Source organism: Pleurodeles waltl, chromosome 3_1 (assembly GCF_031143425.1).
Source record: "Pleurodeles waltl isolate 20211129_DDA chromosome 3_1, aPleWal1.hap1.20221129, whole genome shotgun sequence".
NCBI classification, from domain to species: domain Eukaryota; kingdom Metazoa; phylum Chordata; class Amphibia; order Caudata; family Salamandridae; genus Pleurodeles; species Pleurodeles waltl.
Window position 1 is genome coordinate 456,761,895 of NC_090440.1, and position 144,179 is coordinate 456,906,073.

Here is a 144,179-nt window from a genome sequence, read left to right on the forward strand (position 1 = left end):
AGTCATATCTTGGTTTCTTAAGGTGCAGCTATTGGAGTCTGCATCAGAACTCTGTTCTTCCTTTGGCTTTATTTGTTCTGATAGAGGGGCTGAGACACTTCCTTCTGAAGACTCTGATCCATCCTTTGAATCAAGAGGTGTCAAATCTCTCAGAGATGTCAGAGATTCAGTCAACTGCACAGGGATATTCTCTGGAAAACTACAAGCTGAGAGAGAGTCTGAAGAAGAGGCTGTTATATTTATAACTGGAGCAGTCTTTTGACATTCATTCATAGCAGGGAAAATCTGCTTTATAGCAGTCTTTGGAGAGGCACATGAGATAGCATACTGTTCTTTAAGCCAAAGCTGGTGATCATTTTCTTTTTTCAAGTTTTCAAATTGCCTTGCAGTAGTTTCCATCAGCTGCTCTGTTACTTCCTCTACCTTACAGATAAACAGAATGTCTGGTTCTGGCAACAGTGAAATATGCATTGATGAAAAGAGCCCACGGGCAAGATTTCTAGTGTATGTTATAACATATTCATCATAGAAGTCTGATATCTGCCTTTTAATCTGCCAAAACTGCTCTTTTAGTGTGTGTATGTCCATATTGTTATCAAACCCACTCAGAATAGAAAAGGGTTTAGCAGAGCTTTTAGGGATTGAGACTGGTGTATTATCATCCGGTTTGAGAAGAGCACAAGCCTTTTGAGTGGAACTAAGGAATCCCACAGTCTTCACTGATCCATTTGACACAGGTTCTATCCTGCTGACTTGAAAGCACTGAGTGACTGGTAGAGCTTTACAAGAGTCAGCACAACACTTTGAATTCTGAGAAACTGGCCTAGATGGGCTGAAGCACTCAACAGAAAACAAGGGAATCCCTAGTGTGGCTTCGTGAACAGTGTCAGGGTTCTTTGTTTTGGCAGAGTCCTGGAGGTGAACTTGGGATGCACTAGCATGAGGCAAGGAATTAACCGTCTTTTCTTGAGAGTAAATGTCTTGTGCAGAAGTAGCAAAAGCACTTTCACTGTTAGGAACATTCTCCCCTGTTTGAGGTAATAGAACCTCCAAAAACTCATTATTACTTTGTAATTCTTCTACAGACAGGGATTGGGGGTCATAATCACATATATTATAATAGCTGAACATTGAGGAATCAGCAAGCCACGCAATGTAGTACTGCATTTGCAATCTTTGATTTTCTTTAACAAGTCTATCCTTTAAACTAAGGCCTTTTTTAGAGGTCTTCTGAGAAAGTCTAGGTTTAGAAAGGGGTGTCTTAACATGATAGGAAAGCCCTTTAGGTTTGTGTGTGCCTTTACTGCCAGGGGAGCTTGAAATGTTTGGGTCGTGCATTCTGTCACGGTTTCGGGCGGGTCTGATCAGGACTTTGGTTGGGACACCCCTTGAGGTCACTGAATATCCTAAAGAGGTAGTACACTGGGGCAGAGGAGCAGCTAAAGGCATACACGGAAAGGACAGCTATGGATAGGCACAGGAAACAGGAAAGTGAAAGCAGAGCAACCCTTGTGTGAACAAACAGAAAACGGACTACCAATGGACAAACACGCTGGGGTTGTACACAGAGTAAGGCGCAGAACCTCCCACAGTGACAGGGAATCTCAATGCCTCTGTGCAGTTTGCTCTTACAGATAGTCACCCTGCCAGCCCCATAGAAAGGAGGCAGCAGAAGTGATTCTGTCTCTGGACCCTAGAGCACAAACAAGGATAGTACTTACATACACAGGACACGCTCTTGTGGGTCCAGCTGGAAACACAGTGGCGATTCCTGAGAAAACAGCAATAGCACACTGTCACTGTTAGGCACGAAATACAACGTATAACACTGGACAAGGATGGGGGCTGGAATTGCCTCCTGGAAACCAGGAGCCAACCCCAGTACACAGGAGGACACGTATACACTGGTGAAGACTGATAGAACACGTACCAGACACAAAGAACCAAGAAGAAACAGAAACAGAAGGGAACAAACAAAGAGGCAGAGGCAAGAACTAGGAACAGGCTCAGGCTGAAGCAAAGGCGGGACTAGGACGTGAAAACAGGGCGCAAACTTCTGTCTGGGACAGACAGAGACAGGACTGGGAAACTGAGAACAGGCTCTGGCTGGAACAGGCAAGGACAGGACTGGAATACAGGGAGTAGGAAATGAGCAGTAAACAGGACTGGGAAACAGAGAGAAGGTTCAGGCTGAAACAAGGCAGGAGCAGGGCAGAGAAACAGGGAGCAGGCTTTGGAAGAAACAAACAGGTACAAGGCTAAGAAGCAGGGAGCAGACTCTGGCTGGAACAATCAGGAGCAGGGCAGAGAAACAAGAAACAGGATCAGGCTGGAACAGAACAGGAACAAAACTGGAACACCATCCGACAAGGGGTCTGTAACACAAAGGAATTGAAGTCCGATGCACGACGGGGAGCTTGAGGAAATGGCTGCTTATAAGCAGTTCCAAGCTGGGCTGCACAAGAGAGGTTTCAGGTGTGTGTGGTTTCGGACACTTGCAAGTCCTGGAGGAGAGGATCCAGTGAAAAGGAGCAACTGGACTTCTCCCATAGAAGACAATGGGAAACAGAATCCGGGTTTTCCTGACTACCAAGCTGTGCATTATGGGATTTGCAGTCCCAAGAAGCAAATGTAGTCCTACACAAGTGTACCATGGAGAAAAGGGAAACAAACAGGAGTCAGCAAGGGACTCTAGATAGGTGTTCAAGGTGATTCCCAGGCTTCTGACAGTCCCCTTACAGCGCCCCCTGGAAATGGGACGACCGAGTCGTAACATGACTTGTGCGGCTCTCATCAGGTTATGTTACCCAGAATCCTTTGCAACTCTCAAAATTTGACTAAACAAACACCTTTTTCTCACATTTTGGTGACAGAAAGTTCTGGAATCTGAGGGGAGCCACAAATGTTCTTCCACCCAGCATTCCCCCAAGTCTTTCGATAAAAATGGTACCGCACTTGTGTGGATAGGTCTAGCTCCCATGACAGGAAATGCCCCAAAACACAACGTGGACACATCACATTTTCCCAAAGAAAACGGAGCTGTTTTTTGCAAACAGCCAAGCTGTAGATTTTGGCCTTTAGCACATCCGGCACCAAGGGAAATCTACCAAACCTGTGAATTTTTTAAAACTGCACGCCTAGGGGAATCCAAGATGGGTGACTTGTGGGGATCCCACCAGGTTCTGTTACCCAGAATCCTTTTAAAACATCAAAATGTGCCCAAATAAACACTTTTTCCTCACAATTCGGTGACAGAAAGATCTGGAAACTGAGAGGAGCCACAAATTTCCTTCAACCCAGTGTTCCCCCAAATCTCCCAATAAAAATGGTACTTCACTTGTGTGGGTAGGCCTACTGCCCCTGAAAGGAAATGCCCCAAAACACTATGGGGACACATCAAAATGATCAAATACTAAACTACCTGTTTTTGCGGGGGGCATGCGTTTTTGGTCCCGGGCTCAGCAGCCATATAGGGAAACCTACCAAACCCAAACATTTCTGAGACCTAGAAACCCGAGGGAATCCAGGGTGGTGTGATTTGTATGGATCCCCCAATGTTTTCTTACCCAGAATCCTCAGCAAACCTCAAATGTAGCTAAAAACATTGCTGTGTGGGATATTACCACACCGGGACAAATTTCCTACTACCCAATGTTTCCCTCAGTCTCCCGGTAAAAAAGATGTCTCACTTGTGTCGGTGGGCCAAGTGCTTGTGACAGGGAAGAGCCAAAAACATGTCAAAATTGAGGGGGAACCAACGCGGGTTCAAAAGGGCAGTTTGAAAAAAAAAAAAACATTTTTAGTCTGACAAGTGGGGCAAAATGTTTATCGATATAGATGAGACAATGCTGGGTGGTAGGAATTTTGTGGATTCCTGCAGATTCTGGAAGGTTCCATCACAAAAATGTGGAAAAAAAAGTTGTAGGTTTGCAGGGCATTGTGGGCAGGAAAATGGTGTGAGGTACATGTGAAGCACACCACCCTGGACTTACCCAGATGTTTGGTTTTCATATGTGTCTAGGTCTTGTGGATTTTTCTACATGGCAGTGTCCCACAGTCCAAAAAGTGCAACCCTCACCATTCCAAGTGGGACGATTTTGAGAGTTACCCAAGCTCTCATGGCCCAGATGTAAAACCGAAACCCTAAATAATCAAATGTCCTCTTGCTTGCCGTGAGAAAAGATGATTTAGTGTGTGGGGGTGAGCTGAAAGACTGATACCCCCTTCAGTTGGGGAGGGGGCATGACCATGCCCTTACTGGTTGGTAGCCACCACCACACTATTTTTTTTTTAATTCCCTGGCATCTAGTAGACTTTCTGCCCCCCAGGAGTGTGGATCGGGGTAATTGTCCCATCTGCCCATTGATGGGCAGAACATCTTTAGCCCCATTTATTTGAACTCTGGTGGGCCTTCCAAAAATAGGCCAGTCTGCCCCAAAAGGGGGAAGATATGGCCAACAGTAATTTGCCCCCATGGAGGATGACCCTTGCCCAAGGGGCTGCCCCTCCAAACAAAACACAAATGTACACACACACTAATCCCTAGTGCTTAAGTGGTTTCTGCCCCCCCCCGGGGGCAGATCGGCCTAATAGAAAGAGGCTGATCTGCCCCTAAGGGGGACAGAAATGGCCTAGAATAAATTTCCCCCCACAGGGGAGCGACCCTTGCCTAGGGGGCTGCTCCCCTTGCGTGAAAATGGCAGAAAAAAAATCCACCGTGCCTAGTGGTTTCTGCCCGCCTTGGGGGCAGATCAGCCTAATAAAAATAGGCTGATCTGCCCCCAAGTGGTGCAGGAATGGCCTAAATGCAATTTACCCCCTAGGGGAGTGACCCTTACTTAAGGGGCCACTCCGCACATATAAAAAAATGAAGTAAACAAAAAATATATATCCCTGGTGCCTAGGGGTTTCTGTTGCCAATATCTGCCCCCTTAAATGCAAGTATAAAAATAAAAATTCTCTGGTGTCTAGTGGGCATTTCTGCTGCCCAATCGCAATAAAATTGGGCAGCAGAAATGCTTGCAGAGACATGAAAAGAAAGGCCTTTCTTTTTCTTTTATGCCTCTGCCTGCCCCCTCCTCTCGAGTGGGAGAGAAATGCTGAGCATTTCTCTTCCGTATCGCGCTGGAAGAATGCTTCGGGTTCGTCCTTAGCACACAGCAACCTTGGCCGAGGCGGAGCCCAGCTCGTCCAAGGCACCCGAGGGGTTAAAAATACATTTTCTCATTCTCTTTTGTAGTGGGTTTGAGGGGTTTAGTGATAGGTTACAGTAGGTTAGTTGTTTAGATACGATAAGTAGGTTTGGAGGGGTTCATATTATTACATGTTAGTTTGTGGGTGGGGGGGAGTTAATTTCTCTCCCCTGGGTCTTGTCTGTGTCCTCCTGGCTGGTTCCTGGTTGTCTGAGGTCTCCCTGATGTCTCTCCTGGCTTCTGGGATCCATGATTGTGCTCCTTAGCACTGTTTGGTCCTTTTTTGTTGCTTTTTGATGTAATTGCAAGGAAAAATGGTGCACATCCGTTTAGCGATTTTTTTCCATGTCGGAAACCGGATTAGAGTCATTTTTCCTGTGTTAACGTAATTTTGCCTTACGACAAGGTGCACTGGCTAGCGTCAGGAAAAATTACTCTAATCTATTCTTAGTTCCACCCAGCTTCAAAGTATAAATTTGACGTACATGGGGGTTAAGAAATTGCGCTAGCCATCATTACAATGCCCTACATGTTCAGTACTAAGACATCTCCTAATTGAGCAAGGCTAACTGAGTCAAGTGCAGTCAGTGTAAATGCAGAGTATGGAAATGTAGACAGAATGGGCCTCATTAGGACCCTGGCAGCTGGTGGTAAACTGGAGGTAACACCGCCAACAGGCTGGCAGTGTACCGCCAGCGTATTATGACCATGGCGCATTAGCCATGGCCATACCGCTGACCCCTCCACTATACCGCCAGGCCGCCAGTCCGTCCACGGCGGTAAACACTGTCATGGAAAGGCTGGCGGTAAGGGGGACTTGGGGTGCCCCTGGGGGCCCCTGCACTGCCCATGCACTTTGCATGAGCATTGCAGGGGCCCCCAGGACCAGCCCCTTCGCGCATTTCATTGACTGAATTTCAGGCAGTGAAATGCGCAACGGGTGCACCCACTGCACATCAACATTGCTGCCGGCTCTATTATGAGCCTGCGGTAATGTTGATGTTACTTTTCCGCTGGGCCAGCGGAAAAGTCATAATAGGGAGCCAGATATACCGTCAGCACTGGTGGTATGGTGGTGCCCCCAGCTTTGGCGGTCTTTTGAAAAGACCATTGAAGTTTTAATGAGGGCCAATATGATTATAACCATATCATTCAGACCAGTGAGTCACACTCATGACGATTTTTTCTAAATAGAATTTGGACACTAGGCACACAATTTGTAACTTAAAGTCTTGGACTTGCATCATGCAAGTGGGCAGAATTTTGGTCATCTACACATGTTAAACTTGAGGATAAGTCGATCAAGGTTTTTTGTCACTGCATTACATAACTCATCATGAGAAACACAAGTAATCACACATTGCAGACTTTACTTAATCATTGTCAGGTAGGCAAAACATGGATTGGGGTAGTAGCTTTTCACCTACAATATAGTTCTTTTGTATATTTCCCTAATATAGGCTCAGTCAAATGGATTTAAATCTGACTAACAGATTCTGGCATACACTTGCCTCAAAAAAGTTGATTTTTACTGATCCATATTTCTGTACAGTTATTCTCCCAGAGCAGCATTTGTTTATTGACATTTTACATAAGACAATGCATCTCAGTAGTGTATGTATGCATGAGGTAGTACTCATCTGGACACAAACTTTGTGGCATTCAATGTTTGAAACCTCTCACCATGATGCAGGTTGTCTTTGTTGGTACTACCCAGTCTAACCTACACCAGCAGTATGTGATTTCCTACATTTGAACTATTATCACAGTGCAGGAACATTACGATATAACTTGCATTGTATGTATCCCTAAAAGAAAGGGAACATAAGGGACAATACAGGGAATGACTTTGGGATTAAAATGCCAAAACACGTGTAGACTAGTGTGCGTTCGTCCAGCTGACAACACAATGCAAGGTAGACTGATTCAGTGATTTGAGGCCTAACTACACTCCTTTGCCCTTAAACCAATCTCAATTGTGAAAAGTGTTTAGAAATATACACACTGCGTATATTTCAGAAGGCTGACATACAGTTAAGACCTGTCAAACAATATCACCAAATACCTGCCATGTGTACATCAATACTCACAATGTGCTTCAGTCAGTCATCACAGTGAAGAATCAGTCAGCACCATGTGTGCCTAGAGTAGCAGGCCTACAACCTTATAGGCTCCCAGCCATACGTGTTAATATTCCTTTGTAACACAATTTCAAATATTGTTGATATGGACTACTCTGAGGGAGGCTCGAATGCCCCTGGGGCTGGATTACTGCAGCCATAGCTTAGGTTATTGTGTGAAATGTTTATTTTTTAAAGTCTATAGGATAATGTACTTACACGTTTACTGAAACACGTTGCAATGTTTTGTAATTTCTGACATGGCTAAAATTCATGATATCTAATAACTTAGCCCTATCCAAACAACATATTCAACATCTATTATGATCAAAATCAAGTTAGTTAGATGCCTACCCTGCTTACACAGTTTCTCTTTTTTTGTAAAATTATGCTTTAGAATTGACACACAGTACAGGGACAGGTATGTATGTACAAACATTTTCATTCTTTCACCCCAGGTTTATCTTGGCACACCTCTGGTCAGTCACCCTAGAAATATGCTGCAGGAGAGTTCAAATGAATGCATAACGTACGAACATAGCATGCTGCATAAGAAGGATACTTGTGATACCTTTCTTTTCACATTAGTTAACAGTGTCTGTGTAATAATATCACACATCATCAGCACCTGTGTCACTTTTGCCCATTTGCAACACAAACCTGCCCAGACAAGATTAATCAAGTTAGTTAGACTTAGATGCTACATATGTTGAAGCATAATACGTTATTTTTGCGCTGTATCTTGTATGACCAAATGTGTTTGTTTTAAACACCTGCAGATTATACACCACATGATGGCTCCTCTGCCAAAAGCATCAAAACTATAGATCTGCTAACCTCACCACAGATTTAAAGATGTTTATAACATGTTGGTTTGTTTACATTGACCCTACATTTCCAATGACATGCCTCTTTGTTCATTAGAAATGATTCTGTGGCCAAGTTCTGCAGTATTGAAACACTAACTGAAAATTACTTGTAGGTGAATAATACCTCCCAAAAGACACCACAATGTTACAATTCACATAAACCCCACACACACTTATCAAAAATCTACATACATGTACCTATTGCATTTACTGGTAGCATTGACGTCTCTGAAGCTGTCCACCTCACCATGGGTATATGGAAAATATCCACCTAGAAGACAAAGTTTTGAACATTGCTTTGTAGGTTGTGCTGCCACTCACAGTCAAAATTAAATGTCATTAACTTTGTCAATCCCAGTGTATCAGTTTATACTGTTAGACATGGGGTCATTGTTTGGCAAACAGGTTACCCCCTGTCCAAGCAAGGACCCTCACTCTAGTCAAGGTAAGTCACACACAATCCAAATTATCCTGTGCCCACCCACTGGTAGCTTGGCACTGAGCAGTCAGTCTTAACTTAGAAGGCAATGTGTAAAGTATTTGTGCAATAAATCATGCATTAACACAGTGTAGCACCACAAAAATACAACACACAGGCCCTCATTATGACATTGGTGGTAATTACTGCCCAAGCCACGGCGACGGTCCTCAACATGCTGCTGCTGTGGCTACCAGCCATCTACGCATATCATGACCACCGAAGGTATACCGCCAGAATGCTGGTGGAACACTGCCGACAGTCATGGCGGCAGACGGCGGTAAGGCGGCACTGCTATCAGCAGCACCACCATGCCAGAAAAACACCACCGACCATATCATGACCAATGATACGGCCTGGCGGTGTTTTGCTAGCGGACGCTGCTGCTGACAGCAGCACCGTGGACCGTCTCCAGTCGGAGGACCCCCTGAAAGCAGGTAAGTCGGGTTCTCAGACAGGAGAGGAGGGTGGGGAGTGTTGTGTGTATGTGGGGGGTCGGGGTGTATGTTTTGCAATGTGTGCATGAGGGTGTGAGTTGTGTTGAATGCGTGCATGGATGAGTGATTGTGAATGGTGTGTGCTGTGAATGCATGTGTGTGACAAGGTATATTGGTGTGTGTTGTGATGTGCGGGTATGTATGTGTGCATGCGTGGGTGGTGGTGGGTATGCTTGTGTGTATGTGTGTATATGGGTGCGCGTGTGGGTGTGTATATGTGTGGGGGGCAGGAGAGGAAGGGGGAGGGAACAGGAGGACTCTGGGGTGGAGGTGGGGGCAAGGGAGACCCCTATCAGTGCCAAGGAAGGGATTCCCTGGCCCTGATAGTGCCTGCCGCCATGGTTTTTGTGGTGGTAAGTTTGGCACGAAAACCATGGCTTAGGCCGGGTCGTATTCCTAAGGGAGGGATTGGGACGGCCGCTGGGCTGGAGACTGAAGTTTCCAGCCCAGCGGACGTTACAACCCTGGGGTTGGTGTCTTGAAGTGGAGGTCTTTGATGGCGGTTACTGCCAGGGACAAAATCCCTTTTTTTTTAACCGCTGTCCTGTTGGCGGTATTAACGTCGCTTTAACACCGACCATCAGAGTTGTAATGAGGGCCCCAGTGTTTAGAAAAATGTATAATACTTATCTGATAAGATGCAGGTCAAAATGATTAAAATGCAATATGCATATGTTGAGATATCACTGTAAAAGTGATATAAGGTGTCTTTAGTCTTTTAAAAGCAATAAATGTCTCTTCAAGCACAAAATACCTGGTTTACATTCAAAATCTCCGCAAAGAACCACTGAGGAGGAGATACGTGGAAAACAAGGAGGTGTACGTCAATTTCTCGGGCTGCACACAGCAATGCGTTGTTTAGTTTTCACGCAGGAACGGCTGTGCGTCGATTTCCGGCACTCGTTGTGGATCCTCTTCGGGTTGCAGGGTTTTCAGATGCCCCAGGGATGATGCATGGATTTCCGCCACTGACAGGACGAATTCACACAGGCTGCATTGATCCGGTGGGCGTTACGTGTAAATTTCTACCGCATGGCAGGCGCTGTGTTGATTCCTCTCTGGAAGTCTTGCAGTGTCATTCCGGCTTGGCTGTGCGTTGATCCAGTGGGCAGTGCATCAAATTTTCAGTCGCTACGCTGGCGCTGCATCGATCTTCTTATTGTGAAGTCGGGCTGCGTCATTCCAGTTCAGCGTGCAGTGAATTTTTTACCACAGTGCATCGGTTCTGGCAGACTGTGCTTTGATTTTCGTCGCACAAGGAGTCCTTCTTGTAGAGATGAAGTCATTTTGGTCCTGAGACTTCAGAGAAGAGGTGGCAAGCTCTATCCAAGCCCTTGGAGAGGACTTCTCACCACAGCCAGAGAGCAACAAGGCAGCAGGGCAACAGCAAGGCAGCAGTCCCTCACAGAAAGCAGTCACGTGAGTCCTTTGGGCAGCCAGGCAGTTCTTCTTGGCAGGATGCAGGTTCTAGTTCAGGTTGTCTTCTTCAGGAAGTGTCTAAGGTGGTAGGGGCAGAGACCCTGTTTAAATACCCAAATGTGCCTTTGAAGTGGGGGAGACTTCAAAGAGTGGCTTAGAAGTGCACCAGGTCCCCTTTCATTTCAATCCTGTCTGCCAGGGTCCCAGTAGGGGGCGTGGCAGTCCTTTGTGCGAGGGCAGGCTACTGTCCTTTGACATGTAAGTGTCAGGCCCTCCACCCTCCCAGCCCAGGAAGACCCATTCAAAATGCAGATGTATGCAAGTGAGACTAGGTATCCTGTGTTTGGGGTGTGTCTGAGTGAATGCACAAGGAAGCTGTCAACTGACCCAAGCAGAGAAAGGCTCACTTTCTAAAAGTGGCATTTCTAAAATACTAATATTAAATCCAGCTTCATCAGTCAGCAGGATTTTGTATCACCATTCTGGCCTTACTAAATATGACCTTGGTACTCCTTTCAGATCAGCAGCTACCACTCAATCAGTATATGAGGGTAGCCTCAATGTTAGCCTATGAAGGGAGCAGGCCTCACAGTAGTGTAAAACCAATTTAGGAGTCTTACACTACCAGGGCATGTAAACTACAGAGGTACATGTCCTGCCTTTTGCCTACACAGCACCCTGCCCTTGGGGTTACCTAGGGCATACCTCAGGGGTGTCTTATATGTAGAAAAAGGGGAGTGTTAGGCTTGGCAAGTACTTTTAAATGCCAAGTCAAATTGGCAGTGAAACTGCACACGTAGGCCTTGCAATGGCAGGCCTGAGACAAGGTTAAGGAGCTACTTAAGTGGGTGGCACAATCAGCGCTGCAGGCCCACTACTAACATTTAATCTACAGGCCTTGGACACATATAGTGCACTTTACTAGGGTCTTCTAAGTAAATTAAATAATCCAATTGGGTATGATCCAATGTTATCATGTTTAAAGGGAGAGTGCATATTATGCACTTTAGTACTGGTTAGCAGTGGTAAAGTGTGCAGAGTATTAAAACCAGCAAAAACAGTATCTAAAAAGTGGAGGGAGGCAGGCAAAAAGTTAGGGGCGACCACCCTAAGTCTGTCATGTCTAACATATACAATTCTCTTGACTCAAATATTTATTCATTGTAATAGTATGAGTTTCAGCTTTTGATCATGCAGGGATGCACTTCCTGAATGTTGGAGGTAAGAGGTATATTATCATCACATGCCAGAAGCAATCCTCAGGCATTTGATTTTTTTTTAAATGCTGGTCAGCATCATGTCAAGGCACAGTGTACCATGACACATGGATGATAGCATTGGCCCTAGGCCAAACAAAGTATTGCTGTGATGTGAAAGGACAGGAATCCAGCATATGCTGAATATCATAATGTCAATGTACATCTAGAAGTTGTGCAAGGATGCATGTCTTTTACATAGTGTTTGTTTTGTGATTCCTAGTATGTCACATATTTCTGCACTTTAACATTTCTCAGCGGACTATTAAACTCTGTATGTGTACAGCACAATGCAGCACACATGGATCATTTAACATTAATTGCTATTGCACACATATTGTCTCTTTAGCAAACAATTTTGTGCACTGTCATTTTGGGAGCATTGCCTGGTCAATCCCGTATGTGAAAGAAAGGACTGATCAAAACTCTCACTGTATACTATCACTCACACATTATTGATCCTTCCCTGGTCCCAGGGTTGTATCCCAGCTATTGCCACTGTTTCTATTTATTCTGGGTTAATTAATTTTGACACTCTGAAGCACACACACTTCTCTAAGGCTAAATTAAATGCTTTACATCCAATCATTGCAATGCACATGTTGAACATAAAACAGGAAAAAAGTACACACTCCCACCTGTCCTGTGGACTTTGGGAGAGTGCCCCTGCCTGACCCTACCCCCAAACGACAACATCCTGGGCATATAATACACTACAAGCCACAGGAGGCCACCCAACTCTCTCCACAAAAAAGCCTTTTCCTTAACCCTTCCCAACATGTCTCTATCCCTAAATGAAAAACAAAAGCCCAACAAAAAACCTCTTAACACAATTACAACCCCTAATGTACAAAACACCTAAAACATAAACACCCAGTAATGCAAAGGCAAACATTCAGACAATACAATATTAAAAGACACAAAAGCTATATAAATCTCATAATACAGGGACAATAAGACACCAACAGGACCAAAATACAATATTGTTTACTGCCACTCTACAAAAGAACTCGAACACCAAGCATAAATTAACAGACTGTAAGAGAAAGTGAAAGTAATTTTCACACTTCCTAGTATGTAGCCTGCCACTCCCATTGCATCATTTCCTGAGTGTATCCAGCCGCTTCTGACAAATGTGTTGCTAGTCAAATGGCCAATGCATGATGCATATACTGCTCAATAGCACTGCTGAAATCTCTTCCACACATTGACATCAATGTGCGGCTTCTGACCAGCATAAATAGTGCAATGTGCAACGTAACAGGAGCAACGGGGCAACAGGGGCAGTACGTGGGTTCTGGCCCATGCAACTGGCCTAATGTGTGGGATCTACTGTTGAGGACTGTGAAATGTAGGATTACACACCTTGGACACACTGGTTCACGATTTATAACTGCCAAGATTTCAGTTTGCTTATGTGTGACATTTCAGTGGTCATAGGGTGCTTATGTGTGACATTTCAACCTCCTAGGTGTGACATTGTGAGTGACACTTTATTGTGAGGGGAAAAAAGTATTTATTGTCATGTAATGAGACTAATTGTAAAAGTACTTCCTTTTGTAGTTTATAATAGTCTTGGGTGAACGTTGGTAACTGCGGTGATGTGGGGACAGTGTAAGTCTTTCATGTCCAAGTGGGCAGGCAAATGGACCGTGGAGTCAGTCTGTGCATTCCTTTTCACCCAGACAGGAAAACATCAGGCAACATGGCAGCAAAGCAAGTCAGGAATCGTGAGCTGTATGATCACACATCAGTTGTCACAACCATCACTAAAGTATACACCTGGAAGTCCCCCACAGTCATATGTGCATGTGAAGATTGCTCCTGGGGCCTATGGCCCACTCTGTTGTATACACTATTCTTCCCAATCATTTATTCATGCAATGTGTCAGGAATCCTTCCTATTGATGTGTCATGGATATAACACACACCTAGGGAAGTGTAGAGACAGGCTGGCTCACCAATACTACAGTGTATATACCACCCAGCTTGCGGATTTTATGAAATTCCAATATTGCACATGTGTTTGTAAAGTATCCATGTCTTAGCATTCAAACCTATGCAAGGTCCTCCATGTAATGTGATGGCAAAGACACCTCCGCACTTAGGACTAGGGGGGTTATTACAACTTTGGAGGAGGTGTTAATCTGTCCCAAATGTGACGGATATACCACCAGCCGTATTACAAGTTCCATAGGATATAATGGACTCGTAATATGGCTGGTGGTATATCCGTCACTTTACCGTCCCTTTTGGGACAGATTAACACCTCCTCCAAAGTTGTAATAACCCCCTATATGTATTACCTAATATGTGTGGCGCTTACAAAAGGCACTGTGGGAAGTGGGCAACACAAATCTATTTGGATATTTGTTGAGCCACCTAAGGCCACCTTGTGTAGCCCTGAGAAGTTTCATTTTTCTCAAGTGACAAAATGCATTGCAAAGCACTGCATTACCTTACTTGGGTTTTCACATGTATTCATATGATTTTTCCTTGTAGGGTATTCTCTACTTCTATGCCTTGATTCTGCCATCATTGATGTGGCAAGAGATTGTTGAGATTGGGATCCTGAGTACCCTGGAGTACCTTGTCCTAGTAGCATTTCATTCTATATTAGTTACTCGTGTATGACATGATTGACAGGATTGTGTTTCAGTGTGTGGGTTTAATATTGATAGATTCATGTGCAGGGGATTTGGTCAACTTACAAAACAATACTGGTGATTTATCATATTGCTTACATATGTCAGTTTGGCTTAATATGTATGTGTAAGTGTGTACCTATAATATCAGTGTGTGCCAGACAAATTTGTGTTTTGTACTGTTGGTATCACACTGGTACACTAAAATGACAGTTACATATGATCTGGTCCTACACTTAGATTGCATGACTCAAATGGAATGTAGAACTACTTCTTCCAGTGTTACTCCAGAAACTATGCTCAACACACAAGTATTCTGCTATGTGTGACACACATATTTATGACACCATGGTTTGTTCACACACTTTTAATTTATTAAAAGGTTAACAGATACAGAGACTAGGTACGCCATTGAGATACCACTCATCTCACTCTGAACCATCATGTGCCCATTGTACTCATATTGAGTTGTCTTGTGTACTTATTACCGTAAGTTGTTTCCACTATGTACACATGACACTACGGGCCAGATATTTAGCAAGTGGCATAGTGCATCACCTTCTTGTGCTGCACTGCGTCACTGGAAAAGTGTAAGCATGCACAGTGTTTAAGCCATACTGCACGTTCCTGTCCTTTTACCCTTTGCTGGTACCCCATGTGCTGCCTGGTACAAGGGTATCTGCATTGCAGGCAAGATTTGTTTTGCATGAAGGAGCACCTACTTGCACAAAAAAAAGCCTTAGAGACATATTCATCTGACTATATGTGCCACAGAATGCAGTACACATGGGAAAAGAAAGTAACATGGATAAAATAAGTAATTTATCCTTGTTACACCTCACTTGGGGAGACATATTTATTTGATGTATTCCTGAGTTTACCAGGTTTGATATACATGACATGCATCATAACCCATGGACGTTGCATGGAAACACCCATGCAACACCCAGGAACACCTCCCTTGCACACAGTAATGCAACGCAGCATTTTACATTTTGTTGCTTTACTACATACTTCTAATGCTATTCAAAGCCACGCAAAGTGGTTTTGCATGTCTTCACCAATCTGATTTAGATATTTGCATCACACATGTGCTACAATGGATGGAGCAAGCAGGAGGCACACATCTCGTAAATGTGCTCCTAGCTCCATAGACAAACACAGAGATGGTTATTATGTCATACATTCCACATTTGTGGTGAGCATGTTGCATACTTCAGATTTACTCACCACAAGTAGGTCATTCCCAAATTGTCCATTCTGGAAGAGCTCATTGATGACGCTGTGCTGGAAGATATAGACATCATGTGCACCTAGAGGGGATTTGGTGATGGACCACTATGACCTAGACATTGATAAAATACATGTGTTTCCTGTTTCTGTGCACGTGGAATGTTTCAGCAGGAGGAACCAATTGGTTGTGTGTACAATCTATTGCACCTAAAACTTGAGGAAATTCTGCAAATGCATAGAAGCCCTGCTTAATGTCTAGTTGTTGCTGCTGGGACTTAGGGAAGAGGAAGTACTGGGGTGTGAGCCAGATCATGGCATCCAAGACAGAGGGTAGAATGGCAAGAAATTATGCCCATGATATTCCTGCCACTCTGGCAGTTGTGACCTAGAAGGAACCAGATGCTAGCATGTAGAGCAGAGCCATACGTTTGTCCTCTGGAGGAATGTTAATGGTAGCTGGTGGCAGCAGCCTTGGCCCATTCTTAAGAAGCAATTCAAAGATAGACTCCCTCCTGGGTTTGTAAAATTTGCTGACCTACATGGTGATGATGATCTCCTTGCAACTCCTAGCTGCAGAATCACAACCTCAATAGAGTGGTTGAGCTTACCAAAGTGTTTTTTAAAGTTCAGGTTTTAATACCACTGCGTCATTTCCTATGTGAAGGTTTTTTGGAACATCTCAGGCTTTGCACGCTGCAATCCAATGATGTGTCACACTTTGGCAAACCCATAAATATCACTGAGTTAGATTTGCATTATATTTTGTGGGGAATGCCTAACTTGCATATTTTAATTTCTGCATGGCACGGTTGGTTTAAGAGCAGCTTTTGCTTCATGCAAGCATTTAAAAATGACACATTTGGGCACATGCATCATCTTATAAATATGGAGTACTGCTTTCCCTGCTGTTGCATCACAATTTGTGGTGCAACGCTGGAGCAAGCATTTCATAAATATGCCCCTAAGTGTTCCCCAACTGTATCTGGCTCACTTCCTTGTGAACATATGTGTATTGATTGCTTTAACCTCCTGAGCATCACACATACCATGTACACGTTATTAAAGCCTTCACCTATTTGTCTTCTACCCTGATTTCCATGCCTTTACTGTTATTTCAACACTGCTTCCCATCCCTTTCTTTGAATATTGTGAACAAGTATGAAGTGTAGGCACTGAATGTGCACCAGGGTGCATAAGTTATCAACTTTTATCTTGATGCTTCTATGTTTCCCGAAACTACCCCCATATGTATATATAACCATTACTGGGATGTTTCTGAATGCGCACTAGGGTGTGCAACCTTTTCCTGATTACACATTTTTAAAAACATTGCATACAGAGCAAACTACATTTTCCAGCATTCAAGTGGGCACTCTTTCCTTATTATAATTCTTTAAAACATAGGCAAAATAAATGCCCATATACTATCTTGACCCTGTTTTGGGCTCTTTCTAGAGCCCCTACTGGCTCACTACGACCACCAAATAAGCTTGCATATGGAGCATACCACATTTCTCAGCATTTACTGGTACTGGGTCCACAGACTGCACATTATTAAATGCACTGCTATGCATGGAACCCATACAACAAAGCACACGATTCACAGCTTGATAATAGGTTTCAGAGCAAGGTGGGACCTTTAATGAAGTAAGTCCCTTACTTTTGATATCTGCCCATAGCATTCTGATATACACATTGACCTTATACTTAAAGATTTTATATCCTTCTCTTTGTATATCCTTGACTACTTGCAGTGTGTGTCCTCTAGTTAGAATAAAGTGTAGCTTAAAAGCCAATAATGCTTTTTCATATGTGATTCACTATTGCATGAGTATTTCTGTTTGTATGAGACTCCACATGCATGTGTTGATTTGTTGATTTGTTTGCAGTGTTTGCATGTACTTGCAGGTGCACACAAGAGTGGCACGTCTTTAATTTAAAGGCCCGTAACTGCCTGAAGACCTTTGCTTGAAACATGTCCCAGTTTCTGTGGTTTTATTTTCAAAAGCATTAGGTCTGGTTTAAATATACACTTTAATTTGATTTCATGTGTATGTTGTATGTCACTCCAGGACCTTAAAATTGACCATGAGCAATAAAATTAAATTGTTGCTGACATGATCTAGGAACTGGCACTGTATGTATGTATGTGCACTATATGTGTGTGATGACCAAGACAATGACATATCATATGTAAAAATAGGATCCTGGTCCTGAGGAGAGCCTGGGATCCCTGCTTGGGGGCGTTTCAGGGCTGAAACATATTAACCCCTTTGGACTTTTCTGGCAAACGCAGGATGGTAGATAAATAAGCATGACACCTACAGGGGGTTGTGAGGCTATCCTGCATATTTTAATAATATATCCTCCAGGTCCTGCCTACAGGAATTGGGAATTTGAAAATGTTCTGGACTGGGTAGTTAACCCCAAATCAGAAGAGGGGCTCCAAACATGAGAACCTCCAAGCGGCACATTTACATTTTGTTTATTGTGATTTTGTGTAAGGGGGAACACAAATGTGTACCCCAAAACGTATCCCTCTTTCCCTTAGCCCTCTACTGTGCAGGGCATTGTGTGTTGTTGTATTAATTCCAGGCATTAATTTTTAATAAAATATGTTAATAGCTAAAGGACAATAGAAAGACAAAGAAGAATATTATGGAGGATTATCGAAATCCCCATCTTTTGTCACTTTTTTGAGTTAGTTCAGTCTTATACATATGCCTATAAAAGAAGGAGAGCAGTCTCAATGCAGTGGCTCTATAGTCACAGAACAGTTAACACTGGAAAGACAATCAGAAGTTAATACTGAAGACTCAGAAGAAAATATAGAACACTCAGAAAACCAAAAAGTTTGCCAACACAACTCAAACAGATGTCAATTATCTGTAAGTGGGTGAAAAATCCCCAAAGAAAATCAACCAATACAAAAAGTGATTTGAAACCAGGAAAAAGGCACAGGTAAATCAAATGAGCTTTTACAAAAGTGTTTATCAGGTCAAAATAATTTGGCCTAATTACGAGACTGACAGTGACTAGTCTGCTAGACTTGCAGTGGCTGACCGGACTGCCAAGGTATTGACAGTCCTATCGTCAAATTAAGAGTTTGGCCTTCGGACTGCCAAAAGACTGCTGTCTCCGCCAGGATAAAAGTGTTCCCAACAGTATGACGCCGTAGTGGTTATAATCAGCCACAGGGGGACTGAAGTCAATTAAGCCATGCTGATTACAACCTTCTTCTCCACCAGACATTTCATGGAGGTTCTGACTGCATGAAAAGGCTGGCAGAGAACAGATGCAGGGGGCCATAGGGGGGCCCCTGCAACACTCATGCCAATGGCATGGTCTGTGCTGGGGTCTCCTGGCCCAGCACCCTTGAAATGCACACTGTCTACTTTGCAGAAAGTGTGTGTTTCAAGGGTGCTGTTGCACCCTGAGTGCAGCAGCGATGCCACTGGCTCAATTATGAGCCAGGAACAATGCTGCTGCACCTTTCCCAGCGGGCTGACCAGCAGAAACCTTGGTTTCTGCCGGTCAGCCCAGTGGGAAATTTGTAATGGGGCCCGTGGTGAGACCACCAGCACCATGGCAGCTCTCCTCGTCGGGAATTTGGCAAACAGATGTTTACATCTGCCAAACTCATAATGGCCCCTTAAATCTTGAAAGTTTGAACTCCTCAAGATATAGTCCTATTTCCAGTAGAAGAGTCTCAACACAGAGTAAAATTTCCATGACACATGTTAGTACAGCTGGCTTTTAATTCTCCTCCGCAATTCGAGTAAGTATAATAACTAAAACTAATGAGCTATTTTGCTCTCAAGAAGAACGAAAGACAGTTGACAGTTGTTTGTAGAACAATGTAAGTATCACTCCAGAGGAATCTAGAATCCTCAAAAATGCAACTCAAGGTGTCATAAAGACTGCAGAGAGTGTACACAATAGAATTATGAATTTAGAAAAAACCCTACCTTAATAATATCAGCAGTGGCAATAGAATTAGTCATATTAGGGAAAAACGTTTAGGCTTAAGTTTCTTTAGAAATTCAAACGGCTTTTTCTTAATTCATGCCATTAAAAAAAAGAACATTGAAAAATGGACAACAAACTAAAAAGCCAACACAGGTTTAGTGACAAGAGCATTTGACTTGTCTCATTGTCAGAGCTGAACACTTTAAAACAATTAGCGTGGCACTTCCTAAGAGCTGAACGCATTTTAAAATTAAGAATTCTAAATCACTGTAAAGCATGATTAATTCACCACAAACTAAAACAGAAAAGTGTGTGACAGAAATGTATATATTTGAAGGGAGGAAGGTGAAGAAAAATATTGAAAGAACAAAGAGAAGCAGGGTGAAAACATTCACGTGATAAAGCAATATTTCCCCCCAAAAAATTGTCAAAATTATTTTCAACTACTGAAATAAACCTTATAATTAAATAACAAGACTTGTGTCACCACTCAGAGCATTCAAGATTAAATTATGACAAGAAGAATCTAGCAGCTAAACATGATCAATGGTAATCTAGGCAGAACTGAAAGCATACCAAATAGCCTTTCAAAGTATCAAAAAATAAGAGGTACAAATCATTGATCTGTTGAAGACTGATTAAGCCTGGGCAGAATTTTGATTATGCCTGAGTAATCAGAGCAATTTTGTAATTATGCATTACTCTTTAGCACTGTTTCTTAGGGTTAAATGTATTGTCGCTTTCCTTTTAGATGCAAATGAGCAACTTGCACTTGCAAGAAAAAAGTACTAAATGCCATTAGTAATTTGGTAAAAAATCTTTCCAGAAGATCACATTTAGCTACCGGTGGCTCACTATTCCTACTATGTTGCACTTAGCAATATTTCTTAGTTCATAATGCGTCTTCTCGTCTAAGATCTTATTGTGCAATTTGAGAATAATTGAATGGAATCTTAGGTAATTACGTGTATTGCTCTACAAAGAATTAAGAGAGGTACGGCCATCCGAATATTGATGGCTATTTAAGATGGTGCAAGAACTTTTTTATCAGTAAAAGGCCAGCCAAATCTAACACAAGCAGTTAATTCCAAATTATGTGTATGAAATTATCAAATGCCTTACAATTTGATATTTGCTCAACAATTTGTAGATTTAAGTGATAAATATATAAACCAGTCAGTATGGTGAGAAAGAAATTTCATAATGACACAATCAATTAAGTCTTGCCTAATACAACAGAAAAGGCTTTAATGATCTGATCCCCACATTTCAATTTTTAAGTCACACAGTAGGTAGTACCAATTGTAAATTGGGAATCTAAAAGGTAATATAATAAAAGTGTGGCTGCATTAGGATGTCAAGTGAAAAATTCATTTTGAGACAAGGTATTGTAAAACATTTTTATGGAGGCAAAATACTCATGAATTTGTATTTTAAAGGTGACAATAGTAAAAAATAACAACATTACAAGCTCCTATATTCTTTAGTGACTACCAGGTTAAAATTATCCTAATAATAACTTAGATCAGCTGAATCTCACTTTTTGTGGAGCATGATTAACTTCCTGGAAAGCACATTGTAAGTTGATTGAGCATCAGGACTGTGTTGGGACATGGTAGTATGCATAGCGGGAGCCATTTTGACTGCCATGTAATGTTATTTGCGTGGTAATCAAGAGAAAAAGAAAACTGCTACGGTTCAGTAGAAAAATGGCGGATTAGAAGATGAGATGCATTCTAGTGGTTACAAAGTAATGTTTAAATAGTTGATGCAAATGTTCCAGGGCTCTCAAAAGTGTTTACAACATAATCTAAACAGCAGAAAAACATTTATTTGTGAACCACATGATACTGAGTGGATACAATTAACAGATTGAAATTAAAATCTTTTTATACAAAGTTGAGCTAATGACTAGAAGTATTGTACCCTTGTCTCAGGGAATGGCAACTGTCAGATTATTGCTCAGTGCTACTCCTTATCTGTGAAGAAAAATCAAGTTTGATATTGGATTATAATGTTAATTCTTTTTAATAGTAAGACGAGAAAAACACTGTCATTATAGTAAAGATATCAGCTATTAGATTGTGGTAAACCCTTTACTCCACTATTGATATCAGCTAATAGATAGTAGTAAACCCTTGTTTCAACTATTGGTAAACGTCAAATATTGGTTCATGTGTAATCCCTATCTGTGATAGTCAAGTTGAAATCAATATATAATCACAATATCTCTTGTAGTAGAATTAAGAATCTTAAAAAGTGCAAAAGGATTATTCACAAATCAACAATCAATTCAAAAAACTTTATCAACAGTACTTTTAAAGTCACGTCTGATAATTTGTGATTATAATCATAGTGATTATAGGTCAAAATTATAAAGAAATATAAAAAATACATGTTGCATACAAAGTGGAAGAATTACTCAGAGAACCATGGCAAACCATAATAATAATTTCAAGTGGTTTTTAAAATATATTGAGGTCATCATCAAGATTAAAGCCAATAGTTGTTGGCTTTAGCTTCTAAATCAAGACAAGTTATTTTTCTCTGAGGCGTTGTTCTCTATTTACACCTCTTCTATCTTTTTGTTGGTAACCCACCATGCACAGTTTTTTTATCAATAATTTGACTGCTAATGTTTCATTAATAGTTTTGTTGATGTTTTTAAAGTTGTCATGAGTGCTGTAATATCTGGGGTAATTAGCAGTGCATGGCAACGGCACAAGTTATAGCTACTTGAAATACCTCTAACTAAAACTGCTGAATTTCTCTGGTTTTGTGCAAGCAAATTTAAAACTTAACTATAACATCCCAATAACTTTTGTTTTTTTAGGTGAATTTCTGTATATTTCTATTTGTAATTCTATTTTTTGTATTTATATTCTATTCCCTAACTATAATCTCCCTGTAGCATTTGTTGTTTTCAGTGAATTTCTATGTTTTATAATGTAAAGTAGTTTTCATTCCTACTTGTTAATCCAACCACTGCCATGCACTGCCTTTGGCCGTGCTTAGCAAGGGTTGGCTGCAGGGCCTGTCTCTCTGAGTGTGAGAATTGATTTGAGAGGGTACCTCTGGGTGTGAGAGGGTGTGAGAGTGTCTGGGTGTGAGAATGGGTGTCAGAGGGTCAATGTAGGTGTGAGAGTGTCTGTCTGGGTGGGGGAGTAGGTGAGAGATGTCTCTGGATGTGAGAGTGTCTTTATGAGTGGGTGTGTGAGTATCTGCGTGGATCTGTGAGTCTGTGAGTATCTGAGCAGGTCTGGGAGTGGGTACATGAATGTTTGAGTGGGTCCGTGTGTGGGTGCGTGCGTGTCTAAGTGGGCCGGTGAGAGTGCGTAAGTCTCTGAGTGGGTCTGTTAGTGGGTGCATGAGTGGCTCAGTGGGTCTGTGAGAAGGTGCACAAGTCTCTGAGTGGGTCTATGAGTGGGTGCACAAGTCTTTCAGTTAGTGTGAGTGGGTGTGTGAGTCTTTGAGTGGGCCTTGGAGTGGGTGTGTGAGTCTCTGAGTGGGTCGGTGAGTGGGTGCCTGAGTGTCTAAGTGGGTCTGTGAGTGAGTGGGTGAGTGTCTGAGTGCATCTGTGAGTAGGTGCAAGAGTGTCTGTGTGGGTGTGTCAGTAGCTGAATGAATGGCTCAGCCACAAAGGAATCTCACTTGCACTTTTATCCAACAAGAGTCCTCAGTTTTGCATGAAATATCTACCCAAGTGTATTTCTTTCGGCCTAAATGTCCAGTACTCTATACTACAGCTGAGTAATGGACCACAAGGAGTACGTTTTGGCAACATGATTGTTCCTGTGAATTCTATGATAACATGAATCCTCCTATAGAAAGGCCAATAAGACTTCAAAAATATACATTTCCACCAAACCAGCGTCCTTCCTTTTATCTATATGAAGTAAGTGCTTCTTAGTTTTGTGATGTCCTCGTATTTCTCAGCATCAATAACACACCATAACAACTGGCAGGGAGTGCACTTGGGGGTCCTTTGGGAAGCTGTCCATCATCCTGATAAAATGTGGGAACACCTTTCCATACTACTAAGGTGGACTTTGCAGGGCCACGCAGGCAAGCAAGCAGAGCTTCCGGTGATTTACAAAGTTGAATACTTGTAGCAATTTAAAAGCAGAATTATGTACTCTAGGGGAGGGTGGTCATATGGCTCCCTTCTCTGGGCTGATTTCGGCCCTTGGGACCCCAATTCCTGGGGCCCACCATTATTCAAAGGGGTAGACTGACCACGCGGTCCCCCTTATCTGGCTGATTTTGTCCCTGGGGACTCCATTCCCCGGCGCCTGGCCATGTCTCCAGGGTGCCCTGAGCACCGAATGCACAAGATGAGGAGAGTCTCAAGGCCTCCGTGGGCCCAGTCAGCTCCCCATCTCTTGTGGAGCTGCCATTGCTCTCGCACACAGGGAGCTGCTAAACATGCAGCCACTGGAATTCACTTGTTATAGTTAATTATTTCAAGAAACTATAACTCATGCCTAAGGTACCTATGACTCGAGCCCCTGTCATGCACAGTTTTTTCTTCAAAAAATGTGACTACTAATGTTTCATTGATATTTTTATTGATGTTATAAAAGTTGGCAGGAGTGCTGTAATATCTGGGGTAATTAGCATTGCATGGCAAGGGTGTAAGTTATGTCACCATAGGCCGCAAGTTATATTTACTTGAAATAATTCTAACTATAACTGCTGAATTTCTGTGGTTTGGGACAAGTAAATTCGGAACCTAACTATAGTGAATTTCTATGTTTTTTAAAATTCTATTTCCTAACTATAATGTCCCTGTAACCCTTGTTTTTTTTCAGAGAATTTCTATGCTTTTTTTTAACGTAAAGTTATTTTCATTTCTATACATTAATGCAACCACAGCCGCACATAGCCTTCGACCATGTGTGGTGGGGTTTGGCCATAGTTTCTGGCCCTGCGGCCAACATCCTATAACCACCCATCCCAGTACCATGCACTCCCTTCAGAATAGGGGAGTGAACACACTTGCTTTCCTTCACCAAACCCAGGAGCTAGGATCATTTGTTCCTTCCAGAAGTATAGTTTCAACCTGGGTACCTGCTAGATTTATATTTGTAAGTGTTTCTGCTGAAGTTGAATTTCTTTCAAAGTAACAGCATGGCCAGAAAAAGCCATGCCTTGTAATATTATTATTTTTTTAGGGGGAGGGGCTGCGTGGTCCCTCTCTCCTGGATGATTTTGGCCCTTGGGACCCCATCCCCCAGAGCACATCCTCACTAGATATTTTTTTATTTTGAGGAGTGAAGCCACATGCTCCCCTCCCGCAGCCGATTTCGGCCCCACGGACCCCATTACCTGGGGCCCAGCAATAATTCCTGGGTGTCCCGCAGGGCACCCAATATGCATTAAGAACCACAGGGGGAGCCTGAAGGCCCCCACAGTCCCAGCTAGCTCCCTGCCTCCTGCAGAAGCTGGCACAGCTGTCACAGAGAAGGAGCCGCGCACCCACTTGCATGCATATTTAATTTAGTTCAGGGGAGATGACGTCCCTAAAACCTGTGTTTTTTTAGGAAAGTGAATTTCAGATCTTTTAAAATTGTATTTCATAATAGTAACCTTTAACATTTCATAGTGGTTCTGTGAGTGACTGTATTGGTTGGTCAGTGGGTGCGGGAGTGGCTGTATTGGTCTGCAAGTGGGTGTATGACTAGCTGTGTAGGTTAGTGACTGGATGTATAAGATAGCATGGTGGGTGAATGTGCCTATTCTAAACACATATATTACATACTTTATGTAGTGTGCACTATGCCACTGTGAACGTCAGAGCAGTTTCCATAGTAGGAAACATATACAAGGTGTGTTCAGAAGTCTAGATTAGGACAGACCTGATCCAGTGTATTATTTTATATTGGGAGAGGAACCATGCAGCCCCTTTCCCATGGCCAGATTTGATCCTGGGGATCTTATCTGTCAGGATCTACCCTTATTTATAAATGGTAGCTCCCATTTAACTATTTCACTACCTATCTGTTTACCATTTGTTTTAGTGGGTTATTTATTTTACATATTTTTTTAAATTTTTTTATTGTTTGCGGCTGCATCTCAAAATGTGTTGGAGCGTTTGTTTGCTTTTGCGTTAATCTGCGAATATAGCGTATTTATGGTAAAGTATAAAAAAGATATATACATATATTGTAAACAACTTATGACAGTAGTATTTTATTAACCCCTTGGGTGCCAAGGATGTAATGGTTACGTCCGGAGGCGTGGCTCTGTGGTGCCACAGACGTAACCATTACGTCCTTGTAATGGCCCTTGGGGGTTGCGCTAGCATGCTTCCAGCGGGATGCGGAAGAGAAATGGTATGCATTTCTCTTCCGCGTGGGAGGAGGAGGCAGGCAGAGATATCAAAAGAAAGGAAAGTCTTTTCCTTTCTTTTGATTTCATTCTGAGCATTTCTGCAGTCCAATCATAAAGCGACTGTGCTGCAGAAATGCCCAATAGACACCTTGGGCAAGGGTCGCTCTTCTGGGGGCATTTAATTCTTAGGCCTTTTCTGTATCCCCTGGGGGCAGATCGGCCTATTTAAATCAGGACAATCTGCCCCCAGGGAGGCAGAACCCACTAGACACCAGGGATCATTTTTTTTTTTTTTTTTTGTGTAGGGAGCAACCCCTTAGGCAATGGTCGCTCCCCTGGGGGCAAATAGTTTTTTGGCAGATGGGGCTATTTTAATTTGGACAATCTGCCCCCAAGGGGGGCAGAAACCACTAGGCACTAGGTTTTTTTTTTTCTTTTCTTTTTACAGATGGCAGCAACACCTTAGGCAAGGGTCGCTCCCCTGGGGGGCAATTTTATTTTAGGTAATTTCTGCCACCCTTGGGGCAGATCGGCCTATTTTTCTTAGGCTAATCTGCCCCCAAGGGGGGCAGAAACCACTAGGCACCAGAGATTTTTTTGCACCAATTTCACGCAAGGGTCGCAACCCCTTAGGCAAGGGTCACTCCCCTGGGGGGCAAATTTATTTTAGGCCATTTCTGCCCCCCCTTGGGGGCAGAAAGGCCTATTTCTATTCACAAACCTACTAGATGCCAGGGAATTAAAAAAACAAAAATAGTGGGGTGGTGGCTATCAACCAGTATGGGCATGGTTATGCCCCACCCCAAATGAAGGGGTAACTGTCTTTCAGCTATCCCCCGCACACTAAAACATCTTACCCCACGGCAAGCAAAAGGACATTTGGTTATTTGGTGTTTTGGTTTTACATTTGGGCCATGAGAGGTTGTCTAACGCTAAAAAGTCGTCCCACTTGGAATGGTGAGGGTTGCACTTTTTGGACTTTGGGACGCTGCCGCGTCGAAAAATCCACAAGACCTTGACACCTGAAAAATAAACATCTGGATGAGTCCAGGGTGGTGTGCTTCACATGCACCCCGCACCCTGCACCCTGCAAACCTCCAACTTTGCTGGAAATCACACATTTTTCCTACATTTTTGTGATAGAACCCTCCAGGATCTTCAGGAATCCACAAAATTCCTACCACCCAGCATTGTCTCATCTATACCGATAAATATTCTGCACCACTTGTTAGCCTAAAAATGTTATTTTTCAAACTGCCCGTTTGGACCCGCTTTGGTTCCCCCTCAATTTTAACATGTTTTTGGCTATTCCCTGTCGCAAGCACTAGACCTACTCACACAAGTGAGGTACCATTTTTATCAGAAGACTTAGGGGAGTGCTGGGTGGAAGGACATTTTTGGATCCTCTCAGATTACAGAACTTTCTGTCACCAAAATATGAGAAAAAAGTGTTTTTTTTTGCCAATTTTAGAGGTATGCAAAGGATTCTGGGTAACAAAACCTGGTGAGAGCCCCACAAGTCATCCCATCCTGGATTCCCCTAGCTGTCTAGTTTTAAGAAATGCTCATGGTTGGTAGGTTTTCCTAGGTGCCGGGTGAGCTAGAGGCCAAAATCCACAACTTCGCAAAAAACAGCTCTGTTTTCTTTGGGAAAATGTGATGTGTCCACGTTGTATTTTGGGCATTTCCTGTTGCGGGCATCAGACTACCCACACAAGTGAGGTACCATTTTTATCAGGAGACTTGGGGGAATGCTGGGTGGAAGGAAATTTGTGACTCATCTCAGATTCCAGGACTTTATGTCACCAAAATGTGAAGAAAAATTATTTTTTTAGCCAAATTTTGAGGTTTGCAGGTATATTGCTTTAAAAAATCTGACATTGCAGGGAAAAGTTACAGAGTGGGGAGAAATGGCTTTTTTTACCTCAATTTCAATTTTCTTATAATTTAGCTGTTATTTTCTGTAGGAAAACCTTGTAGGATCTACACAAATTACCACTTTCTGAATTCATGATTTTGTCTACTTTTCAGAAATCTTTAGCTTACCTAGATCCAGCATTGGTTTCAAACACATTTTTGCCACTAACTGGAATGAGGCTAAAAGCACAAACAATAGTAAAAATGAGGTATGTCCCAGTAAAATGCCACAATTGTGTTGAAAAATGTGGTTTTCTGATTCAAGTCTGCCTGTTCCTGAAAGCTGGCAAGATGGTGGTTTTAGCACAGCAAACCCTTTGTTGATGCCATTTTCAGGTGGAAAAACCACAAGCCTTCTTCTGCAGCCCTTGCTTCCCATTTCTTTGACCAAAACAACATTTTAGCTGTATTTTGGTTAATTTCTTAGACTTCTCCAGGGGAATCTTCAAATTCTGGGTAACTCTAGAATCCCTTGGATGTTGGAAAAAAAGGACATACATTTGGAGTGGGTAGCTTATGTGGACAAAAAGTTATGAGGGTCTAAGTGCAAACTGCCCCAAATAGCCCAAAAAAGGCTTGGCACAGCAGGGGGAAAAGGCCTGGCAGCGAAGAGGTTAATGTAGTGTTTTAAGCTCAAAATCTGTGCTCGTTTCTAATGTAATGCACTATTTAATTGGAGTTCATGTCATCGAGATGTTTGTGATGTCATCAGCGTCAACACATTGTTCTGGTTTCTTGGATTTCACGATAATCATGATTACTGCATGTTTTTGAAAAAGTATAAAAAAACATATATACACATTTTGTAAACAATATTTGACAATAGCTGTTTACTAACAGGGCCTCATTACGAATTTGGCGGTCCCGGGACCTTCATGGTGGTGGTCCGTCCATCATCGGTCTGGCAGATTTGACTGCTGTATTATGAGTTTAGTGGTCGTACCAACAGAAGGCCATCAGCGGTGGGCGGGAACCAATAGGCAGCACATACCACCATGCTCACAAGGAAGCACAAACATGCCAGCCAAGCTTGTGTTTTACACCGTCAATATGACTTGACTGACCACCACATATCAGAAGGCAGAAACGGACTGTATAAAAGGAGAGACTCACCTGCAGGCAGCCTTACACATCAGGTGCTGCCATGGACCTATTCTTAAATGTCATGCTGGAGCTGCTGATCATCGATACATAACAAAATCAGCATTGCCATGGACGCCAACAACCATAAGTACATACACCTACCAGCATCACCAATCTTACAAACAGCTTGTAGCGCCGTGAACACATCACAGGGGGGCACAAGATGGGCAGCAATTACACATCTCAAACAACACACACTCATAAACATACATCATTATGGACATGTACATAGTCACAATAGGTACACTTTAGCCGGCACACACACGCTGCACTGCAACACTACACAAATACCCATGGCCACACAGCTCAGGCACAGGGAGACTGAAGGCTACACAACATTGTCACACACAACAACATACCTACAGCACATATACAGACACAGCTCACCTACTCACCACTGGCCAGCTGCTGTCCTTACACATAACATATACATGTTATGCAACATAAACAACACCACCAGGAAAACAACCCTGAAATGGACACACAGATCACACACATCACAGCAAAATGGAAGGACAATGGCATGCATAAAAGAAAGAGAGACAAATAGACCAAGAGCAATTTGACAACTATACTAACACAATTAGGATGGGGTCATCTTGGACACACAGGGACGGAGAGTGCACTAAGACATATAACACTTTGAACAGGCCCCTCAAACAGCATGTGCACAGGAAATGGCCCTCGATGGGTCTCAGGAACAAACAATACTAAACCCAAATGTCATGCACATCTGCACAAAGGGGAATGGCAAGTCAACAAAGCACATACAGCTCCTTCAGCATGGAACATATCTCTACAGGAGTAAGGGACACACACCTAAATGGACACATGCCCAAGAAAATGTAAACAGAGCTGACACTATTTCACACACTCCATGTCTGCACAAACAAAACTCAAAATGACACACATTACATGTATACATAAGCCATATCAGGGAGAAAAGTCTAACACCTTAAATGCCCACACAAAGAAATACTTACCATACAAACCAGTACACATGGCAATGACACCACCATTGCATTTACACACACATAGCTATGCACACAAATATATACCCTTCTCTTGGGGGACAACAGCACTGCACACAAACTCATATACTGCAAACAACAGCACAAGGAGCAGCAAGCAGATTCAATACACAACAGGAGGCACACAACCAAAGTTACTCGGAAACAACATAAAGCTAGAAAGGGAATTGCAGGACAAATGTATACCCAAATCACAACTGTTTGGGTTTAATAATTAGAATAGTATTAAAATCTAAAGGCCATTGGCCAGTCCATATTCAAGTCCAATAATGGCACAGTGTTGTGCCTAACCTTGAATCCCAACTGCCATGTAACCTCCACAGGGAGGGCATCAAGGGGGCAGGCACCTCAAAGACTATCTGGGGGTGGAGGGATTGGATTTGGGAGGGGGTGTTGGGCTTGGGAGGGGTGGACTTCTTCTTGAGGGGGGAAGAGGTATGGCTAATTGCAGAGGGGGTAGGAGGGGCTTTGGAGGTAGAAGGGACAGCCTGGGAGCTGGGTGGGTTCCTTCTAGGTCTGGGATGGGGGTAAAAGGGCAAAGGTTAAGGTTAAGGTAACATAAAAAGATGTTTAGTCACAGAGGAACGGTCATCAGAAGGGGGTCAGGATTTAAAGGTTTAGGGAGTGGTTGTCTGATGTGTAGGCGTGGATAAACTGGATGCATGCTTATGGGAGGTATGCTTGTGTGTGTTGGGTGTCTGTTGGGTGGGTGAGTGAGGGTGTTTATGTGTCTGGGGCACCTCCTGGATGCTACAATGTGCGTCCCTGCTCATGGTGGGGTTCTGCTGCTATACAGGCAGGGTTGTCTGAGACGGGTCCTTTCCCTTTCAGTGGGTGCCACAGATGTTGAAGAGACTGGTGTTGCTTGGCCAAAGGAAGAAGTGTGGTGTTGCTCATGGTCCCTGATCAGGGTACCGCTTATCTCCCTAAACACCCCGATAGGGAGGCCAGGATGGTGTTAGTGGACTGCCACTTTTCCAGAGACTCAAAATGGAAGTCCCTCTGCAGTTGCTTGATTTCACTGAGTTCAGCAAGAACCTGGCCCATCACACCTTGGAATTCTTGATAGGCTCCAAAGACTTGGCTGATGGTGTCCTGGCCAGGACTATCCTCAGTAGATCCATGCCGTCTGGTCCACAACATCCTTCCCATGCACTGTACCCCCAACTGCCTGCACCCTTGGCACATCTTGCCCCCTACCACTGGTTACAGGACCATCGTTGTCAGATGTGTGCTGCTGTAATTCAGGATACTGGATTGGAGTGGGGCAAAATATGGTTGTCTCTGTCTTAGGGACAGAGGTTGGGGGCAAAAGACTGCCTGTGATGCAGATGCAACCAAGCTAGAAGGAGTTGATGTGGTCACAGTGAGGCTTACTAGTGTCATCTGACCAGGTTGCCAGATGGGCCAGCACCACCCTCAACATCCAGATGTCCATAATTGTTGTTCTCACTGAAGGCTTCATCCATGCAACTATGGGGATAATGGCAGTCTCTTGAGTGGGCTTGGTGTCCTCAGTGGCAGCTAGACCTGTTGAGAAATACAAAGTTACAGGTTATATTGTGATATCTGCCTCCAATAGTTTACAGTGACAATTAGCTAAGGCCATGTACACACTGGATTTGCAGGTTTTCCTTATGTGACAGGTACATATGATATCAATTGTATTGACCTGACAGTTGAGTAACATACCAATTCAATTTCAGTCAACAAGCTGCAGAATGTGTGAGTTCATTAGCACTTGGGAGAATGATCATAGACTTACTTCTTGCCAGCAGGCAAAACTGTGGCTTGGCAGTGTCAAGACAGTGCCACTCACTTGAAAAGCAGGATGTCTGCAGGGGCGATGCTATGCCCCCGAACTCCTGGAACACCTCTCAACACTTCCTTGTGGACACAGAAACCCCAGCAGGTGTCCCAAAAGGAAAGGGGGAGTGGAAGAGAAAGAGTCAAAACACTGCCACATCTTGCCGGTCCAGCCAGGCACACTGTATCTTCGGGGGGGAGGTCGTTGTTGACAGAGTGATAGTAGACTTAGTGCGCTCAACTTCCTTGAAACTGAATCTCTCTTTCAGATATGGGCACAGGGCAGTAGAAGAACACCGTAATGCTTCAGCACTTTTCTTGGATAATAATAACTGTTGGTACAATTACTAACACTGCATTATCAAAAACCCAAACTGAGTACCATAACCATAAGTACTGCGAGACTAGGGCTGGCTTCACATAGATTCACATGTCAACTCTGGGTTTAAACAGCTAGGGTGGCACAGTTTGGTTTGGTTTCACTGTGTGTGTGAACAACCCTTCAAAAGCAAATTCCTCAAACCTGAAACACAGGCATGAATGACACAATTTAAATCCAAGAGTTATGCTATTAGAGAAAGAAAAGTCACGTAAATGATCTTTTAAAATTGTGTTGTCACTTGAGCTCAAGCTGATTTCCTGAAGCACATTTAGGCAAGTAACTACAGTAATAATGTAGAATGTTCAGAAATGCATTTGTCTCTTCAAGATAAGCACTCTGCCAAAATACAAGGTCTGAAATACACCAGCTGTTCTAGGAAAGCGCAGCACTCAAAGAGCAAACTCCCTGGAGAATACTAGTCACTTAGCTGCAGTTTTTTCCAGAGTGCTGGAGGAATGCCTGGTGTGAGCTGGTACAAGAACGAAGAAAATAATTGCCTCAGAAGTCCTGAATACGAGGATGACAGCAGGGGCTGGACTGCCAAATCAGATGCTGAGATCGGGAAACAAAAAAAAGCCAAGCAGGGAGGCATGCTTCAACTGCTATTTATAGCCAATCAGGAAAACAGTTGAGTTTCCACATGTGGATGAGTCACCTCACCCAATTAGAAGAACATGTCTACACCACACCCAATTAGAAGCACATGTCTACACCTGCTCACATTAGCAAACAAGCATTGATAAAACAAGCATTGATAAAAACCAATTGTGTAACACAGCATATTATGTTTACTTAGAAACATGAAGGTTTAACCAAGAACAGAGATATGATTTAACCCTAATCCTTGTGGATGCTGACAGATAACGCAGGAGGCACCTTGGGGATTTCTGACAGGCAAGATGTGGTATAGATAATTTTAAGGTCTAGTTGACTGTTAGGCAGGCAGACCCAGAGCTTTGTTGTATAGGTGCTTGGAGGCATCATGTGCTGAGGGCATTGAGAATGTGTCAATCAATCAATCAATCAATCAGTCATTTTTAGTGTGTGTCATTCATCCATAGGGTCTCAAGGTGCTGTGGGGTATGTCCTCAGGGTTCAGTCGAAGAGCGAGGTCTTTAGGTACTTTTTGAATTGAGGTAGCAATGGCGACCGCCTGAGGTTGAGATATAAGGTGTTCCAACATTTTGCTGCAAGGTAGAGGAACGATCTTCCCCAGGCAAGGACTTCTTTATGAGTGGTACAGTAGCAAGTGATTGCTGGGAGGAGCGGAAAGGTCTGGCAGGGGAGTACCGGGTGATGCGTTGGTTGAGGTAGCTGGGTCCAAGGTTGTGGAGGGTGCTGTAGGTGTGTGCGAGGAGTTTGAAGTTGATCCTCTTCTTGACTGGGAGACAGTGGAGGTCTCTCAGGTGTCTTGTGATGTGTTTTTTGGTGGGGATGTTCAGGACAAATTTAACAGCGGCATTCTGGATTTGTTGTAGCTTGCTCAAGTTCTTCTTAGTGGTTCCCGCATAGAGCACCTTGCCGTAGTCAAGTCTGCTTGTGATCAGGGTGTGTATCATAGTTTTGCGACAGTCGCTTGGGATCCATCTTAAGATCTTCTGTAGGAGGGAGTGTTTGTGGAAGCAGGTGGAGGTGGCAGCATTGACCTGCCTTGTCATGGTGAGCGCGGAGTCAAGGACCATACTGAGGGTTTGTTAATGGTCTGTGGGGTTGAAGGCTGCCAGGTGTTAAGGGTTACCAGGAGTCGTGAGAGGCTGAGGAAGGTGGTCCCTGTATGAGGATCTCAGCCTTGTCGGAGTTCAGCTTAGGCAGCTCTCTTGCATCTAGGTGGAGACTGCTTCCATCCTGTCTTTGAAGTTCTTGAGGGGTTTTCAGTCAGGGAGATAGTCAGCTGGGTGTCATAGGAGACAATGTAAAGACTGTAGTTCCTGATGATTGGGTGAGTGAGATCATTTAGATGTTGAACAGAGTGGGGCTCAACAATGATCCTTGGGTACTCCATAGCTGATTTCTGTAGGTTTTGACAGGTGTGGCAGAAGCCTGACTCTGCCAGTCAGGAAGGAGTGTATCCATCAAAGGGCCTTGCCACACATTCCTGCTGTGTGGAGTCTGGTGCATAGGGTACGGTGGGACACTATATCAAAGGCAGCCGATAGCTCTAGGAGGACTAGGGCTGCTGTTTGGCTGTAGTCGAGGAGAGAGCAGCTGTCTTCTGTGGTGGCCAGCAGGGTGGTCTTGGTGCTGTGATTAGTTCTAAATCTTGATTGGAAGATGTCTAGCATGTTGTTGTCCTCAGTGTGTTGGTGGAGCTGATCGTTGATTGCTTTTTCAGTGACTTTGGCTGTGAAAGGCATCAGCAAGATGGGGTGGTAGTTCCTGAGATCCGTTGGGTCAGCTGTGCTTTCTTCAATAGCGGGTGGATCTCGCCGTGCTTCCAGTCTTTGGAGAAGGTGGCTGACTCTAGGGAGCCATTGATGGTCTTGCGGAACTCGGGTGCGATCGAGGCAATTGCCTTGTTAAAGATGTAGTGGGGTCAGGGGTTGGTAGGGGCTCCGGAGTAGATGCTTGTCATGATTGAGTGAATCTTGTCCATTGTGAGGGGGGTCCATGCGTGCAGGAGCAGTGGGGGTTCAGTATATCCTGGTTGGAGCGTGAGTTCGAAGAGTCTTGGGGTCCGAAGCTGTTGTAGATATCCTTGATTTTCCAATGAAAGAAGGTGGCTAGTCTGTCACAGAGGTCCTGGAATGGATGTTAGTGGTCTCAGCTTGTGGTTTAGTGAATTCCCTGCTGATGTCGATAAGTTCTTTTGTGTTGGGTGTAGTGGTGTTGATGCAGTCCGGCTGTTTTCCTGCCTGATCTGATGAAGCCATGGTTGGATCTTTTGGTGGACTTGAATGCTGCATGGTCCTCCAGGGATTTGTTTTTTCCTCCATTTCTTCTCCAGCCTTCTGCATGTGTGCTTTGATTCCTGGAGTGTGGGGTGAATCACCTTGCTATTTTGGTGGTGTGTTTCCCTTTAGTCATTCGGAGAGGAGCTAGGGGGCAATCGGGGGCAATGGGTCAGCTGCCAGTACCATGCAGGTGATGCATCTTGAGGCCTTTGTTATTTTCTTCTATTTGTTTTTTTTGCACCCAAGTTGAACTGTCCTTACTGTCCACAATAGTTCTTGGCTTAGCTGCTCAAGATAGATCTAAGTCATTAGCCACATCACAGAGTGTACCATGATTTGTATCTTGGTCTCTCCTAGTTGGGTAAACTTCATTTGTGAGTTGCACAATATCATATGGACACTGGCCTGGCTATTGGAGTTACAGGGACTGGCCCTGTAGTCATTTCACCCCTGTACTTTATGCATTTGTTATGTAATCCGACAGGGGTGTACACTTCATGTGTGATTTCCCAAATAAGGATATGTTGACAAATATACAATGGATTGATGTATGGAGTGATAGTAAGAGAGCCCCCTGTGAGTTGCTTCCATGTTACTCGCTGTAAAACACACACTATACTGATGGTTTCCTTCTAGGTGAGTTCACAATGATGATTTGGTACACAGGTGTATTTTGGGGGAGATCACAGTTTTGATATTTGCCATTGGAGGAACAGTGCCTGCTGTGAGTTGCAGTCCTGTCACTCTCACTGCTTTATAATACCTGACAGATGCCAACTCCCCCAGTGTGTTCACCTCATTTGACATTTGAAATACTGTTGTCTTCAGGTAAGGGGACACTCTTCTGGTGTTTCTAGTGACAGTCACAGTGCTTCCTCACCTTAGCAGTCCTGTTAGTGCCTGTTCTGCACACACACTGTCCAGATGTCATTCTTTCAGGTGAGTACATTTCAACAGTGAGTTTAGGGACAAGGGTCATTGGAGCAGGGAATACTTTGTTGGTTGAGTGGAGTGACAGTAGTAGTGCCTCCTGGCATTAGCAGTCCTGTCAGTGCCTATACTACACGCACCGTATGCAAAGGTCATCCTCTCAGGTGGGTACATTCCAATAGGGAGTTGACAAACAGGATACTTTTTTAGAAGGATACACTGTTCTGTTTTTTTAAATTGTAGAGCAGTGCCTGCTGTTAATTGCATTACTATAAATCCTGTATACACACACTATAAAGAGATGTTGTTCTGCCAGGTGAGTCTACTTCACATGTGGGATGCTAGACAGGTCCCAGGGGGACACTGGGCTGGTGAGTTCGGTGACAGTGAAGGTGGCAAAAGGTAAGCAGTGAGCATGCATGACATTATATTTGGGTGAGTGAGTGTATGAGTGGTGTATGAGTGACTGAATGAGTGGGTGGTTGAGCGTGTGAGTGGTGCATGGGTGAATGAGTGAGTCCATGATTGCTGTATGGATGACTGATTGAATGTGTGAGTGGTGTATGGAAAGAGGGAGTGAGTATATGAGTGAATGTATGGGTGCGTGAATGCATGAGTGCTTGTAAGAGTGGGTGAATGCAAGAGGGCATGTATGAGTGAGTGTTTGAGTGGTGTATGGTTGATTGACTGAGTGCATGCATGAGTGCCTGTATGAGTGAGTGTGGGAGTAGTGTATGGGTGAGTGAGTTGTTTATGGATGAATGAATGAATGACTATAAGTACTTGTAGAGAAACACAAATGAGTACATGGGTGCTGTATGGGTGAGTGAGTCCATGAGTGTGTGTATGGGTGAGTGAATGAGTGCATGATTAGTGTATTGGTAATCCATTGAGTGCATCAATTGTGCTGTATGGGAGATTGAGTGTATGAATGCATGTATGAGTGAGTGTATGCGTGGTGTATGGGTGACTGAATGAGTGCATGAGTAGTGTATGGGTGGGGGACTGTGTGCATAAGGGCATGTATGTGTGAGCGATAAGGTTGCATTAGTTGTGTATGGGGGATTGATTGAGTACATGAGTAGTGTATGAGTGAGTGAGAGTATTAGTGGTGTATGAATGAATGAATTTGTGCATGAGTGGTGTATAGGTGATTGACTAAGTGCATGCGTATGTGTATGGGTTAGTGTGCAAATGAGTGCATGAGTGGTGTAATGGAGATTTACTGAGTGCATGAGTGTATATATGGGTGAGTAATTGAGTGTATGAGTGGTGTATGAGTGAGGGAGTGAGTGAATGAGTGTATGTATGGTTAAAGTAGTGAGTACATGAATGTGTGTATAAGTAAGTGAGTGAGTGTGTGAGTGGTGTATGGGTGAATGAATGAGTACATGAGTGCAATTATGAGTAAGTGAGTGTGTGAGTGGTCTATGGGTGAATAGATTCATACATTAGTGCATGTATGGGTGAGTGATTGAGGACATGCGTTGTGTATGGGTGAGTCAGTGAATGCATGAGAGCTTGTATGAGTGAGTGACTGAGTGCCAGGGTGCACATATGAGTGAGTGAATATATGAGTGGTATATAGGTGAATGAGTGACTGTGTGAGTAGTGTATGGGTGATTGACTGAGTGTATGAGTGCATGTATGAGTAAGTGAGTGAATGCATGAGTTCCTGTATACATGAGTGGGTGAATGGTGTATGGACAAGTGAGTGAGTGCATGTACGGATGGGTGAGTAAGTGCATAAGTGGTGAATGGGTCACTGAATTAGTACATGACTTAGTACATGAGTGGTGTATGGGTGATTGACAGAGTGCATGAGTGGTGCATGGGTGAGAGAGTGGGTTGCATGAATGGTGTATGAGTGAGTGAATGAATGTATGAGTGTGAGTAGATGCATGAGTGGTTCCTGGGGACTGACTGTGTGGTTATTTTATCATTCACACATGCACAGTATTCAGTTCTGGGCCTGAGGTCTGTGCCCTCTCTCCTAGTTAAATTTTGCTTTTGTTCCTTGTATTATTTTAGCAAAGCTTAATTTTAGTAACAATGTTTTTTATTCTTTTATCAGGTGCTCTTCCACACAGAATTTGTTATTCATTTATTTGTACGGCTTTCTCATCCTGTGCTCAACCTAAGGCTGTACGCCATATTTAGCGGTTATTGCTGGTCAAATTAGTACATTGTCTACCCTACACAGAAAAATATTTGTTGCCACGGCATGGCAGTTCTTAGAATAACAGATGTCTTATTAAAAAACATCACTCCTCCCACACCAGGGTAGAGGGGCATTCCAGCCAGCTTGCCATCTCATGCTGCACATCATCACAGTTTCTGCAGAAACCTTTTGGTTCCTCTTTGTTACGTGGATACCTCTTCTTCACCTCTGAACACAGATATTGGAGTTGGGCTTCCTTTCTGGGACTAGAAGGAGAGATTAAGGTTACCAAAGCTATTTGCTCTCATGTAGAAATTTAGGGTGTTATTACAACCTTGATGGAGGAGTTTCCTTCATCACAAATGTGACAGATATCCAGTCCGCTGTATTACGATCTCCATTGAATATATTGGGATCATAATACTGCGGACAAGATATCAGCCACATTTGTGATGAAACTCCTCCGTCAAGGTCGTAATAAGGCCCTTAGTAGTGTAGATAGGGATGTTGGGGGCATTATTGTGACAATACGGTGAGACTCTTCTTGTGTTTCATTTTCCTAGTCACTGCTGTGGTAACGTTGTGTTTCATTATAATGATAATTGCAATTTGTGCCTTTTTACGAAGAATGCAGTTGCTTCAATAAAAAATATATTGAACCAAGATCCTGCTTCTGTTTGTCCTTGCATGTATGAGACTTGTAAAACTGAGACAAAGGGGTACGATCTGTTCCACCATGACTTCCCTAAGGAGTTTGAGTGTCATGTGATAGGCTGCACAAATCACTCTTACTTTTGATATTGGTGAGGTGCTCCTAGCTAGCCATAAGGGTTAGGCCAACAGCTGTCACATGGTGTGGGCTCAGACTCAGCCTCCCATACTCAGTGGTGCTGCATCCCAAATTCCAGCGGTCTCATTAATACAATGGGAGTCTATGACATGGTGCCGCCAATGCAGTTTAGGTACTGATTTAAGGGATCTCCCAATTATCTCTGTCTCATTTCATGCAAGGACACCCTAACTACCTTACTCAGAGACATCAGTGGTTTTAGGGACTATCCTCTTCAGGTAGATAGGTAGCATCTATTTGAGGTTGTTCAAGCTTGAACTCTTAAAAGTATTCCCAGTTGGTGTTTCTATCTTTGAACAATTAAATTCCACTTTAAAAAATGGTGGACCAAAACAGGGTCGTAATTGCAGTAAACATGGAACTCCTTCTTACAGCACATCTATTGAATAATGGCCTCCAAGATGAGAGATAAGCAGTAACATTAGTCGTTGAGACTCACGATGCATACAAAACAGATCTTTTTCATTCTTATGTCATTTTTCATGCAGCAGATGAGAATACACACATATTTCATCAATTCACTTCGCACAATACAGATTATATGCATACTTAGAAATCCCAAGATCTTATCAAGAATACCAAAATTGGCTTGATTGTGTCCTACCCCATGTACCACAAAATGTTGGACTAGGTCCTCTAAGTAATGACAGACCTACATTGCTAAAGTTGGCTACCTATACACCACATCCTAACATAGGTGCAATGGAGGTAGCCGACATATGCCACCTATAAAATAATTTAGTAGAAACATAGAGACAATTAATACAATTCATAATGCAGATTTTGTATACTGCTCCAGAGCAACCATATGTGGCCACAGGGGGTGTTAATCCTGCTACTGTGCATTCAATTATGGATAAAGTACCCACCAAACATCAAGGGATTCCACTTTGGATAGCACCAAAAATTAGCAAATTGGAAACAGTACTTCTCCATATAGGACCCCAAGATAAACATAGAATTTTCACAAAGTGCTTGCCATTTAGGACGGTTCCCTCAGTGGACAACTGCGCTACTTGGGGTGCAGTATTTTCTGAATTCTACACTACTGTATACAAAACACTGACACTTGCCAATCTTCAGGAAATGTTAAAACAAATTCAGGATGTACATGGGCCAGTCCAGATCTAAAGATGCAATTAATGGGCAATGTTGCTGCAGCATCCTCAATCATCTTAAGTAGCCTTAAAGGGGAAGCAGTATGATTGGCAGTACGCCAATGACTCTGGGATTTTCCTGTACAGGATCAGTCACGCAGGCTGCCAAAGATTATCAATGAAACCTATTCAAGTATTGGTTGGGATAGTCTAGGGGCGAGACCAAGTAAACCACAACTACAAGCTAAATCCAATAAGGATCCTACCAAGCAAGTAGCAGAGGGTTCTAAAAATGTTGGCATAACAAAAAACAAAATAAAGATAACACAAAAAAAGGAGAAGAATCTCCACACTCAGAGAGCTCCGAGAAACACAATAATTTGAGAACTAGAGATAATTTAAAAATTCCTGATAGATACCAGTATATTGATACACACCAATCTAATTCGCTTCAGATCTCACCGGATAAACATAGAGAGGCAGGTGTTCTGAATAATGAAAACATTATGTGAAATCAATAAAAGATTCACAATGCTCATCTGAACCTTTCATAAAAAAGGAAGAGAAACCTTCACAACAGAAAAACACATTTTAAAAAGAAAAAAGTGGCAGCAATTTAGTATAGAAATGCCACAGATAATGAGAACTTTACTGATGAACAGGACGTGGGCACTGAACCTGCTAGACAATGTGTCAGAGATCACAATAGTTCACTGGAATCTTCAAGAGCTTCTGGAAGTGACAACAATTAACAACTTTCTAAATCTTAAAACCACCGACATGTGAGTATCCCTCACAGATAGGGTTTATGAAGTGAAAATACAATTTTTTAAAATGCTTGGGTCATTTTTCATTCAGCAGATGAGAATACACACATATTTCATCAATTCCCTCCAGAAAGTGCACCCGAACAATACAGATTATATGCATACTTAGAAATCCCAAGATCTTATCAAGAATACCAAAATTGGCTTGATTGTATCCTACTCCATGTACCACAAAATGTTGGACTAGGTCCTCTAAGTAATGACGGACCTACATTGCTAAAGTTGGCTACCTATACACCACATCCTAACATAGGTACAATGGAGGTAACATACATATGCCACCTATAAAATAATTTAGTAGAAACATATAGACAATTAATACAATTCGTAATGCAGATTTTGTATACTGCCCTAGTAAGGGTTGCTCCAGAGTGACCACATATGGCCACAGGGGGTGTTAATCCTGCTACTGTGCATTCAATTATGGATAAAGTACCCACCAAACAGCAAGGGATTCCACTTTGAATAGCACAAAAAAATAGCACATTGGAAGCAGTATTTCTCCATATAGGACCCCAAGATAAACATAGAATTCTCACAAAGTGCTTACCCTTTAGGATGGTTCCATCAGTGGACAACTGCGCTACTTGGGGTGCAGTATTTTCTGAATTCTACACCACTGTATAAAAAACACTGACACTTGCCAATCTTTAGGAAATGTTAAAACAAATTCAGGATGTACATGGGCCAGTCCAGATCTAAAGATGCAATTAATGGGCAATGTTGCTGCAGCATCCTCAATCATCTTAAGTAGCCTTAAAGGGGAAGCAGTATGATTGGCAGTACGCCAATGACTCTGGGATTTTCCTGTACAGGATCAGCCATGCAGGCTGCCAAAGATTATCACTGAAACCTATTTAAGTATAGGTTGGGATAGTCTAGGGGCCAGACCAAGTAAACCACAACTACAAGGTAAATCCAATAAGGATTCCACTAAGCAAGTAGCAGAGGGTTCTAAAAAATTTTGGCATAACAGAAAACAAAATAAAGATAATACAAAAAAAGTAGAAGAATCTCCACACTCTGAGATCTCTGCGAAACGCAATAATTTGAGAACTAGAGATAATTTATAAACTCCTGATAGATACCAGTATATTGACACACACCAATCTCGTTCACTTCAGATCTCACTGGATAAACACAGAGAGGCAGGTGTTCTGAATAATGAAATAAGTATGTGAAATCAATAAAAGATTCACAATGTTCATCTGAACCTTTCATAAAAAAGGAAGAGAAACCTTCACAACAGAAAAACACATATTAAAAAGACAAAAGTGGCAGCAATTTTGGATAGAAATGCCACACGTAATGAGAACTTTACTGATGAAAAGGACGTGGGCACTGAATCTGCTAGACAATGTGTCAGAGGTCACAATAGTTCACTGGAATCTTCAACAGCTTCTAGAAGTGACAACAATTAACAACTTTCTACATCTTAAAACCACAGACATGTGAGTATCCCTCACAGATAGGGTTTATAAAGTGAAAATACAAATTGAGGGAGACATAGAGTGCACAATTAAAGTTATATTCTGGGAAAAACTAACGTTATGTAAGGTTTGACCACCAGAATTTGTCCATAAACTTCCACTAGGGGAACATGTCATTATTTCATCTTTTCTGGTCTTTGTTCCTGAAGAATTAAGACAAGCTTGTGAAGTAGATTGGGCATTGGCACAAACCTCAGCGCGATATCACAAACATATAGGCTAGGACAAAGACTCGTCCCACCACATAATACTGGTAAGATCAACACAACTTCCACAACCACAATACCCCATTAAACATGAGGCAAAAGCATCAATGACAGAAATACTCACACAACCTGAGTACAGGATGTGATAGAACCCTGCATATCACCAGTGAACAACATTTGCTCCCCTTAGCTAAGCCAGATCATTCATATATAAATATAGACACTTAAACAGTCACACACAGACATGTGTGATACAAAATGCACAGCGCATAGCTCTCATCAACAATTTAGTGTGCAAAAATTTCAAAACTACCTAGGATGTTTCCAATTTTTCTTCCAAAATATAGCACCTGAAAGTAGGGATTAGACCGTCTTCACAGAATTAGGCTCACAAAAGAAATTGTCTCTACTCCCACAAGGGTACAAGTACAGTGCTTTACTGTTTTCAGCATAGATAATATTTACCTAACAGAGGACAACCTGGTCACAAACCTACGATGGATAGACCGCATTGTAGTAGGTTTCGCTGAAATAGGCTACACATTTAATTTCAAGAAAAACAAATTGCCTTTCTCAGTGTCCTGCTTTTGTGATACCAGATGAAGGGAATAGCCTGGCACCCACTTTCTAGGAAAGTGAGCACAATTACAACCACCAAATGTCATCAAAAAGCTACTATAATAATTGGGCTTTCTATTTTGGCAGAAAATATATTTGAGATTATGCACAACAACAAAAAACACTGTATGACCTGATGCATCTAGATTTTTCAAGTAGATATTGGACAGTTGAACACACACATCCTTAGAGCATTAGAACAGGAAATGCCTAAAGCAAAACACATACACACAAGTGATAACAAAACAAACTTGGAAATTAGAGTAATCGCTGGTGCCATTGGGATAGCATCACTATAACACACAAATCACATTTGTATTCAATAGCTGAACAATGATTTGCTCCCACAGAGAAAATTCTAAAGGCTGAGTAAATGGCTGTCATAAAATAAAGACCTAGAGCCCAGGATAGCAAATTGTTGTACAAACCCAAATACCAGCCTTAGAGGCTGTGCAAAATCATTACATCCACAATGGATACAATGGACCACCTCTATGACTCACTGATATTGACTATATTTTTAATCCAAAACTTCAGTCCTCCAATAGGAATTTCAATACCCATTACCTACAAATATTTTTCCTCTTGATCAATATCAAATGATTATTTATACCAGCAGTAGAAACAAATAACAGTACTTGTGCAGCTGTGAGTGGCTATATGAGGATGGAAAGTTCCACCCCCAAAAGAATTATACGCAGACCTTAGGTAACTGCACTGCACAATTGGCAGACCTTAAGGCTCTATCATTGGCACTGAAACACATAGATCCTGACCTTCAAACACTGATTGTATGTAATTTGAATTATTGTGTCCTCTCCTTTAAAGAATATTTGTACTCCTGTGCGGGAAGGTAGTAGATCTAAAAGATATGCTACAATCTGTTCAGAGATTTGAAAGCAAACACAATCAAACACAGACTCCTATGGGGGAAGGTAGCAGATCTAAAAGATATGCTACCAAACAACCGTGTACTACATTATGAGCCATAAATGTGTGGGAATACTTGCTGCAGGAAACACTTTGGCTGATGAACAAGCCAAGTCAGCTGTAGCCACAGCTTCTGTTACTGCGATTACTCGCTCTATGATGAGGTTGGTTGATGAAACACTGGCTGCTGTGAAAGCTTCAACTTCCAAAGGCATATCCTGCCAAATATTCCTAGCATTTAAGTGCCCAAAATGTTGCATTTGTAACAATACCAGGGGTGGGTGATCCCCAACCAGGACCAAAGATTTGATCTAATAAAAGCAGGCATGAAAGGTTTGCTTCTGCCCATGCAGGTGTGGCAGCTACAATTACATCATTGCAGAAATGCTATTGGTGGCCAGGTCTATACAAACAGACCAAATAGTATGTCCTTTGTAGTGACATTTGTTAACAAATAAGAGAGTCAATTGTTACATGCCCACTGCAGACACCCCTCCTAATTTCAACAAATTATTACAATATGTGTACTTGGACAATTGTGGTCCCCCTAACACATTATGGTGCATAGAAATATATGTTAGTCGCTATTGATTCTTTCCACAGCTTTCTATGGGTATGGGCCCAATTATCAGCTGATGCTCTAAATGTTATTAAAGATTTGCATGTCTTTATCAGGACATATGCAGTTGTGATTTTCCATTCGGACCAGGGTCCTGCCTTTGCCAGTAGTTCATTCAGGGTCAACATCAATCAATCAATCAATGAGTTTTTATAAGGTGCAACTACTCGCCCGTGAGGGTCTCCAGGCACTGGTGGAGGGGCTGGGCCACAGTCGAGGAGCCATGTCTTGAGGTTCTTCCTGAAGATGATGAGTGATGGGTTCTTTCTGAGGTGCATAGGTAGGTTGTTCCAGCTCCTGGCTGTGAGGTAGGTGAAAGATCTTCCTCCGGCGGTGGTTTTACCGATGTGTGGAATGGTGGCTATTGCCTGCTGGGTGGATCGGAGGGGTCTGACTGGGTTATGGAAAGAGATGCGATGATTCAGGTAAGCCGGTCCGATGCTGTGAACGGCCTTGTAGGTGTGGGTGAGTAGTTTGAAGTTGATTGGCTTCTCCACCAGGAGCCAATGGAGGAGTCTCAGGTGTTGGGAGATGTGTTCCTGGTGGGGGAGGTTCAGGATGAGTCTGGTGGTGGCGTGTTGGATGAGTTGTAGTTTCCTGATGTTCTTTGTCATGGTGTTGGCATAGAGTGTGTTGCCGTAGTTGAGCTTGCTTGTGACCAGGGCATGGGTAACTATCTTGCTGGAGTAATCCCGGATCCAAGGATTCCTACATAAAGAGGTCTGGTGCATAAGGTGTTGTGGGAGACCGTGTCAAAGGCTGCTGAGAGGTCAAAGAGGATGAATGCTACAGTGTGGCCTTGGTCAAGGAGTCTGCAGATGTCATCAGTGGCTGCAAGTAGAGCTGTCTCTGTCCTTCTCCAACACCCGCTCCAGTGTTTGCACAAAGTGCTTCTAGATAGTTTCCCAACGTCAACAAATCTTGTCTGACAGCTGTCACATGGTTTGGTATCAGACTCAGTCCCCCATACTCGGTTGTGCTGCCACCCAAAATCGTGGGCTGGCATGAAGAGCAAAAGAACAATGGATTAAACCTAGATTGGCTGCTGGGGGTGAGTGCTTAAACGTTGCAGCACCCCATCCATGAACTTTTGTGTTGCTAAAATTGCCTTAAGTGGGTAGGGTATGCCCAGACGTGGGTTCCATGCTCACTGTGCCACTGGGGTCAAGCTAGCCTGGTTGATGAAGGGTGATACAGTGAAACTGATCACAGGATGCTTGTTTCGGGTCCATGCAGAACTGGGCTGGCAGTTTGGGCTGGGGAACAGGGTAAGACTGATTTGCATTTGGCTGGGTCCAAACTGGGGTGGCATGGTGAGCAAAAGAATGATGGGTGAAACCTAAATCTGTGACTGGGAATGAGTGAGTGAGTTTCAGCACTCCGTCCATCATCCTTTGGTGTTACTAAAGTTGCCCAAAATCCAGCAGTGTTGTTACTACAGCAGGAGTCTATGACAGAGTGTATATGGATAAGTGAGTGAGTGCATGAGTGGTGTATGAGAGATTGACTGAGTGCATGAGTGTGTGAATGAGTGAGTTAATGAGTGCACAAGGACATGTTTAAGTGAGTGAGTTTGTGAGTGGTGCATGGGTGAGTGAGTCCATGAGGTTGTACTGGTAAATGGATGATTGTATGAGTAGTGTATGGATAAGTGAGCGAGGGTATGAGTGGGATATGGGAGATTGATTGAGTGTATGAGTGTATATATGAGTAAGTGAGTGTATGAGTGGTGTAAGCGTGACTGAATGAGTGTATGAGTGTTGCATGGGTGGTTGACTAGGTGCATGAGTGGGAATGTGTAAGCAATTGGTTGCATTAGAGTGTGTAGGAGGCGGTCTCTTTATATAGTGCACAAAGCTAGGCACACTGTGCAGAGAGTCCGGGCAACCACACTTTGGTTTACAGAGGTAAAAACTGGACCACTTAATGCTTTAATTTGTATAGTAGCTTGGTCGAGCAGTTAGGCTAATCTTGGAGACGTGCAAAGCATTTGTTGTACTCACAGTATCAATGAAGGGCGATACATACTCAAAAGAATATCTTGAGACCAATTTACAATAATATTTCATATTTTTAGATTTTTATACATTTTTTAAGACCATGATCATCAAAATAAGGTAAGGACTTTTTTAAGTTATGAAGTCTAGAAAATATCTCAGTTTTGTGCATAATTATGCACCTTAGGAATCAAAGTAGCAATGCTTTAAAAATGCATCTAAAATCAGGCAATGCGTTTACTAATGTCTCCTCTCGATTGTAGGTCGAAGTCACCGGTGGGCGCTATGGACCAGCTGGAGAAGTTCAGGCAGCTCCCGGTTTTGACGGGAACAGCTGCAGAAAGTCATTGTAGTTGGTGCAAGGCCACTGCGGGGAACCACTTGGAAAAACACTACACAGGTGGACTTCAAGGTGAGTGTGGTGGGTCCCCCTGGAGTATCAAGTTAAAAAAGGAGTGGGGATTCTGAGAACCCAGCTGGATCTTCATTGCAGAGCACAGGCCAGCTGTGTGCAGAGCAAATCGGTGATCCAGGAGCTGTGCGCAAAGGTGAGCTTGGAAGCAGGAGATAGGTTGCATTGAGGGTCACTTGCAGGTCAGTAGGGAAACTTCCTCCTGGCCCTTTTTTTTTAGTCCAGAGTGGACTGTCCTTCTGGGTATCCGATGTGGAGTGACCAGTACCTTGGACTATTGCATGGTTCGGCCCCTGAAGGATGCAGTGCCACTAAACTTAGCAAACTGGTGGGCACTATCCTCGCAGTCTGTCAGGTGAAATTTGGTCAGGCTGTGGCATCCAGTTCCTTCGTCCACCGCTGGTGAGTGAACAGGATTTCACTGGTCCTTTGTTCTTTGTGCGATGGCTTCACTCTGAAGGGAGATCTTCAGCAATTTTCAGAAGTGTGGAGCAACCCCTCAGCTGTACTTGTCATGTTTTGGGTGCAGCAAGCAGGGTTTGATGCCTTCTTGTTGGTGCAGCAGTACTTCAGTTGTCGATTCTTGGGTCTTCGTTGTTGCTGGTTTTCTTTTTTCCTCTGAATATGAATCTCTGGTCTAGGGTGTCAACTAAATACTGTATACACCCACTAAGTGACCACTTCCTGTGGGCAGAGGTCATTTCCTTACACCTGACTGGCTATTTTGCTTCCATGCAAGATGGAGGAAAATCAAATGAAGGGATAATCCTGCATGCAACACCTTAGGGGCAGTGCAAACCGCGCCTGATCACTCCTCATGTCCTTTGTGTATTTTCCCGCTATTGCTCCCACCAAAAGTGGGGGTTTACAATGGAGGTGGCGAGCTGCTGCTAGCAGCAGGCTTTGGGTTTGAGTTTCATCGGTCATAAGCCCTCTGTAACTTGCTAGCAGGACAGTACTCATGTCTGAGGAGGGTGGTGTGATACCTTTGCCCAGGAAGGGCTTTATTCTGGAGCCCTCACCCCAGGGTTCCAGAATTTTTATTTGGTGGTGGCAGGCTGGTTGTAACTGGAGAGCAACCTTGCCAGTGTTAGGTGGCTTTGCAGGGGTCAATAAAATGTGGCCAGTGGGTACATTTTGGAAAAAATCCACTACTGGTACCAGTTTGGATTTATCATTCTGAGGGGCAGATTTAAGAACCTCTAGCGCCTCCTTGCAACACATTAGCTTTATTTTTTTTTATGCTACTGTGGCCCAACAGGGCCAAAATCGATGCACCAAATTTACAAAATGGCGCAATGCATGCATTTCACCACTTTGTAACCCTTTGTGCTACATTATGCCTGCGCCAGGCATAATGTATGCAAAGAGGGCATCCCCCAATTAGGGTGGGGCAAAAACATGCCGCAAAGAAATCTAGGAGATTTCTTTGCATCATTTTTTTCGACACTTTTAACACCTGCTCAGCGCAGGCATTAAAAAGAGGCATAACATTGTTTCCAATGGGTCTCAATGGGCTTTGCAGGATTAGCGTCAAACTATTTTACGCTAATCCTGCGAAGTGCTGAACTAGCATAAAAAGCTATGACACTAGTTTCCTAACTACCACCATGGTGCACCGTATATTAAATAGGGGGACGCTAAGGGAAGCTAAAAAAGTTATGCTGCACTAGGTGCAGCACCAGTTTCCATAAATCTGCCCCTGAGTTGTTTGATACCAAACAACCCAGGGTTCACAGTAGCCATCATGTAGCTGTGAAACTCATACTGACTAGTGTCCAGCACATGCATTTTAAAAAGCTGCACTCTTCACTTGTCCTAGGTTTGGCAAGGAGACAGTAGGGGCATATTGCTCATGCATCTATGCCCACACATACAGTATAGTGCACCCTGCCTGCCAGAGGGGTTACCTCCCTATAATGCATGCAGTGTAGGGTGGAAAGGACACACAGACTGTGCGTCATGTCAAATTGTCTTTTAGGATTGCACAAGGACACACATCCTGCAATGACAGTGCTGGGTGCATATGGATGCATGGCCCTTGAGGGAGGCACAATTTGTGCTGTTGTCCTCAGGGGTCTACCCTTAGTGCCCCATGCCCTAGGTACATAAGTACCATTTACTAATAACCTATAGTGGCAGCTAAGGATGTTGCCAATTATGCCAATGCATCACAACAGTTTTGGGAAAGAGAAGTGGCCCAGGGAATCTGGTTAGCAAGGGCCTTGGGCACTAATAACTTTGAGACCTCATCAAATACCAGGCAGCACGTGGGAGCCAACCAAGACAAAATAGGCCTTTTCTCACAGAGTGGTATATGGGTGATTGACTGAGTGCATGCATAGTGTACGGGTGAGTGAGTGAGTGTATGTGTGGTGTATGGGTGACTGAATGACAGCATGAGTGGTGTATGGGTGATTGACTGAGTGCATGAGTACAAGTATGGGTGATTGAATGAGTTCATGGGCGGTGTATGTGAGATTAAGTGAGCGCATGAGTGCCTGTATGGTGAGAGAGTGAGTGTATGAGTGGTGTATGGGTGATTGACTGAGTGGATAAGTGCATGTATGTGTCAGTGAGTGAGTGTATGAGTGTGTGTATGAGTGAATGTGAATGAATGTGATGGGCGCGTGAATGAATGCATGAGTGATGTATGTATGGATGATTGACAGAGTGCATGGGTGCCTGTATGGGTGAGTGAGTGTGTGTGAGTGGTGCATAGGTGAATGAAAGAGTATATGAGTGTGTGTATGGGTTAGTGAGTGCATGAGTGCATGTATGGGTGAGTGAGTGAATGCATGAGTACTTGTATAAGTGAGTGTGTGTGTGGTGTATGGGCGAGTGACTGAGTGTATGAGTGATGTGTGGGTAAGTGGAGGAAAGCATGAGTGATATATGGGTGATTGACAGAGTGAATGAGTGCATGTACGAGTGAGTGAGTGTGTGAATAGTGCATAGGTCACTGAAAAAGTGTATAAGTATGTGTAAGGATGAATGAGTAAGTGAGTGTCTGAATGAGTGCATGTATGAGCGAGTGTGGGAGTGATGCATGGGTCATTGAGTGGTGAGTGCATGTATGGGTGAGTGAGTGAGTGTATAAGTGGTATACGGGTGACTAACTCAGTGCATGATTTAATGTATTGACTGAGTGTATGGGTGCATGCATGAGTAAGTGTGTGTAGGAGTGGTGTATGGGTGACTAAATGAGTGAATGAGATGTGTAGTTGGGTAATGAGTGAGTGTATGAGTGCATTTATAGATGAGTGATTGGTTGCATGAGTGGTGTATGGGTGATTGACTGAGTGCATGAGAATTGTATGGAGAAGTGAATTAGTGTATGAGTTGTGTAGGGTGACTGAATGAGTGGTATATGGGTGGTTGACTGAGTGCATGAGTGCATGTATCAGTGAGTGAGTGTATGAGTGGTGTATGGTTGATAGTTAGACCTGACATCCTTGGCGTGGTCTCCCCTAACTTTTTTCCTCTACTTTCCAGGTTGTTCTGTGTGCTGGACTCGATTTTTGCTGTTTGTGTTACTCTGGGCACTTTACCACTGCTGACCAGTGATAAAGTTTAAGTGCTCCCTATGGCTTTTCCATGATTGGCATTTTGATTTACTAGTAAGTCCCTAGTAAAGTGCACTAGAGGTGTCTAGGGCATGTAACTCAAATGCTACTAATAGGCATGCAATACTGATTGTGCCCCCCCACATGAGTAGCCCTGAAAACATGTTGTAGTGAATCCTAGTTTGTTTTAATGGGATACAAGAGTTAGCTTAGCCTTTGGCTTGCAGGCTCGTGCCCCCGTCACCCAGTGACCTTTACCCTACTTAACTTGCTCTGTTTTAGCACATGTATTTAATTAAATCTTCCAAGATGGCTGCCTTGTTTTTAGTTAGGCCCGTCTTTTAGTTTGTATTGTCAGTGCCACCGCGCTAAGGCGTCAATATCAATCGACAAAGATTAACAAACTGTAGGTATTCACTTTAGGTACTTTTCCTCTTCATGCTTTTGAGGGAATTGTTTATATATACTACCGTCCCAAGCATGCCTTGTTATCTATTGTTTGGGAACAAACCTATGTCAGGGGTCCAAGTATATCTCCATAAATATTCCTCACTTAAACAGATAGTCAGAGGGATTCTGACCTGATGCCATCGCTGCTATCGATGCTGCACGTCTCCGTCACACTGACCCAGTCTTTGCGTCCCTACGGAGTCTGAGCTTGAGACCTCATTCCAAGGTAATGAGGGTTGGAGGTTCTTCTCATGGACTTGGCATTGGCAGATTAGGTTTGACATACCTATCTCTCTGTTAGGATAGAGGTATCCTAACAGAGAGCTTGGGTGTTAGGACATATTACATACTTCATGTCATTTCATGATATTGCAAGATGGTGGGGGTCTTTGTATTAATGACTCTTGTCTTTACCATTCTGTTTCTTGCACTGTTCACTATCCTAATCATTGCAGCCCATGCAACTTATCGTTAAATGCAGTTTTGCTAAATAAAACCTATAAAACTTTACTGCATCTGCTTCATTGCCTGTGTTTGATTGAGATATGTTGTTAATGTGAGAAAGGGGTAATCTCCTCTTAACCATGACACTCCCTGGGATGTCACACTCTTGAGTCCATGCGTAAAGGCTGCCACAAATCACCTTTTCCCGTTTGGGGTTCTGGTGAGGTGCTGCTTGTAAGCTGGAATGGTTGGGACAACAGTAGCGACCTGTCGTAGGACTGGCATAGTCTCCTACAAACATAAGTACTGTCTTCCTTAAACCAGTAGTCTTGCCTAGTGCAAGAGTCCAACTTGGACATGGCGCGACCAACAATGATATTTAGGCATTAATTTACGAATACCCTGATTATCACTGTCTCACAGATAACAGGTACCCTAACTACCATTATACGGAGACATCCGTGGTCTTGGGGAAGATCCTCCTCAGCTGAACAGGGAGCACTTAATTAGGCTGTAGGTTCTTCGAGCTCAAACTCATAAAAGGACTTTACTCCCCACTTGGTGTTCCAAGTCTTTACTCAGTTTATAATATGGCTAACGTTATAGACATTCCTGAGAATGCTAGGCAAGCATTAACTTTACATCTAGTAGCGCGTGGCGTAACAGAAAAAGGCAGGGATGTTACATCCATAGTGGAAGCTAGTGAAGATTACCAAACGAAACATTTCATTCCTGGGTACACTTCCCCAAGGAAGACAACACTACATTCACATTCGACACATACAAAATAGCAAACTTAACAATATTGTACCAAGCATACCAGTATCATGAAATACAGCTCACTTATCAGGAGCATCAGAACTGGTTTGAAGGCACCCTACCACATGTATTACAACCCGTGAGAGTAGGGGCTACATGTACAAAAGAATTGTTTTGCGACTCGCAGTTGCGAGTCAGAGCGAAACCTTATGTTGAACAGTGTCAATGACACTGTTTGTGATTCGCAAGGAGGTCGCAAATGCCCTACCTCAAGAATATTCATGAGGTAGGTCGCAATTTGTGACCCCCTTGGGAATGGCAACCCTCACAGGGATGGTGGCCTGCTGGAGAGAGCAGACCACCATATCTGTGACTGCTTTTAAATAAAGCAGTTTTTAAAAAAAATGCAGCCCATTTTCCTCAAAGGAAAACGAGACTCGTTTAATTTTTTCAGAGCGTGCAGTGGTCCAAAGGAACACTACCTGCTCTGAAAAAATGATTTTACTGCCATGTACAAAGGGGAAGGGGTCCCATAGGGACCCCTTCCCGTTTGCCAATGGATTAGCACCAGTGTGACACTGGTGTTAACTGCGATTGTTTCGCGACCACATTTGCAGTCACAAAACAATCATACATGGGGCTGCGACTCGCAATTAGGAAAGGAACAACCCTTCATAAATGCGACACGCAATCCCTTTTTGCGATTCGGTAAACAGTTTACTTAATTGCAAAAATGGGTTTCAACATACCAAAGTGCATTTTGCACATCGCAAACTGCCTGATTTGCTGTTTGCGATGTGCAAAATGCTACGTACATGTAGCCCTAGGTCCCTTAGGTAATGATGCACCAACATGGCCTATGTTTGCCAAATACACACCTCACCCAGGTATACAAAACATGCAAGCATCAGACCTGCAAAACTTATATCTTGAATTAGTAGCACTTTACAGACGACTAGTTCAGTTTGTAAAGTGAACTTTGAACACTACACCAGTATGACCAGCACCACCAGCACCGGCTGGATACCAAATGGCTACTGTGAGTAATCCACAAACAGTGCATACTAACATGGGTAAGGTACCCACAGAACTAGAAAAAATCCCATTCTGGATAGCCCAGAAAACAAATCAGCTGGAAGCTGTTTCCCCATATGGGACTACAGGAGAAACATAGAATTCTCACAATGTGCTTGCCCTTCAGGATGGTTCCCTCGGTGAAAGAGTGCGCCACATGGGGTACAGTCTTTGCTGCAGTGTTAAAACAAATACAGAATGAGCACGGGGCTGCACCAGCCCTAGATTTGCGGATGAAATGAATGCGTAACTTCGACGCAGTATCCTCGATCATACTCAGTAACATTAAAGGGGAGGCGGTAGCACTGCCTATACGCCAGCGTCTCCGAGAGATTCCACATTTGGACTGGGAGAAAGAGCTACCAAAACGTATTTCCGACACCTATACTAGTAAAGGATGGGATAGTTTGGGAGCCAAGCAGAAGAAACTCAAATTACAGAGTACCACCCCTAAAGAAGGTACAAAACAGGCATAGGAGGGTTCTAAAAAGCACTGGGATAAGCAGAAACAATTACAGATAGACAAAATAAGAGAGCAGATTCTCCACATCCGGAGAACTCCGAAAAGAGATACACTCTCAGAAATAAAGAAAGTATAAAAGCTCCTGACAAATATACTGATTCACGTCCCTCTCATTCCTTTCAGGCCGGAATGGATAGACGCAGCGAGACCTAAATACATGAAACAGAAGAAAGACTCATCACGGTCTTCAGACAAAAAAAAAGAAGAAAAGTCCCCACAACAAAAGACACAGTTTAAAAAGAAAAAGGTGTCAGTACTGTCAATTAAAAATGCCAGTACACTTGGGTACATTGCTGAAGAACAAGACGTGGGCAGTGACACTGTTAGACAGCACAGCAGAGGTCACAATATGTTGCCAGAGTCTGAAAGATTATCTGTATGCAACAGCAATTAGCGATTTCATTGCAGTTGAGACTGCGGACGGCTGCATTCTCCCATCCAACAGGGTTTATGATTTACATATTCAAATTGAAGGAGACATAGAGCGCACCAGTGGTGTGATATTCTGGGATGAATTTAGGTGAGAACTCTTGCTTGCTGAAAGAGACTGGCCACCTGAACACGTCCTAAGCTCCCACATGTGGAAGATATCATTTTGCCTTCTTTCTCTGATCTTGTTCCGGAGGCGATTAAACAAGCTGACGCTGTCAATTGGGCTTTGGCGCAGGCACCTGCATAGTCCCGCAATTATGTAGGTTGGGACAAGGACTTTCCTTGTCATGTTAAACCTATCAGGTCTACACCTCAACCTCAGCCACAATATCCTGTTAAACATGAAGCAAAAGCTCCAGTGAGGGAGATCCTCAACCAGCTCGAGTACCAGGAAGTAATTGAGCCCTTTGTCTCTGCAATGAATAATCTGTAATTCACCACTGCAAACCAGACCATTTCTACAGAATAGTCCTAGATTACAGACACTTTAACAGTCATACATGTACATACACTATACAAAATTCACATAGCACAGCACTGATTAACAATATACTTTGTAAAAAATGCAAAACAATGTTCGATATATCAAACGGGTTCTTCTGCCAAAACTTAGCACTGGTCCTACCTGGCCTTTATTGGCTACATATACACCACATCCTGCGGCTGCTCAATTGACAGTGGTTGAAGTTCGTCGTTTATATACAGACTTAACGGCTACATATAGACGATTAGTTCAGTTTGTAATGCAGACACTAAATACAAACGCAGCGCGTGCTGCTCCGGCGCACCCACAAGCAGTGGTTCTGGGTATTAATCCAGCCACTGTGCACTCAGTTATGGGTAAGGTACCGGCTAAACGTGAGGAGACTCCATTTTGGCTGGCGCAAAAAATTAATACGCTGGAAGCAGTATTTCCCCATACGGGACCTCAGGATAAACATAGAATATTGACGATGTGTTTGCCGTATGGGATTGTTCCTCCGGTGGACCTTTGTAATACCTGGGGCACGGTGTTTGCCGCGCTCTACACTACGGCACATGGTACACCGACATTAGCTAATTTACCGGAAGTGCTTAAACAAATTCAAGATGAATAAGGGGCTGCCCCTGCCTTAGATTTGGGCATGCAGTTAATGGGCAATTTTGCTGCAGTTTCTTCTATTATTTTGAGTAATCTCAAGGGAGAGGCAGTAGCACTAGCAGTGTGAATGCGTCTTTTGGACGTTCCGCAGATTAATCAGGAGCGGGAACTTCTGAGAATAATAGCAGAGACATATTCCAGTATTGGTCGCGATAGCCTAGGGACTAGACCGCAAAAACCCCAATTACAGGGTAAAAATAATAAAGATAATGCTAAACAACAGCAACCTGAGGGTACTAAAAAGCGCTGGGAAAAGAAACAGCAAACACCGAAGAAAGATGGGGGACAGTCTCCGCAACCGGAGACCCCGCAGAATAGGTATAATCTCAGGAATAGGGATAATTTGAAGACGCCTGAAAGATATCAATATACTGATACACGCCAATCTAGTTCCTTTCAGGACTCCTCAGAGAAGAGAAGTGAGAGAGGTGGGCGGTCAGAGCGGAGAACGGAGTACGTGAAACCAAGACAGGATTCACAACGCTCAACGGAGGTTTCTATTAAACAAGAAGAGAAACCGCAGCAATAAAAACAGCAATTTAAAAAGAAGAAAGTGGCAGCAGTCTCAGTTAGACATGCCGCTCAAGAACAGGGTTCTCTTGACGAACAAGACATGGGCGTTGGCACTGTTAGACAGCGCGGCAGAGGTCACAATAGTTCGCCGGAGTCTTCTAGAGCATCTGGAGGTGAAAGCAACTGATGACTTCATACAAGTCGAAACGGCGGATATGCGAGTCTCTGATCCTGATAGAGTATATAACGTGACTCTGCAATTAGAAGGGGACATTGACCGCATTGTACACGCCATCTTTTGGGACCATATGGTGAAATCATATGACGTTCTGCTGGCCGAACAAGATTGCCCGCCTGGCTTTGTTCGCGACTGTCCATTGGGGGAAGAGGTTATTACACCTTCCTTCTCACCACTTGTTCCGAGAGAACTAACGGAGTTCTATAGTAAATTATGTGCTCTTGCACAGGCCCCCGCTCTATATAGAAATAATGTGGGGTGGGATAGACAATCACCTTATCATGTAATTCCAATAAAGGGCGAACCTCAGCCGCAGTATCCTATCAAATTTGAAACAAGGGCATCGGTTAGGAATATTCTTACACAATTGGAGTACCAGGGTGTTATTGAGCCCTGTGTCTCGCCGATGAATAATCCCTTATTTCCGGTTGCTAAACCGGAACATTCATACAGGATAGTGGTGGATTACAGACATTTAAATGGTCATACACGCACATATGCAATACAGAATTCACATAGCGCAGCGCTTATGAATAATATAGTGCGTAAAAAATACAAAGCAACGTTAGATATCTCGAATGGATTTTTCTGCCAAAATATAGCGCCCGAAAGTCGGGACTATACCAGTTTCAGTGCGTTTGGCTCTCAGAAAAAGTTTTGTCGTTTGCCTCAGGGGTATAAGAATAGCCCAGGACTATTTTCGGCTCGTGTAACTGAAATTCTGCACGAGTTGGACCCTGAAGCGTTATCCTATGTTGATGACATATATTTGACAGACGATGAGATTCTGCAACATCTAAGGCGTGTATCACGCATTGTTATGGGGTTTGCTGAAATTGGCTATGAATTTAATTTTAAGAAATCGAAGATTGCCTTCCTCAGCGTCATTTTCCTGGGATATGAGTTCTCGAGAGAGGGCAGGAGCTTAGCGCCACATTTTTGGGAGAAATGTGCTCAATTGCAGCCTCCTAATACGGTTCGGAAGCTCCAGTCATTGTTGGGGTTTCTGAATTTTGGCAGAACTTACATTCCTGAATATGCTACGCATATAAAACCCTTATACGAGTTGATTCGTCCGAATTTTTCAAGTAGATTTTGGACGATTGAGCATACACACATACTACGAGATTTGCAAACTGATCTCTTAGCAGTTAAACACTTACACACACAGGACAATAAGACACAGTTGGTCATCAGGGTGATACCTGGGGCTGTTGGGTTTGCGTATGTCTCCTTTAATGAGGGTGGAACAGTCCCGATTGCATACAAGTCCCACTTGTATTCTGCTGCAGGACAACGATTTGCACAGACTGAGAAAATACTCACTGCAGTACAGATGGCTGTGATTAAAGAAAGACCTCTTGCCCAGGGCCAACGCATCATTGTCGTTTCCCCGATACCGGCCTTAGAGGCTGTTACAACAGCCAGTGTTCCTAATTCGAAAGCTTTACACCCGCGATGGATTCAATGGGCTACGTCTTTGACAGCCACTGATGTAGATTACATATTTGACCCTAAACTGCAGACTCAAGAATTTCTTCAATATGAAATCGCGTACCCAGTTCCTGCTGGCACATTGCCTATTGACCAATATCAGGTGGTCATGTATACCGATGGCTCTGCGCAACCAGCGGTTGGGACTAAACAACTGTATTCTGCTGCATGTGCGGTGGTGAGCGGCACTATGGAGGGGGAAGTGTTCTGCCCCCGACATACTTATACTAAAACCTTGGGAGATTGCACAGCACAGCTGGCTGAGCTCAAAGCTCTATTGTTAGCGTTGGAACACGCGAATCCGGCGATTTTAACCTTGCTGGTCTGTGACTCTTTCTACTGTGTTCAGTCCTTCAATGAATATTTACACTATTGGAAGTTGAATGGGTTCAGAGATTCTAAAGGCATCACCATTAAACACAAATTGTTGTGGGGTAAGGTTGCGGATTTGAAAGAAGCGCTTCCTAAGGTCCATGTTGTGCATACACTTGGACACCAGCGCGTTGGGATACACGTTTCTGGGAATACTTTGGCTGATGAATCCGCGAAGTCAGCAGTGGCTGTCGCCACTGTGGCCGCAGTGACTCGTTCGAGTTCCAAACCAGACACAGAGATTTTGGCTGCCATAAAAGCTACGGCTGATGGCACGCCGTTCCCTAAAGGATTTCCTTCTAAATATAGTTACTGCTTGAGTAGTGCGCTAAATGCTGTTGTTAATATTCCAGGCATTGGTGTACGTGAAATGCCTAATAAAGTTGAGAGACCTCGATTAATTTCTGCAGCACATGAGGGGGTGGCATCTGCACATGCTGGTGTGGCTGCCACGATTTCACTTTTACAAGCTCATTACTGGTGGCCTGGTCTCTATAAAGAGACAAAGCAATATGTCCTTTGTTGTGACGTTTGTCAACAAATTAAAGCTTCGTCGGCTAGACGCCCCTTCTAATTTCAATTGGATCATTGTGGTCCACTGACACCAGATAGTGCATACAAATATATTTTGGTTGCTGTAGATTCGTGCTCCAGATTTGTGTGGGTCTGGCCACAACGCTCGGCTGACGCTCGGACTGTTATTAAAGATGTGCGCATCTTTGTCGATACATTTGCAGTTGCGGCTTTTCATTCGGACCAGGGCCCTGCTTTTGCCTCTAAGGCATTCAGGGACACCATGGCTTCGTTGGGGGTCCAACTCCAATTCTCGTCTCCATTTCATCCCGAGGGAAATTCTGTCGTGGAGCGTTTAAATCGTGATTTAAAGCAATCCTTAACGGCCAGAGTTATAGGTACGGGTCGTAGTTGGCTAGCCCACCTGTATGGAGTACAGAGAGCACTTAATAACTTGCCTAGAAGGTCACTGGGGGGTCGTACTTCATATGAGTGCCTGTTTGGAACACAAATTTATGTTCCTCATCTAGATGGTCCTGGTGTGGAGGCGGCAGATACGCCCTTTGACATAAATGATCGTGTCACTGTTTTGCAGGATTTACAACAATTCCGTGAAGATAACTCTTCTGCAAGTGCTGCCTCCTCAGGAATTAAGGATGAGCCAGTAACTCCTACTGGTTGGATACCCAGGATTGGGGATCTAGTGCGTGAAAAGGTCGCAGTAAAGAAAGAATTTGGTCCTTCTTATCGAGCACCTGTCCCGGTGTTAGGGGTTAGCGGCACGAGAACTGTGATTTTACCGCCGCTGCAAGGGGCCAAAGGAAATCGCTTTGTTTCCATTGATAATGTCAAGTTACAACATGTGGCCGATTCTGCACAGCAGACCAAGAGGGACACCCAGTAGTTCCGGAATCCCTCTCACTACTGGGTAAGAAGTCCCGCTGCAGGTGATTTACACCAACGCTGTTTCCTCTCCGAGCTTGGGGAGGGTGGAAGATGATCTTGCGATTGTTCCACAGACAATGATTAATTTGGAATCTTTTGATCAAGTTGCTGTACGTTCTACTGATGTTTCTGAACATGTGGTTTATAGTGTGCCAAGGCGAGAGAATCCATCTGCTTCTTTGTTCACAGTTGCACCTTTTGCAAGAACTGCCTCTGGCTGCTTCAACAACACTGATGATGCCGTCTCAGGCTCCTCGTCCTCACTATCTTCAATCCGAGGTCCACGTAAGCTGCTGTGTTGGCTTAAACGCACATACTTTGTTTTTCCTTGGAACTATTTGTGGCTTTTTATGGCTGTTATGACTCTTTTTTTGTGGTTGGGATTTGTGGTTACTTTTTTCCTAGTAATACATGGTCATTTTCTTCCTGAACGATCAGACATTGAGCACGTGGAGACTGTGTTAAAACCACATTTTTCGTCTCATATGGTTCGAAGAGACTTGTCCAATGTAAACATTTCTGCAATACCGATTCCGGATGGGATTGTGTGGGATAAAGTAATGTTTGATTTTTATGGTCCCACTGAATTGATTCAAATACCGTATGTCCTCAAGTTATCAATGCATGATATTGTTATACCAGGCATTGTTTCTGATGATTGGGATGTGAAGACAGTAGATTCTATGCTGACAGACTTACAATATTATACTGTTTATGACGATGAAGATTCTTACCTATTTAGAGATAATGATGGTGACATGTTTTGCTACAACTATTATGGACACCACTTTATTCATGAAGCAAGTAGCCCTAAGTCCATATTTGATTATGTGCAATGGGAACATTGCCCAACTCCTCCACAAGGGAGTTCAAAAACGTATTATGATAAATTTGCATATTTTTCTGGGCATAATCAACAAAATGCTAAGTCTTACTATTTTAAAGTTACTCCGTATGCTAATAAGCAAATGTTATTCACCAATACTAAATTACTGTATTCAAATTTGTTTGTGTCTAAACTTTCGGTTGAGGGGTATGAATATTGGTTTAAGACTGTTGATTTGAAAAGTGTCTGGGGAACGAAAAATTGGCAAATGCAGGGCAGGGACACATTATTTAGAGCATGTATTATCCCTGTGCAGATGATTTTCCTCAATGACACGGTACAACAGACTAGCTGTTTGGGCTTGGCAACGATTAGAGAGTTAAATTTGCCTAGTATACCTGTCCCTTCCAAATTGAACAATTGGCAGCGATATGTTAATACTACGTTTAGTGAGTTTACACACTGGGTCCAGAATGGTACGCTTAACACTTCATTGGTACATCCGGGCGGGTGGTTATTATGGCATGTAGACACTAATAAGTGTCATCAACGTTTTGTCACCTCTTCAGGGGGGTTCAGGACTAGTAGGGCAGACCCTCGTTACATTTCACCAGAACATGCTGATATCATAACTACATACAGCGTGGGAAAGCTTTGTCAGCAATGGTTGAAGTCGTCCACGCTGGATGCAGTTAAATCACATCTCACGTTACTGTCTAATGATACTGACTTACAAGATTTTTTGTCAGGACCTAAGATACCACGGAAGAAACGATTTTTATACGAAGTATATAATGAGATTTGGAAGCTTTCGCAGCAGGAGGCAGCGGCCCGGTTGAGGCAAATTGATCAGGAAAACCTGATGCAGGCTTTGTCTGTTGTAGATAATGGCATGCATACCCTTTCTGACGGTGTTTACACAATTGACAGCATAGTTTCCTCTGCTATAGACATTATTAAATCAGATATGTCTTCTTTATATCATGGGCAGAGTCAGACGCGGTCATGGGGTAATTAATCTGCCTATCTCCACTCTGCAATTTACTTCTAGTTTGAAGCACATTCCGGTGGGAAGATATGAACGGTTGGGAGACAGTTACATACACGAGGTGTGGGAGCTTCCCTTTCTATACAGATGTATTAATGGTTTGAGGGAGGTTTGTCTTAGCGGTAGTGAAAGCGAAACTTCTGTCAGCCATTCCATGGTTTGTAAACAGCTGTCCTTGCACGGAGCGTGTAACGCTTCGATTGCTAACTTAGCTTGTTATCTGAAGGGAGTTCCAGTCCCGGTTATTAAAAACACTTTCCAGGTGCTTTCTAACGGCAGTTACATTGTTCTTAACAGCGAACGCTGCTGTGGCATGCGCGCCGGAATAGTTTACGTTGTCGTTGTCACCAAGGCCGTTATGTGCTGCGGGAATGTGTTGTTTCCCCCCACTCAAATTAGGGAGGTAGCGGACATCTGGCCTCATATTACTACTTCCAAGGTTAATTTCGACAAGTTGAGTCGACTGAAGGCTTTATTGTTTCAAAAGCATGTGGCCCTTACATCTGCAAGAGAGACCTACGCACTACCGGTGGCAAGGTCATCAGCGGAAATACAGTCCCTTTTGAATACTAACTTTCCGAGTCACTTTGGTGAACTTGTGGGACGTATATTTAATGCGTCCAGCACTGCTGGAAATGCACATTCTTTCAAAGCCGTTGGTGTTGGTTTTGCTCACACCTTCTCTTCCATATTCGGTTTGATACCTTCGGCTATACACTCTATTTTCGGAAGCATTTTTGGGGGTTTCCCGATTACTTTGGCTTTATTGGCTGGAGTCTTGCTATTGTTGCTATTTTTTCGCAATGGCTGTCCCGCCACGACGAGATCCTATATTGCTGCTCCCGTCAGCGCAGCTGTGTCGTGAACGCATGATGCAGCATTTTGGAGCGACACTCCTGGGACATTTGGAGTGTGACTGGTCTCTGTCATTCTGACCAGTTTTGGATTGTGTGCAACCCGTGTTTCGGTGCCTTTGGTGCTCGTTTGAACATGCACTGGCTTTCTGTCTCTCACTGCAGCGCCCTCCAATGGCCGAAACTGATCTGTTGATGTTCCCGATTAGGGCTCATTCCCAGACTTGTGCACTACGGTTGCGTCTGCTTCGTGAGGCAGTTTATGAGATTCCCTTCCTGGAGGAAGATGTTATTGTCTCATTCATAGGCCCTGCACGGGGTGCCGCCCTGAATGGTTTTGGGGCTTTGGAACACACCTGCTCCATGGTACTTTGTGGCGTGGATCTTCCGATATTGACATATATCGAAGTGGAGGAACTCCTGCTTTCTATTGCTTCTGTCTGACAATTGGATTTTTTTTTTTTCTCCTGCAAAATTGACATTGTATTGAATTTGGCTTTATCGTCACGTTTCCTAAATTTATGACTTTGTTGTCTTCTGACCTTGTCGAAATATATATAGTTTTATGTATTGTTTATATTTGGGGCATACTTTCATATTATTGGAACCACTTGCTACCGACAAGGGGAGGGTATAGTGTGGTTAGTTTTACGTATCCTTTGCGCATTAGCTTCAGGCTTTAGGACTTTGTGCACTTTGCCCTGGATGTATTTTATTCATTTGCTTGCAGCTTAGAGCCTCTGTGCACTTTGCTCTAAATGCTTTTTATTAGGCTTCGTACTGTTATTTGTCAAATAGCCAGTTCTACGGTCTTGTTTTTTATTCATATCACACTGTTTAGCCTACTTCAGCACTGGAGTTCTCCATAACACATTCCTGTTCACTCTGTGCTTCAGTCAAGGATACAGTCTGGTACATTGCCGATAGACGTGGTAGGAGTTTAGTCTTTGGCATTCCTGCGTAGGGACATTTTGTGATCATGCTGACATGTTAGTTATAAAATCACTTCCTTATCCCAATACACGCGAGAGGGAGATTCCGACCAGGGAACCCCAACTAGACGCTGACTGCCTCGTTGCAGATGCTGAACCAAGATCACAGGCCTTTGCTCAGGTATGAGGGCTGATGTCTCCCCAGTGATTCAGAAAGGCAAGCTAGAAGCTTAACATGCTGTGCTCGAAATACAACAAGCAGAAGGATAGCTTTGTTCTTATGTTTTACTCTCCTGGTGACTATTTCAATCCTACTGTGTTGTATGGTTCTGGTTATTGCGGCTCATGCCTTATTATCTAAAATGCAGTCGTTTTATTAAAACATTATATAAAACTTATACTGCCTTTCTCATTTTTATATGAGATCATACTGTAAATGAGAGAGTTGGTTTGGATCTGAGTGACCACGACTTCCCTGAGAAGTTACAAAGATGTCATGCACTCGGCTGCCCAATCATCTCTTCCCCGTGGGAGGAATGAGGCACTGCTAGTTAGCCGGAGCAAAAAACGGATTTGAGGGTGACAGAGTTCTTTACACGTGGGTCAGACTCAGTCCCCCACACCGTTATCGATCCTGCTGCCTAGAAATCCAGTAGTCTCATTTAGGATAATGAGAGCCCACGTGACACCTTCAAGGCATTTAAGGACACCATGGGGATGATGGGTATTGAACTCCATTACTCCTCACCATACCATCCCGAAGAAAATTCGGTTGTGGAGAGGCGGAACCGTGATCTAAAGCAGTCCTTAACAGCTAGAGTATTTGGTTCTGACTGCAGTTGGCTTCATCACCTATATGAGGTCCAGACAGCACTGAATAATCATCAAAAATGGTCCTTGGGGGACGCACTCCTTATGAGGTTCTCTTTGGGATACCATATCTTGATGGCCCTGATTTGGTGGCAGCAGACACACCCTTTGAGATAAATGAACGTCTCACTGTTTTACAGGAGCTTCAGTAATTTTGTGATGATAAATCATCCGCCAGTGCTGCCACTTTAGGAATAAGGGATTTACCAACAACTTCCACTGGCTGGATTCCTAAAGTCAGGGATCTAGTTTGTAAGAAGATCGCTGTGAAAAAGAAGTTCAGTTTATCCTACAGAGTACCTATCCCAGTCTTGGGAGTACAAGGTACGAGACCTGTCAACTTACCACCACTGCCTGGATCCAAAGCAAACAGATTAATTTCCATTGATGACGTCAAACTTCACCATGAGGCTGATCCTGCACAGTAGACCCAGAGGCCCCTTGGGTAGTTCCCGATCCCCTCTCACTACCCAACAGAACATACCTCTTCAAAATAGAATTAACAACACTATTTCAAACTACATAACAATGTCCAACGATGCTACAAATACTGACTTGATTGTTGGGAGGGCAGAAAATGAGCTCTTGCTGACTCCAGTTACCACTCCAATGACAGCACCTGTCCAAGATTTGGCTGTTTTCTACAACAACACTGCACAGACTGATGACTCATCTACTATGAGCCTTCACATACTGTGGATAAATCCACTAGTAATGCATCTGCATTAGAGACTGCCTCTGGTTATTTCATCGACATTGATGACTTTTCTTCAGACTCATCTACTCCAGTAATTGGCAATGTTTCAAAGACACGTACACTGTAGCTATGGCTTAAAAATAACCATTTAATCCACCCATGGAACTATTTATGGTTCTGCTTGACATTTTTAGCATTGTTTATATGGATTGGTTTTGTGACTGTTTTCTTTTTGCTTATAAATGGTCATTACCTTCCTGAACGTTCCTTAGTTGAGCTTGTGGATGAAGTCTTAACTCTATATGAATTCTCACATAAGGTCTGAAGAAACTTGTCCCTTGTGAACATTTCAGCTGTGCTAATTCCTTAAGGTATTGTGTGGGTCAGCGTTCCATTTTATATATACGGCCTACTGAGGTCATTGAACTTCCATATGTATTTAAAATTTTATGACAGATGTAATTCCACCTGTATCTGATGATTGGGATGTCCAGACAGTTGATTTGGTGTTAACTGAAATGTAGGACTATTCAGTGTTTGAAAGTGATGATGTATATAGACATCCAATGAATGATGGAGAAATGTTCTGTTGTAATAACTGGGGACATCACTACCTACACTGTACCAGTAGACACAGACCAGTACTTAACTACAAAGAGTGGGAACACTGGTCAGCTCCTCTTGTGGGTAGCCCAAAACGTTATTCAGATAAGTTTACTTATTTTTCTGGGCATGACACAAACATTTCTGTGTCATACTATCTCAAATTACCTCCTTCAAAAATTTGGAAAATGTAGCTAACTGATACAAAGCTGATTTGTTCAGATTCCTTTGTTTCCCATCTTGCAGTTGAATGTTACGAACACTGGAAGAACACTATCAATTTGAAAAGTGTAAGATTCGCAATACAGGGTAGGAAAGCTTTATTTAGAGCATGCCTGGTTCCTGTACAAATGGTTTTTCTAATTGACACCATTCAGCAGACATCCTGCCTTGGGTTAGCAAAAATAAAAGAAATGAACACGCCCAGTATCCCCACACCAGCGAAGTTTAATGATTGGCAATTCTTCCTGAATGTCACAGAGGAGGAGCTAGATGTGAACGTTCAGGCTGGTACCTATAATTCTTGACTTTCTAGTCCCGGTGGGTGGTTAATTTGGCCAGTAGACACCAATGGATGTCAGGCAAGTTTTTTGAATTCCTCAGGGGGTTTCAATATTAGCCGGCCAGACCCTTGCTTTGTCTTGAGTCAACACACAGGTATAATTACAACATACAGTGTGGTTAAACTATGCCAACAATGGATACAGTCTAACATATTAGCTGCAGTTAAAGAATATCTTAACACTCTTTCTGAAGATGTAGACTTACAGGACTTTTTGCTAGGTCCTAGAAAGCCACGCTCAAAAAGATTAAAATATATTATGTATAACGAGATTTGGAAGCTTTCTCAAAAAGAAGCTGCTGCATGTTTAAGGCAAATAGATAAGGAAAATGTAGAAAAGGCTTTAGTTGTTGTCGATAACGCCATGAATACCCTGTTCAACAGGACTTACTCCCTGACAAACATAGGCCCTCATTCTGACCTTGGCGGGCGGCGGAGGCCGCCCGCCAAAGTCCCGCCGTCAGGTTACCGTTCCGCGGTCGAAAGACCGCGGCGGTAATTCTGACTTTCCCGCTGGGCTGGCGGCCGCCTTCAGGCCGCCCGCCAGCCCAGCGGGAAAGAGGCTTCCACGATGAAGCCGGCTCGGAATCGAGCCGGCGGAGTGGAAGCTGTGCGACGGGTGCAGTTGCACCCGTCGCGTATTTCACTGTCTGCGCAGCAGACAGTGAAATACATTTAGGGGCCCTCTTACGGGGGCCCCTGCAGAGCCCATGCCAGTGGCATGGGCACTGCAGGGGCCCCCAGGGGCCCCGCGACCCCCCCCTACCGCCATCCGGTTCCCGGCGGGCGGACCGCCGGGAACTGGATGGCGGTAGGGGGGGTCGGAATCCCCTCGGCGGCGCAGCTAGCTGCGCCGCCTTGGAGGATTCCAATGGGCGGCGGTACACTGGCGGGAGACCGCCAGTGTTGCCGGTCCGACCGCGGCTTTACTGCCGCAGTCGGAAAGCCCATTGGAGAACCGCCGGCCTGTCGGCGGTGCTCCCACGGTCCTCCAACCCGGCGGTCATGGACCGCCAGGGTTGGAATGACCACCATAGTGTTGTCTGTGATAGATATCATTCAGACAGACATGTCCCTTTTATATCATGGGCAAAGCCAGCTGTGTTCCATCATGCAGCTAGGTTGGACGTTACAGACTTTGAAAAATGGTCAGATTCCATTAAAGTACATTAACGGTGGAAAATTGTTCACTGCTTTTAATTTATCCAGGGAACTGAAGACAATGGCTAAAAGGGAAGTGAGTTTCTCCATGTTTCACATAGAGAAGTTAGAAAAGTAGCCTTTCACAATTGCAGAGAGTCTTTCAAATGTATGGCTCCTAAATGGCATTATTAATCTGCCCATTTCCACATTTTGTTTTTCGAAATATCTGAAACATCTTGCCGTGGGTAGGTACAAGCAACTAGGCGATGGCTATTTTAAAGAAGAGTGGGAGTTGTCTTTTGAATATAAATGTCTGAATGGCAAAACAGAGGTCTTTCTTAGCAGAAACGAATGTGAGACTACTGTTAGTCATTCAATGATCTGCAAGCAAGTGTCCCTTAACGGCCTTTCCAATGCGGGGTCGCAAACGTCGCCTGTTTTCTGAAGGGTACTCCGATCCCATTGATTCGACCAGCATTTCATGTACTTTTTAATGGAAGTTATGTGGTGCTGAGCGACCAAAACTGTTGGGGTATGCGACCAGGAATTGCCTATGTAATTTCAGTCTCTAAGGTTGTTACGTGTTATGGACATGTTTTATTCCCCCCCAACATGGGAGATCACAGTATCAGACATGTGGCCTCACATTGATATTGTTAATGTAAATTATGACACCCTGAGCAGACTAAAGGTGCTACTGTTTAAAAAAAAAGGTGCATTGACATCAGCTAGAAAGATGTATGCCCTCCAGATAGTGAGATCATCACCCAAGATCCAATCCCTATTAAATTGCACTTTGGAGAACTGATATCCAGAATTTTCAATACCTCAAACACTGCTGGGATTGTTCATTTCTTTAAAGCTGTTGGGTCTGCATTCGTGTCCATCTTCCAGACTGTCTTCAGAATCATTCCATCGGCCATCAATTCACACTTTTCAAGTGTGTTTGGCGGCTTTCCTATTTTTTTTACATTGATTGGCGTAATACTGCTGCTATTTCTTCTGATTCGCAGTGGTTGTGTCTTTTCAGCTATGCAAAGCAATGGAGCCAATACCACCAGCTCAACTGTGCTGTGAACGCATGGTTCAGATCTTCGATGCTTCCCTGCTGGTGGAATTGGAGCGTGATTGGTCATTGTCATTCCGACCACTCCTATGGTGAGTGCAACCAGTCTTTTGCTGCGTATGGTGCCTCTTCGAACACTTGCCTACAGAATGTCTTGCTGTTACGCCAGTGCCTCCTGCGGACCAGGAACTGCTGATGTCCCCGATGAGGGTTCATTCATGGTCGTGCCCCTTGAGACTAAGACTGATCCGCAAGGCCACTTATGAGCCTTCCTTGCTGAACGAGTTGGCTCTTTGCACTATAGAGGATGGCACTACCGCAGGTGGACCTGCTCCAGAGACTACTACGCATGTCTGCTCCATGGATCCATCTGCCTATCCTGTGATCGATCTAACATCTCACTATGGCGGTCATTCTGACCGCGGCGGTCGGCGGCCCCCGCCCGCCAAGCGGTTCACGCCGAAAGACCGCACCGCGGTCAAAAGACCGCGGCGGTCATTCCGGCTTTCCCGCTGGGCCGGTGGGCGACCGCCAGAAGACCGCCGGCCGGCCCAGCGGGACAGCCCCTTCAAGAATGAAGCCGGCTCGGATTGGAGCCGGCGGAGTTGAAGGGGTGCGACGGGTGCAGTGGCACCCGTCGCGAGTTTCACTGTCTGCTAAGCAGACAGTGAAAATCTTTGTGGGGCCCTGTTAGGGGGCCCCTGCACTGCCCATGCCAGTGGCATGGGCAGTGCAGGGGCCCCCAGGGGCCCCACGGCACCCGTTCCCGCCATCCTGGTTCCAGCGGTGGACACCGCCAGAAACAGGCTGGCGGTAAGGGGGTAGGAATCCCCATGGCGGTGCTGCAAGCAGCGCCGCCATGGCGGGTTCCCTGGGCCAGCGGGAAACCGGCCGGAAACCGCCGGCTCCCCTTTTTGTGGTCAGAATCGCCCAGGAAGCACCGCCAGCCTGTTGGTGGTGCTTCCGCCGCACTCCGCCATGGCGGTCATGGACCGCCAAGGTCAGAATGACCCCCTATGTGTCATTTTTCTTGAGGTCTTTTCCATTCGATGACTTCGGAGATGCTCTTCAAGATCATGACTATTGTTAAACAATTTGATGATTGGCTATTTACACCAAATAGAAAGTATACATTTATTGCCCTTACTTTGGCCTGCAGTGCTTGTCATGTTTGGCATTATGGCCCTCATTATGAACACAGCAGGAAGGACTGCACTGCGGGTGATGGCGATAACTACTGCCAACAGTCAGGCGGTCTGGCCCGCCAAATAATGATGCACATGAGAAACAGGCAACCTGAAAACCACTCACCGCCAGCAGAGGAGTGCCGACAGCGATGGAAGAGGCCACCCACAGGCCGACGGAAAGGCCCTACTCCCCCACCAAATAATGAAGCACAAGACCGCCGTCAGTTCTGGGGCGGGAACCACCGCCATGGAAAGCTACACAGAAACAAACCAAAAAAAAGGAAACACTCACCGGAGGCTCACACAATATGCTGAAGCAGACATGGAGAGAGAGTTGCAAATCATGCTAGTCCTGCTCCTTGCCATATACCTCGACGACCGAGTCCGCAGACGAAGACGACGATGATAAGTACTGCAACCTACTAAACAAGGTAAGAAAGGGCACAGTTACATGCTCACCCACTCCACCCACCCCGCAACCCACCCACAACCCCTCACAACAGCACAAGCCATATACCCCTAGAGCATGAGGTACTTACCCGACGCAAGGAAAATTAAACTTGTCAAAAGTACACACATGTGCACAAAACCCCCCACAAAGAAACGAGGAACCACGGACCCAGAGTGTGCCAACACCAACACTGGCCACACAAACTTTAATAATGCTCCAAGAGCAACAGAATGTCCACATTAGGCCAATGGCCAGTCCATAGCTAATAGGCTGATGGGCCCAAATGGCCCGACTTCACTCCCACATTTGCACATGGTACTCCACCATAAAGGGGCATCAATGGAGCAGCCAGGCAACTCACGGAAAAGGGGCAGGGGGTGGTGGGGATATTGACTTAAGTCTGGGAGGGGGGCTTGGGCTTACATTTGGGAGGTGGAGGGGGTTTGGGTTTTGTCTTGGAATGTGGGGGAGCGGCCTTGGACTGGGGTGCGGCAGATGTACATGGGCCAGCATGGGGTCTCTTGCTCAGAGGGGAAGATGCACAGGAATGTGAAGGGCAGACAGGGGCGGACTTGGATGTGGGAGGAGTGGACAGGGAAAGGAGGTGGGCATGTTTATGGACGAGACGGGGTGGGCCGGTGGCTTTTTTAAAAAGGTCTACACGGGATAGGAAAAGTTTCTAAAGGGCAGTAGGGGTGGACCTGGAGGAAGGTGTGGGAGTGGAGGTAGAGGGAGTGGTCGTAACAGGTGTAGGTGTGCGTGACATGGATGCAGGTGACTGTACAGATGCTGAGGTGTGGTGGATGTGTGTTGGGTGGGTGCCTGGTAACGTTTGAGTGTCTTGGAAGGAGGGGGTGGACACAGTGGGACAAGACAGGCTGACAGTGTAAATGGATGTTGTCTGGGTGTCTGCAAGTTTGGTTGAGTGTACTGCAAGTGGAACTCAGAGACGTTGTGGTGAGTGCAGGTGTGGTGTCTGGGGTGCATGACTGGATATCTAATGTTGTGGTGACTACAAGAATGGGGCCAGAAATAGTGAACGAAGGTGCAGTGCCTGTGAGTGTGCATATAGAGGTGTCAGACAGGGAGGCAGAAGAGGTGGAGACACTGGGGGACGTGGATGTTGTTGTGTGTGACTTTTTATGTTGGCTGTGTGTATGCCTCTGGTGGGAAGTGTGGTGCTTGTGTTTCTCTTTTTGCTTCTTATGTGTTGAGGTGTGTGCATTGCTGTCAGAATGTGTGCTTGGGACGGGTGAAGGGAGTGGGGTGCTGGAAGGGGTAGATGTGTTTGGAGGGGGGACGGAAAGGCAAGGGACACTGGCTGCTGTTAAAGAGGAGGCCAGAGCCTGAAAAGATCTCTGTAGGCCAGACACCTCAACCTGAATGTCATCCAGGTAGGCATTGGTCTGCTGCACCTGTGATGCTAGCCCCTGGGTAGCACTGATAATGGTTGTCTGCCCTATAGAGATGGTCCTCAGGAGGTCAATAGCCTGCTCTGTGAGGGCAGCAGGGCTGACTGGGGCAGCGGATGAGGTGCCTTGGGCGAAGAAGACGCACACCCTTCTGGGTGAGCAGGCACGGGCAACTGGGTGGGGAGAAACTGGGAGGGTTGTGATGGTACGGGGGTGGAGGAAGATGACAGTGATTGAGTGGGCACAATAGGGTCCGCCACCACCAGGGAGCTCCCCTCATCTGAGGTTTCAGAATCACTACCTCCAGTGGTAGTTGCCTCCCTTCGCCCTCCAACCTACTGGTTCCCTTGGCATTGCTCAACTCTGCCTCCTTGGAACCGTGGCCTGCTGCATCTCCACTCACCGGTGCCACTGCTCCCTCGCCAGATGATGCTGATGTACACAGACACCACAGGAGAACAGGGGTGGGAAGACAAAACAGGAAAAACATTTGTAAATATCTGAATGGATGTACATAACTGGTTCACACATACTCCCACCTAGCAAATATACCACCATGCAGCACCTACAGCTATACTTATGGCTATGCCCCTGACTAGTGGCCACAACCCTGGTATACATCCATCTCCAACATCACAAAAGGACCTGAAGAACTGCATGTTGTAACTTAATAGCGATTAGATTAAGCATTAGCAGAAGACATCTTGTATTTAGCAACTATTGTGAACATTTGGCGGAATCCATTTTGTATTCATGGCAGCCATTTTCTCTGCCATGTGCTCTGTCCTACCTTTCTGTTAACTACTCTTGAAAATCTGTGTAGTGACAAGTTATATTTAGCATCTCCCACTTTCGCACATGCCCAGTAAGATCTGCAGCTGTTAGTAATCAGTAACAGACAGTAATGTGTCAACTAGTCCTTGAAACTGTTAGCCCCTCATACCTGTTGACTGTGCATTTCCATTTGACCTTACATGTATGTAAGTCTTACTTCTATAATTGTACCACCTTCTTTTAGCCCCTGCGTGGATATAAAAGGAGCATGCTCTCTTAGTTCAGTGTGCTACTTCAAACATTACCAAAGAGTGCTGTTTGAACTGTAGTACCACCTCGTGAGATTTAATAAACTTTGGTGGTCATTCCAACCTTGGCGGTAAAAGCCGCTTACCGCTGTCAGAAGACGGCCAACATACCGCCGAGGCTGCGGTAAACCGCCACGGTCATTCTGACCCACAACAGGCAAACCGCCAAAATACAGACATCCACAAAAGTCCGCCACACCAAAGGCCAGCGAGAAACTGGCGATGACCAAACCTCCACCGTCACGCCAACAGAAATACGCCCACACTATCACGACACACAAATCCACGCGGCGGTCTTTCAACCGCGGTATTCCATTGGCGGTACACACCGCCACGCTCAAAATACACACACATTTACAAAACACATCCACATTGGACAAATCGAAATACACACACCTGATACACATACACACACCACTCCGACACACCCAATACAATATAAAATACACACCCACATCACCCACAAACACCCACTTCTACAGAATCAGGACCACGCACTGAGAAAAAGAGAACTGAGCACCCAGACGCGCATTTAACTTTCACCCAGCAATATTTCCACGCACTTCACACAACACACCAATACACATCACCACACAATCCACCCCACACATCACCCACACCACCCCATGGCACCGCAATGACACCCCAGGTTCTCAGAGAATGAACTCAGGGTCATGGTGGAGGAAATTGTATGGGTAGAGCCACAGCTCTTCGGGACACAGGTGCAGCACACCACCATTGCCAGGAAGATGGAGCTATGGAGCAGAATAATCAATAGGGTCAACGCTGTGGGACAGCACCCAAGAAATAGGGACGACATCAGGAAGCGGTGGAATGACCTACGGGGGAAGGTGCGTTCAATGGTATCCAGGCACAACATCGCGGTGCAGTGGACTGGCGGCAGACCCCCACCTCCTCCCCCAGAATTTACAACATGGGAGGAGCAAGTCTTGGCGATCCTGCATCCTGAGGGCCTCGCAGGAGTATCTGGAGGAATGGACAATATGCAAAATTACATCTGTCAGAGTCCCTGCTGCTAGACAGCACACATACTACAGCACCCTCAGACATCCATCAAGGAGGCATACAATGGTCTCTGTACTCACCCCCTTGTGTCTGCTGTGCAGCCTTCAAGCACCCATCCAAGTCTGGATACAGCACCACCAGAATGTGGCGCATTAGGGGGGTCAGTGCCGGACGAGCACCCCTTCCTCATTGAGAGCACTTCCCCAGCTGGTGCCTCAGTGCCTAATGGGCAACCCTTCCTCGATGGTAGGACTTCCCCAGCTGGTCCTTGCAGGTCTTCCTGGCCCAGTGCCGTAGGTCCTCCCACCACTTCCTGCAGTGGGTGCTCCGCCGGTTGTAGTCCATCAGGGTCTGCACCTCCCTGGCAATGGCCTGCGATAGTCCCCTCTTCTGATGGGCGCTGACCTGTAGGGGACACACAGAAAAGTAACACAGAGGTCAGACAATGCCCATTTGATACAGCTGGCTATACGTCACCCATGGGACGGACACTTAAACAGCATTACAGCACCTCACACATGCAGTATGTCATGCATTCCACGGCTGTACAGTGTCAAATCGTGTACACATGTTTACAGCCATCTACCACCATTACTCAAATCCATGTACCCCAATCCGCCTACTCACGTGTACCTCTGGTCAATCATATAGCTTGGCATGCAGGGGTAGGACCCCCGTCCACCAGCTTCTCCAGGTCCTCTATGGTGAAGGCCGGGCCCTTTCCCCTGTCACGCGTGCCATTTCCAGGACCAGAGTCAGGACACAGCAGCACACTCAGTGGAGTACTTGCATGCATGTAAACCGGGAGTCAAGTGAAGTTGGGGTGACAAGATAGCCTATGCTCCACGGCGGTGTGCACTCTCACCGCCGGCGGCGATTATGATAGGCCCATATTCCCCATTGACAACCATGTTAACCAATGAATGATTGAGCAGCAGTGAAGACCGCCTTATGCCATTGCGACAACTACTAGCGGTATGCGGTCACTTCCACTGCTACATATCTGGATTACTGGCTGCAGATATTTTGTACACTACTACGCAGTTATTAATTTCTCATTGGCCCCATGCAGGCCCTATGGACCCCATCCCCCAAACACATGGACAAAAAAACATTTACTCACCACAACAGTCCAGATGTATCAGTGAGGACATGTCACTCCAGTTTAACATCCTACAATGCATGTGTGTCATCAAATTGTTTGCCAGCTGTGCTGAATACTCAACATGTTGAACAGATGAATGTGTGTCCCTCACATGTGTTCTCCACTCCTCCTAGGTACAGACCCATGTGGTGAGGGAGGGCCCCATCGGTGTCCAGACCACTTGCTGATTTGGAGACCATGGTGGAGCGTAACATCATTATCAATTACAGACTCACTCGTGCTACTATTCATAAACTTTGTGCATTACTGGATCCAGCACTGAGACGGGCTAATTGGAATCAGCATGCCATCCCTACTGAAGAGCAAGTGCTCTCTGCACTCCATTTCCTGGCCACAGGCTCATTTCAGGTGACAGTGGGCATGGGTGCAGGTGTTTCACAGCCAATGTTTTGCCTCATACTGACCAGATTCCTGAATGCATTTGTACGACACCTGCAGTCATATGTGAGGTTTCCGCAAAGTGCTGAACTCCCTGCCATCAAGTCAGACTTTTATGCCTTTGCCAACATCCCCCCTGTGATAGGTGCCATCGATGGCACCCACATAGCTCTCATCCCACCAAGAGTAAGTGAACAGGTATACAGAAACAGGAAAACTTTCACTTCATGAACATTCATTTGGTGTGTACTGCAGACAGGTACAATGCACATGAGAATTCCATGTTCCCTGGATCAGTCCATGATTCCTTTGTGCTGAGGAACAGCAGTGTGCCACACATGATGGAACAACTACAAGGGGACAGAGGATGGATCATATGTAAGTGTGTCTGACACCTTTTCTGTACATAGCTGACAGCCAGGCTGTCTGCATCTGAGGGTTGTTAGTTACAGTCCTGTTTTGCCCACGTTTGCAGGTGATTCTGGCTACCCCAACATGCATTGGCTCCTGACACCAGTGAGGAATCCTAGGATAGATGCTGAGAGGAATTACAATGAGGCCCATGGACATACTAGGAGGGTGATTGAGCACACTATGGGGGTCATTCTGACCATGGCGGTAATTACCGCCATGGCGGAGGTCGGCGGTAGCACCGCCAACAGGCTGGCGGTGCACCGCTGGGCATTCTGACCGCGGCGGTTCAGCCGCGGCCAGAAACGGAAAGTCGGCCGTGTACCGCCGACTTTCCGCTGCCCGTCTGAATCCTCCATGGCGGCGGAGCGCACTCCGCCGCCATGGGGATTCTGACACCCCCTACCGCCATCCTGTTCATGGCGGCTCTCCCGCCATGAACAGGATGGCGGTAGGGGGTGCCGCAGGGGCCCCCGTAAGAGGGCCCCAAAAAGTATTTCAGTGTCTGCCCAGCAGACACTGAAATACGCGACGGGTGCAACTGCACCCGTCGCACCTTCCCACTCCGCCGGCTCAATTCTGAGCCGGCATCCTAGTGGGAAGGTTGATTTGCCCTGGGCTGGCGGGCGGTCTTTTGGCGGCCGCCCGCCAGCACAGGGCAAATGTCAGAATCACCGCCGCGGTCTTTTGACCGCGGTGCGGTGTTCTGACGGCGGTACCTTGGCGGACGGCCTCCACCGTCCGCCAAGGTCAGAATGACCCCCTATACGTCTCCTGAAGGCTATATTCCCTTGCCTCCATATCTCTGGGGGATCCCTGGCCTATGGCCCTGAAAAGTTCTGTAGAATAGTGGTGGCCTGTTGCATGCTGCACAACTTGGCTGTGAGGAAATGTATTCCCCTCTTGGAGGAGGAGGAGGGGGCTGTATATCCAGACCAGCTTCCTCAGAGAGGGGATGAGAGTGATGGTGATGATGAGGAGGGGTACACTCCAGGAACCAACTGAACCAACTATACTTCCAGTGACTAAGGGGTACTATTTGCTGCTGTTGTTGTCTCACCTGCATACTGTTGGTATGACTTATCCCCTATGTGGGTGTTGGGTCTATAGACATTTTCACTGCAACAAGGTTTGCAGGTAACATGTGTCATGATGAACAACTTGTTAGACATTTCTGTTCACACCACCCCATGTTGTGGGTGGGGTGCCATTCCTGCAATAAAGGTATGATTATATGATTTCAATGACAATCGCATGCACACTTCGATTTGATTCAACATACTGACAGGGGACATTAACATTGAGGTTTATTAGGTGTCAGGGATGCCATGGTGTTCTTTACAGTGATGGGACTGGGCTGCTGGTGAATGTCCATACTGGCTACATGGTCTCAGCAATTGTTGGCAATGGTAATATGTCCATCTGTATTTTACATGTTGTTGTATTGGTATTGCACAGTTGGGATGGCGGTTGAGTGGCACACTTGGGTAACAGTTTGTGTCACAGTCGCTTCTTTGATGGTGACTTGGTCTTGGCAGGTGTTCCAGTGCCATATCTGGGCCTGAGGGACCATTTGGGTGCCTGGTGTTGGCCTGTATGGGTAGAGGTGCTGGTCTCCTGTGTGTCCTTAGATAGTGGCACCAGTCCAGTTGCTGCTGCTTATGTTGATGGCTGGTCTGTATCTTAGTCTGTGGTAGGGGATTCCTGGTCTGCGGGGGTCTCACGCTGGGTTGGGAAGTGGTGCAGCAGTGCCCCTGCTATGGTTTCCATGGTGGCATTGAGCTGTTTCCACTGCTCCATAGCTTCTTGGTTGTGTGCTATCTGCAGCCTTTGATTCTGCTACAGGGTGGCCACGATCTGGCCCATCCTATCCTGGGTATGTGGCTGGATACACAGGGGTGGGGCCCATTGCCCAAAGCTGAGGTTGGTGGCTTGGTGGTAGGGGTGTCAGTGGTGTCCTGGTGGGGCTGCTGGATGGTGTCAGGTCAGGACTGTGCGAAGTGCCAAGATATTCCACACTGTACAGAGTTCCCTCTACAGTGTCCTGAGTGGTGCCTCTGTCTACATGTGGGCTGCTGCCACTCTTTATCCTGTCCGTCAGGGTGGCATGGGTGGTGGTGCCTGTTGGGGGAATGGACATGCATGTTACAATTGCAAAATCGGATGGGGTGCACAGGCCAGGCCTATTTTGTGCAGGTCTTCCACTGTTGTGCCATGCAGGGTGCTTTTGTGAGGTTGCCATTGCATTTTGCTTGGGATGTGGAGGTGCATTGTGGGTGGTGTAGTGCCATTGTGATTCCTTGCAGGGGTAGGTGCTGTGCACAGGGGGAGGCATGTGGGCCTTTTGCTGGGTTTGTGGGCATGCCGGGTGACTATATGTAGTGATTATGGCCTGGGTGGGGTAGTGGTACTGGTGGTAGTTGGAGGGGTGAGGTGGTGCATGCATCATAGGTGTGATGGATATGGGGTAATTGTACCCAAGTCCATTCCTCCAGTGAGTCCAGTGAGGCTCTCTGGGTGCAGGATGGCAGTACCTTTTCTTCCCAGTCAGTGTAGTCAGGGGGGTGTTGGTGGAGGTCCTCCCCCAGTCTTCTGGACCACAATGTTGTGCCACGATGCCATGGACCTCACCTTCCTGCGCAGGTCGTTCCATCTCTTGTGGATGTCGTCCCTCGCGCGTGGATTGTTTCCCACTGCATTGACCTTGTTGATAATGGTCTGCATAACTCCATCTTCCTGGCGATGGGTGTGTGCTGGACCTGTGCTCGACCTTGAGTATCTCGTCAACCCTGGTCCTTAGCTCTCTTTCTGTGATGCATGGGTGCTTGGGGGTGCCAAGGTGTGTGTTGTGGGTGGTGTGTTATGTGGATATTGGTGAAGGTGCTGTTGTGTGGTTGGGTGTGTGAGTCGTGTGATGTGGTGTTCAGTGTCTGCCTGTAGTGTTGTCGGTCTGGCTTCTCCTATTGGCAATGCAAATGATTGTTGAGTGTGTCTGTGAGTGTTTTATGGTGTTGCGGATGTGTGTCAGGTGTGTGGGTTTCAAATTTGCCAGTGTGTGCATTTCTTACTGTGGGGTCCACTTGCTGGCCGTGGCGGTCTGTACCACCAATGGTCATTCGACATCCACTGACCGCCGCGGTGATTTGTGCATCATTATTTGGAGGGCGAGGATTTGTGTGCTCGTGGTGGCGGGGTGGGATGTGCAGCTTTTTCGCCGACAAGGCACTGGCGGTGACAGGTGGTAGGAATATTTTTGACTGATTCAGATTTTTGCATCTTTATATGGCGGGATTCTGTTCACCGTCGCCACGGCAGGAGACAGTGTTTACCGCCATGTTCATAATGACCCCCTATATCTCTTCGTATGTTTTTAGCTATTGATTTTAACACATGTTTAAATATGATTTTTTAGCCAGCTTTTTATGCTTTTAGCTTTTAGCCCAGAGCCATTTTAGCATTTGGATTCATTCACTTTCGGTGGCGTCAAGTCATGGCGTCATACTTGTTATGACAATGGGGAGGGTACAGTGAATCCTAGTTAGTTTTAAAGGGATACAGAAGTTACCTTAGCCTTTGGCTTGCAGACTCATGCCCCCGTCACCCAGTGACCTTTACCCTACTTAGCTTGCTCTGTTTTAACACATTTATTTAATTAAATCTTCTAAGATGACTGCCTTGTTTTTAGTTAGGCCCATGTTATAGTTTGCGTTATCAGTGCCACCGCGCTAAAGCGTCAATATCAAGCAACAAAGATAAACAAATCGTAGCGGTTCACTTTAGGTACTTTTCCTCTTCACGCTTTTGAGGGAATTGTTTATCTTAATTACCATCCCAAGCACGCCTTGTTATCTATTGTTTGGGAACAAACCTACCTTAGTGCTCCAAGTGGATCTGTATAAATATTCTTCACTTAAACAGATAGTGAGAGGAATTCTGACCAGATGCCATCACTGCTATCGATGCTGCACGTCGCCTTGAACTGATCCAGTCTTTGTGTTCATAAGGAGTCTGAGGTAGAGACCTCATTCCAAGGTAACAAGGGTTAAGGCCTTCGCTCATGGACTTGGCATTGGCAGATTAGGTTTAACATACCTGGCTCTCTTTTAGGTTAGAGGTTAGGCTCACTATGCTACGGTATTAGGAAATATTACATACTTCATGATGTTGCAAGATGGTGGGGGTCTTTGTATTAATGACTCTTATCTTTACCATTCTGTTTTTTGCACTGTTCATTATCCTAATCATTGTAGCCCATGCAACATATCACAGAATGCAGTTTTGCTAAATAAAACCTATTGAAACTTTAATGCATCTTCTTCATTGCCTGTGTTTGATTGAGATATGTTGTTAATGTGAGAAAGGGGTAATCTCCGTTTAACCACGACACTCCCTGACATGTCACACTCTTAGTCCATGCATAAAGGTTGCCACAAATTACCTTTTACTGTTTGGGTTTCTGGTGAGGTGCTGCTTGTGAGCCAGAACGGTTGGAATGACAGTTGCGACTTGTTAAAGGACTGGCATAGTCATCTACAAACATAAGTACTGTCATCCTTAAACCAGTAGTCTTGCCTAGAGAAAGATTCCAACTACAACACATGGCTCAGACCTACCACTGCATTGTCTTTGTGTGTAGTTTTTAAATAGCCAATTTGGCATGCCAAATGTACCCCCTTGCCAAGCCTAAAACTTCCCTTTTTATATATGTAAGGCATCCCTACGGTGGACCCTAGGTAGCCCCATAGGCAGGGCGTAGTTTATGTTAAAGGTGGGACATGTACTGGTGTGTTTTTATGTGTCCTAACTGTGAAATACTGCTTAATTTGTCTTTCACTGTTTCAATGCCTAGCTCTCTCATGGTCTAACATGGGGGCTGCCTTTAAATATCCTTAAAGTGCAGTTTCCCTTTGATACCAGATAGAAATATGGAGTTTGCGGTCTCTGAACTCACAATTTAAAAATACATCTTTAGGGAAGTTGGTTTTGTAGACTTTTAGAAAGTGGGCATTTTCAAACTTAAACCATTCTGTGACTGTTTGTGGATTCCTTATCTGGGTCAGACTGACAGTTGGGCTGTTTGTGCCTCTCCACTAGACAGTGACACAAAGGATGCCAGGTGCAACCTGGATATCTTGATGGGCCATCTGGGCTAGGGCTGGAGGGAGGAGTGTTTACTTACACCTGAAAGGGCTATGCCTGCCCCCACAAAAAGCATTTTCAAACCCCCTTGTGTGCGTCTGGAGGCAGGCCTTGGCAAGGCAGGATCCTGTAAACACAACAGACATTTCTTTGAAGTTCAGCAACTTCAAAGGCAGAAAGGGATATAAGTAGTGGACCCAAAACCACAGACGTTAGATTACTTCAAGGATTCAAGAGGAAGCTTTGCTGAGAGAAAAGCTGAAGGAGAAGTGCTTCCCCTCCCTGTGACTGAGCTTTGCTGAACTATCCTGTAGTTGCTGCCTGTGAAAGGGAACAAAGACCGTACTTTGCGGTGCATTCCTGCTTGATAGTTATCTCCAAGGGCTTGGACTGAGCTTGCCTCCTGTTTTGAAGTCTCAGGGCCATCAAAGAGATCCTCTAAGAGCACCTGGACTCTGTGCTGAGACTCCTTCCCTGGCAAGTTGTGCCTAATCCAGTCCCTGGGCCCTTGAAAGGAGAAGCTGGTGAAAAACCAAGAACAACCAAGTGCACTGACTTCGGACGACTCCGGACTGATGCTGCTGCCAATCCTGTGACGCTGCCTGCAACTGAAGCTGTGGTCCTCGGTAGAGTGTAATGACCCTTCAGGCCTGATTCTGCTCCAGCCTCTCTGAAGTCCATGACTCGGTGAGTTCCAAAGTGCAGTGTCACCGATGTCCGTGACACCCAATTTCACCGCGCCACGCTGATGCTTCACACAGTCGCCACCTCAACTCCACAGTTCTACAGCAAGGACCCAACGCCTGGCACCAACACCTCTGCTCCTTTCCTCCACAGCACTGTAAGCAACGCTGCACCAGATCCAGCAAGGCCTTAATTCCTGACTTCGCGCACCGACTTGTTTCCTCATTTACACAAGGTACTGTACCTGGGGGTCCATGTGGCTTTGTGACGGGCACCATTAGCCTTGTATTGTTGGGAACGACTCTGGCACAACACCGTGATATAACCAAATCAAAGCACTTGTGTTTCTAAGCGCTATATTGAAGTTTAAGCTTTAAAAATTCATAACTTTTTTTTAAAATATATTTGTCATTTTGGTCTTGTTTTGCTCAGATAAATATTGGCTATTTTTCTAACCTGGTGTTGAGTCCTTTTGTTGTGTTTTCACAGTGTTACTGTTAGCGAGTGAACAAATATGTTAGACCTGACCGATTTCAGCTGGCCATCCTGCACTTTTTGCCTACCTCCCTCCAACTTTCTGACACTGTTTTGGCTTACTTTAGGACTCTGCCCACTTTACCACTGCTAACCTGTGCTAAAGTGTATATGCTCTATCCCTTAAACATGGTAACATTGTTTCCTCCCCAATTGTCATACTTTATTTACTTATAAGTCCCCAGTAACGTGAACTACATGTGCCCCGGGCCTGTAAATTAAATGCTACTAGTGGACCTGCAGCATTTATTGTGCCACCCAGATAAGTAGCCTCTTAGCCATGTGTCAGGCCTGCCATTGCAAGGCCTATGTATGCAGGTTCACTGCCACTTCGACTTGCATTTAAAAATACTTGCCAAGCCTTAAACTCCTCCTTTTTCTACATATAAGTCAACCCTAATGTATGTCCTAGGTGACCAACAGGGCAGCGTGCTATGTAGGTAAACGGCAGGACACATACATATGTGTTTCATATATGTCCTGGTAGTGAAAAACTCCTAAATTCGTTTTCCACTACTGTGAGGCCTACTCCTTTCACAGCCTAGCATTAAGACTGCCCTCATATACTTTTTGAGTGGTAGATTCTGATTTAAAAGGGGTAGCCAGGTCATATTTATTATGGCCAGAATGGTAATAGAAAATCCTGGTTAATGGTGAGGTTGGATTTAATATTACTATTTTAGAAATGCTACTTTTAGAAAGTGAGTATTACTCTGCACTTAAAACCATCCATGCTGTGAAGCCAGTCTCCAATCAATGTCTTGTCTGTGCTGGTTGAAAGCTCCCTTGTGCATTCCACCCAGACAATAACAAACACAGGACACTCAGTCACATCTACATTAATCTGTACTGAATTGTTCTTCCTGGGCTGGAAGGGTGAAGGGCATGACTTTTACATTTCAAAGGCCAAGTGGCCTGCCCTCACACAATGGACTGATAACCGCACACTGGGACCCTAGCAGACAGGACTGGGCTGAAAGGGAAACATGTACACTTCAAAACCACTCTTTGAAGTCTCCCCCACTTCACAGCATTTTGGGGTATAGAAACTGGGTCCCTAACCCCACTAACTCAGACAATTCTGGATCTACACCTGAACTCTATCAGAAGAGCTACCTGGCTGCCCAAATGACTCATCTGAGCTGCTTTGCTGAGAAGAACTGCTGCACTGCTGTTGCCCTGCTCCCTGCAGGTCTCTGACTTTGCTGGAAGGACTATGGCTCTCATTATGACATTGGCAGTAAATCCCACTTACCGCCACGCAGACTGCCACCAACATACCGCCGCTGCAGCAGAAATCCGTTCACCATATTATGACACACGCACACCCCAATCCATCACTATTCAGCCATAGACACAAGTCCGCCACACCAAAGGTCAGTGATAAAGTTGCGGTATTAAAACCCACCCCGTTAGCCCAACAGAACTACGCCCACCACATTATGACTCACGAATCACCATGGGAGACATTCAACAGCGGTAAACCATTGGTGGTACATACCACTGTGCTCAAAATACACATATCTACAAAACAACACTACATTGGTCAATTTGAATAACACACACCTGACACCTATACACACACCACACCCCCACCACTATAATACGCACACCAACAGTACCCACAACCCCTTACGAATACAAACCAATAGCACAAGACATACACCACGACTACAGACAAAAACAGAGCCAAAACACCACCTACACCGATACACCACCCTTGCACCACACATCACACACCCCAACACATCACCCTACACACCCTCACCTACACACCTCACACAACACCCATGGCACCACAAAGACACCCCCGATTCTCAGAGGAGGATCTAAGGGTCATGGTGGAGGAAATCATCAGGGTAGAGCCTCAGCTATTTGGAGCACAGGTGCAGCAGATATACATTGCTAGGAAGATGGAGCTATGGCGGAGGAACGTGGACAGGGACAACGCCGTGGGAGAGCACCCCAGAACAAGGGACAACATCAGGAAGAGGTGGAATGGCCTACAGGGGAAGGTACATTCCAAAGCAGAAGGACACCAGCTTGCTATCCACATCTCCACCTCCTCCCCCCACAATTAACTGCATGGGAGGAGCAAGTCTTGGAAATCATGTATGCTGAGGGCCAGGCCGCAGCAGCAGGAGGATTGGACTCGGATATGTCAAATCTATACTACTATCATCCCCCCTATCATGCATGCCATCACATAACTCCACCCTCACTCCCATCACTCCACCACCTCCCACACACCCCACCATCACATCCCTCCCATCTCAATGCCAAGCCCTGCATGCACCACCAATGCATGGACATCGCTCACAGCCTGCGTGGACACCTATCACCAAAGCATGCACACTAGAGAGAATCAGCTAGCCCACCAAATACCAACCTACAAAAGTTAAAGCTGCTAGGGCAAATACAAACAAATAGGGCAACCCACTGATGCACAATATGTCAGACACAGAAACAATAACACAGCATTTACATCCCCACAGGTATCCCAGCCAATGTCAGCAGAGAAGAGGTGCCAGCAACATCCAGTCCCCCAACTGAAGAGGCCCACAGTGATGACAGCAACTCTGGTCGCCAAGATCTGGATGACCAAGCTGGCCCATCAGGGACCTCTGGACTGTTGGTTACTCAGGCCCAGTCACACATCACCACAGAGCCTCCCCCATCTGGAAACACCACCACAGCACCCACCCAGCGTACCCATAACTCTGTCACCAGGACACGTCAATCAGCAGTGTGTCCACCACTACAAGGACTCCAGGGCACAACTCATACCCAAGACAATCAGGGACTTGGGGTCAGTGGCAGTGGTCATACCGTTCAGGGGACAGAGGCGCAGGACAACAGGGAAGCAGGGTGGACTGCTGTGCACCAGGGGGAGGACAGGACCAGGGAACCGACTCTTCAGGAGGCACTCACCGAGATCCTGGGAGCCTTGCAGGGGTGCTGGCAGACATGGCCAACCTTATGAGGGAGGCAATCTCACAACAGTGGCCCCAGCCACTTGCCTTCCACCTCCACTGCTGCTAGTGGACAGGAAGCCCCGGCCACCAGCACCCCTCCCCCTGCAGAAGGTGGACCATCCTGCAAATATTTCCCTGTGATCCAGGCAGAAGCCAGAGACTATTGTCAAGGCCTCGCAGGAGTATCTGGAGGAATGGACTCTGGTAAGTGTCATCTTCACTACTTCATCCCCCCCACCCCACCAGCATGCCAACTCATAACCCCACCCTCACCCTCACCCCCATCATCCTGCTCCTTGCAAATGTTTCCACATCACAGCCCACCCATCCCAACACCAAGCCCTGCATGCGACCACAAAGCATGGACACCCATCACCAAAGCATGCCCACTGCACATACCCATCCGCCACCAAATCACCGTCACAAAAGCCCCCACACGGGAATGCCAGCACTGGGGTACAAGGGCACCCACCCATTACACGCTATGGCACACACAAATGCAATAACCATACTTTCATACCCCTGCAGGACCCGAACGCCACGTCACCGCGCAGGAGGGTCCACAAATGTCCACTCCACCCCAGAAGAGGCCCACAGTGAGGACAGCACCTCTGTCGACCTGGATCTAGATGACCAGCCCGGCCCATCGGGGACCTCGGGACAGTCGGTTCCCCTCAGACAACCACAGCCCAAAGCAGACCGTCCCCCCTCTGGCAACACCAGCACAGCACCCACCCAGCGGGCCCATACCTCAGTCCCCAGGACACGTCAATCAGCGGTGTCTCCACCACTACAGGGCACCCAGGTTAACCCACCACCCCAACAACAACAGGGACCCTGGGGCAGTGGTAGTGGGCACACGGTCCAGGGGACAGAGGCACAGGGAAACAGGGGAACTGGGAGGGCTGCTGTGCGACAGGGGGCGGACAGGCCCAGGGAACCCACTCTCCACGAGGCCCTCTCCAACATCATGGGAGCATACCACCACTCCCAGGAGACGATGGCGACGGTCCTGGCCAGGTTTCAGGAGATCCAGCTTCTGCAGGAGGAACAGTATTTGGGGTTCAGGGAGGAACTACGAAACATCAGTTCCGCCCTGGCCACCATTGTAGGGGCTCTGAGTCAGGTAGTCACCACATTGCGGGACACTGTGACAGGACAAAAGGCCCCTGACACTAGCATGGACCAAGAACTGCCTACCACCTCTGCCGGCGCTAGTGGACAGGAGGCCCCGCCACAGGACCAACAGGTCACTAGCACCCCACCCCCTGCAGAAGGAGAACCACCCCGCAAGCGGGCCCTGAGATCCAGGAAAAAGATAGAGTAAGATGCCAAGACCCCCGCCAGGAAAGGATACCTCCCTGATTGTCATCCCACTGTCCCACATTGACACCCTGTCCATTCTTATACTGCCCATGCTCCACTTTCCACAGGCATTTGGACATTGCACCTGTGAGACTAATAGTCTGGACTCTGCCATGGACAATCCTCCACCATCACCCCTCACCGAATTGCAATCACCCACCAATATAGAGCACTGAAATAAACACAGTTATTGCACAAAACAATCAGGAGTCTGGCTGTGATTTTGTGCTAATGTATTAGACATTACCGTCCGAAAATGCATATTTACATTGTGATGCCAACATACCACTGTCACACAGCTGTAGTCCATTCGGAAACAAAGCAGATGTCACACACTGGGGGCCACATCTCTGAAATTGGAAGGGAAAGTCACAACTCAGTTACCATACACTGGGGGAAAAGGTCAGACTGTAGAGAGGTAGTAGGGGTTAAGTATATGTAAAATGACGGGTTGGACTCTTACCTGTGTGTCATTGAAAATACTGCTGTATTACTGTGTTCCTGTTGTCTATGTCGTCCTCTTCAGCTTCCTCTTCTTCACTCTCCACAGGCTCCACAGCTGCTACAACACCACCATCTGGACCATCCTCCAGCAGAAAAGGCACCTGGCGTTGCAAAGCCAGGTTGTGAAGCATACAGCAGGCCACAATGATCTGGCACACCTTCTTTGGTGAGTACAATAGGGATCCACCTGTCATATGGAGGCAGCGGAACCTGGCCTTCAGAAGGCCGAAGGTCCGCTCAATCACCCTCCTAGTTCTCCCATGGGCCTCATTGTACTGTTCCTCTGCCCTTGTCCGGGGATTCCTCACTGGGGTCAGTAGCCAGGACAGGTTGGGGTAACCAGAGTCACCTATTAGCCACACACAGTGCCTCTGGAGTTGACCCATCACGTAAGGGATGCTGCTATTCTGCATGATGTACGCGTCATGCACAGAGCCAGGGAACTTGGCATTAACATGGGAGATGTACTGGTCTGCCAAACACACCATCTGTACATTCATCGAATGATAACTCTTTCTGTTTCTGTACACTTGTTCACTCCTGCTGGGGGGTACTAAAGCCACATGGGTCCCATCAATGGCACCTATGATGTTGGGGATATGTCCAAGGGCATAGAAATCACCTTTCACTGTAGGCAAATCCTCCAGGGCAGACAACACTCTGGACAAAACCTTGGAAAACATAGGCTGGGACATCCCTGATGATATGGCCACTGTTGTTTCAAATGACCCACTTGCAAAGAAATGGAGTACTGACAGCACCTGCACTAGAGGTGGGATCCCTAAGGGTTGGCAGATGGTTGACATCAGGTCTGGCTCCAGCTGGGCACACAGTTCCAGAATAGTGGCTCGGTCAAGCCTGTATGTCAGTAAGACATGTCTTTCCTCCATTGTTGACAGGTCTACCAGCGGTCTGTACACAGGAAGATTCCTCCATCTCCTCGCATGTCCCAGCGGACTGTGCCTATGTAGGACAACAGCGAGCACAGAGTCAATCAGCCCACAGGTACGTTACCACAGTTTGCACCAAACACAATTCCCAATGCATTGAATGGTTTGTAGGAGTGTTGATGCAAGGCCTAGGTATGTGTGACACAGTTAAAAGTAAGCCATGTGGGCCCTTGAAATGGCGGCTGCCTGACCTGTGAAGTGTGACAATGGGATGTGAGGTCAATGCGCTGGCGTGGCACACCGTGGCGGTAGGTGGTCGAAGACTGCGGCGTAAAGCAGCATTGGTTAACATTGAACCCTATGGGTCTCAGGAGCCAATGACGATGTGCGCCGGCTGTCGCGGTACGCACCGCCGCGGTACGCACCGCCACGGGCGTGACCGCCATTTTCTATCTGCTTAATCACTCAATACCTGATCTTCGACAGGAGAGGACCTACACTGCAAGTGCTGCTGTGACCTCGGTCTGGAAGAGACAATGGCTCATTCGACTGGGGAAAGGGCCCCTGCCTTCACTGCTCAGGAATTGGAGAAACTCGTGTATGGGGTCCTCCCCCAGTATGCGCTACTCTGCGGTCCTCCAGACCAACAGGTAAGTACACTGGGACCATGCTTTGTGGCCAATGCCTGTGTTGAGTCGGGTGGATGAAAGATGGTAGGGAGGGGAGCGAATGAGGCATGCATCAGACGACGGATGACAGGATGTGCCACATGGCAAGGGTAGGGATGGGGGGCCACTCACATTGAGGGTGCAGAAGGTGATGACTCTTTTTCTCCCCCTGTACATTTCACATAGATCAGCGCCCACCAGAAGATAGCCATTTGGCGTGCCATCGCCAAGGACGTCCGGGCCCTGGGGGTCCACAACAGACGGGGCACCCACTGCCGGAAGAGATGGGAGGACATCCGACGCTGGAGCAGGAAGACAGCAGAGGCTCAGCTTGGGATGGCCTCCCAATGTGGGAGGGGTGCCAGTCGTACTTTGACCCCCTGATGTCCCGGATCCTGGCGGTGGCCTACCCCGATTTGGATGGGCGCGTGAGGACATCACAGCAGACACAAGGGGGTGAGTACAACCTCATTCTGCTGACTTTGCGCACAGTGGAGGTGTCTGGGTGGGGGAGGAGGGCTGTGGGTATCCCTAGGCCAGGGCGACTTCTGTAGGCTAGGCCCCTCCGTAAGGCATGGCCCTGTGCCCCCGCCCCCCACCTCTGTAGGGTGCCAAGTACAGTTATCCATGGCCCTGTGTCATCTATGTGTGCAGTTGTCGTCCATAGGCTTGTAGGCCAGGTCGTGCTGATTGAGTAGTGGACCCCAAGTGCGCGGCGTAGTGCAGGGGGCTTCTGTTTCTGTCCTCTCTGCCAACTGTGTCGCCAATGCATGCACTCAACATGTCTTTATTTCCCCCCCCCCTCTTTTTTGTGGTCTTCCTGTTCATGTGTGCATTAGCATCATCAGGCGGAGGAGAAGTGGCATCGGAGCACGAGGGAGCTGCATCCCACATGGCCCTGGAGGGCCATGCAACGGATTCCGAGTACACCAGTGGGACGGAGGGCGAGGGGAGCTCCACAGCGGGGACTCATGCAGACATTAGTGACACGGACTCGTCCTCTGAAGGGAGCTCCCTTGTGGTGGCGGCAACATCGGTGCCCCCCGCAACAACAGGTACAGCCGCCACCCAGTGCACCAGCACCGCCCTCCCAGCAGCCCCTCAGCATTTGCCCCTTGCCCGCTCAACCAGGAAGGTGGGCATCTCCTTCGCCCCAGGCACCTCAGGCCATGCCTGTCACCCCTGCTGCCCTCAGTGAGGAGGTCATTGACCTCCTGAGGACGCTCATTGTTGGGCAGTCTACCCTTTTGAATGCCATCCAGGGTGTAGAAAGGGAGGTGCACCAGAGTAATGCATACCTGGAGGGCATTCATTCGGGTCATTCTGCCCATCAGCGATCGTTCAACACTGGCCTCAGCACTGATGGCAGCAATTGTCCCTGTCTCTAGCCTCCCCCCTCCAACTTCATCCACCCATACCCTATCACCTGTACCTCTGCCTATCCCAGACACACCATCAGACCAGCCTGCACACACCTCAACACCCAAGGGAAGCTCATCCAGACATAAGCACCACACATCACACATGCATTCACACAAGCAACATCCACATACAGACATACCAACACCCACTGCCTCCACTGTGTCCCCCTCCTCCTCGTCTCCCTCCTCCCTCCCTGTCACGTCTCCACTCACACCTGCATGCACAATATCTTCAGCCACTACGTCCATCACCAGCACACCCACCAGAACCACCTGCACACGTGCAGTCACCACCCCCACTACCATTTACACGTCCCCTATGTCCTCTCCCACTGTGTCTGTGACCCCCTCTTCCAAGCTACACAAACGCAGGCAGCCACCCACCCAACAGCCATCCACCTCACTACAGCATCCAGCCCAAGCACCTGCACCCAAAGACACCAGACTGAAGACTCCTACAACCACAACCTCTTCCTCCACTCCCATACCCACTACACCTACCCACCCCCTCTGTTCCTAAATTGGTTTTCCTTTCCAAACTTGACCTCTTTCCTACAACTCCCCCACCCCGTCCATCTCATAGGACTCCAGTCAGCACCTCAGCCACCACAAAAGCGGGACCTGGAATGACAGTGTGCCATGGACTGTGGAGTCCCCCACCCTCAAGGGCAGCCAGTTCAGGAAGGAGCCAAGGCACGGCCAGCCCACCCCCTGTAAAACATCCGAAGATTGTCAATGGCCGGCGCGAGAGGCCGAAGACACCAGGGACCAAAATCCCGACCATGGTTCCGGCAGGAAGTGTGGTGCCACCTGGCACACCGCCAAAGGTGGGGAAGGGCCACAGGCGAACAGGGAAGGCTGGGAAGGGCAGCACGCCCAACAAGTCCGCCAGCAGCCCAGCTGGCCAGGAGGGCCCCACCTGCCCCATCCCAGGTGGGCAGGAGGACACCCACAGGCCCAGTACTGCAGCCCAGGAGGACCCTGCTAGCCACACGACAGATGGGCAGGAAGGCACCGCCAGCCACAGGTCAGGTGGCAAATGACCTCCATGCCATGGCCGGATCCGCTGAGCTGGACACTCATCCAATGCACCGCTGAACTGGGCACCGCCGTCTCAAGCACCGCTGAACAGGGCACCGCCGTCTCAAGCACCGCTGAACAGGGCCCTTCATCTCAAGCACCGCTGGCCCGTTGGCGGAAAGGGCAGGCCCGCCTCTGTGTCGGGCAGGGCTGCACAAAGCACTCTGGGCACCAGTCCCCCTCCAGAACCAGTGGAGACTGTTATCCACTTGTGAGACTGTGGCTTTGCACTCCCCAGGATGTAACAGTGGGCAACCCACCCACTGTAGAGACTTGAGAGACTGTGGCTTTGCACTCCCCAGGATGGAACAGTGGGCAACCCACCCACTGTAGAGACTGGAGAGACTGTGGCTTTGCACACCCCAGGATGGAACAGTGGGCAAACCACCCACTGTAGAGACTTGAGAGACTGTGGCTTTGCACTCCCCAGGATGGAACAGTGGCCATGGAGACCCATCGTGGATCTGGTGTCGTGGACTCATCTGGCTGAGGTGCCCCCCCTTCCCTTCCTCCTGAGGTGCCTGTAGTTTTGCTATCTGATGCCCCTGCAGTGTTCTCTCCGTTGGAGTCAGGTATCCTGTGTGGGCTTTGCCCATGTGATTTGGGCCCAGTGGTCCACGGACAATGCCTGCTACAATGATCGGACTTTAAAATTTATGTATATAAAGGTTTTAGATGTGTGATATATTTTTAAGCCAGTGATACAATATATTCCAATGTTTAGAATCATTTCCTTTTGTCTTTGCATTCTTCTGGGAGGTTTGGGGGGGGTAACTGTGATGTATTGCTATGCATTGATGTGTGTGTTGTAGTGGGTGAGGGTGGGGGTGGGTGTGTCGCGTATGTGTGTCCCCCTAATTTTTCTCTCCCCCCTCCCCTGTGTCGTAGGTGCAGTACTCACTGTTGTCTTCTGCGCCGGCGTTCGTGCTCCTGGTAGAGGAGCAGGTAGACAATCGCTGGGAGGATGTGGAGTTCGGGTTCCATGCTGTCCAGATTCCTCGTGGGGTGTATGGAGGTGAGCGTTTTCCGTTCGAAATGGCTGTTTCCGCCGTGTTTTTATCGGCGGGGCTGCCGCCCCGGAAAAGGTGGCAGATTGGTAGGTTGTGATGGGTACATTGACTCTCGCCTGTCTGTTGGCGGTGACCGCCGCTCTGTTTGTTTGTCCCGCCGTGGCGGGCGGTGTGTTGAAGTGGCTGTCTCTGTTGGCAGTTTCCGCCAGGGTCGGAATTCCATTTTTTTTACCGCCAGACTGTTGGCGGTTTAGCCGCCGCTTTAACACCGACTGCCAAGGTTGGAATGACCCCCTTTGTCTTTTATTTCAGTTTCTGTGCCAACTTCTTCCTATATGGTCTGAGGACTTTGTGCAGAGAAGGGTGAACCCCTTGCACTAGTAGGCCTTGCTGAGGCTTACTTCAACATGCAGACCTGTCCCTCATCATCTAACTGCCTATGGGGGCCAATATGCAAAATTACATCTGTCAGAGTCCCTGCTGCTAGACAGCACACATACTACAGCACCCTCAGACATCCATCAAGGAGGCATACAATGGTCTCTGTACTCACCCCCTTGTGTCTGCTGTGCAGCCTTCAAGCACCCATCCAAGTCTGGATACAGCACCACCAGAATGTGGCGCATTAGGGGGGTCAGTGCCCGACGAGCACCCCTTCCTCATTGAGAGCACTTCCCCAGCTGGTGCCTCAGTGCCCAATGGGCAACCCTTCCTCGATGGCAGGACTTCCCCAGCTGGTCCTTGCAGGTCTTCCTGGCCCAGTGCCGCAGGTCCTCCCACCACTTCCTGCAGTGGGTGCTCCGCCGGTTGTAGTCCATCAGGGTCTGCACCTCCCTGGCGATGGCCTGCGATAGTCCCCTCTTCTGATGGGCGCTGACCTGTAGGGGACACACAGAAAAGTAACACAGAGGTCAGACAATGCCCATTTGATACAGCTGGCTATACGTCACCCATGGGACGGACACTTAGACAGCATTACAGCACCTCACACATGCAGTATGTCATGCATTCCACGGCTGTACAGTGTCAAATCGTGCACACATGTTTACAGCCATCTACCACCATTACTCAAATCCATGTACCCCAATCCGCCTACTCACGTGTACCTCTGGTCAATCATATAGCTTGGCATGCAGGGGTAGGACCCCCGTCCACCAGGTCCTCTATGGTGAAGGCCGGGCCCTTTCCCCTGTCACGCGTGCCATTTCCAGGACCAGAGTCAGGACACAGCAGCACACACAGTGGAGTACTTGCATGCATGTAAACCGGGAGTCAAGTTAAGTTGGGGTGACAAGATAGCCTATGCTCCACGGCGGTGTGCACTCTCACCGCCGGCGGCGATTATGATAGGCCCATATTCCCCATTGACAACCATGTTAACCAATGAATGATTGAGCAGCAGTGAAGACCGCCTTATGCCATTGCGACAACTACTAGCGGTATGCGGTCACTTCCACTGCTACATATCTGGATTACTGGCGGCAGATATTTTGTACACTACTACGCAGTTATTAATTTCTCATTGGCCCCATGCAGGCCCTATGGACCCCATCCCCCAAACACATGGACAAAAAAACATTTACTCACCACAACAGTCCAGATGTATCAGTGAGGACATGTCACTCCAGTTTAACATCCTACAATGCATGTGTGTCATCAAATTGTTTGCCAGCTGTGCTAAATACTCAACATGTTGAACAGATGAATGTGTGTCCCTCACATGTGTTCTCCACTCCTCCTAGGTACAGACCCATGTGGTGAGGGAGTGCCCCATCGGTGTCCAGACCACTTGCTGATTTGGAGACCATGGTGGAGCGTAACATCATTATCAATTACAGACTCACTCGTGCTACTATTCATAAACTTTGTGCATTACTGGATCCAGCACTGAGACGGGCTAATTGGAATCAGCATGCCATCCCTACTGAAGTGCAAGTGCTCTCTGCACTCCATTTCCTGGCCACAGGCTCATTTCAGGTGACAGTGGGCATGGGTGCAGGTGTTTCACAGCCAATGTTTTGCCTCATACTGTCGAGATTCCTGAATGCATTTGTACGACACCTGCAGTCATATGTGAGGTTTCCGCAAAGTGCTGAACTCCCTGCCATCAAGTCAGACTTTTATGCCTTTGCCAACATCCCCCCTGTGATAGGTGCCATCGATGGCACCCACATAGCTCTCATCCCACCAAGAGTAAGTGAACAGGTATACAGAAACAGGAAAACTTTCACTTCATGAACATTCATTTGGTGTGTACTGCAGACAGGTACAATGCACATGAGAATTCCATGTTCCCTGGATCAGTCCATGATTCCTTTGAGCTGAGGAACAGCAGTGTGCCACACATGATGGAACAACTACAAGGGGACAGAGGATGGATCATATGTAAGTGTGTCTGACACCTTTTCTGTACATAGCTGACAACCAGGCTGTCTGCATCTGAGGGTTGTTAGTTACAGTCCTGTTTTGCCCACGTTTGCAGGTGATTCTGGCTACCCCAACATGCATTGGCTCCTGACACCAGTGAGGAATCCTAGGACAGATGCTGAGAGGAATTACAATGAGGCCCATGGATATACTAGGAGGGTGATTGAGCACACTATACGTCTCCTGAAGGCTATATTTCCTTGCCTCCATATCTCTGGGGGATCCCTGGCCTATGGCCCTGAAAAGTTCTGTAGAATAGTGGTGGCCTGTTGCATGCTGCACAACGTGGCTGTGAGGAAATGTATTCCCCTCTTGGAGGAGGAGGAGGGGGCTGTATATCCAGACCAGCTTCCTCAGAGAGGGGATGAGAGTGATGGTGATGATGAGGAGGGGTACACTCCAGGAACCAACTGAACCAACTATACTTCCAGTGACTAAGAGGTACTATTTGCTGCTGTTTTGCTGTCAAATTTGCCAGTGTGTGCATTTCTTACTGTGGGGTCCACTTGCTGGCCGTGGCGGTCTGTACCACCAATGGTCATTCGACATCCACTGACCGCCGCAGTGATTTGTGCATTATTATTTGGAGGGCGAGGATTTGTGTGCTCGTGGTGGCGGGGTGGGATGTGCAGCTTTTTCGCCGACAAGGCACTGGCGGTGACAGGTGGTAGGAATATTTTTGACTGATTCAGATTTTTGCATCTTTATATGGCGGGATTCTGTTCACCGTCGCCACGGCAGGAGACAGTGTTTACCGCCATGTTCATAATGACCCCCTATGTCTCTTCGTATGTTTTTAGCTATTGATTTTAACACATGTTTAAATATGATTTTTTAGCCAGCTTTTTATGCTTTTAGCTTTTAGCCCAGAGCCATTTTAGCATTTGGATTCATTCACTTTCGGTGGCGTCAAGTCATGGCGTCATACTTGTTACGACAATGGGGAGGGTACAGTGAATCCTAGTTAGTTTTAAAGGGATACAGAAGTTACCTTAGCCTTTGGCTTGCAGACTCATGCCCCCGTCACCCAGTGACCTTTACCCTACTTAGCTTGCTCTGTTTTAACACATTTATTTAATTAAATCTTCTAAGATGGCTGCCTTGTTTTTAGTTAGGCCCATGTTTTAGTTTGCGTTATCAGTGCCACCGCGCTAAAGCGTCAATATCAAGCAACAAAGATAAACAAATCGTAGCGGTTCACTTTAGGTACTTTTCCTCTTCACGCTTTTGAGGGAATTGTTTATCTTAATTACCATCCCAAGCACGCCTTGTTATCTATTGTTTGGGAACAAACCTACCTTAGTGCTCCAAGTGGATCTGTATAAATATTCTTCACTTAAACAGATAGTGAGAGGAATTCTGACCAGATGCCATCACTGCTATCGATGCTGCACGTCGCCTTGAACTGATCCAGTCTTTGTGTTCATAAGGAGTCTGAGGTAGAGACCTCATTCCAAGGTAACAAGGGTTAAGGCCTTCGCTCATGGACTTGGCATTGGCAGATTAGGTTTAACATACCTGGCTCTCTTTTAGGTTAGAGGTTAGGCTCACTATGCTACGGTATTAGGAAATATTACATACTTCATGATGTTGCAAGATGGTGGGGGTCTTTGTATTAATGACTCTTATCTTTACCATTCTGTTTTTTGCACTGTTCATTATCCTAATCATTGTAGCCCATGCAACATATCACAGAATGCAGTTTTGCTAAATAAAACCTATTGAAACTTTAATGCATCTTCTTCATTGCCCGTGTTTGATTGAGATATGTTGTTAATGTGAGAAAGGGGTAATCTCTGTTTAACCACGAAACTCCCTGACATGTCACACTCTTAGTCCATGCATAAAGGTTGCCACAAATTACCTTTTACTGTTTGGGTTTCTGGTGAGGTGCTGCTTGTGAGCCAGAACGGTTGGAATGACAGTTGCGACTTGTTAAAGGACTGGCATAGTCATCTACAAACATAAGTACTGTCATCCTTAAACCAGTAGTCTTGCCTAGAGAAAGATTCCAACTACAACACATGGCTCAGACCTACCACTGCATTGTCTTTGTGTGTAGTTTTTAAACTGCCAATTTGGCATGCCAAATGTACCCCCTTTCCAAGCCTAAACCTTCCCTTTTTATATATGTAAGGCATCCCTACGGTGGACCCTAGGTAGCCCCATAGGCAGGGCGTAGTTTATGTTAAAGGTGGGACATGTACTGGTGTGTTTTTATGTGTCCTAACTGTGAAATACTGCTTAATTTGTCTTTCACTGTTTCAATGCCTAGCTCTCTCATGGTCTAACATGGGGGCTGCCTTTAAATATCCTTAAAGTGCAGTTTCCCTTTGATACCAGATAGAAATACGGAGTTTGCGGTCTCTGAACTCACAATTTAAAAATACATCTTTAGGGAAGTTGGTTTTGTAGACTTTTAGAAAGTGGGCATTTTCAAACTTAAACCATTCTGTGACTGTTTGTGGATTCCTTGTCTGGGTCAGACTGACAGTTGGGCTGTTTGTGCCTCTCCACTAGACAGTGACACAAAGGATGCCAGGTGCAACCTGGATATCTTGATGGGCCATCTGGGCTAGGGCTGGAGGGAGGAGTGTTTACTTACACCTGAAAGGGCTATGCCTGCCCCCACACAAAGCATTTTCAAACCCCCTTGTGTGCGTCTGGAGGCAGGCCTTGGCAAGGCAGGATCCTGTAAACACAAAAGACATTTCTTTGAAGTTGAGCAACTTCAAAGGCAGAAAGGGATATAAGTAGTGGACCCAAAACCACAGACGTTAGATTACTTCAAGGATTCAAGAGAAAGCTTTGCTGAGAGAAAAGCTGAAGGAGAAGTGCTTCCCCTCCCTGTGACTGAGCTTTGCTGAACTATCCTGTAGTTACTGCCTGTGAAAGGGAACAAAGACCGTACTTTGCGGTGCATTCCTGCTTAATAGTTATCTCCAAGGGCTTGGACTGAGCTTGCCTCCTGTTTTGAAGTCTCAGGGCCATCAAAGAGATCCTCTAAGAGCACCTGGACTCTGTGCTGAGACTCCTTCCCTGGCAAGTTGTGCCTAATCCAGTCCCTGGGCCTTTGAAAGGAGAAGCTGGTGAAAAACCAAGAACAACCAAGTGCACTGACTTCGGACGACTCCGGACTGATGCTGCTGCCAATCCTGTGACGCTGCCTGCAACTGAAGCTGTGGTCCTCGGTAGAGTGTAATGACCCTTCAGGCCTGATTCTGCTCCAGCCTCTCTGAAGTCCATGACTCGGTGAGTTCCAAAGTGCAGTGTCACCGATGTCCGTGACACCCAATTTCGCCGCGCCACGCTGATGCTTCACACAGTCGCCACCTCAACTCCACAGTTCTACAGCAAGGACCCAACGCCTCGCACCAACACCTCTGCTACTTTCCTCCACAGCACTGTAAGCAACGCTGCACCAGATCCAGCAAGGCCTTAATTCCTGACTTCGCGCACTGACTTGTTTCCTCATTTACACAAGGTACTGTACCTGGGGGTCCATGTGGCTTTGTGACCGGCACCATTAGCCTTGTATTGTTGGGAACGACTCTGCCACAACACCGTGATCTAACCAAATCAAAGCACTTGTGTTTCTAAGCGCTATATTGAAGTTTAAGCTTTAAAAATTCATAACTTTTTTTTTTTATATATTTGTCATTTTGGTCTTGTTTTGCTCAGATAAATATTGGCTATTTTTCTAACCTGGTGTTGAGTCCTTTTGTGGTGTTTTCACAGTGTTACTGTTAGCGAGTGTACAAATATGTTAGACCTGACCGATTTCAGCTGGCCATCCTGCACTTTTTGCCTACCTCCCTCCAACTTTCTGACACTGTTTTGGCTTACTTTAGGACTCTGCCCGATTTACCACTGCTAACCTGTGCTAAAGTGTATATGCTCTATCCCTTCAACATGGTAACATTGTTTCCTCCCCAATAGTCATATTTTATTTACTTATAAGTCCCCAGTAACGTGAACTACATGTGCCCCGGGCCTGTAAATTAAATGCTACTAGTGGACCTGCAGCATTTATTGTGCCACCCACATAAGTAGCCTCTTAGCCATGTGTCAGGCCTGCCATTGCAAGGCCTATGTATGCAGGTTCACTGCCACTTTGACTTGCATTTAAAAATACTTGCCATGCCTTAAACTCCTCCTTTTTCTACATATAAGTCAACCCTAAGGTATGTCCTAGGTGATCAACAGGACAGCGTGCTATGTAGGTAAACGGCAGGACACATACATATGTGTTTCATATATGTCCTGGTAGTGAAAAACTCCTAAATTCGCTTTCCACTACTGTGAGGCCTACTCCTTTCACAGCCTAGCATTAAGACTGCCCTCATATACTTATTGAGTGGTAGATTCTGATTTGAAAGGGGTAGCCAGGTCATATTTATTATGGCCAGAATGGTAATAGAAAATCCTGGTTAATGGTGAGGTTGGATTTAATATTACTATTTTAGAAATGCTACTTTTAGAAAGTGAGTATTACTCTGCACTTAAAACCATCCATGCTGTGAAGCCAGTCTCCAATCAATGTCTTGTCTGTGCTGGTTGAAAGCTCCCTTGTGCATTCCACCCAGACAATCACAAACACAGGACACTCAGTCACATCTACATTAATCTGTACTGAATTGTTCTTCCTGGGCTGGAAGGGTGAAGGGCATGACTTTTACATTTCAAAGGCCAAGTGGCCTGCCCTCACACAATGGACTGATAACCGCACACTGGGACCCTAGCAGACAGGACTGGGCTGAAAGGGAAACATGTACACTTCAAAACCACTCTTTGAAGTCTCCCCCACTTCACAGCATTTTGGGGTATAGAAACTGGGTCCCTAACCCCACTAACTCAGACAATTCTGGATCTACACCTGAACTCTATCAGAAGAGCTACCTGGCTGCCCAAATGACTCATCTGAGCTGCTTTGCTGAGAAGAACTGCTGCACTGCTGTTGCCCTGCTCCCTGCAGGTCTCTGACTTTGCTGCAAGGACTATGGCTCTCATTATGACATTGGCAGTAAATACCACTTACCGCCACGCAGACTGCCACCAACATACCGCCGCCGCAGCAGAAATCCGTTCTCCATATTATGACACACGCACACCCCAATCCATCACTATTCAGCCATAGACACAAGTCCGCCACACCAAAGGTCAGTGATAAAGTTGCGGTATTAAAACCCACACCGTTAACCCAACAGAACTACGCCCACCACATTATGACTCACGAATCACCATGGGAGACATTCAACAGCGGTGAACCATTGGTGGTACATACCACTGTGCTCAAAATACACACATCTACAAAACAACACTACATTGGTCAATTTGAATAACACCCACCTGACACCCATACACACACCACACCCCCACCACTATAAAACGCACACCAACAGTACCCACAACCCCTTACGAATACAAACCAATAGCACAAGACAGACACCACGACTACAGACAAAAACAGAGCCAAAACACCACCTACACCGATACACCACCCTTGCACCACACATCACACACCCCAACACATCACCCTACACACCCTCACCTACACACCTCACACAACACCCATGGCACCACAAAGACACCCCCGATTCTCAGAGGAGGATCTAAGGGTCATGGTGGAGGAAATCATCAGGGTAGAGCCTCAGCTATTTGGAGCACAGGTGCAGCAGATATACATTGCTAGGAAGATGGAGCTATGGCGGAGGAACGTGGACAGGGACAACGCCGTGGGAGAGCACCCCAGAACAAGGGACAACATCAGGAAGAGGTGGAATGGCCTACAGGGGAAGGTACATTCCAAAGCAGAAGGACACCAGCTTGCTATCCACATCTCCACCTCCTCCCCCCACAATTAACTGCATGGGAGGAGCAAGTCTTGGAAATCATGTATGCTGAGGGTCAGGCCGCATCAGCAGGAGGATTGGACTCGGATATGTCAAATCTATACTACTATCATCCCCCCTATCCTGCATGCCATCACATAACTCCACCCTCACTCCCATCACTCCACCACCTCCCACACACCCCACCATCACATCCCTCCCATCTCAATGCCAAGCCCTGCATGCACCACCAATGCATGGACATCGCTCACAGCCTGCGTGGACACCTATCACCAAAGCATGCACACTGGAGAGAATCAGCTAGCCCACCAAATACCAACCTACAGAAGTTAAAGCTGCTAGGGCAAATACAAACAAATAGGGCAACCCACTGATGCACAATATGTCAGACACAGAAACAATAACACAGCATTTACATCCCCACAGGTATCCCAGCCAATGTCAGCAGAGAAGAGGTGCCAGCAACATCCAGTCCCCCAACTGAAGAGGCCCACAGTGATGACAGCAACTCTGGTCGCCAAGATCTGGATGACCAAGCTGGCCCATCAGGGACCTCTGGACTGTCGGTTACTCAGGCCCAGTCACACATCACCACAGAGCCTCCCCCATCTGGAAACACCACCACAGCACCCACCCAGCGTACCCATAACTCTGTCACCAAGACACGTCAATCAGCAGTGTGTCCACCACTACAAGGACTCCAGGGCACAACTCATACCCAAGACAATCAGGGACTTGGGGTCAGTGGCAGTGGTCATACCGTTCAGGGGACAGAGGCGCAGGACAACAGGGAAGCTGGGTGGACTGCTGTGCACCAGGGGGAGGACAGGACCAGGGAACCGACTCTTCAGGAGGCACTCACCGAGATCCTGGGAGCCTTGCAGGGGTGCTGGCAGACATGGCCAACCTTATGAGGGAGGCAGTCTCACAACAGTGGCCCCAGCCACTTGCCTTCCACCTCCACTGCTGCTAGTGGACAGGAGGCCCCGGCCACCAGCACCCCTCCCCCTGCAGAAGGTGGACCACCCTGCAAATATTTCCCTGTGATCCAGGCAGAAGCCAGAGACTATTGTCAAGACCCCAGTCAGGAAATGAGACTCTCCTGATTGTCACCCTTTGTCCCACTCTGTCACCCTGTCCACCTTGAACTGCAATTGCTCTCCTTCCTATATCCCCTTGGACAATGCATCTGTGCTACAAATAGACTGGAACAATACCCTGGACTTTCCTCTATCATAACCCCATCCCAATGCACTTGCCCATCTTCTTCTTAGCACTTCAATAAACACAGTTTGAAAAAATAAGTATGGAGTATGTAAAATATTTCAAGTATGTATTTGTTTAACCAGGTTCAAACATTGCAATTCAACTGTACAGTAATGTTCCCATAGGAAAGACCTGTAGAGCCCTGCAGTGATCACATTAGGAGCGATAGTGGGGCACCAACATCTGCAAAATGAATTGCCAAAGGGTACAGTGAGTGGGCATGGAAGTGGGAAATAACAGCATGCCAGTGCCAAAGATAATCTGAATACTGACAATGAAATGTGAAGTAACACTGTCTTACCTGTGTGTCAGTGGAAATATTATGGTATCACTGCTGTTTTGTTGTCCTCATTCTCTTCCTCTGCCTCCTCATCCTCACTGTCCACAGGGTCCACTGCTGCAACACGGCCATCTCCAGCCTCCTCCTCCTGCAGAAAAGGCACATGACGTCTCAAGGCAAGGTTGTGCAACATGCAGCATGCCACGATTATCTGGCAGACCTTCTTGGGTGAGTAGCACATGGATCCACCTGTTAGATGGAGGCACCTGAACCTGGCTTTCAGGAGGCCAAAGGTCCGTTCGATTACCCTTCTTGTTCGCCCATGTGCCTCATTGTAACTTTCTTCTGCCCTTGTCCTGGCATTCCTCAAAGGGTTCAGTAGCCATGAGAGGTTTGGGTAACCAGAGTCTCCAGCAAATATCGAGTGACAACATTTAGCCACACACTATCCCAAATGGCCCACACCATACCCATACACCAACATATACTGAGTGGGAACCATGGCTCACTTACTAGCCACACCCTGTGCCTCTGTAGTTGGGCCATCACATTTGGGTTGCTGCTATTTCTCAGGATAAAGGCATCATGCACTGACCCAGGATACATTGACATAGGAGATGTACTGGTCCTCCAAGCACACCATCTGTACATTCATGGAGTGGAAACTCTTACGATTTCTGCACACCTGTTCATTTTGCCGGGGGGGGGGGGGCAAATGAAATATGAGTTCTATCAATCGCCCCAATTATGTTGGGGATATGTCCTATTGCATAGAAGTCAGCCTTCACTGTGGCCAAATCCTCCACTTGGGGGAAAACAATGTAGCTGCACATGTGTTTAATCTGGGCAGACAACACTCTGGTCAGCACTATTGAGAACATTGGCTGTGACATTCCTGCTGCCAAGCCCACTATCATTGGGAATGAACCTGTTGCCAAGAAATGGTGCACAGATTGGTGTTGCACAAGAGGGGGGATCCCAGTAGGGCGACGGATAGCAGATATCAGGTCAGGCTCTTTGATTGTGGCCCTGTCAAGTCTATAGGTGAGGATAATGTGCCTGTCCTCCACTGTTGTCAAGTCCACCAGGGGTCTGTACATGGGGTATGTCTCAATATCCTCTTCATTTACAGTGGTTGCAGTCTATGGGAAAAAAGAGTGAGGAGCCAGCCACAAATTGAACATTGGAGCCACAACAGTACACTGCATGATGTTAATTAGTAATGGTTAAGTGGGATTTGTCCTGTATGTCCAATTCTTAACTGTGACACAGTAATTATCCAGGGCCTGCCCCCCCTGAAATGGAGTCCACCTGTCCTGTGTGGAGGGACAGGTGGAAGTGAGGAAATTCCGCTGACGTGCGCCGTTGCAGTAGGCAGGCAGGAACCGCTGTGCAGCTCCTCATTGGATAACATTGGGCCCTATGGGGTAAAGTGGCCAATGGTGATGTATGCTGTGGGGATGGTATGCACCGCCACAGACGTGACTGTCATTTTCTATCTGATCACTCACTTGCTACCTGACCTTCAACAGGAGAGGACCTAGACTGCATGTGCTGCTGTGACCTGTGTCTGCAATCTACCATGGCCCGTGTGACTGGGGAAAGGGCCCCTGCCTACACCTCAGCGGAGTTGGAGCGACTTGTGAATGGGGTCCTACCCCAGTAAGGACTGCTTATGGGCCCCCAGACCAACAGGTGTGTACACTGTGGGCATGATGCATGTGGCATGAATGCATGGAGTGGTGTGTGTGAAGGCCTCGTGTAGGGGGGTGGATGGATGTCCCCTAGGCGGTGTACAGCTTGTGTGCTGGGCCATGTATGTGTAAGTGGTGATGGGAGGGGATATGGTGGGCCATAAGTGTAACAGGCAGGACGGTCTGACTGATACCATTTCCTGTGTGTATTTCCTCTGCAGGTCACCGCCCATCAAAAGAAGGGTATGTGACGTGCCATCTCCAAGGACTTGCAGACCCTAGGGGTCTACGGCAGGCGGAGCACCCACTGTCGGAAACAGTGGGAGGACCTGAGATGCTGGGCACAGAAGACCGCGGAGGCACAGCTGGGGATGGCCTCTAAACGAGGAAATGGTGCCTTTCGGACCCTGACCCCCCTGATGGCCTGCATACTGGTGGTGGCCTATCCAGAGCTGGATGGGCGCATGAGGGCATCACAGCAGACACAAGGGGGTAAGTACAGTTCCCATCATTACAACTTACGCATGGTAGGGAGGTATCCGGGTGGGGGATGTGTGTCAGTGGGTGCCCCTAGGCCAGTCCTGACAGTGCAGAGTAGATCCCATGTTGGCCAGGGTTCTGAAGTGATAATCCTGCTACCGAACTCGTAGGCATCCACAACTGGTCAGGGCTGTGTGGGTCCTAGGTGTGCTGAATTTGGCAGTGGTAGTGCAATGCATAGTGTGTAGGGCTGTTCCCTGTGTGTGAGGGTATTGGTGCAGCCATTCACCAAGTGTATCCTTTGCCTCTCTCCCCCCCTTTTTTTTTGTTTTGTCACCCTGTCCTTATGTGCATTAGTATCATCTTGAGGATGAGCAGAGGTACCGGTGATGGAGGGAGCTGCATCCCACAGGACCCAGGAGGCAGAGTCCACTGACGGTGAGGGCACCATTGAGACAGAGGGCGAGGGGAGCACCACGGCGGAGACTGTTGGGAAAAGTTCTGACACAGATACCTCCTCCGATGGGAGCTCCCTGGTGGTGGCAGACACCTCTGTGACCACCCTAGCTACAGGTGCAGCCGCAACCCACTGTACCAGCGGCGCCCTGTCAGCAGCCTCTCATTAAGTTGCCCGTGCCCATTCACCCCAGAAGGCGGGCATCTCCTTTGCCCCAGGAACCTCAGGCCCTGCCCCAGTTAGCCCTGCTGCCCTTAGTGAGTTGGCCTCCTGAGTTCCATCTCTGTAGGGCACTCATTGGGAATGCCACCCAGGTGCTGACAGCCCAGACAAATGCATTCCTGGAGGACATTCACACTGACTTGGCAGCCAAATGCATTCCTGGAGGACATTCACAACTGACTTGGCAGCCTAGCAGAGATCGATCCAGGCTCTGGCCTCCTCACTGATGGCAGCGATTGTCCCTGTTTCCACCCTCCCCCTCCAACTTCCTTTTCCCAATCCCATTCCCCTCAACTCCAACCTGTCCGAAGACCACAGGCAGACGAGCATGCACACAAGACAACACACAAGAGAGGCACAGGCAAACACAAGCACCACACATCATCCCACAGGCACTCACACAAACACCATGCAGCTGCAGACATACCAACATCTGTAATTTCCACTGTGTCCCCCTCCTCCTCCTCCACCTCCCTCCCAGTTCCATCTACACTCACACCTGCATGCAATACATCCTCACCCAACAGCCATCCACCTCGCAACAGCATCCAGCCCATGCACCTGCACCCAAAAACAGCAGGGAGACACCACCTACAACCACTCCCTCGTCCTCCACTCCCAAACTTTCTCCTTCTCCCTGCCCCTAAGACGTTTTTCCTCTCTACCATTGACCCCTTCCCTACCCCTCCCCCCGTCCTTCACGTCTGTCCAGACTTGGCAAAATCCCAGGCAAGCACCTCAGCCAACAAGTCCATGGGCCCAGTAGTTTCCACACCCACTTGTGGTGGGAAAGGATCCAGGGCACATGTACAGAGGTTGAAGGAGCCTGCACCATCAGCCTCAAGGAAAGGGTGCCTGCCCCAGCCGTGGGCCGGAAGATCAAGGAGCCAGCCCCAGCTGCGGGCCAGAAGACCAAGGAGCCAGCCCCAGCTTCTGCCAGGCAGGACAAGGAGTCTGCCCCAGCTGCTGGCAGGAACGGCAAGGAGCCAGCCCCAGCTGCTGCAAGGAATGGCAAGGAGCCAGCATCAGCAGGCAGGAATGACAAGGGGCCTGGTGCAGAGACTCAGACAGAGCCCCCACCACCAACTATGGCTGTGCAGCCATCCAAGGCTGCAGGGGATGGGCTGGAGCCTCCCCCCACCACCACCAGCAGCAGCACCACCACCACCACCAGTGGGCAGCCATCCGAGGATGTAGGGGATGGGCGAGAGCCTTCCCCCACCGCCACCAGTAGCAGCACCGTCACCACCACCAGTGGGCAGCTGGTCAAGGCTGCTGGGGATGGGCTGGAGCTTCACCCCACCACCAACAGCATCACCACCACCATCAGTGGGCAGCCATCCGAGGCTGCAGGGAATTGGCTGGAGCCTACCCCCACCACCACCAGATGCAGCAGCACCACCACCACCAGTGGACAGCCATCCGCGGCTGCAGGCGATGGAATGGAGCTTCCCCCTACCACTACCAGCAGCACAACTAACACCACTGAGCAACAGTCACCGCCGGCAGACGGTACATAGTCCTGCCTCCATGGGCTACTGTGAGGTCTGCCCCTACCAATCCAGTGGGTATGACACCCAACTGTGAGTCTGTGACCTTGCACTCCTAAGGATCAAACACAGGGCACGATGCCCCCTCCAGAACCAGTGGGTAAGACACCCACCAACCCCATCCTCCCCAGGATCAAGAGCACAGGGCACGATGCCCTCTCCAGGACCAGTGGGTCTGACACGCATTAACCTCAACCTCCCCAGGATCAAGAGCACAGGGCACAATGCCTTCTCCAGAACCAGTGGGTAAGACACCCACAAACCCCAGCTTCAGCAGGATCAAGAGCACATGGCACGATACCCCCCCCAGAACCAGTGGGTAAGACACCCACCAACCCCATCCTCCCCAGCATCAAGAGCAAAGGGCACAATGCCCCCTCCTAAACCACTGGGTAAGACACCTACTTGAGAAACTGTGGCCTTGCCCTCCCCAGGACAGAGCAATGGCCATGTTGTCCCCTCCAGAGCATGTGGGCAAGTCACCCACTTGAGAGACTGTGGCCTTGCACTCCCCAGGACAGAGCAATGGGCATGATGCCCCCTCCAGAGTAAGTGGGTAGGTCACCCACTTGAGAGACAGTGGCTTTGCACTCCTTAGGATAGAGCAATGGGCATGTTGCGTCCTCCAAGTCACCCACTTGAGAGACTGTGGCCTTGCACTCCCCAGGATCAAGCACAGGGCATGCTGCCCCCTCCAGAGCATGTGGGCAAGTCACCCACTTGAGAGTCTGCGTCCTTGCACTCCCCAGGATCAAGCACAGGACATTTTTCCCCCTCCAGAGCCAGTGGTCTTGTTCTATCTGCCGTCTGAGATGCCCCGGCAGTGTTCTCTCCATGTTGCTGCAGGTGACAAGTTGGGCCTTGGACTTTGGCCTGTGGCCCTGTGGCCCATGCACAATGAGGACTGGGCAGTGTCCCTTGAACTGTACATATGTATATAACAGTTACATTGCATTTTCATATTTCTACTGTGTTGATATTATTACAACCTCTTTAGCAAATTCCTGTTGTCCTTGCATTATTCTTCAGGGGTACGGGGTAAACGTTTTTTATTGCTGCAGCTGTATGTGTGTATGGTGTTGGAGTTGGGGGTGTATGTTTTTTGCATGTGTGTCTCACTCTCTCCCCCCCCATCCTGTGTGCTAGGCATCTATACTCACATGGTCGTCTTCGCCATCGTTGGTGTTCGTGGTGGAGCAGGACGTAGAAAATCCTTGGGAATATTTGCAGCTCGGGCTCCATGGCAGCGTGGTTGTTCCCTGTGTCTCCAAAGGTGAGTCCTTTCCCTTCTTAGGTCTGGTTCTGCCAGGCTTTTGATGTCCTTGGTACAGCCCCAGAAAAGGTGGCGGTTTCCTGTTTCATAATATGGTGGGCAGAACATTGGCTTCCGCCTGGCTGTAGGTAGCTACCGCCGTGGTGGCTGTTGTTTCCGTCCTGTCGGTTAGTGTGGTAAGGTGGGTGTCTGTCTGCGTTCTCACCGCCTTGGTTATAATTCGGCAGTAGTTACCGCCAGCCTGTTGGCGGTATTACCAACCACTTTATCACCGACTACCAGGATTGTAATGAGGGCCTGTGTCTTTCCCAAAAGTGCATGAGTACGAGTGGTGTATGGGTGAGTGAGTGAATGAATGAATGAATAAGTGGATATATGGGTGACGTTGCATCAAAATATAAAGTGCAGAAGACATTCTCCTATCTGGTTATGGTTTAATTTGGATTACTAAATGTGGTAAATAGAAAAGTACATTGAGAACCACATTCACATAGCAGTTGACAACTGCACTGTTTTCCAACTGGTAATCTACAATTTCACCATTATTTTCCAATTTTCTTTTCTGAGCACTGTCTATATTGTCCTTCTGTCCATTCTTTTCAGGAGTGTCCATAGACTGTTTTGTAATCTTCCGCTTTAGACAGATTATTCATTTCCTATAAACAGGGTACTGGCCTAAATGTGGAGAATATAGAGTTCTTAACTGATTGCACTCTTTTACACAGCTTGCATCAGCACTAACTTTGTTCCCATCAAAGTCAATCAAAAACAAATCGGACAATGTTCTAATTCATGACAATGCTACATGTGGCATTCCTTCTTTGAATACAGAAATGTCAACATTAACTAAAGCTGTATCTACACTCAAACCTAGCGACTTATGGATTGTGACAGCATATGCTAAAAAAAGCTGAAACTGTTGTCTCTTGATATACAAGTCATTTACAAGTAAAAACAGTTCTCTACAGTGGCCAATATTCTTAACATCATCTATCTGATCAGATTTTATAGCACAATATTACACCTCACCTATATTTATAAAGTTAATGAAATTAATAGCTTTATCCATTACATCATTTGCCAAATGTTCCTGAAGGATTGAATTATGTTGCAAAATTACTCAACAATTTTTACAGATATGTAAATGCTTTTCTAATCCAGCTGTTTTACATACCAATTTCTCTAAAGTATCTCCTTTTGATTGCATTTTGATTGCAGTTTATCTGTCAGTAGTACTGTGACTCCCTGATGTTCCATTTTATCAATAGCTGTAATTTTCAAAATCTCTTCTTTCTCCAGTTGTAGTAATTTTTCATTAAAGTTGCAGCACTCTTGAAGTATTGGCATTTATCAAACAATAGGTTTCCGGTCCCAGGGCAGCAGCTCGCCACTCTCCGCTTACCGCCAACACCAGCATCGATACCGCGGTCAATACCGTGGTCACCTGCCCACCACTCGACCAGCGGGACCAGCGGGACCCTGCCCTGCCCAGCAATTCGGGCAGCAGGTTTTACAGGTTGTGCAGGTTTTTTTGCAGTAGCTCGGCATGCAGCAACAACCGCACCCCCCCCCCCCTTGCGGACCCCTGCGGAAGAGGCCCGATTGCGGGTGTGGCTTGCTGGGGGGCATTGGGGTATTAGGGGCTGTGGGGTAATTTTTGGTGGCACAAATCACGGAGGCGAGGAGGCAGAGGAAAAGAAGGAGAAGCACTCCTCGGAGGATGTCAGGTCTGGCCTTAGAGCATTGCCTATCGGCCTTCAAGGTAGCCGTGAAGAAACCCTTAGCAAGCAGCACCAGTACCAGCACCAGTACCAGCACCAGTACCAGCACCAGCAAGTGAGCAGGTGAGCAAGTGAGCAGCTGAGGACTAAGGGGCAAGGGGCTAAAGGGGGGCAGGAAGGGCAACAAGGCAAGGGAAGGGAGGTAGCCCAGGTCCCGCTGCCAGCCCGTGGAGCACCCCCTCCCCCGCCGCTGCTCCACCCTTCACCCCTGCATCCTGCCCAGGGCTTCCACAGGCAGGAACAGGAAAGGACCAACAAGGACCAACAAGGACTGGTAATTCTGGGCTCTGCGCAGGACCTCAAAGGCTCCAAGTACCCCAGGGGTACTTCCACTTCCACTGCACCCTAAGACGTTAACGTTTCTTCTTGGAAAAATAAAAACAGTAAAAGGCACAAGAAGGCACAATAAGGCCTATCTCCCCTGCTTCGACAGCCTGCCCACATGGGCCACTGTGGGCAGCAAGGGACACAAGCCCGTTACTGGTCAGTGGGAAGACGGTTATAGGGAACAAAACCTGCATATAGAGCAACACCAGCCACTTATATCAGATACGAATGCCCAGGAGTTCACTCTCCAGTTATTGTGGATCCCAGAATACACCTCCAGGTCCCCCACAGATATTCTCAATCGCTCTTCTATTCTAAGAATCATAAAAGCCCTACCGGATCTTCAGTCTGTAGCCTGAGAGGATCTTGCAGCAATAAAATTCATCCAAGCAAGAGGCAACCAACACACGGACACAACACTCACCATCTTCTCTTCACCAGATATCCCAAAGCGGATCATGAAAAGAAAGGATCTATTGAAAGCCTGGGGCATTTAGGTGACCATCTACAAAGAAGAGCACTATCCAACTCCGCTGCTAGCCTCACAATCCCTGGGAAACCCCAAAGGTACATGGTCAGTTTTGAAAGGAGTACATCAAGCCAGGGGGCCCATTGAAGAAAAGTCCAGTGAGAAATGCCCACCTAAGCACCCGCTGACAGTCCAAATATGGAGAGAAGAAGGGAAGGAAAGAGTGGTTTTGGGTCAACAAATATATGCGGAAAGGGAATGGGCAGCGACGAATTTACCACCAAGACTGATGGGCAAAAATTGAATAGGTAAGGATCAACCCGCATATGCATATTATCCATTTGCTCTTGGAACGTCGGTGGCCTACGGGCAAAACTGGAGGATCCTGCAGTAATACATTTTTTTAGTACCTTCGACATTTGACTCCTACAGGAATCCTGGGCAATAGAATCAATACAGATAATCGGATTCTTGGAATATCTTAGCCCAGCAACAAAAAACAATATGCCCAGAAGGCCGAAGGGAGGCCTAGCCACCTACATTAGCACAAGCCTTTTGGTAAAAATCTCTGAGCATAAGAAGGAAGACCAACCCTTTCAATTACTCCGGCTGGACAGTTGGGGGAAAACTACACAGGAACCATTGATTCTGGTTAACATATATACATCAATCCAAAAAATAAAAAAATTGAAGCAAACAAATTGCTAACGCAACTGTTAAGGATAAAAAGCACAGTAAAATCGGCATTCTGGCTAATGTTGGGCGATTTCAATCTTGGCTTGTTCCACAACCCCAGTGAGGACCACATTCAAACAGTGGCAAGAATGCCCAGCCAAACCATCACAAACAAATGCAGGAAAGATAAAATAGGGGAGAGTTTTATATGCACCTGTGAATCAATAGGCCTCTTCGTGCTAAATGGACGGAAGTGCCCCGATATTCCACCAGCATGGACAAGATTCTCCAGGAAATCGGTCTCCTATCTAGATTACACCCTGGTGTCCCCTGCTCTGTATAAGTTAGTAGACACCTTTACCATCATGGACCGCACGGAAAGTGATCATAAGCCACAGGTATTCGGGATCTGTGCATCACCACAAAATCTGGAGAAAGCGGTAGTCCTAACCGGGACATTGGGCACTGAAAACCTAAAGCGACTCAAATGGTCCTCTGACACCATTGAAAGCCAGGCAGATGAGGCCCTACAAAAGCTAGAGTCAATGCCCACAAGTGGGGCAAAGCTGACAACAGTATGGGAGTCTTTTGCCACCGACCTCGTAAAAAAAGATTCCTTAAAAAACACGAGAAAGGGAGCACCATTGAAACACCTCCAAAGTTCACTCTTACCGCTGTAGGTACGTAAAAGGAAAGCAGCGGTAGGTAAACTGCTAAGGTCACTGCGTAAAAGTCCAGATAACGGATCAATATTGACCGCGTTGAGAGAGCAAAGGAAATGGTACAAAATGGATCTATGGACCTTTAAAAAAAGGCCAACAGGAGGCCTTGTGGGCCAAACTACATTTCTCGATCAAAACCTCCGACTCCAAAAGATTTTGGAAAATCATCAACACAATAGTCAATGGCGCAAAAGCAGGCAATAATGCAAATATAGCAGAGGAAGTATGGGTATCCCATTTAAAGTCCCATCTAAAAGAACTGCCTATCGAAGAAGGCCCTCAAATGCAGGGGCGTAAGATTGGCTGGGAATCCAATATCCTGATCCTTTGAAATTCACGGCACCAGAACTGTTAAAAATCATTGGAAAGTCACGAACGGACTGCGCCCCGGCCCTAATGGCTTACCCCAAGCATTATTCAAACAAGAAATGGAAAGGTGGGCCAATTTCCTGGCTGAAATGTTCAAAGAGGTGCTCACAACAGGCAACGTCCCGGCATCAGGATATGCAGACGACGTACTACTAATCAGCAATTCCAGAATAGGCATGCAAATGGCATATGAATGGGAAAACCCTAGAGGAAGTAACATCATATAGATACCTAGGATTCGTGGTGGACGCCAGAGGTAATTACTCGCCACAAAAAGAAGCAATAAAAAGTAAGACGCAGGCCCTCACTTACGCCTTTTGTAGGCTAGCCAATTCAACCTGCGGTCAGGCTCAGAACTCATTAACAGCCGTAATGAGAGCAAAACTACTTCCAACTATCACCTATGGGACTGAAATAATGAAGGGGATGGAAGTAGGTCTACTGGATAAGCTTCTGATAAAGACCTATAAGCGCGTTTTTCGGCTTCCCGGGCGGGCCTCGCCAGCCCAGGTCAGACTGGAATTCATGCTGGTCAAACAGTCATTAGCCCGACCCGCGGCATACATTAAGGGGGTGATTCTAAGCTTGGCGGGCGGCGGTAGCCGCCCGCCAAGCGGGAACCGCCAGAAGACCATACCGCGGTCAAAAGACCGCGGCGGTCATTCTGGGTTTCCCACTGGGCTGGCGGGCGACCGCCGAAAGTCCACCCGCCAGCCCAGTGGGAAACACCCTTCCCACGAGGACGCCGGCTCAGAATGGAGCCGGCGGAGTGGGAAGGTGCGACGGGTGCAGTTGCACCCGTCGCGAATTTCAGTGTCTGCAAAGCAGACACTGAAATTCTTTGTGGGGCCCTCTTACGGGGGCCCCTGCAGTGCCATTGGCATGGGCACTGCAGGGGCCCCCAGGGGCCCCACGGCACCCCATACCACCATCCTGTTCCCGGCGGGCGAACCGCCAGGAACAGGATGGCGGTATGCGGTGTCAGAATCCCCATGGCGGCGCAGCAAGCTGCGCCGCCATGGTGGATTCCCATGGGCAGCGGAAAGTCGGCGGTACACCGCCGGCTTTCCGCTTCTGGCCGCGGCTGTACCGTCGCGGTCAGAATGCCCGGCGGTGCACTGCCAGCCTGTTGGCGGTGCTACCCCCAACCTCCGCCCTGGCGGTAATTACCGGCAGGGTCAGAATGACCCCCTAAATGCTGCTACAAACTGAGTCGTGCATTAAAAGGGTCCTTAGCCTTTCTAGTCTGGCAGGAAATTATCCTAGAAAGAGGGAGCGGCAACTACATAAGGCATCTAGAAAAAAGTAAGAGTCTTTTGAACTTAGACGAGGTATGGGATCGGTCTCTACCCATCACTGCATTCAATAAAGCCGTGAATAAAGCAAGCAAACTACAGAGCTGGCTAGAAGATAGGGACTTACTGACCAAAAGGGAGCATAGTTGGTTGATCCTTAACTCCTACAAAATGTTTAAAGAATCACTACTTATGGCTGGCTCCTACTCACGGAAAATAAAGCATTCCTTTCTCAGACTTAGGCTGGGTGAAGTCCCAACACTAGACCTCTTGCCAAAATGGAAGAAGGAGCGGCAAGTAGGCCCCCAGGAGTGCCGTCTCCATCATCGAGCAGAAGAAAACTTGGTGCATGTAGTCTGCATGTGTCCAGCGTTGGCGGTTGAAAGGTGACTCTTGCTGAAAAAAGAACTAAACAGCTTAAGAACAGACAGCATTAATTGCAGCTTTTAACCCCCGAAACACAATATTGAACATTAGGCTGGTTCAATTTTTTTAAATTTTCTCTCTCAAAATCACAGCCTCTCTAAATAACCAAGCCATAGGGAGGGTAGAAACGATAGCAAAACCCCTATAGCCCACTTGGAATATATAAAAGAAAGGAAGGCTTTGAGGTAGTTGATTCGGGTTGCTGAGAAGGTTGGTAATAAAGTCTGGTACTAACAATTAGACTTAAGTAGGGGCAAACATAATCAACAGAAGATCTCTTCCCAATTTTCCAATTTTTTAAAAAAATGTCTCATTGGTCTATTTCTATTCTCTTCTACATTTCAATGTGGAAGACAATTTTCATATATAATTTCATTTAAACACAGGACCTTTTAAAGCTATATTTGACTTATCTTTACTAAGTTTGTTTTGTCGCCCTATCAATATTAGTGTCATATAGCATTGGTAAGTTCTTTTTTAAGAAAACAAAATAACTAATTTTATGTGGCTTTAAAATCTGTAACTGCCTTATTGCACTAATAATGTTCTGTTAAACTTTTATGGGGAAAGAGAAGTTTTATGGTTTTAATTAACTAATAAACTTATGTGTTATTCAATTCACTCTAATGTCCTTCAGTATATCTCCATATTCCAGTTGGTTGGCGCATATTTTTCACTAATTCTTTGACTCAAAGTTTAGCCAAATATTCACGTTCCCAATACCTCCAAGGGAATTTCCTGTTTCATTATGCAACACTAGCTGTCCTTTTACAGGGGTAAGTTGGAGTAAGTCATCAAACACAATTAAATGTTTTCCTCCAAAGAGTACATCATAGTTTATTCTTAAAATTTCCTGCATGCTCATGTGTTTGAAGGCAAGCATTATGCTCAATACCATGCTGACTGCATTAATAAATACAGCCTTCAGTTTTTATAATACTCTAGATACCTCATGGCAATCCTCACCAGAAAATCTCTGCTATTTAAATTTTTTGTAATGTTCAAAAGGTATCATTATTACTTGTAGATGTAGAGTAATTCCTTTCATGGTACGTGCAGCTAATCCCTATTACTGTGCATGACACATTTGAATTTGTAGCCGTCTTTTGGTTAACTGGTGAGAACTTCAATTAGAAAGCTTTTATCAGTGCCAGCTTGTACAATGATGTATGGTAATATTGGTTTATATGAAGAACAATCACATTTCTTCTTCTTCTGGAGAAATCTGTGCTCTATTTTATCTTTAACTTTGTTTAAACTTCTCTTTGTTCATTGTTTAACTGTCCCTCTAACCATTCAAAATCCACAGTTTCCTTTCTTCCCTAATCTCCACCTCTTTGATAGCTACAGCTGGTTCATTTCGAATTGCTGGTTCTCCTGCTTAATCTCATCTTCCAACATGTGCAAGTACGTTGGAAACACCAGACACTGAATACTGTCTTTTACAGTACTGGATGAGACTATCTAACAGTCATATTGTCCAAGTAAATCTGATTTACTACACCATGGCTTGAACAGTTGTAAAAGTGGCAAATAAAAAAACTCTCTTCTGTCTTGAGTTTGGTAAGTAAGCTTTCGCGGTTAATTAGATTTCCTTTGTTGTGTCTCATCAAACAAGTGTCGCATCCAAAGGCTGCAAATCTTTGTTCTTGTATGTTTTCAGGTACATTTGTTCAAAATGTATATTGCTGAAATACTTCATAGAGACACATTTTTCCAAGATGAGGAGTCCTTCTTGGGTATTACGTATCCATCATGTTAGTCTTTAGAATGTTTGTACTGTTGGTAGCAAATTCATCAAGGCATTGTATTTCAGGGAAATAATTAAATACTCTGTTATAACTGAAAGCAAGACCAAGGTTTACATTGGTTCCTCTAGACTTCATGAACAAACTTGCTGCACTCAACTTCTCTGAGAATACATAAGATCCAATTTCTCTGTGTGAAAGCATTTTCAAACTGGAAATGTGCAATTTCTTGATAAGAGGCTTTTCTGCAGAAATCGCTTTGCACATCTCTTTCATCTCTGTCTTCTCTGACTTTGTGATATAAGAAGTCTCATAGCAAACAACAGCAATGGAGTTATCTGCAACAAAATGTACATCCACATTCGTATTCCACATGTTCAGAATAACAGGGTTGTGGTCATTTCTATATTTCAATGCTTCTGTACTTAGGTTGTATGTATTTTTTGGTGATTTCCAAGTTAGGCTGTGTCTCACTGCTGAGAAAAAGCTGTTCCCTCTTCTCTTTGAGATGACAGGTCATTGGAATCCAAAACAACATCTCATGTAAAATTTAGCTTTTGATCTATATTTCCTTTGACAGTATTTACTACACCTAGGCTTGTCTCAATCCCTTGTCAGCAGTTTATTTTCGAATGGCACTTGTTACATACTGTTCTATGAAAGGTAAGATGTACTCATTAGGGTCTGTTCCAAACTTTGGTGCACCTTTTACTCATAATAGCATGTGAATATGTGGAGCACGTCTAGCTTGGTACTCTTTGCACCAAAAAAAAACATTCACTTTGCCAAGAGGAGGATTCCTTTTGTTGCACATGAAAGCCAGCAGTGCTTGAAATCTGCAAACATTTACTGGGTCTAATGAGCAGAGTTCTCCCGGTGTCTTCACATTGATATCTTTTAAATTTGAATTTGCTTCTCGTAATAAATTAAAGCGGTCAGGCTTAAAAAAAGAAGTGTTGTTTCAGTGCGGAGGAGCACTACATACTGGTGAGAGAGGGGACAGAGCATCAACATCATCTCTTGGTCACCTCCAAATTGCCAATTGGCAGGAGAGAGGCAATTTGGCAGCAGATAGTAGACAAGCTTAACAGTGTGGCAGATGTGAGGAGAACCATAGCAGAGTACAGGAAACACTGGCATGATTGTAAGTGAAGGACAAAACAAAAAATGGCAAGAAAAAGGAAGGCAGCAATGCAAACTGAAGGTGGTAGTCCAGCACCACAAAAGGACTTGGACGAGATGGAGGAGATGGTTGCAGCGGTCATCCCAGAGGAACCGGTCACTGGAATTGCAGGACAGAACAGCACAGGCTTCCAGGAAACACCACAAATGCAGGGTAAGTTGCATGGGGGAAATTAATGCTTAATTGTCATGTGCAAGAAGGGGGAGGCACATAGGACTCACATAATGCATGTCAAAGGAGCGCAGAGGGACACAATGCACATGAAGCATGTTTCACCATGCTGACGTAAGCTACACATGTACCTAGGCTTTGGTAGTTCCATGCACCATAACCCATACACAACCTGGACATATATCAATCACCAGGCCTAAATCTCCACATGCACATGTGCAGCACATGGAATAATGGCATGTATAATGACTGTGCCTCTGGTTGTGTCATCACAACATCCCTTGCCTATAGTCACATTAACCCTACCAACATGACCAAGACTTCAGAGACTAGGTAGTCAGTCAATACCATTCGTGGGGCCACTTCATGGAGGTGTCCTTTGCAGTAACACCTTAAAACTGCCTTGCTTCATTGCCCAAACACATGTGTGCTGCATCTTACAGCAAACAATTCATTGCAACTGTCCTAGACATGTGCTGGTTGCACCACCACCCCATACATTGACAACACATCCACATATGGCAGCCACCACTCCATCTTGCATGGAGGATGCCCCCTGGGTGCATGAAACAATAATCTGAGCAGGCGCTGGGATAATAGCAGGCTTGTCCTGTATCACTGGAAACATGCCACTAACCAGACCAACTAAACTGTTGTAGTGTGGAACCACACATCTTGTTGCTGAACAGAAAAGTGCCACTACAGACAATATGTACCACAGATAGCAAACTGTAGGTCACAACATTTAAAGGCTGAACCCACAACTACTCTGACACAACCATGTGAAACACGAGGGAATGGGGGAAATAAACATACACATACAACACATGGGGTATGACTGTGAACATAATGATGTATAATGCCACATTGACAGGTGGGGGTGGTGCATGGGCAAGTTTGGTGGTAAGACTGACAGTGCAGTATACCTTTTGTGGCTGGCATGATGAGTCACACGTTGGGGTGGTGGGTGGAAATCTGTCTGCTCATGGTAGCTCTGTGGGGCACTTAGCATCACATTGTTGATGGATCAAATAGAGTCAGTACCAGTCTTGTGGTATATTGGGTGTGACAGGACACGCTGCATTTAGCCCTACAAATTGGGCAGTGGAAAGGGCAAAGGGGCAGGGCATGGGACCCCCTGCACTGCCCATGCCAGGTGCATGGGCTGTGCAAGGGCACCCAGGGGCACACCACACCACATTGCCACCAACCTTTGCATAGGGGTTTCACCGCCAGGCAAAGTCTGGTGGAAATGCCGGAACAGACTTGGAGTATAACGTTGAATGTAATACTGGTATGGTGTCACAAGACAAGTGACTTTGCCAGTCTGTTAGGTGCTGGAAACCTGCCAGTGACAGGCCATTGGCCTCTGGGGCATTCCTCATTGACAACAGTTGCCAATAGTACCTGCGCTGTTGGGGGTGGTCATATAGACCATGGCAGTCAGGTGGTCATAGGACTGCTGCACTTGAAATGAGGGACCAGGATGACTACCTGCAGAATCACCATCAAACTAGCTTGAGGCCCTGACTGAAGTTCAACTCCAGTTAACTGGCTATGTCCATAAACTAATTTACCATTAGGCACTACTACATACATAATGAGGTACACAGCAAACATATTATACACATGCTGGCCATGTCTGGGTCTACCACTCGGCCTGTGTCAAATTAGCTGTACTGCCACCATGCTGCATCTCATGTATTATAGTGCAAGGATGGCTGCATTGAAGGGGAGATCAAAGGCTTGTAGGAAGGTGAACCTACCTGCACAGACCAGACAGAAGATGAAATTGAACTCTGCTAGGTCCATGAGTACTGAGCAATGTAGCACACATACCCATACATCAACATGAGGAGCTATTACTGGTAACAAGAGCATAGAGTCCTGGCAATGCCAACCCTGGGGTTGTGCAAGGTATCAGTACCGCATGGGTGGATGTGAAACATATAACACTGGACAGGGGCATATTGACATGTGTGGTGCTGTAGCTTGAGCACTGCAACACTCATTGCAAGGCCTCACCATGCAAATAGATGCATGGGGGGTTGACAATGAAAAGATGGTGTTAAGCCACAAATAGGATATACATCACACCTAGTAGATATGACACAGCCAATTGCCCTACCTGAGCTTCTCCTCATGTGACAGGCAGGTGGGACAAAGGGCTGATAGACTGCAACCATGATGTACAGGAACAATGTTTGGGAACTAAGATGACAATGAGCCTCTAATAACAAGTCAGTAATGTGACATATCAACTGCCACAATACAGAAAGATTGATTTTACACAATGTCATTGCAAAGGATGATGGCTCTCCGGCTAATCTGCCAGTCCTGGAGTACCCCGATGACCTGGATGACCATCTGACAACCATCAGCCAAGAGACCTTCCAAGAAGTTCTCGCATCCCTCCAGACACCACCTCCAATTGCAAGGAGGAATAATAATATAGCAGCCATCCCAGATGCCCCACCCAACACACCAATGGTACAACCTGCCAGCACCAACACAGCTGAGGACTCCAAGGACCCAGGGACAGCTTTGAGAGGACAGTGGTAGGAGTCCAACGGGAGCTGGCCAAAGAGTCACAGGTGGGGATGCAGACTATGGCAGCCACCCTAGAGGGTATGCGCACATGCCTCGTTAAAGCCAATGAACATACTGCAGCCAAACGAGGCACACATTCCCCAATGCATGGAGTCCAGCAGCGTCTGAGGGACATAGCTGCTGCCATGAGCGAGAGGCCACAACAACTGCTCTCCCAAACTGGCAGCAGCATGATTGAGAACAAGCTGGACACCATGCACCTGGAGGTGGCCTCCTTCAGGGCAGACATGGCTGCCTAACACAGGGAATTTGCTGGTATCCTAAAAAATCAGCAGTTCCTCCTTTCTGCAGTGATGCCATATGTTGTTACACAGATGGTAGCTGCTGGGAATTGGGAGTCCACATCTCCAACCACTGAAATGTGTGTGGCCCCCTCTACTTCTGCACAGCCACCAACAAGGGCAGAGGAGACACCAAACATTTCAGAAGATGAAGATGTAGAACAGATCTGTGAGAGTTCCTGGTAGCACCAGCCCTTGCCACATGGCCAGTATTTTCCTTTGTCCTGTGCTTGAAATCATGCCAATGTTAGCACAGTTAGATATGTGCACTCTTCAAAGACACACTGTTGACCTGTCTGCTACGGACTGTTATTGTCTCTCACCTACAAATTGGCAAATCATGTTCCAACGCACATAATGACACTTCACCCAAGCATGTCCCATGACATGTCCCATAACTCTGGACTTGTGTTGTGTCACAATTGTATGGATTGCACTAATGGGGTCACAGACCCGGACATTGTAAATATTACACTATGATACTTGTAAATAAACACCTCCTACACAAACAGCATGTCTTTGTATATTGTGACACATCTAATACGCTTAGGAATTGTGATGTGTGTAACCATGTCATTAGTCACAGATTGTCAGTACAAGAGTGCAGGAATATATGGGGGCACATATCTATGCACATGGTTCCTACATGATAAACGACAATGCTGGTCTCATCCCCTACAAGCAATTCACTGAGTATGTCAAAAAATGTAGAACACATGTATGCTTTACCCATTACATCCAGCAGGAATGGCTGTGAAACAGTTCTCGGGCAATATTGTCAGCTAGGAGTTCCAGTAGAACACACTCCCGATCAAAATGGTACCTCACTTGTGTGGGTAGGCCTAGTGCCCGTGACAGGAATAGATCACACAGCGGTCAATGTTGGTACTTACATGAGGCAACTGTTGACCCTGGGGTGATCCATTCCTGACACAGGCACTATGTACAGGTACTCAAGTGGGGTAGTGTTTTTATCAGGACAGGTGAGGAATAACTGGGTGGTAGGAATTTTGTGGATCCCAGCATATTACTGTAGTTTGTGTGACAGAAATGCAAGAAAAAATAGAGTTTATATTCAACATTTCAACTTTGAAGGATATTCTGGGTAACAAAACTTTGGGGAATCCACACAAGTCACACCTCTGTGGACTCCCCTGGATGTCTAGTTTCCAGAAATGTCTGGGTTTAGTATGTTTCCCTGTATAGCCGCTGAGCCCAGGAACAAAAACACAGGTGCCTGTCTGACAAAACCAGTTGGTTATGTGATATGTAATTTTGATGTCTTAACAATACGATTTGGGTGGTGGAATTTTGAGCTGAACTAAATTGGGGAGCTCCCAAGAGAGCACTCTCTCTATGTGCTAGCTGCCGCATTCACCTGCTCTCTGGTTTGGGCTAACCCTCTATTGTCCCGTTGCACAGACTGTGCTTGCGAAGGGACAGCAGGACTATCCTCATCACCTCCCTCATAATTACTGGAAGAGGAGTTATCGAATGGGACTCATTCACAGAGTCTGCGCCATTGTGCTATCCCTCAGATACTGTCTCAGTATCTGCTGTCTCAGTCTCTGATCCTATGTCAGAGCGGTCCACTATAACCACATTGAGGGCGTGAGCAGCAGTCATCCAACAAGATGCCATGTCTGTACTGACTAAACTGTTGCTCTAAAACACTAGCCTACGTAGAAAGTCACAAAATTGCTGGTGTGTGTGTGATACGTGCAACAGTAGAGGTTATCTTACCAGCGATTCTTCCCTCAATCAGAAAGTTCTTTCAAGACACTCAAAAAACACCTTGTCACATACCAATCCTCACAGTCTTTAGCACTTATAGTGCCCAGTCCAAAAATCATTATTGGTGCTCCCACTCCCATGTCCTCCTCCTCGGATTTCCCTCACTACCACCCAGCAAAAGTGCCCTTTTCTCTCCATATCTGCCCCACACACATAAACATCACTTTTATATGTGGGTCTGGTTTTTCTGGGGGCCGATCTCAGCCCCCAGGGAAACCACACATGCATTGACAAAAGTGATCTACATATACATGTATATATATATGGATATATATATATGGATAGATATAGCTATCTACATAGACAGATATATCTACATAGATATATATATTTATATGTATATAAGTATATATATATATATATATATATATAGATAGATAGATAGATAGATAGATAGATAGATAGATAGATAGATAGATAGATAGATAGATAGATAGATAGATAGATAGATAGATTCTTTTTAGTAGTAGTATGGTTTCCTTGGGGGCCATAATGGACCCCAGGGAAACCATGCAACTACTAAAATGATTATTGTCCCACAGCGGGTCGCCCTGCCCACGGGCGACCCCCTGTAAAAAAAAATTTTTTAAATTGAGCCCCTGGGGGGCGAGATCCGATGCTGTCACCCCCCTCCCCCAGGGGACACAAACCTTGGCCGACCCCTCCAAGTGAAATCCCTGGTGTCTAGTCGGGTTTCTTGGCCTTCGATCGGAACTGTGCCTTGCGGCAGCTTCCTGCTCCAATGAAGAAAACAAAACAGTGTCACAAAGGGGCGGGTGGGGATGTGGGGTAGACACGTAAAGGTCTTCTCAGCCTTACTTGCATACATCTGCATTTGGAATGGGTCTTCCTGGGCTGGGAGGGTGGAGGGCTTGACACTTACATGTCAATAGACAGTAGCCTGCCCTCACACAAAGGACTGTCACACCCCTTATTGGGACCCTGGCAGACAGGATGGAAATGAAAGGGGACCTTCTGCACTTCTAAGCCACTCTTTGAAGCCCCCCCCCCAATTCAAAGGCTCATTTGGGTATTTAAGCAGGCTCTCTGACCCTACCAACTTAGGGGGTCATTCTGACCCCGGCGGTCTAAGACCGCCGGGGCCAGGGTCGGCGGGAGCACCGCCGACAGGCCGGCGGTGCTCCCAAGGGCATTCCGACCGCGGCGGTAAAGCCGCGGTCGGACCGGCAACACTCGCGGTCTCCCGCCAGTGTACCGCCGCCCTTTGGAATCCTCCAAGGGGATTCCGACCCCCCCTACCGCTATCCAGTTCCCGGCAGTCCGCCCGCCGGGAACCGGATGGCGGTAGGGGGGGTCGCGGGTCACTGGCATGGGCACTGCAGGGGCCCCCGTAAGAGGGCCCCAGAAGTATTTCACTGTCTGCTTGGCAGACAGTGAAATACGCGACGGGTGCAACAGCACCCGTCGCACCTTCCCACTCCGCCGGCTCGATTACGAGCCGGCATCCTTGTGGGAAGAGAGTTTTTCCCTGGGCTGGCGGGCGGTCTTTTGGCGACCGCCCGCCAGCCCAGGGAAAAACTTAGAATACCCTCCGCGGTCTACTGACCGCGGTGCGGTATTTCAGAGGGGGGAACTCTGCCGGGCGGCCTCCGCCGCCCGCCAGAGTTAGAATGACCCCCTTAGACACTTCTTGACAAGTCACTCTTGTCACAGACTCTTCCTGAAGAAGGGAACCAGAACCAGAATCTGCAACCTGCCAAGAAGACTGCCTGGCTGCCCAAAGCACTCACCTGACTGCTTTCTGTGAAGGACTGCTGCCTTGCTGTTGCCCTGCTGCGTTGCTGCTCTCTGGCTGTGGTGAGAAGTGCTCTCCAAGGGCGTGGATAGAGCTTGCCTCCTGCTCCCTGAAGTGTCTGGACCAAAAAGACTTCATCTCTGCAAGAAGGACTCCTTGTGCGGCACAAATCAATTTACACCCTGCCAGAAACGACGCACAGCCTGCATCATGGTGATGTCGCGTGGGCTCTCATTATCCTAAATGAGACTACTGGATTTCTAGGCAGCAGGATCGATAACGGTGTGGGGGACTGAGTCTGACCCATGTGTAAGGAACTCTGTCACCCTAAATCCGGTTTTTGCTCCGGCTAACTAGCAGTGCCTCATTTCTCCCACGGGGAAGAAATGATTAGGCAGCCAAGCGCATGACATCTTTGGAACTTCTCAGGGAAGTCGTGGTCACTCAGATCCAAACCCACTCTCTCATTTACAATATGGTCTCATATACAAATGACAAAGACAGTATAAGTTTTATATAATGTTTTAATAAAACAACTGTATTTTAGATAATAAGGCGTGAGCCGCAATAACCAGAACAATACAACATAGTAGGATTGAAATAGTCACCAGGAGAGTAAAACATAAGAACAAAGCTATCATATTGCCTAACAGTTTCTACTCTCCCTCTGCTTGTTCTATTTAGAGCACAGCATGTTAAGCTTCTAGCTTGCCTTTCCGAATCACCGGGGAGACATAAGCCTTCATACCTGAGCAAAGGCCTGTGATCTGGTTCAGCATCTGCAACGAGGCAGACAGCGTCTAGCTGTGGGTCTCTGGTCGGAATCTCCCTCTTGCATGGGACAAGGAAGTGATTTTATAACTAACATGTCATCGTGATCACAAAATGTACCTACGCAGGAATGCCAAATCTAAACTCCTACCACATCTATCGGCAATGTACCAGACTGTATCCTTGACTGAAGAACAGAGTGAATATGTTATGAAGAACTCCAGTGCTGAAGTAGGCAAAACAGTGTGATATGAATAAAAAACAACACCGTAGAACTGGCTATTTGAAAAATAACAGTACGAAGCCTAATAAAAAGCATTTAGAGCAAAGTGCACAGAGGCTCTAAGCTGTCAGCAAATGAATAAAATACATTCAGGGCAAAGTGCACAAAGGCCTAAAGCCTGAAGCTAATGTGCAAAGTATACGTAAAACTAACCACACTACAGTGAAAAATGCACTGCACGCCAAACCAGAATGAAGCAGCCAGACTTCGCAAGGAGAAGATCAATGCAGTGCCAGCGCAGCGACCGGAGATTTGACGCTCACTGGATCGACGCACAGCTGAGCCAGAACGACACAGCCCAACTTCCAGAGAGGAATCGACGTAGCTGCTGCCGTGCAGTAGAAATTTCCATGCAATGGATGTCAGAGCCGGAAATCCATGCTTCGCCCCCCGGGTATCCAAAAAACCCCACAGCCCAAAGAGGATCCAAGACTGCGCGCCGGAAATCGACACAAACCCTTCCCAGAGTGAAAACTAAACAACACATCGCTGTGTGCAGCCCAAGAAATCGACGCGCACCTCCCTGTTTTCCACGCATCTCCTCCTCTGCAGTTCCTTGCTGAGATTTTGAACGCAAACCAAGTACTTTGTGCTTGAAAGAGACATTTATTGCTTTTAAGAGACTAAAGACACTTTATATCATTTTAACAGTGATATTATCAACATAGCTGCATCTTAATCGCTTTGACCTGCATCTTATCAGATACATATTATGTATTTTTCTAAAAATTGTGTGGTATACTTTTGGTGTTGTTCTATTGTGTTGTTGCATAATTTATTGCACAAATACTTTACACATTGCCTTCTAAATTAAGCCTGACTGCTCAGTGCCAAGCTGCCAGAGTGTGGGCACAGGATAATTTGGATTGTGTGTGACTTACCCTGACTAGAGTGAGGGTCCTTGCTTGGACAGGGAGTTACCTGACTCTCAACCAAAGACCTCATTTCTAACAACTATCATGACAAGGTTTTCATTCTTGACTGCACTCTAAGATCAATTTATGTACAAAGAATTTGAAATGACAATGCTTTGTGGAAGAGAATGGCAATGCTGTTCTTCCTAAAAGAGGTTCCATCATTTTCTCAGTCCCCAGTGGTGTAGGCATGCAGATCTTTTCCCACCCAGTCCATTCTCAGTTTAACTGCTTTCATGGGAGGACAAGTAGGTCTCCAGTACCAGAGCAATGTCAGGATGCTTTGAAGACATGTTCAAAATATATTTTTCAAATTTAATGTAATGGGTACGACCATTAATATTGAGATTGTGGGACAGAATCATAATGTCTCGAGGGGTCATAGCAGTAAGTAGAGAAGTGTAACAAATTATTTAAGATGCTGCGAATCTGAATTATTTGGCCTCTTGCAGGCCGTATGTGATGTGGAGGAGTATGTAAAGAGTACTAGGGGCTTGATTCATGAAAAGTTAGCACCGCCCTTATCTCATTTTTGATACAAAAGTGGCACAAACTTACAAAATACAATTATATTTTAATGTAATTTAATATAATTGTACTTTGTAAGTTTGTGCCACTTTTACGTCAAAAATGACTTAAAGGCGGGGCTAACTTTTCATACATCAGGTCCTAATTATCTTCAGACTGTGTCTGACTAAGGCTGTCTATCGTTAAATGAAAGAAATGAAGCTACATTAAATAGATGCTGCTTCCCCTTATCATTTCTTAATTTGTGAAAGAATGACTGCAGGTACCCACATCCCTGATCAAAAGCCCCCAGTTGGTGCTATTTTCAAGGATGACAGCCTTTAATTCATCATGCCTCTTTAATCCTCCACTATAAAGTCTCTGCCTCTGTATCTCACTCTTGCTGGTTCCTGCTTTCTTCCTTTGTGACAGTTTTTTCATCATTCTCTTCCTCCTTCGATCTCCTTTGTGTGTTTTTACCTTTCTTGCACTCTACAAATATCTTTTGAGGAAAAATAAGGGGGTCATTATGACTCCGGCAGTCGGTGTAAATGTGGTGGTAGTACCGTCAACAGACTTGCTGTACATACCTTCACATTATGGCATTGGCGGGTTGGCTGAATCCAACCCGCCAATGTACCACACCGACTGCCGTGGCGGCAGCAGCTGCCGGACTGGAGATAACAATCTCCAACCCGGCGGCCGCTACTGTACCGCCAGCCGCATTTTAACCCTGCCTACCGCAATGGTTTTAGTGGCGTTTGTAACACCACCAAAACCATGGTGGTAGGTCCTACCAGTGACAAGGAATTCCTTCCCTGTCACTAGTAGGAGGAGCACCCACCCCCCCACACTCCACAGATGCCCCCCTCAATCCACGCTCCCCCCTTCTAATGCCCTCCATAAACACACACTTGCAGGCACACACCATGCATTCACACACTCACTCACACAGGCATACACGCATGCATCCATTCATTCAGGCACGCATCCATACACATTCATACTGGCACGCAGACATGCATTCACATTTCCATTCATACACGCGTTCTCACACATGCACACACACACGTAAACGACACTAGACACATTTGCATACACACACTCACACAATCCGTCTGTGGTCAGATTATGGCGGACGGATGTTAGCCACGGCAACGGTCTTTTGGCGACTGTTGCTGCGTGGTAGGCGGCACTTACCACCAAGCTCATAATTAGGGCCTAAGTGCTAGTCACCAAAGGTGAGTGCCAGTAGGTCCTACCAGCAGCACTGCACATTGTTCCCCTACAACTCCTTTGAACAGGCAAGAAAACTCCCCATCCCACACATGTTCCATGGAAATTCTATGTGTCACCCGAACTAGTCCATTCTACCTTGAAGTTAAACACTCATGACGCATAAAAATCAACTCAAAGCGATATGCCAGAACCAAGCACACATACTGTTGATCCCTTAAGGCATATGTATTATTAATGGAATCCATACAATTGCAAGCCCCCATTGCTGTAAATCTAATATGACTTCATAGGCCCTTCTGCCCCTCATTGACATTATCCTCAACTATTGTCCTATGGAGTAATGCATGTTAATTACTATGAATCTTTAAGAAGCATTTCAAATTCCATGCAAAAGAAAAAATGATTCACTACTTTACAAAACCTTTATTATTTTAGGGGAGACTTTGATGTTTCCCTGTCTCTAGCTTTAAGGCACCACCCTTTGTCAGTCCATCGCTGTACCATTTGAATTAATCTGTTCCATCCTGATCAGGCATCCTCTTCAACAGTCATAACCATTGCAGTTTGTAATCCTGTACGTGCCAAGGCGATGGGTTGACTGGGGACTTGAGTCATGTTATGTTAGCTACAGAGTGCAGACATTTTCCAAATCTTCTGGTTCATCGAAATCCCTGTTTTTCTCTTCAGTCATGACCAGCTCTGACTCACAACTTTAGACTGCACATTATGTGCCTACTGAAATGCAATTGGCAGTGGGAATTACCATTGGATCATGTTTTGTGGGAGGAAACTCACCAGGTCTTCCTGCTCCTCATCTTCTGGCACACACATGATGTGAACTTTGTTGCATCTACTTCTGACCTCCAGGTCCATCAGTTTTCTCTGTTTATTCCACACTTCTTGTCCTAGATCACGGATTCTACTCAGCAAATCCAGACTGTATTGCATTGCTTCATTCTTTTTTCTGCTGTGTCCAGCTGTGATTGGAATTTGGCCAGATCCATCCATTGCAACATTACGTCTGTTGCTGTTTCCATGGTGCTGTCCTTCACTGACCCAATAGAGTCTTTAATAGAGGGGTGCTCTAACAACAGTGGTTACCAGAGTGATTTCCACCATTGTGGTATCTTGTTTAGCTTTCCTAGCTCCACCTTGTGCTGCTTCTGGGGCCAGTAACTCTTTCTGAAATTTGGTTTGTGGTTTACGAGGCAATATGCAGCTTGAAGAAGGGCTATTCAGGTCTGATGATTGTATGAAACATAGTTTGACAGGTGAATTTCTCTCCAGGTGTTTGCCCATAAACTGCTTTCAGATGAAGCTCATGGTTACCACAACAAGTCAGAGCTCTGAGTTTCTGTTGATATCAATTGCTGACACAATACTTTCTCCCCACATTACTGATCTTGCCTCCTTATTTATTCAAGACATCCAAAGAATACTGACTCTAATGAATCAACCAAACTCTGTCCAGAAGTGTGCGTGTGGTGTTCCAACACTACCTGATTGCACTGATACAGCGCTAAATTTTCATTCCATTGTAGGTCTCACTGGTGGTCACAGAGGTCGAGAATGCAGTCCACCTCTGCCAGAAGGGGGGTTCATTCTCACTTCAATCTCATTCCCTTGATTCATGCTAGATACAATTTTAGTGACGCCCCTCTGTGTCACACACCATGCTTTGGTGATATTGGAAAATATCTCAGAGGATACAGGCACTATTGTAACTTAATGTAATGGCGAGTTAAGGATCACATCCATTATTGTTCCTTAATGGTAATTTAAGGGAGATATATTAATGTGAAGACCTCATGCTTTGAACATTTTGTATGATGCAACAGTGGAGGGGAACATTTGTAGTCCGACACAGATACTTGTTTGCTCCATGGTCCATAGTCCATGGAGCAATGGTCCGTGGGGGAGGCTACATGCATGTCCAGGAATATACATTGGTTCCCCTTCAGTGCAGTCCTCAGACAATTTCATTCAGGTAGTACAAGGCTATTCTCTCTGTTGTCATCACCTCTCCTGCAACCATATTTATGTTCCAGGAGTACTCATGTGCTGCAGAAGGTCTCCCCAACCTCTTATTTCCCAGCACTGGCAAGTGACAGCACATCACCAATCAATTGGCCTGTGCGTGCTGTCTCTTTCTTTCCAGCCATGCTGTTTTTCTATGACTCCAATATCATTGATTAGCACAAGATTTTCTGCCATCCTAAGGTGACAGAAGCCAGAGATCATATCTTCCATGCCTGTGAATCAGTTTCCCCCACGGTGCTCACTAAAGGTGTCCATCATAGCGAGTGAAAGCCCTTCTGCCATACCTTTTGAATTAGGGAGTAAACCTTTAGTCAAAGCCATTCTTTCTCTCTGAAAGGTTTTCCATTGATAGTTTTCTTTCCAATATTAAAAAAAGTACATCATCAATTAGTCAAGTTCTAAAAAGCCAAAATTAGAATACTTGTCTGATAAGCTGTATCATTTTAAACCTAAATACATATGCTTGCTCTTTATGATGTGGTCAGTAAAAATGTAATGTTTAGACAAAAAATGTCTATTGGTAGACTAAGCTAGACAAGATTATTTTATCTATTTAAATTAATTCCCAAAATTACAGGTGTGTTTACAATGAAGAACTCAAAGAAAGTGTTTGTGTAGAGGGTAAACTAGTACTTTGAAATATATACAAATAGCCAGAGAATATATGTAGAAATATTCCATCGGCAATTAGTTCAAAAGGAGAAAAACAAAAAATGATAATTAATGAACATTTGAGCAAGACCCTTCACAATAGAATGGGAAGGCAATAACTTGTTAAATGCAGGTGCAACAGTCAACATTCGGCCTTCTTTCTTGGTATACTTTGACCAATGTGCAATAATAAAATTTCTACCTTCACAACTATAGCTGTAGCAACAGATACTTTTTATAAATATTGAAAGAAACATCAGACTTGCCAAAGTGGTGTAGAGGGCATTTCATGGCAAAAATGACTCCAGTTCTATGGATGCATCTTTATCTACTTAGAATTGTTATAAGAACTGTCGCTATAATATTGAGCAGGATCCCAATCTAAATCTGACTGTAAGAAAAAGGATTATAATTTGGTTTGGGTGACTGCTTAAGAAATAATCACAACTCTTGTTAGGGTAAACTCTTAGAGTTACTAAATTAATGTTAAGTTAACCTTCTGATTGCTATGGCAGAGAACAGACAGGCTTCACTTAGGGCAATGTGTAAAGTTTTTGTGTAGCATTAGGAAATTAATAATGTCAAAATACCAAGCAATACAAATCCCAAACTAAAATAGAAAACAATGGAGAAAAAAACACAAAAATGATAACATTCCAGTAGGGAGAACTAAAGATAAAAAATGTTATATCTTTGGGTAAATTAAGACCACAAATTACAAAAAGCAAATTATAGTCAATGGTCAAGATGCACTCGAACCTAGATATAATTTGAGGCTGATCGCGATGGAGCACTGGTCGTATACACTAAGCGGATTAGTCACGGTGAAAGTCCGGAAGGAAAAAATTTTGAAAAAGTTTCAAAGTTCAAATCCAAAAGGGACTTAGTGATTTTTTGGAAGAAAACGTTGTCTCCCCACGGGACAAATCTGAATTTGTAGCTGCCACCATGGAACTTTCAGTGGAATACCTCCATAGATTGGCCCCTCAAATGTCCTTTAGCTTTGATTTGAAACTTCTGCTTGAAGAAACAGTCTCAACTCAGAAAGATAATTTTCTTTTTTTTTATTTAAAGAGATGCTGGAGCCTTTCACAGGAGAAATCAGAAATTCAGCCTGACACTGTGGAATTGCCAGTAGGGCAGGTTTCACAGGAGGTCCCCATGGCTCTACAGCTCTAGGAAAAAACTTTCAAAATATTTCCAAGCTTTTTTCCTAGTGCCCACACTACACTTCTAAGCCCCCTAGGACCTCAGTGGGGCAACTTGAGACTCTCATCATATTAAGCAGAGGCCATCAGCAAAGCCTAATTCAAGTTACAGTTGTCACAGACCAGCTGGTTAGTGTCAAAAAGGCCAGTTCAGACATGTTTCTTTTCTCTGTAGCCACACATGAGATCAGACAACTGACCCTTGGAGTAAACTTCTTTGTCCCAAGTACAGGGGTGCATTTTCAATTGTTTTGTGGGGTGTCACACACCCCTAAAAATGAATTGTCTTGCTTGTAAGTCGGAATCAATACCTCAAAGTGGAGTTGTGGCATTCTCTGCCTTGGGTTTTCCCTGAAGAGCAGATTAAATATTTAGGGGGGCATTATGAACACGTCAGGAAACCCCTCCGTGTTCATGCTGGTGGTCTTTTCTTAGACCGCCAGCCCCCTTGAGATGCCACCGGACGTATAATGGACATTCTGCTGGGCCAGCGGGCAGAAACAGTGTTTCCTCCTGCCGGCCCAGCAGAATGCAGGCCCGGGACATTGCTGATGGCTCCACATGGAGCTGTCGTCAATTCTGCTGTGCGGCGGGTGCAGCAGCACCCGTCACACAGATCACTGCCCTTAAATCGGGCAGTGATCTGCGTGATGGGGCACTGCATGGGGGCCCCTGAGCACCCCTTCAGCCAGCCTTTCCCTAGTGGGTGAACCTACCAGGGAAAGTCTGGAGGAACAAGAGTTCTTTATCCGCAGGGCAGCGCTGCCCTTTTGGATACTGTATTCCGCCATCGTCAGTCTGCCTGTCGGCAGTAGCCTGGCAGTGGCGGAAGGCTGCCACAGGTGGCCTTACCTGTGTTCATAATATGGCGGTTCAGACCACCATGCCGGTGGCGGTATTTTCCACCACCGCCGGCATGACGGTCTGAACTGCCATGTTCGTTTTGAGGGCCTTAATGTCCAGACACTTTTTACATGTAAAACTAAGTGCTTAAAAATGCAACCAACAAAGCTGATTTCATTTGCTTATAGTATAAGGCTTCAAGATGCACATGTCCACATATATTTTGCAGCAATGGCACATGACCAAAAATCGTTTGTTTGTGTGAAAATCCTTCTATCAATTAATGTTGCAATACTATTTTCTACCCCTTGTCTCCTCATTGTAATCTCTTTTTTTTTAGTTTAATTGGAATAGTGCACAACACTGTTTTATATAGTACACCTCACATTTAGAATGCTTCAGATGACATAAAGAAATTTCTCTGGGCACTACCTCGTTGCTCTTTGGTTTGGAATTCATGCCACAGCAAATGCATATGATAAAGGAACCTTGTGGAATGAGAGAGACATACACAATTGGCAGCAAATATATTACACTAGCAAGTTATCTTACTGCAATGAAACTTAATTGTCCAGGTTGCACACACAGGTCACTGTATTTCTAAAGTATCAATGCCCCATGATGATGGTGAGTCTCTATGGTAAAATTACAACTAACCCTTTGGCTATCAAACATAGACCTCATTGTATCTCCATGTTTTAACCATTTTTGCACTTTGTACTCGAGGGACTTTCGTTCCCGTGGGGTTCTATTGTTCTTTATAAATATAAACGCAGGTCACTGTAGGAGACACACAATCATCTAAGCTATTTACTTGGAACTGGAGTCTATACCGTGGATTTGACACCCTCTTGATATTCACTCTGATCATTTCACCATCTATTTTAAATGGGTCCACAGCAGCATTTTTTGTGAAATCCCAGCTTCACATCCTTGAATCTAACTACCTAAGCAGCACTCCTCCCTGAGTATAAGGGAGAGCAGGTCCAGTCCTCCCAAGTTCCTCAAAGGTTGCAGACAGAAAGTCCAGACCACTTCTATTCTTCTGTAGGTCAACTAGGTCTTCTATCCAGGGTCCCTTGGGTGCCACATAAATGCACTGGCACTAGCTGTTAAGTGAGGATGCCTGGCACTAACTAGTGAATAAGGATGACCACTGGGCATTCCAACACTAATGATGGTCTGTGGTTCCTGGTTGCCTTACTGTAAACGGGCCCAAACTACTGTCAGGGCATTTTCATGATGGCAAAAAACACACTAAAACTGAGTTCCATGGTTTGTCGATGTATTGTGGAATGTATTATGGAAATTATTAGTGACCTCACACATCTTACAATAAAAACAACTTTGAAGCAGGCCCTATACCCACAACAATCTAGGAAACATAAGTATGGTAGGACAAAGGCAGAATCTTACAGAATTCAAGAGGGGATGCACAAGAATTGCTCTGCCATCCTATTTGTTTCCTTCCAAGAACACCAAAGTGTTAAATGGGACTCAAACAGACCTGCTTAGTAGAATTTGAAATTCTGAAGTGAAAAGGGATTTCCCAAGGCTCAACACAGAAAATATGGCAGAGCTCAGGTCCGTCATCCCTTAACTTAAATTCAGGTCAACCAATTGTGTACATCCAGGAAGGAATTTAACATCTTGTTTTACTTCACCTGTGGCTGAACACTGACTGGAAGTTGGCAAATTAGCCTTCGAAAGAGTCAGGCAGGTAAAGGATAACGTTCTCGATGCTACGTTTCCTTAAAATGAATTACACTTCCGGCTTCAACATTGAATTGGATTGTTTTGTGCTGTGGTTGTCGTGTTGCTCATTTATTTGTTCTTCTGGTGCTATTTAGTTTTTTATTGTATTATTGTTGTGCACTTTATTTATGTTATGAACATCAACAAATGCTGCTACATGTCCAGCCAGTGAATTCCAGTATTACCAATTCTCACTGTCAATGTTATGAACATAACACTGCTCCACTGCTCTTCAGGTATTTTAGACGCAAGTCAACCCAGAACTCTGGCAGACACCATGCTTACAATTTTCTCTTCCAGTGCTCGGTTTATGTGATTTATCCCCATCATAAGAAGCCATTTGCAAATTCCTTCCAAAAACGTAAAGAAGCTGATATAAGAGAGCAACATTATTCAGTGGACAGTGTTCTCCCAAATTAGAATTGATCAGAGTGTTTGTTAGAACTATTGATCCTCAATGGGCTCACTGAATGCACAGATAGTCAACTGGCACTTAGTAATGCTCTATCACTTACCTGGGCCATTTATATCCTTCCTTGGGCAACACTTATGCTGCCTCATGGCCCCTTATCCAATAGTCTCTTGAGGGTGATCTCCTCCTTCAATTATGTTGTTTATATTGCTAATACAATTCTTATAAAGGAGCATCAGTATTTGTTAACAATCAAGAGTAACATTTTTAAGCAGAAATAATGATCTGTATTACGGCATATGCCCAACAGGTGCCCAAGCCTAGCTCTCCACCTACCTCTGTTGGCTGTTGGCCAGCTCCAGAATCCACTTTCTTTCAGGTTCTCTCTCCATTGGCTACATTCTTCTTCCTCTTCTATGCCACTCTTTTCTCAATCCTCTTCCTGCTCTTTTTCCTGTTCTTTCTTTTTGCTCCTGCTTTCTATCCCGTGCTTTTAGCAGCTGCTCCCACCCCTTTCTCACTCACCACTTCAGTTTTTTCCCTATTGCTTCATTCTCACCTTATTCCTTCATTCATTTTTGCTCCCTTTTAGTCCAGTTTAGCTGCTGCCCGATTTAGCCTTTTCTACTCCTTTCTCCCATGGTCCCTCCTGCCTCCACCTCCCTCCCAATCCCTACTTTTTGCACATTCTCTTAACTCCCCCTCTCCTTTCCACTTTTTAGCCAGCCCTGCTCACCACCTCCTGGTAGCCCTCATACCTCCTAGGAGCTACTTAATGCCAGCTGTGCACCCCTGGTGTATCGAGGGAGTGCCTGTCTACTTCCATCTGCTGCATGGGTGTGCAGTGGACACACGAAGTGGGCGCACCAAAGGCGTGCCAATTGCTAGGCAGTCTGTGCCTGTCTGTTTCTGGACCATGCTCTACACTAGGAATCCTGGTCCAACTGCCACCCAAAACTGCACTTCTACCACCCTCCAGACTTTCCACTCATGAACAATGCCACAACTCTGCACCACACTTCACAGTAGGAACTTTCAACAGCACCCTAAATCACTTCAGCTTCCACAAAATGCATGCCTCCACCCCCTCAGCCACACCCATACCACTTTAGGCTCAACACCAGCCTACATGCACCCTTCTCAACACCCAATCACTCAGCAAACAGGTCAATGAGGTCTGGAACCTCATCAACACTCTTGCACCCAACATCGTCTTCCCCACTGAGACCTGTCTCAACCCCACATCAGCTCCTGACATCACCACCGCTATACAACTAGGATATAGAAATACCCACCATGACAGCATCAACAAGCCAGGTGGAGTAATTGCCATCATCCATAGACACGCCATCAAATGCATCACCTCCATGGACGACACATCCCAGCAATGGAACACCCCAACTACATTGTTCAAATGCACAAGAAATCCACCATTAGGGGAAGCCTTGCATACCAACCAACATCCTTGACAACCTGAACAACATTAAACCTACGAGTTGTAGGGCACATGCTCAACCCCATAGTCACCTCCAGCGACTGCATCAAATACAGCCACATCAAAGAACTTTCTTGGACGTACCACTCAATCATCCACTTCATCATCACAACCCTTATATCCCCCTATGCAACTCATTGCCACCTTTCACAGTTGGAACAAGGCCTCAGAGACTATACCAACATCCTTAACCTCAACTTGCCCAAACAACAAAGAAACATGAACCATGATGTCAGAAGCTCCAACACCCACATAATTGACTGTTCTGACATCATCACCTCAATCATCAATACCTTTCACCTCCAAACCCAAACCAATCAAGGCTCATCACTCAGTCCTGCCCACTTCAACATCTACATCTGTCACATCCCACTGACTCAACATTATATTCTAAGATGGCAACACACAACTTATCCTCTCTCTCTCTGAAAACTCCACAGCCATCAGAACCAGCTTCCATAAATGCATGACCATCATCACAAATTGGATGAGGAATAACTGCCTTAAGTTCAACACAGGCAAGACAGAAGACTCATCACCTGTCGACCGGGCTACGAAAACACCCTCTCCATGGATAGTGAGGCCCATCTAGTGTAAAGACTATAGACAAGCAAGCAAGCAAGCAAGACTTATTCTGGATCTCCTTTACAGCATCCACATCACCTCCCATCTCAAAAAGCTTCACTGACTCCTGGTTCAGAAGTGATATCAGTTCAAGCTCCTCACCCACGCATTCAAGGCCCTACAGGAATCCGGACCTGCCCACATCAACCATCCCCAAGGTTCCCCAAAACATCCACAAACCTCTGTTCCACCTCACTTGCTCTGCCCCATAAACCCTGCATACAACATAGTAGAGCAGGAGGACGCTCCATCTCCTCCCTCATAGACTAAACGTGGAATGTCCTCCACCTCTACCAAAGGATCTCCCCTGCTCTACAGGCAATCTGTAGGACGCTGAAAACAAGGCGTTTTTCAACTGAGACCCTGACATTGCCTGTATACCTTCACAGGTAACTATATATGGTCTATAAGTCGACTGATTGGTTGATTGATAGTGAATGTAGTGACTTGACCTGCCATATGCTCTTAATTTTGATGAGGGCTTCAGTGAAATAAAATAATGAGACACATTCTCTGCTCTAACTCAGTAAACAATGAGAGCCAGTAATCAGCATAAGTACTTGAAGAAGATTGAGAGCAATTGTGCCTCTATAAATGATACAGCAGACACCAGGCCACAGAGGTCTGAGGGGCCCACCATTCCACTCTTAGTGGCTGTGTTTTTGTGACTACCACACCAAATGATGGGTCCCTAATTTCACATCATGCTTTAGGGACCATTGCATACCTGCTATACAGGACAGACTCTAGGGCTGAGCGATCGGTGGCCCACATCAGGCGCTAACTTCGTGTGGGAGTGTCTGTTTGCATTTATTTTATGGCTTTTACTTCGCCTCACCTCCAGCAATTTTAAGGCAACAACAAAAATGTCAGGATAACTCTGGCGATTAATGTTTTTCCTCGACAGAGTTGAGAATTTTGTCTAGTGAAAGTTTTCACTCATTCTAAAGTAGCACAGAGGGTTAATAGTACCATGCATATCACAATGTGCACATAACGTAAATAGGTCAGTAGGGTACTGCTTTTGCCATAGAGATCCTTTTGTTACAAGCAGTGTATAATTTAAAATCCTAATATAGAACAGTGAGCTATTAACTGCCATCAAAGAGCCTCATGACAACTGCAAGGCATAGATTAGAACATTATGGTCCTCATTATGACATTGTCGGTAAATCCCACTTACCGCCACGCTGACGGCCGCCAACTTACCGCTGCCAGTGCGGATATCCGTTCATCATATTATGACACCCACCCACCAATCTGTCAGTATTCAGCCACATGCACAAACTCACCAGCCCAAAGGTCAATGATAATGTGGTGATATCAAAACCCACACTGTTACGCCAACAGAACAACGCCCACCACATTATGACCCACGAATAACCAAGGCAAACTTTCAATAGTGGTAAACCATTGGCAGCACATACCGCAGCGCACAGAATGGACACCCACATACAAAACAACACCACATTGGACAATTCAAACAACACACACCTGACATCCATACACACACCACACCCACACCACTATGAAACACAGACGCACATGAGCTACAACCCTTTGCAAACAACAATTACTGGCAGGAGATTGACACCAAGACCACTGACACAACTAGAGCCACACACTAGTCACACCTATACACCACTCAAGCACTCCCCATCACACACCCCAACACATTACCCAACACACCCTCACCAATACACATCACACAACAACCATGGCACCACAAAGACACCTCCGTTTCACAGAGGAGGAGCTAAGGGTCATGGTGGAGGAAATCGTCAGGGTAGAGCCACAGCTTTTTGGAGCACAGATGCAGCCGATATCAATAGGCAGGAAGATGGCGCTATGGCAGAGAATTGTGGACAGGGTCAATGCCATGGGACAGCACCCCAGAACTAGGGATGACATCAGCAATAGGTGGAACGACCTATGGGGGAAGGTACACCAGCTTGCTATCCAGAGGACTGGCGGTGGACCCCCACCTCCTCCGCCACAACTCACAGCATGGGAGGAGCAAGTCTTGGCAATACTGCATCTTGAGGGCCTGGTCGGAGTCGGAGGAGGACTGGTCTCTGGTAAGTCAACTCTCTACTATTATCACCCCCTACCTGCATGCCATCACATGCCCTCAACCTCACCCCCATCATGCCACAACATTCCACAAACCTAACCATCACAACCCACTCATCCCAATGCCAAGCACTGCATGCTGTTCCAATGCATGGACACCCCTCACAGCCCTGCATGGGCACTCATCACTAAAGCATGCACACCATAGAGAATTAACTATCCCACCATACACTAACATACACAAGTGAAAGCTGGCAGGGCAAATCCAACCATAGAGGGGAAGCTAGGGATGTACAATATGTCATATACATTAACTAAAACACATCATTTACATCCCCACAGGTAACCCAGCCAATATCACCAGACAGGAGGTGCCAGCACTGTCCAGTCCCCCAACTGAATAGACCCACAGTGATGACAGCAACTCTGGTCTTCAGGATCTGGATGTCCTACCTGGCCCATCAGGGACCACTGGACAGCAGGTTCCCCAAGCCCAGTCATGCACCACCACAGAGCCTCCCCCATCAGGAAACACCACCACAGCGCACAACCAGCATACCCATATCTCTGTCCCCAGGACATGTCAATCATCAGTGTGTCCACCTCTACATGGACCCCAGGGCACGCCTCACCCCCAAAACAATCAAAGACCTGGGCTCAGTGGCAGTGGGCACACGGTCCGTTCAGACGCCAGTGGCACAGGCCACCAGGGTCACTGGGAGGGCTACTGTGAACCAGGGGGAGGACAGGCTCAGGGAATCGACTCTCCAGGAGGCAATCTCTGAGATCCTGGGAACCTAACAACCTTCCCAGGCAATATGGGCCAGATCTGGGAAAATGTACAGGAGAACAGGTGGCTGCAGGAGGGATCAGGGAGGGCTTGCAGGCCATCAATAATACCCTGATCTCCATAGCAGGGGTGCTGGCAGACATTGCCAACATTATGAGGGAGGCAGTCTCACATCAGTGGGCCCCTGCAACTAGCCAGACATCTGAGCAGCCTTCCACCTCCGCTAATGGCCAGGAGGCCCCACCACAGGACTCACAGGCTACCAGCACCCATACCCCTGCAGAAGGTGAACCACCCTTCAAAGGTTCCCTGTGATCCAGACAGAAGCCAGAAGCCAGAGACACTTGCCAAGACCCCCGCCAGGAAATGAGACTCTCCTGATTGTCACCCTTGTGTCCCACTCAGTCACCCTGTCCACCTTGAACTGCCTGTGTCCCCTTGGACAAAGCACCTGTGCTACAAACAGACTGGAAAAATACCCTGGACTTTCCTCCATCACCACCCCATCCCATTGCACTTGCACATGCCCATCTACATATTAGCACTTCAATAAACACCCTTTGAAAAATAAACCTTTGGAGTAAGTCATGTATATCAAATTTGTGTTCATTGAAACAGGTACAAACATTGCAAATCAACTGTACAGAGAATGAGCATTAATTAATGACCTGTAGCTGGCTGTAGTGATCACACCAGGAGTATATGTCAGGTCACCAACATCTGCAAAATGAATTGCCAGAGGGAACAGTAAGTGGGCATAGAAGTGGAAAATATCAGAATGCCATTGCCACTCAAATTACAACCAAAGTAATTGAAATGTGAAGTTAGACTGTCCTACCTATGTGTCATTGGAAGTATTGCCTGATCACAGATGTTCTGTTGTCCTCATCCTCTGCCTCCTCATCCTCACTGTCCACAGGGTCTACTGCTGGCACACAGGCATCTCCAGCCTCCTCCTCCTGCAGGAATGGGACATGGCGTCTGAGGGCCAGGTTATGCAACATGCAGCTTGTCACCACTATCTGTCAGACCTTCTTGGGTGAGTATCACAGAGAACCACCTGTTAGATGGAGGCAAGGGGAACCTGGCCTTCAGGAGGCCAAAGGTCCTTTCAATGATCCTTCTGGTTCACCCATGTGCCTCATTATAACGTTCTTCTGCCCTTGTCCTGGCATTCCTCACAGGGGTCAGCAGCCATGATAGGTTTGGGTAACCAGAGTCACCTGCAAATTTTGAGGGACAACATTTAGCTACACACTATCCTATATTGCTCACACCATACACCAACATCTACTGGGAGGGAACCAGGGCTCACCTATTAGCCACACCCTGTGCCTCTGTAGTTGGGCTATCACATTTGGGATGCTGCTATTCCTCAGAACAAAGGCATCATGCATCGACCCAGGATACTTAGCACTGACATGGGAGATGTACTGGTCCGTAAAGCACACCATCTGAACATTCATGGAGTGGAAAGTCTTACGATTCCTGAACACCTGTTCATTCTGGTGGGGGGGGGGACAAATGCAATATGTGTATCATCAGTCACCCCAATTATGTTGGGGATATGCCCCATTGCATAGAACTTGGCCTTCACTGTGGCAAAATGCTCAACCTGGGGGAAAACAATGTAGCTGCACATTTGTTTTTATCTTGTCAGCACGTTTGAGAACATTGGCTGTGACATCCCTGCTGCCAAGTCCACTGTCACTTGGAAAGAACCAGTTGCCAAGAAATGGAGTACAGATAGCACTTGCACAAGAGGGGGGAATCCCGGTGGGGTGACGGATAGCAGATATCAGGTCAGGCTCCAATTGAGCACACAGCTCTGTGATTGTGGCCCTGTCAAGTCTATAGGTGAGGATAATATGCCTGTCCTCCAGTGTTGCCAAGTCCACCAGGGGTCTGTATACGGGGGTATGTCTCCATCTCCTATTCATCTGCAGCAGTAGGAATCTAAGGGACAAAAGAGTGAGGAACCAGTCACAAACTGAACAATGAAGCTACAACAGTCATTTGCATCGTCTATACATGTAATGGGTCAGTGTGAATTGTCTAGTACGTGCTAATATCTCTTGTGATGCAGCATTATTCCAGAGCGTTTCCCCCTCCCCGAAATGGCATCCGCCTGTCCTGTGTAGGGACAGGTGGAAGTGAGGTAATTCCGCTGGCATTGTGTGCTGTTGCGGGAGGTAGTCAGGGACCACTTGCAACTCCTCATTGATTAACATTGGGTCCTGTGGGGTACAGTGGCCAATGGTGATCTACGCCGGCAGTGACGGTATGCACCGCGGTGGACGTGACTGCCATTTTCTATCTGATTCCTCATTTGCTACCTGACCTTCCATAGGAGAGGACCTACACTGCATGTGCTGCTGTAACCTGTTTCTGGAACCTACCATGGCCTGTGTGACCAGGGAAAGGGCCCCAGTCTTCACGTCGGAGGAGTTGGAGAGACTAGTGGATGGGGTCCTACCCAGTACAGAATGCTGTATGGGCCTCCAGGCCAACAGGTGAGTACACTGTGGGCACGATGTAAGTGGCTTAAATGCATGGAGTTGTGTGTGTGTGGAGGCCTCATGTAAGGGGGTGATTGGATGTCCTCTTGGTAGCGTAAAGGTTGTGTGCTGGGCCATGTGTGTGACAATTATGATGGGAACGGGTATGGTGGCCCAAATGTGCAACAGGCAGGACTGTTTGTCTAATTATATTTTCCTGTTTTTTTTTGCCTCTGCAGGTCAGCACCCATCAAAAGAAGGGTATATGGCATGCCATCGCCAAGGAAGTGCAGTCCCTGGGGGTCTATGGCAGGCAGAGCACCCACTGTCACAAACAGTGGGAGGACCAGGGACGCTGGGAACAGAAGACGGCGGAGGCCCAGCTGGGGATGGCCTCCCAAGGAGGAATGGGTGCCCGTCAAACCCTGAGCCCCCGATGGCCGCATACTGGCAGTGGCCTATCCAGAGCTGGATGAGTGATTGAGGGCATCACTACAGCAACAAGAGGGTAAGTACAGTGCCCATCATCACAACTCACACATGGTAGGGTGGTGGATGTGTGTCAGTGGGTGCCCCTAGGCCAGGCCTGACATTGCAGCATAGGTCCTTTGGTGGCTAGGGTTCTGAAGGGATAATCCTGCTTACTAGCTCGTAGGCATCCACTACTGGTCAGGGCTGCGTGAGTCCCAGGTGTGCTGCATTTTGTGGAGTGTGCCCTTCCCCAGGCCTTGGTGGCAAGCTATTTCTCTGGTAGTGCAATGCATGGTGCGTAGGGCTGCTCCCTGTGTGTGAGTGTGCTGTGTACACCAAAGGTGGTGTTGGTTCAGCCATTGACCCAGTGTATCCTTTGTCTCTTCCCCCCTTTCTTGTTTTGTCATCCTGTCCTTATGTGCATTAGCAACATCTGGCAGAGGAGCAAAGGCACCAGTGATGGAGGGAGCTGCATCCCACAGGACCCAGGAGGCAGAGTCCATCGACGGTGAGGGCACCAGTGGGACTGAGGGCGAGGGGAGCACCATGGCAGAGACTGGAGGGGACACTTCAGACACAGATACCTCCACCGATGAAAGCTCTTTGGTGGTGGCGGACACTTCTGTGACCACCCCAGCTACAGTCCCCACCCCGTACCAGCACCGCCGTCCCAGCAGCCTCTCATTGAGTTGCCAGCTCACCCAGGAGGGTGGGCATCTCCTTTGCCCCAGGCACCTCGGTCCCTGCCCCAGTTAGCCCTGCTGCCCTGAGTGAGGAGGCTATTGACCTCCTGAGATCCATCTCTGTAGGGCAGTCAACCATTGTGAATGCTTCCAGGGGCTGACAGCCCAGATACAACAATCTAATGCATTCCTGGAGGGCATTCACACTTGATTGGCGGCCCATCAGAGATCGATTCAGGCTCTGGCCTCCTCCTTGATGGCAGCTATTGTCCCTCTTTCTATCCTCCCCCCTCCAACTTCCACTGCCCAGTCCCATTCTCCTGAAACCCAACCTATCCCAGGCACACATAGAGTGTCACAGGCAAAAACAAGCACCACACTTCATCCCACAGGCACTCGCACAAACACCATCCAGTTGCAGACACAACAACATTCACTATTTCCACAGTCTCCGCCTCGTCCTACTCCTCCTCCTCCCACCTATGTACGTTCACACTCACACCTGCATGCAGTACATCATCATCTACTACTAGCATCATCACAACACCTCACAGGCAGACACCTCCACAACATCCATGCACACGTCCCCTGTGTCCTATCCTACTCTGTCTGTCCCCCTTCCTAAAGTACACAAACGTAAGCACTCAGACACCCAACAGCAATCCACCTCACAACAGCATACAGCCCATTCACCTTTACCCAAATCCAGCAGACAGGCACCTCCAACAACCATTCCCTCTTCCTCCACTCCCATTTCTTCTCCCACTTCCCACCCAAAACTGTTCCTATCCACCATTGAACTCTTTCCTACCCCTCCCCCGTCCTACACGTTTGGCCAGGGTATCACAAACCCAGCCAAGCACCTCAGCCACATAGTCCACGGGCCCAGTCCTAACCGCACCCACTTGCGGTGGAATGGGATCCAGGCCACATGTACTGAAGGGCAAGGAGCCTGCACCAGCCAGCCTAAAGGGGAAAGAGCCTGCACCAGCAGGCAGGAGGGTCAAGGAGCCTGTACCAATAGGTAGGAAGGCCAAGGAGCCTGCACCAGCAGGCAGGAAGGGCAAGGGGCCTGGACTAGCAGCTGTGACGGAGCCCCCACCACAACTATGGTTGCGCATCCGTCCAAGGGTGCAGGGGATGTCCAGGAGCCTCCGCCCACCAGCAGCACCGCCACTGTGCATCCATCTGAGTGTGCAGGGGATGTGCAGGAGGCTCCTCCTACCAGCAGCCACACCACTGTGCAGATGTCACCACCGGCGAACACAATGTAATCCTGCCTCCATGGGCTACTGTGCGGGCTGCCCCCTCCAGAACTAGTGGGTAAGACATCCACTCCAGAGACTGTGGCCCATCACTCTTCAGGATCAAGCACACAACATGTTGCCCCCTCCAGAGCCAGTGGGCAAGACATCCACTCTAGGGACTGTGGTCCATCACTCCCCAGGATCAAGCACAGGGCATGTTGCCCCCTCCAGAACCAGTGGGTATGACACCCACTCGACAGACTATGGCCCATCACTCCCCAGAATCAAGCATAGGGCACGTTGCCCCCTCCAGACCTAGTGGGCAAGACACCCACTCACAAAACTGTGGCCCATCACTCCTCAGGATCAAGCACAGGGCAGGTTTCCGCCTCCAGAACCATTGGTCTTGTTTCATCTCCCGGCTGAGGTGCCCCCCTCGCCCCTCTGAGGTGCCTGCCTACTTACCAACTGATGCCTCTGCAGTGTTCTCTCCATGTTGAAGCTGGTGACAAGTGGGGCCTTGGACATTGGCCTGTGGCCATGTGGCCCACGCAAATTGAGGACTGGGCTGTGTCCCTTTTTCTGTAAATTTTTATATATCTGTTATATTGCCTAAATTAGTATTTCTACTGTGTTGATCTCATTACAAACACTTGCATTTTTCAGCTGATTTAGAGGGGTAACTTGTTTTCTTGGGCAGCTGGTTGTGTGTTTGGGGTGTGTGTGTTGTGTGTGTGTGTGTCACTGTTGTTTTCCTCCCCCCTCCCTTGTGTGCTAGGTGGCTGTACTCACCGTCGTCGTC